Raw genomic sequence first — 144,179 nt, forward strand, 5'->3', positions numbered from 1 at the left:
CTATTTACAAAATATAATATATTATAATATAAACTTACCAAAATTATTATAATTCGCTCAATGGTAAATGAACTTACACTATATAAATTGGATTTAGTGAAAATTAATAGACTGTAAACAAAATTATGTTAATTGCACAATATTATTGGAATTTTCTCAATATATTCAAATATACACAATATTATTTAAATTTACCAATGTTATATAAATATACACAATACTATTATTTCAATTAACCAAATATTATTGAATTTACTCAAAATTGTTCCAATGTTATCAAAATTATTTGAAGTTACTCAATATTATTAAAAACACCAAATATAGTTTGTATTTCTCCCAATTTATATGAATATCGAAAATGTAATTTGAACTAATTTAATGTAATTCCATTTTACCCAAATAATAAGTATTTACATAAATGTATTCCTTTCCAAATTTAATGTAAAATTAACCTTAATTATTTCAGTTAACTAAGTGGCTTATTTATTCGGTCAGATAATGTAATGAAGAAAATTTTACGTAAATCGACCAATTATTTCGGCAGTTATCGCATCAGAAGTTATATTTATATCCACCATATTTCAAAATGGCGTCGGATTATTATTGGAAAACACATAGGTCTAATTAGCTCGGGCAGATAATGAAACGTAGAAAATTGATGATTAATCGACGAATATTTACGGAACTTATCGCACGATGAGTTTTATTGATATCCGCCATTTTACAAAATGGTGTCGGATTTCTATTAAAATCTATAGTACGAATTCATTCGGGCAGATAATGTAACGTAGAAAATCTCAGGTTAATCGGCTACAAATTACCTAACTTATTGCACCACGATTTATATTTGTATCCGCCATTTTATAAAATGGCATCGTTTTTCTATCGAATTTAAAAAATCTGTTTACCTCGTACAGATAAAGTAACGTAGAAATTCTCAGGTTAATCGGATACAAATTACCTAACTTATTGAACCATGATTTTTATTTGTATCCGCCATTTTATAAAATGGCGTCGTTTTTCTATCGAAATCTAAAAATCTGTTTACATCGTTCAGATAATGTAATGGTGAAATTTTAAGATTTATCGGCGAAAATATATGGCAGTTATCACGGCATAAGTTTTACAAATATTTTGTATTATACCTAAAATTTCGACCTATTTATTCAAATTAGCTCGAGTTCACCCAAAATGGTTTTTATTCCCCCTATTTGTCCAAAGTAATCCAAAAATGTAAAATTTACTATTTTTTCAATTTTTTTAAAAATAATTGTTTTTTTGATTTATTGAAATTTTGCACAGGGGGACCCTTAGAAATAATCATTTTCGCATGTTATTTTACATAGACTTTTTCTCATTTTATGTTGTCAAAAACATTTTTGGTTGCCATGGCAAAACGGAAGCCCAGCGTAACTTTTCCCTTTAACGGGTTTCATGTTACATCTAGGTCTAACAATCCCCCAACTTTGAACAAAATCGGTGAGAACCACCTCGGGTCGTCTCCTCGTTAGTTAGTTTTTTGTAATTTATTTACGGGTGACCTGTTATATTATTTGAGAAAAATGCAATGTCATAGCAAAATCAGACTCCAGTGTATCGATGTGGAACTAATATTATGGCTTGAGCAGCTTGTTGAATTGTGATACAATCTCATTAAACGCTTCTATGGCTGGAGTCTAAAAAAATCGCTCGTCTTCCAATTACGCATATCTATATGATATCTATGGCTAGCTTCACGTACCTACTCTATCCTTTGTAGAATTTATCTGCTACTTTACTATAAATACATTTATTTATCGACAGGAAAAATGTAAACAGATACTAGCAATGCGTTTTCTTTATTTCCGGTTGGATAAGTTTGATTTTAATTTGTTTACGATAATAAAATTGTAAACAGGTTATTTTGGTTATATTTACCTACAGCGTCGTATTTTCGTTATAGGGATTTCTGAGAGGGAAAAATCCAATATGAGGTTTGCCGTGGTATTGGCTTTTTTCAACCGAAGAACAGTTTTTTATATTTAAATAATCAGAATTCACTGAATAAATTTACAAAAGTGGAAACGCTGGGACTGCGAGCAAATCTTTAAAAATGTTTAAGACCAAACTAAAGTGTTTAATGTTGACTCTCCCAAAACCAGCCCTTAAAAGCAAGCTTATTCCGTTAAAGTTTAGTTATATACCCATAAATTGTTGAACTACGATTTCTTTTAAAACCACTGAGATTCAGTTCCAATGATCGACTTTCATTTTCTTAACAATATTTTACAATCTCTTTCTGTGCTTAAAGGGACTATGTAAGGTTATTAGCACAAATTTTTCAAAGAGGGCAAGAAACTTCATACTTTTATTAGTGCATTTATAGCTCATTAAAGGAGTGGTGCATTTGCACAGTTTAGCGCCCCCCCTCCCCGTGGACGAATCAAATTGACGATAAATTTGGCTGCCTGTTCGTAGCGTCATAGTCATATCTAAGCCCCACCTTGAAACGGCCGCCATGATATCACGTCACAGATCACGAGGCAAAATGCCCCACGATCCCGCGAAATAATCACGTGACCGCCATTAGCGTCTTTTTTTCATGGCCGACTTATACGCGTTACCAAGGCAACGATCGCGGTCCACAGTTCCACACCCACGAGTAAGCTACGAATAAATTAGGGTAGAAATTGTAACCGCCTTTGTCACAAAACGTTGCCCCTTTTTCCTACACCCAACTTCCAAAAACCTTCTGAGTCCGCATTTTGCAAGACGCGGTAGCAATAGAGGGTTTCCTTAAATCAATTAACAGCACTCCTGGCGAGGAAAAAGTTTAATTCGTCGATCCATAACATCTAACTCATAGAGTAAACCACTCGCATAGAGTGGAAGGCCCTTTGGAAGCGCGTGAAACATCAATCCTAACGGGCCAACTTGTTTTTGAGGCGTGAACAAATATAGTCCGAAGAGCGAGGGTGTTGTTTTTACTTTTTTACAGAATAAACTTACTTTTTTATCTAGATATTGTACATTACCTTTAGGCCAACTTGTTAATATCACGCCTCGTAAACCAGACGTTGCGTACGAAAAGTCTTAACTAGTTTCGCTGAGAGCCTTCCATTCTATGCGAGGGGTTTACTCTATGATCTAACTAGAGCGGTGACGTTTCGCGAAGATCACCCGGCGGCGGCGTGCACGCCAATTTTCCAAACATCATCGGTGGCGAAATTCGGCGGCGGGATTAATATTTACCGGCGGCGCGCTGAAAAGTAAATGGCTCGGCGGTGGCGGTTCGGTGCTAGATAAACTATCGTTGACGGCGCCGTTGGATCGGCGGCGCTAGGCTTTACATCCAACTTCATACTTTCTGGTTAGTGTATTCAAGTTAAAAAAGGTTAGTCAAACCGATCTCCAGTGTTGTTAATTTTGCGGAAAAATTTCCAAAAAACTTTTCCGGAAAATTTGCCGCAAATCGCAAAAATAAAAAATTGAAACATGAATTACTTTTTAAGGGCTTTTAATGTTTTAACTCTTTATCGATATAAAATGTCTAATAACAGTAAACATACTACAAAACATTAACAGTGTTACATTGTTAATCAGTTTAAACTAGTCTAGAGGTTTAGTTTTACTTTTAGATTCGAAAATATGAGGTGAAAACGCCGTTTTATGTAAATTTGCAAACAATAAATTAGACTAATCGTGGAATGAAAACTTTTTTTACGGAAAAATACGGAAAATTTTCCGAAAGAAAGGCCTCGGTCTCCGGAAAATTTTCTTCTAGCTTCGATCTCTGCAAAATCTATTAGGCTCTGACATCCGGTTCTGCTTGCTCTATTTCAATCACAATTTAGTCGAAATGTCGAAATAAACAACCCCACATTTCCATTTTAAACCAAACCCAGCATATCAAACCCGTGTTCGTGCGTTTTCAAGCTTAGAAAAATCGGATTTTCTGAGAAAATAAGGGTCCATTACTCGTGTTAGAGAAAACATGTATTAACTCTGACACAAGTGTTTTCATGCAATGTAGCACGGATTTCGAAATTTACTACCTCCATGTAAAGGTAATCATATACTAATAACAAAACATAATATTGTTCTAAATCGGTAGCGGATAGCTTTTGATTAACTGAATTTTTAACTGAAAAGCAGATCAGTAAAGAAATTTAGATAAGCCAAACAGATTTGATCTGACCAGATTAGAGAAAAAAGTGTGAAAGTTGTTTTCACTGCAATGTTGTACGTATAAAACAAGAGTACGCGTAGTACTCAATCCCAGCTTGTGATACTGGGTGAAAACTCGGAAAAACGCCTTCTGCGTAGAGTTCTCTCCCCACTGGACTTGGAGATAAATAAAAATTTTATTTACTATAATTTAAATTTCAGTAGCTTGAGAAAAAACTTTTCTTTTAATAGTTAAATATTTACAATTATTTAATTTGAAAGCAGGTCGGTCTTCGGAGCCTCGGGTGGAAGGCTTTTGTTAAATTTGCCGCACGACGTTTATTTGCATAAATTCATGTCCAACGCAGATTTAAAGCAAGTGTCGGCTCTAGGTGCATTAGCTCTTTTTTCAACAGATGTCGCTAGCGTCGAAATCAAAACAAGATGCTGAAGCTACATTTTGGCCCAAATGGCGGGACATAAAAGTGTGCTTCGCATTGATTGCCTCGTTTGTAAATTTGTCAATAACTTCAATTATAGTAATTGTTAACAATATATTTTATATGGGATATATAATTTAGGTTAACGTTCACTAAGTAGAGTAAAAGTGGTCTAAATATAATACTCTATAATGGCTCTCTGACGACGTTATTGTTTCGCTATTTCGAATTTTAGCTTCCGTTCCCATTAATAGATGGCTCCACGCTCTCCACGAAAGTCATTTTTTTCGAAGATTCGGATAGATTCATGGCCATCTCTAATAACAGGGGCCTTTTAATAATACAGGCGGCAATGATAGAGCCGACAGTTGCTTTAATCTCTTGGGTTTATGTACATACTTTCCAAGTTGGCCTCCCTCCACGCGGGGAGAGAGATGCGACCTCTGGTTAGTTCTTTTGGAAGCTGTTCAATCCATTCAAACTTTCTTTACATAACACAACATGTTTACCCAACACTTGACATAATATCTCAACAAGTATTTAAAAATACTTGACTTTTTATATATATCACAAGCAGGGGCGCAACAACAGTGGGTGTCCCGGGTGTCCGGACACCCATTAGAGTTCAACGGATACGCAAATGTCTCATGTGGTTTTTTTGTCATTAATGTAGCAACTTGATGGACACCCCCTGGCCTAAGTCAGCTAGTGACTTGTGATGTGCTGTTCAATTTTGTTCAATCGGGATGCTTATTATAAGTGTTCTAAGTCGGAAAATATTCCGGAAAATGATCGAGGCCTTTTTTCCTGAAAATTTTCCGTATTTTTCCAAAAAAAATATAAAAAGTTTTAATTTCATGATTAGTCTAATATTTTTTGAAAATTTAAATAAAGTGGCATTTTCGCCTCATTATTTCGAATCTAAAAGTAAAACTAAACCTCTAGACTAGTTTAAATTGATTAACAATTACACTATTAATGTTCTGTAGTATTTTTACTTTTATTATACATTTTATATCGATAAAAAGTTAAAAACATTTAAAACCCTTAAAAGTAATTTATGTTTCAATTTTTTATTTTTTTGATTGGCGAAAAATTTTCCTCGTTTTATTTTTCCGGAAAATTAACTCTATTCCGATTGGTCCAGACTATTTTTATTTGTAGGTAGAGCATAATTGAAAAGTCTATTTTTCCAAAAAATAGTACTTTGGGGGAATAACTAGGTTAACACGTTCCGCGGACAAACGACACCAGGGTGCGCTACAATCACGACGGAAGTCGTCAATTTTAGAGAACCACTGAAATACAACGCTGATTTGATTTTTTTAGGGGAAAGGAGTTTACTGGATATTTAGAAATTCAGTCTCACTCAAGAGTAAGAGTGGAACTAAATAAAAATCTTCACTCTTTGCCACTCTCGCTTTTCGTCACTCGCCGAAGACACTCTTCCCCCAAGAGTGCGATTAGTCAAGGTCACTGATTTCACTCTTATTCTTGGCGGGAAACTTCAAATTTAAGACGGGAAATTTGAATTCGGTCCAAAAAGTCTATTTTAGCATCCTTTGTCGTTAATAGATGGCGCCACGCTCTCCAGTAAAGTAATTAAATTAAATTTAAATTTGAATTTCCCGCCTTCTTTCAATAGTCTTGAAAAACGATAGGAGTAAAAGAGCTGACCTTGACTAACTTCACTCTTTTCCCGCGAGCTCACTCTGCGAGTGACAAAAAGTGAAACCCCCACTCTTACGAGTGGAGTTTTTTGTGAGGGAGTGAAGTGGGAAAAGTAAGGGGGGGGGGGGGAAATACTCGCTCAAATGCACTCCGAGTTTTGCCCAACTCTGCTAGTAGAGCATGAATTGGATGAGGAGAAAAGTTAAAAGTAATCTCAAAATAGTCTTTATCCCGGAGTGTAAGTTAATACACTATTGAGGGAGAATCTTTCTAAAACCTATATTAAAATTTGATCTAGCCAAAGAAAGTAATTTTTGGCTTAAAGGAAAAGGACTGTAACTGGAGCTTGAAATAACTGGAAAGTTGATTTCAAAGTCTCCTTTCGTATGAAATAACAATTTCTCGGATGAACATCGGATTTCACGGCTGTGGGTTCTGTTACCTTTTCACAATCTTATTACGAGAAAAACAATTTATTTTCGATAAGGGAATACTTTTCGATAAATTACAAATAAAAACCTCCTACTCACGCTATTTTTAGCAATGTTTTATGTAAAATATATACACAAAAGTTCAACTAAGGAAAAATATAACACCAAACCTTAAACACGTTTTTGCAAGTTTTTGGAATAATTTGAAATATCTACATTTCAAACTACTAGAGCTAACTGGTAAGCTTTACGCGAATGCGTTCCGATAGGGGGGGCAAGGGGGCATGTTCTACCAGGCGCCGCTTTAGAGGTCTACAAAAGGCCAAAAAGTATTCCAACTATCGAAATGTTCCGGAAGGTCGTTGACGCGTACTTGACGTTTCGAATTAATTAATTGGACATCTAAAGTGTATCGATATTCAATTTATTATTTATTCTGTTGCAGGTTTAAAATATGGCACGACGTGTAAAATGTGTGGTAGCGCCATCGATTGCGAGACTACTGAACTAAAACGTCCCTTGTACGACTATTATTATAATGTTATCGTGGGCACCACCTAACGTCAAAATTATTTATAATTTCTAAGTTGTTTCGGCTTGAGAATTTGTACAGGAATCCTTTTTAAGTTACTAAAAGCAACTGTCGGCTCTACCATTGCCACCTTTATTATGAAATGGCCCCTGTTATTAGAGATGGCCATTAATCTATCCGATTCTTCGAAAAACGCTGGAGAGCGTGGTGCCATCTATTTATGGCAAAGGAAACTTAAATTACAAATAGCGAAACGATAACGTCGCCAGAGAGCTATTGTAGAGTTTTATAGTTAGACAACTTATACTCTATTTAGTGGACTTGGACCTAAATTATATATTCCGTGTAAAAATATTGTTTAAAATTGCTGTAATTTATGTTATTGAGAAATTTACAAACGATCCAATCAAAGCGAGGGGTACCTATAAGTACCGCCTTTCTTATTTCGACGCTAGCGACATCTATTGACTATCTACTTCACGTTGAGACGCCACTTGCTTTAAATAACTTAAAATCACCTCTAAATGCTAAGTCTTGACTATGTTTAAGATCCCTTGACTGTGTGGTACTGGTCACAAATAAATTGGAGAAAATGTAACTGAGAATAGTAGCAGTTATTTTTCTGTGTTAAATCTGATTTCTACTTGGTTGTTATTCTTGGAGAGTAACGTAATGGACCTTCAACGGTGTCGTTGTTTAGAGATGACGTGTCCGGGATCGATGAAGATTAGGGGTAGAGTTACTGGTCAGCCACAAGTTGATCCCGAACCGGACTTGTTTAAGAGGGGAGAAAGAAAAGATGGCCAGATCGGGGTTCTCTAAGTAGCGAGATCAAAGATTCGCCACGAAGCATTGAACGCGGAAGGTAATCCGATTAATTGATATTTATTTCGCTCTCAGAAAGAAAAGCCAAATTGGACGAAGAGTGCGTGCCCGATACTTACAGCTGTACTTATTTTGTCCCGTCCTTAATAAAGTTTTAACATTCCTTTCTAATTTATCTCTTACGAGAGGACATTCAATGAAATAGTGTTGTAAAGCCTGGTTTTCACTGGGCTAAAAAACGGCGAAAATTGTTTTACGCAAATATATTTCCGGCGGATTTTCCAAGGCTTTTCCGCCCGCACCTGGTTTTCACTGGGGATTTTTTCAAGCGGTTTGTAATTTGGCGGTTTCGATAGCGCATGCGCTGAAAATTGTATCTTTACTGACTCACAAAATTAAAATGGACGCCACCGATTTTCTTTCATTTCATTGTTTTTAAAACATCTATTTGCTTTGTCATATAAAAAAGGAGAAGCGCGAACCTCTTCTACGAATAACTCCTGTTGACTACCATTCATTCTTTTTTGTTTATAAGTCATCGTGACAAACTGACTAAATTACAATAACAATGTTTATAAACTAAACGCGTCGCTTTTTAGGCCTAACAAATTGAATCAAACCGAGAGTAGTGAGCTAGTGACGTCAACGCATGATCTTCACTGATTGGTTAGCACATTGCGTTGCGTTTTAAAAATTCGGAAAAATAGAACTTCCATTCCGCGCTTGTTCGCGGAATATCGCGAGCTTTCCGTATAATTTTGCGGAAAATATTTTTCCGCAAACAGCGCGGAAAGCCAATTCCGCTGTTTTTAAGCCCAGTGAAAACCAGGCTTTTGTCGGAAAATATTCCGCAGAAAATGACCGAGGCCCTTTTCCGAAAAATATAAAAAAGTTTTCATTCCATGATTAGTCTAATATATTGCTTGCAAATTTAAATAAAGCGGCATTTTCGCCTCATTTTTTCGAATCTAAAATTAAAACTAAACCTCTAGACTAGCTTTAAACTGATTCACAATGTAACACTATTAATGTTTGATTGTATTTTTACTGATATTAGACATTTTATATCGATAAAAAGTTAAAAACATTAAAAACCCTTAAAAAGTAATATGTTTCAATTTTTTATTTTTCCGATTTGCGGAAAATTCTCTGGAAATTTTATCGCATTTTATATTTCCGAAAAATTAACAACACTAAAATGAAACATGCAACAATAATTTCAGATTCAAATTCCCTGACTATACGCTGACCATTTTTAGAAATTTTCCCTCACCCTTTTACGACCCAAAATAGAGCTCTTTTAACTTTATATTTCATTTTCAAGTTATTTTAAAAATAAACCATTTTATTACAACGTTTAAAAACGTTTAACACTGCTCAGATCCTTTAGGAAAAAAAAATAATAAAAATCTCACCACCATTAAGGCGATGTTTCAAAATGATGATGACAGTGTATGTTAAAAAAATATGCTAAAATTTTGAAGCAAGTGTCGGCTCTAGGTGAAGTAGCTCTTTTTTCAACAGATGTCGCTAGCGTCGAAATCAAAACAAGATATTTAAGCTTCATTTTGACCCAAAAGGCGGGACATAAAAGTATGCTTCGCGTTGATTGGCTCGTTTATAAATTTTTTAATAACTTCAATTATAGTAATTGTGTACAATATATTTTTATGGGGTATAAAATTTAGGTTAAAGTTCACTAACTCGTAAGTAGAGTAAAAGGGGTCTAATTATAATACTCTATAATGGCTCTCTGACGACGTTATTGTTTCTCTATTTTGAATTTTAGATTCCGTTCCCATTAATAGATGGCTCCACGCTCTCCACGAAAGTCATAGTTTTCGATGATTCGGATAGATTCATGGCCATCTCTAATAACAGTTGCCTTTTCATAATACAGGTGGCAATGATAGAGCCGACAGTTGCTTTAAATATAGGATAGGTTGCCGAAGTGCTTAGCACTCTAGCCTCGCAGCAAGAGGTGGTTGGTTCAATCCCAGTTTATGGCACTGGGTTAAAACTGGAAATAACTCCTCCTGCGTTGAATTTCATCCGAGGTTTTAGATTTCACATTTTAAATAAAAACTTGATGATGGTAATAGTAAGAATAGGAATTTGTAGCCTCGCGTGGTATGAGAAGCTTATCACTATACTCCTTGGTTACAAATCCTTAAATAACTTATAATTGTTAGTTAATTAATAGGGGGATATTAAGAAATATTCTTAAAACACATTCACACAAATTTTCTTTCTATAGGGCCTTTAAGGCATACCATCAAGCTGGTACTTTGGCGAGGTTTACAAGTACGTATTTCCAAGGAGTATTTTTAGAGGATTTTGTGTTGGTTATCATTTAAAATTAAGAGGAATCTATTATCATTACTGATGATCGGAATGACGAAATTCACTCAATTTTTAAACGAATATTTTTTGGAAATAAATTTTGAAACAATTTGAAGAGTGTATATTGTAGATATAGTTACAATATTGTTTGGGAAAGGTTTTTCTATCATTTGTGAAACCTCATTTCCCAGGCCCTATGAAGTGAACCTGCAACCAAATTTGCATTATCCTAAGTCGTTTAGTTGGGGCATGCGATATTTAATCCTGTAACTTTTTAAGACTATTATCGACGACTTTAAGGAATTCTGAGCCAAATTCTTCGATATCTAAGCTATTAAATGAGATGCGAATTTTATCAATCCAATATTTATATATGTTTTCTAAACGAAAAGTGTTCAGAGTTAGATATGTTTGGAGTTAGCAGTACTAGCCATAACTATTATAAAAAAGTCGATATCGACCTTCAAAAGGTGATCTCGACCAAAGGGCCACCTTTTAAATAAGAAATAAGGTTATCCTTGCTACAGGGAAATGAAAACTTATCTCTTAAAGGGTCAATGAACTTGGATTCTTAATTATGGTGGAGGGACGGAATTTTTTTTATCAGCTAAGCTAATGCCTAAGCCATCAAGTGACTTTAAAGCCATTAATTCAGGTGGTCGGGTTACAACGCGTAGGAGGGTGGTGGCAAGCCCTTCATGCCACGCGAGCCAACAGCTCCCTACACTAACTATTAAGTTTAACCTCCAGAAGTGTTAATGGAAGGGGAAACCGAAGAGCTCGGGGGAAACCCCTTAACTCAAGCTAAGTTACGTTTAAAAAAGTCGTAAGGTGTGTTAGCAGGCGATGTTTTGCTTAAGTTCAAACTCCCTTTACTTCTGGTTGTCCACAATGTACACGGAAGGAATTCTGGTAATGTGGGCATCACGATGTTGGAGTCCCGCCTAGAGGATAGCCCGATTTAAAATTTAAAATGTTTTTGAAAGAAAAAAATAAAGTTTCGTAGGAAAACTCAAAACAAATCGGCGGCGGGAACAAAATTTATCGGCGGCGTCGGCGGCGTGCCGAAAAGAAAATGGTAGGGCCACCTACAACTTATCTCCGGGTCAGAAAGTTAAGCTTAGATAAACGTTCCTAGTAACAGCGCTAAAAATAAATCTATCGTGTAAAATATAACATTTTATTATGTTCACAATAGAAAACTGTGTTTGTAATATGATATAAATTTTAATCTCAACTTGGAAACAAAAATTGCATATTATCGGAATAGTTACTAATTGGTATATTTTCCGCAAATTTGTTATTTTTTTATTTTATTTTATAGACTATAGATTATTATGAAACTGATTTGACAACTCTCGTGGCAAGTGTTTTGTTGAGCACTACAATATTGAGGACGGATTCGATCATGTTTGGACCACTTCAGTATTCGTCATTTTCGTCATCTTCGAAGTTCTGCAAATAAACAAACAAGCGTTCAAATCAATTAGTATGGCCAGGAATTTATATATGAGTACACTTGGAACCTCTTAGGCTTCATTACCGCCATGATGCCAGTCCGAACAAACGGGTGAGGTTTAAATTTCCTCGAATGTATTGCCAATTTTAAGTTCATTGGCTGGATGAGGTAAGATAATTTCTATTTGAACCAAGACAAATGCCGATGTAGCACCGAGTTAAGAGCTAGCGAATAATTCCACAATAAATAACGCTAGTTTCTGTGGAGGCTATCAGAGCCACCACTATCTTCCTTACACATTACAATTGTATACAAATATAAATTCCTGGTAGGGAATTTACAATCAGTAGCCTCATCACGGAGGTACATCATAATAAATTTATTTCTTGTCGTTTCAAATGGTAAAAATTTCTTATTGTTATTCCCATTCATCCATGTTTATTTCATTTTTGTAAGGAGACACAATTTTGATTTTTTTACGTAATAAACTAATGTGTTTATTAGGTCACTATAACAGCTTAAAGCAAATGCTAAAATTTCTAGTATTATACCTAGAACGATAATAGTATTATGTTATTCAGTTATAAACTTACATCTACACTGTAAAAAAGGTTGAGTCAAAGGCTCAAATGATACCCAAAATGGGTAAAATTTTACCCAAAACTATATGGTCACTATTGCACTTATTCAAGAAGTTGCGAAAAACTTAAAATACCCAAATTGGGCAAAAGGTATTACCCAAATGTGGATCAATCCAAAATTACCCCCAATTTTGGGTAAAAAAATATTAACCCAAAAAAATGGGTTATATTCAAAATAGCCCACATTTTTAGGTTAAATTGTTAATTTTACCCAAATAACTTGGTAGTTTAAAATACCCAATAATATGGGTCGATTTGAAAAAGTGGCCAAATTAAAAGAGCCAAATCTAAGGCTTATTAAGTCTGGAAAGCTGCTGGTGGAGAGGTGGAAACTTGTCAACAGCCTAGATTTATGCATATTAAATCTAATAAAAATGAATTTAAAAGTCAGATATAATTTTAAAAGCAATCTTAAGTAGGATAAATTAATTTACCCTGAAGCAAAATCCTTCCAACGTCTGTCGCTAGTTTGTGAGGCGGGAAACGAATATTCGAAAACGTGGGAAATCACTTTTATTTTATGAACCAGAAAGTTGAGAAGACGACCAAATTTCTTTTACTACTTTGTGGGCAGAAAATAACCCAAGTTGGGCTGGTGCTATAATATATAAATAACCCAAAAACCTTGGTGAAACCCAGCAACCCAAAAAAGTTGTAATAACCCGAATTGGGTCAAAAGTGACTCAAAATGGGTCAAAAAATATTTTACCCAACATATTTAACCTTACCATTTTTAGAGTCAGCTACCCATAAAGATGTAATCATCAAAATAGATCAAAAAATATTTCACCCAACCATTTTTAGAGTGTAGAGATGGAATGGTATGAAAGTTATTTACAAGTTACCAGAATCAATAGTAAATGGTTATTGTTTGGTCTGGTGATGTCACATTGAGTTACGGGATTTGGTGACACCGGCCTTAGTAACACCATTCGTACAATTAGAGATGTGAGCCGGTTAATTTACCGGTAATGGTAAAATTACCGTAAATTTACCGAGTGGTTTTATTTACCAATTACTTTCATAAAGCAAAAAACACCCAAAAATATTTTGTTAAACTTCAAATAAGAGAAGAAACAATGACATTTTACAATGGACCAGAAAACCAAATCATTTTCCTGTTAAAGACTCCGAATTCCCGGCACTGTGATTTTACGTTCCATACATTTAAATGTATTTCTAAGGGGGTTATCTAGCAGGTTTCTCTAAGTTTAATGTAAACGAAGGCTATGGTTAAATTTAAATATTATTTTAATAATTATTGTGACATCAAACCATTATTTTGATTAAATAAAAAAGTTCATGGTCAATTTACCGTTTTTATTTTTACCGGTAAATTTACATCACTATATAGGTACAATAGATCAATTCCAAAAAATAAAAGGTAAAAGCTGGGGTCAAACGCTCGTTCCATTTGTGAAACAAACTGCCTGTTTTAGAATAAGAATTAGACTTCAAACTATTTCTTTTTAAAGTAGTCGTTTGTTAAAACGTTTTCGCTGTAAAAGTCCTTTCAGAAATTTCTACTTTACATTTATTTAATTCGCGGAAAGAGCATTTGGCAGGGTCTTTTTTGTTAATGAGTTTAAAATTAGATTTGTGTAGATTGCGATTGGAGTGCTATTAATAAAAAAATTTAAATTTTTCTTTCAGTTTCAAAGCCCTATTCGCACTAGTTTTTGCCCAGCTTTGTTGGTGAGTTCAAACGTGGTCGAAATTTCGCGATTCGACCCCCGAACGAAATTATTCTTCATTCTTAAAAAATACCTCAATAAACAAATTGTCAAATTCGATTGCTAAAGATAATTAACATTAATATTATCATTTATTTATGTGTACGAACAGTATTTCATTTAAATATTTAATCCGTTTTTTTCATCTTGAAACCTCGCTTTTCCCTTAGGAAGGAAGCTTGTTCGTCTTTTTACTAATTCGTATTGTTTAAAGGTGAAAGGTACCTTGCAGCTCTAGTGCAATTTGGATTAATTACGAAAAAGGTGAAGTAGTTATTGACGTCATCAAGATGGCCGCCGGTCACCTATACCCAGTAAATTTTATCTTTATTACTTGTTGTTGGAATATTAGGATGTGGATGTCATTTAATGGATAAAGGCAGCAGAGTATTATTTACTTTTAGCAATTTTTGCTACTAGGGGGCGCTGCCGTAAAGGAATATTCTTCGTCGGAGGTATTTACAAGTAATATAGACTTGTAATACCTCATTTAATAGCATTTCAAAATAACTTCGCTTAAAGATGTAAAATGTAAAATTTTCCGTATTCTGTCGATGAAATATTACTTTAAAATCAATTACATGTACAACTATTTTATCGTTCCAAACATGTTTCGAAAAATCAACGGGACCCGGCGTAGGCACATGTTTCAAACGAATAACATTAGTAGGAAAAGGAGTTGAATACTTCTCTCGTAAGGGATATTTTATAAGCTTTTGCTAATACTGATAAGTTACGTATTTATCATAGAGTAAACCACTCGTAAAGAGTGGAAGGCTATCAACGAAATTTGTTAACACTCATCGTACGCAGTTGGCCTAAAGGTAATGCACGATATCTGGATAAAAAAGTAAGTTTATACTCTAAAAGATGTAAAAACAACACCATCACTCTTCGGACTATATTTATTCACGCCTTGGAAACAAGTTGCCCCATAGGATTAATGTTTCATGCGCTTCCATTTCATGCGAGTGGGTTACTCTATGGTATTTATATTTATTGAGAATTACTGTTTTTAGACGATTTATAGAGTTTACCCAGATCCACCTCATCGTCTCAACGTTGTCCTCCTCACATAAATACATTCTTGTTAATGCGTCATTTAAAGGAATCTGTTTATCCTTGTAGATTTTTTTTCACAATTTGGAAAATATTAATAACGGCGCTTTTATTACTATTCCAATTGTATGGTTCCTTAGTCTGAAGCTTGTATTTTCGCCTGAAAGGCTTATCGATCGAATGAGAAGATATATTCGAAACAGATTTCTGTTATCGTATTAAAATATGATATCCGCGTGGGTTGAAAAACCTTCTCGTTCTTAACAGAAAAAAATTTGATCTATATTTCCGACTTCCTGCTGATTTTTCTGATACGTTTCATCAATAATGTATACCACGAATCCATACCTCTACTAGGAATGCTTATCCTGCCGCATCTCGTATGGTAAGATCACTTTGACGGCTTTGGCCCCGCCTACGAAGGATAAAATCCCCATTGCGTGCGCTCCCCTCTCGCGTTGTTGTTTGCTAAGTTAAAGCAACTGTCGGCTCTATCATTGCCACCTGTATTATTAAAAAGGCCCCTGTTATTAGAGATGGCCATGAATCTATCAAAATCTTCGAAAAAAATGACTTTCGCGGAGAGCGTGGAACCATCTATTTATGGCAAAGGAAGCTAAAATTCAAAATAGCGAAACAATAACGTCGTCAGAGCGCCATTATATTATATTATATTTAGACCACTTTTACTCTACTTAGTGAACTTTAACCTAAATTATATATCCCATCGAAAATATATTGTAAACAATTACTATAATTGAAGTTATTGACAAATTTACAAACGAGCCAATCAACGCGAAGCATACTTTTATGTCCCGCCTTTCGGGTCAAAATGTAGCTTCAGCATCTTGTTTCGATTTTGACGCTAGCGACATCTGTTGATAAAAGAGCTACTTCACCTAGAGCCGACACTTGCTTTAACATAAAAAAAACGTCAACCACATCGAGACGAAAATCTGCCGCGATAAGCATTCCAAGTAGAGGTATGGATTCCTGTGTATACAGATTAACCTTGGTTTGCTTTTGAAGATTACGCGTTCAACAATTCCAAATTTAACAAGTTGGCCTGTCGTTCAAGAGGGCTCGGGTTCAAATCCCGGCCGATTAAAAAATTATACTTCACCCAATGACAAAAAGAGGGCGCTTTTGGAAAAACCTTTTCCCTGATTCTAAGAAACTAACGCAGTGATTACCCTTTGCCCCGAAAATGCGAACACGTTCGCAGGCCTGACAGACAGACCCACAGACAGACCCACAGACCCACAGACAGACCCACAGACAGACAGACTCGGTGGTTGTATAACCCCTCCTAGGGTATAAAGTCCCCTCTGAGAGGTAAAAAGGGCTAAGCAAACATAAGTATCTCATTATTTACCGATTTTGCTTGAAACTATTGAGTTGAATTTAAGTATAGTTTTAAGCGTCTTTATATAGAAGTGCTTTTAATCGTGACAGGTTATCTGTTATTTTGGCTGGTCACACCCAGATTTTCTTACACTAATCTGAATAAAAATTATCCGTATTCTGTAACAGAATTTATAATCTGTTTCTTATCCGAGATATCAGATTGAAAAGGAAAAGTTATAAAGGTGTTATGTGCCAAAAATGAAAAACACGTATCTAACTGTTTAATTTAAAAATAAAACAACATAATATTGTTCTAAAATTTGGGGCGAGTCAAAAATTCTAAGAATTCTTCCTTTGATAGCGAGAATTCTCACTTCCCAAAATTTTGACGGTCGTTCACACAGGAAGTGACGTAATCTCTTCTCCCTAGTTCTCTTGAGAAGAGTAAGAATGCCTCAGAGCATTCTCACTTGGTCAAATTACAAATAAAAATGGCAGCTAATATTCTAATCGGTTAACTTGATGCTGAATAAAATAAACATTATGATATTTTTGTGGACGAAAATGAATTCCGGAGAAAACCGAATGTTAAGTTAATTTATAATGAAATATTCCCTTTTCAATTATAAATTAAAGTTTTTCTTCCTTCATATATTGTGGAAAAATAATATTTATTGGTTTACTTTTGACGCGTTTTAGCGAGTCCTCACGGGGAGAACAATTCTCAGGAAGAACTCTTCTCAAAAGAAGAATTCCTTCTTAGAATTTTGACGCACCCCTGTAGAGGATAGCTCTTTGCCTAACTAATTTTTAACATAAAAAGCGGATCAGTGAAGAAACTTAGATAAGGCGAACACATTTTATCTGACCAATTAGAGAAATTGGATGTGAAGCGGTTTTCTCTGCTATATGCGCTGAATTAAACAAGAATATGAGAAGCAGATACAGATATTGCTTCACAGACAGAAATGGAAAGCACTTGTATACACGGTGGTACTGAAAGTAATTGGTCCTGACAGCCCGGGCTTCTGTTCGCGGTCCGATTCTGGGAAAACTCATTTTGTCTTTCAATGACAATGTCTTTTCCGATTCACTTGGCGATATCGAAAAAAAAATACTCTTGAAAAATGGGTCGTAAGTTCTTACATTTTGACAACTAGCAAATTGATTTCAGGAGAAGCTTCCCCGCTACCCCAAAAAGGAACTTGAGATGGAACACTTAGGGCCCAAGAATGCCTTAATCTAGCTGTTTATGTTGGCTTTAAGGTGCGTCTGCCGAGGGGTCTCCTTCAGCCGTTACAATTTGGCGCCTGTTGCTTTCCATTTAAAGCAACTGTCGGCTCTATCATTGCCACCTGTATTATAAAAAGGCCCCTGTTATTAGAGATGGCCATGAATCTATCCGAATCTTAAAAAAAATGACTTTCTTGGAGAGCGTGGAGCCATCTATTAATGGGAACGGAAGCTAAAATTCAAAATAGCGAAACAATAACGTCGTCAGAGAGCCATTATAGAGTATTATATCTAGACCACTTTTACCCTACTTAGTGAACTCACGGACAGTAAATTTTAGAGGACCGGTATTCCCGAGGTATTTTACGCCCCGTTCACCGATCAGGCTGACGGAAGTCGCTCAAGGTCACTAACTAAAGCCCTTGTCTTTCGGTCGGCCAGATTTCCAGATAACATGCGTGGGGGGGGGGGGGGGACTACCTCTATGAGTGGTACAAATGACCTTGACGGACTCTCTCTCTATTTCGATGTGATTGATGCGCGGGTAAACCAAAATTCTACAGGGGAAGGCAACGCTTTACTCGTCCTCTAAAATTTACAGTCCGTGGTGAACTTTAACCAAAATTATATATCCCATCGAAAATATATTGTAAACAATTACTATAATTGTAGTTATTGACAAATTTTAAAATGAGCCAATCAACGCGAAGCATACTTTTATGTCCCGCCTTTTGAGTAAAAATGTAGCTTCAGCATTTTGTTTTGATTTCGACGCTAGCGACCTCTGTTGAAAAAAGAGCTACTGCACCTAGAGCCAACACTTGCTTTAACATATCTCGGCAATACCTTTTTCAGGCAAGCGTTTTCAAAGGTTAACCGCGCGGGTTATTTAGATCGTAATTTTCTGATACCTGTTATTCAGGTCAGATTTATCTTTTATATTTACCCAACGCAACAATCTGATCTCAAATCTTATCTGATTCGTTATACCATATGTAACATAATTACTCATAAGTGTGCCTCTGTTTAACATCTCTGTATTAAAAATTTAAATGAGACCTTGTTTCATAGCCACCAAAGAAAAGACGGACTAACGTCGCGTAAAACTGGTTTTACTTCCTTCACTCCCCGCCAGAACTAGTTTTGATGACGATAAAACCGTTATCGACTGGGAAGTGACGTCAATTACGTAATATCCTGGCAACAAGGCCTCATTGAAAAAAGTAGATCTGGCACACTTATGAGTAATTATGTTACATATGGTTATACCAAGTAAGCGATCTGAACTAACTCAGATTCAAGCAGCTGAACTTATAATTATACGTTAAGTAGATATTTCTTCTGGTAAGAGAAAATCCAATTAATCAGTCATTTAAATTTGGAAACGAATTTAATATCTTGATTTGTACCTGATATTCTGATAAATAAAAGTTATTTTCCCGGTTGAGATAAAGCAACTGTTATTTAAGACTCCTTTTTCTAACATATGAAAAATAATCTAAAAACAATTTTTTAATCATCGTTTGAAAACGCTATTTGTAAACCAAGTTTGACACGGTTCATATAGAGTTATTGGAAACCCGATTTCCCTGATGTTTCCAGGTGCAAGATAGCCTCAATTAAAACTATTATTTACAGAGTAACTCATTTCACGATTGTCATTTAAAACTCGGCGAAACAGATAAATTAACCGCCAAAATTTCAATTCATCATAAAATTTAGGTGAACTGTTTATTTATGGTTATTATTCGCGGCTTTAAAAGGATTTAATATGCAAAAAATTAAGATCTTATTCGGTTAGTTTTCGGATATGGATAAAAACAAGTAAATCGAATATTTCTTATCCAAACGCCGAGCTCTATTGTCATTAAAGATAAATTGCTTTAATAAGAAAAACTTATTGGTGTAAACTTGTACTCATTTGGGCCAACTTTCTGAACACTCACAAATAATCAGCTAAGCTAATACCCAAGGCAATACCCGGGTAAAATTGCCCTTCAATCCACTCAGGAAAATGCCCATCTAACCTGCATGGAGATAATATACAAACTCAACGCGGAATTAGGTCCACTAGCTGCGATCGAACCCGGCTCCTCTCGCTGCGAGGCGTCAGTGTTCACCACTAACAAAAGCGCTAATTACGATCATAAATTGTAAAGAGTGTTTGCCAATAATTTCTCGATTTACAATCGGCTACTCTGATTTGCGGCACCATATAAAGAGATTAGCTAATGACACGCTTGACGTAATAAAAGCCTACATTTTTACAAAACCTCTTATGAGAAATTTAAACCACGTTCTTTAGTGGCAGCTAGGAGCAACAAACACAGCACTGCCCACACAAGGAGACCAAAACCCGTCAAAAATCTTGTATTTTCTTGTATACAGTTTTCATTGGTTAGACGCTTTAGCGCCTGTTGCCGTCGGAAGGGGAAGATTCGGAAATTGTCTTCCCCTCCGCCCGTAAAACGTTTAGCGTAAAGGCTCGTGACTCTCGTCCAATGAAATTCGTACACAACCCTTCGTTAGCGTGTATAAAGGCTAGCTGCGTTGCTCCTAGGTGAAATTTCATTCACAGAATAATAAAAATAAAAAGTTTGCAATCGACCTTTGCAATAGTTTAAATGGTTTAAATTTACGTTGTTGTTTTGCCAGGGGAAAACTCAATCGTTTCAAGGTAGTCAAAGTTTTATCAAATTGTAGACTAAAGAAAGTATAATTTTAAGTGTGTAAAAGAAACATAAAATGATTTAGATTTAGAGCTTTTAGTTAAGGGTTCGAATTGTTAAACTAGGATTTAAAAAATGGCGAGATAGGATATTGAATAATTCGAGATAATTAAGTTAATTATTTGTTGTAGAGTAACCCAAATGAAGAGAAAATTGTGAATATTAACAAACCTCCAGTTCCCTGAGAACTTCGTCAACAAAATCAGATGGATTTTTCTTATATTGCACGGCACTATTTATTGCATCTGAAAAAAGCTTTTAAAATAAAAATAAATTATTATTCTTCTTACAATTAAAATTAAAATGATATTAAATTAAATCTGATTAAAATAAAATCATGTAGCTTTGGCTGTATAAGGATTTAAAACAATTAAATTGTGTTAAAAATCTTTCTTTATAAGACACCTTGTAACAGAGTGAAAGTAATATTTTTATTCAAGGAATTGTACTCAAGATTTATTGGGAATTTTGTATTTCGTCGGCTTCCAAACTTGAAGTATTTTCCCTTCGAAGATCCAATTTAACACCCGGAAAAACTCCCCGTACTTACATGGGCAAAATCGCTAGTGATATTTAGAAACTCAGTCTCACTCTTGAGTGAGAGTGGAGCTAAATAGTAATCTTAACTCTTTCTCACTCTCGCTTTTCGTCACTCACCGAGTGCACTATTCTTCGAGGGGCAGATCACAAGCATGATTGTAAGGTCACCCTCAAATGATTAAATCGGATTTAATCATGATTGAAATGATTAAATCGGATTGAAATTATTAAATCATGATTGAAATTATTAAATCGTGATTGAAATTATTAAATCGTGATTGAAATTATTAAATCGTGATTGAAAGGATTAAATCTCGATTAAAATGATTAGAATTATTAAATCTCGATTAAAATGATAATAATTATTAAACCTCGATTAAAATTAATATTAAAATGCTTAAATTAATATTAAAATGATTAAATTAATATTAAAATGATTAAATTAATATTAAAATGATAAAATTAATATTAAAATGATAAAATTAATATTAAAATGATTGAATAAATATTAAAATTATTAAATTAATATTAAAATGATTAAATTGTGATTAAAATGATTGTATATTTACTCGATAAAGTATTTTACCCTAGTCTTAATATTTTACGATGTATTTTATTAAGTTCATTGATATTAAAAATTAAATCATGATTATATTTATTAAATCATGATTAAAATGATTTAATCGTGATTATATTTATTAAATCATGATTAAAATAATTTAATCGTGATTAAAATGATTAAATCGTGATTAGAATGATTCAATCGTGATTAAAATGATTTAATCGTGATTAAAATGATTCAATCGTGATTAAAATGATTTAATCGTGATTAAAATGATTCAATCGTGATTAAAATGATTTAATCGTGATTAAAATGATTTCATCGTGATTAAAATGATTTAATCGTGATTAAAATGATTTAATCGTGATTAAAATGATTTAATCGTGATTAAAATGATTTAATCGTGATTAAAATGATTTAATCGTGATTAAAATGATTTAATCGTGATTAAAATGATTTAATCGTGATTAAAATGATTTAATCGTGATTAAAATGATTTAATCGTGATTAAAATGATTTAATCGTGATTAGAATGATTTAATCGTGATTAAAATGATTTAATCGTGATTAAAATGATTTAATCGTGATTAAAATGATTTAATCGTGATTAGAATGATTTAATCGTGATTAAAATTATTTAATCGTGATTAAATTTTTAATAATTGAATCATGATTATTATGATTATTAGGCCACTATAAAGCTTAGTGATCTGCCCCTCGCTCTCCCCAAAGAGGAAGATTAGTCAAGGTCACCAATTTCAATCTTATTCTTGGTGGGAAACTTCAAATTTGAGCCGGGAAATTTGAATTGAGTCCCAAAAGTATATTTTAGCCTCCTTTGCAGTTAAGAGATGGCACCACGCTCTCCAGTAAAGTAAATAAATTCATTTTAAATTCAAATTCCCCGCCTTCTTTTACTAGTCTTGAAAATCGATAAGAGTGATAGAGCTCACCTTGACTACCTTCAGTCTTTTCCCCACGAGCTCACTCTTACGAGTGACGAACAAGGGAAAACCCCACACTTACCAGTGAAGTTTTTTGTTAGGGAATGGAGTGAGAAAAGTGAGGGAGGAAAATCACTCGCTCAAATGCACTCCAAGTTTTGCCCAACTCTGGGCGTTGCTGACCAAATAACGTACGAAATATTGTGTTTGCCGATCCCATTTCAGAAGCGAAGGTGGTATTCCCATACAGGAGAACTTTATACCCGCCCTTACAGAAATTCTTTCGCTTTAGATAAAGCAGTTTGCCTCAAATATTTCAACCCTGAATCTCTATACACTTCAATGAAACAAACCCAAAGGTAATAAAACCATACACACAGAATATATAAAGCAAATTTTTAAGAAATAAAAATTTCATTGTAAATTTAAATAAGAAAAATTCAATTTAAAATTGTCTTACTTTGACCACGTTAGTTCCATCCGAAGCTGATACGAAATATAAAGGAATTCCAAATTTCTTGGGAAAATTGAAGGTCTTTCTTGTTACAACGGGATCAGCTAAGGCAACAAAAGACAGAAGAAACTCGAAATGTTGTTTTCTTTTACACACAACATATATATATATATATATTAACATATATATATATATTAACATATATATATATTAACATATATATATTAACATATATATATATTAACATATATATATTACATTATATATAATAATTAAATTATATACACTGGAAACTATGTAGGTATACACTTGGAATGTATAAGGAAGATTTTTACGGCCGTGATGAAGCTCGTAGAAACGGGCGTGTCTTAAAGCGGCAAAACTCACGAGAAAAAAACTCGCGCCTCGCTACCCTAATTCGACGAAAACTCGTCATTAAGCCTAGTCATGGTTTTTATATTATTAGCTTACCTGATTATCTCTTTTATAACCATACAAATACCTGAAATTAGGTATCACTACACTTCTTTCGCGAAGAGCATTATAATTACTTTAAAATATTAAGTACGATAACAAATTGAGGTTTTTAAATCCATTGTTTTATAACCCTTTTTTGCAAGGGAAGATCGCCTATTTGTTACCATGACGACGCATTCTTTTCGCGTCAAACCTCGAGCCAATGAATTAGACATGTCGTGTTACGTCTTACACTTGACGTAGTTAAGCCCCGCCTTTTTCTCGACGTGCTTGCGTATCACCGTCCCAATGACATTCCAAGTGTATACCTCTATAGTTTCCTAATATTATATTATATACACTATATACATTATATAATATAATAAGTAACATAATACCAATAAATAACTATTGGGTTACCGAGTTAATAATTATTGCAGATCAGATATCAAATTTATACTCAGATTTTATCAGTTCAATTGATTTGAAAAAAAACGAACTGATTTGAGATGCTTATAGCTCTCGATTTTAGCTATCCAACGATTACATTCCGTCCGAAGTTGTAATCACTGTTTCCAAGCCTAGCAATCAGATAATCTGAATCTGATGAGATTAATTATAGTATATCAGTTCAGATCTGTAACTTGATCTAATGAATCAGATTGAATTTGAAATCAGATTGCTATAGCTTGGGAGAATATGAAAGACTAACCTGATCTGATTGTCTGATAACTTTCTGACTTTTGAAATATTCGACTTAAGTTGGCCGTTGGGACCATAATTAACTTAATGTCGTTTTAATGTTAATTTTTTGCGAGCCTAACACTTTCGCTTAGCTTCTACTTGGACTACCAACCAAACAGGGTAGTATATTAGCATCCTTGATAGATTTAGATTTTGTCTTGGGCAAATCGACACTAGGAGGCTCTCTGCCGAATATAATAAACATATATGTATATTATATTAGGTGGTTCCTTTTCGCTTGTTCCGGGATTTCGGAGTAGGGTAAGAAGTGTAACGCTATGATGTCATTTTACTCCGATTCTGTGGTGGCGAATAGTTTGAATAAGAGTAAAAACGTTTTTTTCAAAATGGCTGCCGGTGGTCTTTTTAGCAGATACATTCTGGCTAGCAGACGACCAAATCGAATTTATTCCTTTACACCTCCTGTTCAGAAGGAGTAAATAGAGTAGCCCTAATACTCCGGAACCAGCGAATAGTTTATGGGCCGGAGTAATTCTCATCCCCGGAACAGGCGAAACTTTTAGGGTAAAAAGAGTACACTTTTAGTTCGAGAACGGGACTATGAATACGCAGATGAAGTTTGTGATGCAATTATAAATTATGTATATTTATAAAACCCGTTAGATTCAATGTATAGACGCCAAAAGAAATTATTCGCTCCAAAATAAAAACCGTCAAAAGGAAGGGTTTTTAAATTAAAAACGCGTGAATCTCGATGATATCGCCCATTTTTTCGTCGCACGTGCAATTATTTATTCTGATAATAAAATAGAATCACGTGGGCTTAGCAATATTTATCCGCATTTGTCTTAGCCAATAAGATTATCCCTTCCGAGCAAGCACGCGCCAATTTACACAATGAACCGATGAAGATTTTCAAATCAATTTCTTTTAAGATCTATTGAGGAAAGGATTTTTAAAGAAATCCATTTGGGAAAATTTCAAATCATCGGTCCTGAGCGCAGTTGCCATGTATACGTGTCTGGCATGCCACCCCAAGCGACCCCCTTTCGGGGTAATGCTTCTCTCGGTAGGATCGAAATCGGAACCTTTTTTGTTATCGTGGAAAATGGGCGAGCGTATATGGAGCTTGTGGCGATGTGAAACTCAGAGAAAGTGGTTTCGGTTTAGTCCGGCTCCATCACAGTTGGCGCAGGAAATATACTCTGGGTAAAAACCCGGAACCGCTCCTGTTTGCCACTTCTCTCATACCAATGGTTAAAGGGTCTTTCCCCTTTCCATAAACACTTGTTGAGGTTAACGGTAATAGTTAGTATAGGGAGCTGTTGGTTTCGCGTGGCATGAAGGGCTTGCCACCAGACATGGGCAAAATCACTAGTGATTCAGTCTCACTCAAGAGTGAGAGTGGAACTAAATAAAAATCTTCACTCATTGGCACTCTCGTTTTTCGTCACTCGCCGAGTGCACTCTTCCGGTCTTCCCTGAACAGTGCGATTAGTCATCAATTTCACTCTTATTCTTGGCGGGACACTTCAAATTTAAGCCGGGAAATTTGAATTCGGCCCAATAAGTATATTTAAGCCTCCTTTGCCGTTAATAGATGACACCACGCTCTCCAGTAAAGTAGTTAAATTAAATTTAAATTTGCCGCCTTCTTTTAATAGCCTTGAAAATCGATAAGAGCGAAAGAGCTGACCTTGACTACCTTCGGCCTTTTCACGAGAGCGCACTCGGTGAGTGACGAAAAAGGGAAAACCCCGCTCGTAAGAGTGGAATTTTTGCTAAGGAGTGGAGTGAGAAAAGTGTAGGGGAAAATAACTCGCACAAATTCACTCCGAGTTTTGCCCATGTCTGCTTGCCACCACCTTCTTACGCGTTGTCACCCGTCCACCTGTTTAAAGCCATTAAAAGTCGCTCAATGACTTTGTCCTAAGGTGGTGCCTTGGGTATGAAACCATATTTAGGGCTGCTCGCACCTCCTCCTCATGCTCCATTAGTAAGTTCTTTCCCCCTAAAAAATCAGCTCCTCATTGGTTCCCCAAAAAGTCTTAAGAAGCGATTGAAGCCGATGACGTTTTTCCTCCCGCGGCGGGGCCAAACTAAAACAGATGCCAGCCGATAGTGTCAATAAAATCATTATCCCTAAGAAAAAATAAATTATTGTACACCATTGCAAAAGCTTGAGAGGCCCTTGCATATCTGCAAACTAGCTCATAGTGTTTGGAGGGGGAGTATAAAGAAGGCTTCGTCGGTGTCTGTTCTAGGAGCATAGAGTTCTCTACCTAGTGGGGCTTCAACTTAAAAGCGTGACTTTAGAATAAAATTAATAATAAATTAAATTTCAGAATTAAATTAATAATAAATGATATTTCAGAATTAATTTAATAATAAATTAAATTTCAGAATTAATTTAATAATAAATTAAATTTCAGAATTAAATTAATAATAAATTAAATTTCAGAATTAAATTAATAATAAATTAAATTTCAGAATTAAATTAATAATAAATTAAATTTCAGAATTAAATTAATAATAAATTAAATTTCAGAATTAAATTAATAATAAATTAAATTTCAGAATTAAATTAATAATAAATTAAATTTCAGAATTAAATTAATAATAAATTAAATTTCAGAATTAAATTAATAATAAATTAAATTTCAGAATTAAATTACTAATAAATTAAATTTCAGAATTAAATTAATAATAAATTAAATTTCAATATTAAATTAATAATAAATTAAATTTCAGAATTAAATTAATAATAAATTAAATTTCAGAATTAAATTAATATTGAACTGATTTTAAGAATTAAATTAATATTAAACTGAATTTAAAAAATAATTTAATATTAAACTGCTTTTAAGAAATAAATTAATATTAAACTGCATTTAAGAATTAAATTAATTTTAAACTGAATTTAAGAATTAATATGAAAATATCTAGTAATTAAAATAATATTAAATTAAAATTAATAATTAAATTAATATTAAAATAAAGCTAAGAAATGATTGAATATTAAATATTACATTTATTAAATTAAATTAAATTTAAAATGCATCATGTTTTTCTCGAAAGTTGGATTACACGGATGAAGATGAAGGCTTAAGCGCCGAACTGTATTTCTCCTTTGACAGCTTGTTTCACTATTTACTGATAGTGAAGAAGAAATATCCAAAAAATAAGGCTTTTCCTTTCGCCGTTGCAGCGAAGTTTAAATGCAGAATAAATCTAGGCAGAGTGAGTTCCAGGGAAAAAAGGCCTTCCAGGGGCAAAGACCTAAATGGGCCATACAGATGAGCGTCCTTTGCATAATGCATGAAGGGGGATATTTCTACGCTCGGTCTTGCTCCACCCTTTCCCGTTTTAAGGTCATCGCGTGTTAATCCAATATTTGAGCTCTTGAATTGGAAACTTCTTCAATTTATCGATATTCGAATTACTCACGTAATACCATTAGAATATAATAAATCACTTACGATATAAATAACCAAGTATGACTAAGAACGGATTTACGTAAGGGAAAACGTGGAAGTTCTGCCTATTTCTTTATCTATTTTTGTTTAGATGCATATGCCGCCATCTATTAACCGAATCAAAAGAAATTATAATGGAAATATTAACAAATACCAAATTTTCCCAATTTCTAATTGCTTTGTAAAAATTATGTTTCATCTAAAATAGTACCTTTTTATACTATTTATTATTACTGATTAAAATTTAATTACATATAAATTAAATCGACAAAAAATATCAATTAAATGGACAAAATAATATAAATTAAATGGACAAAATAATATAAATTAAATGGACAAAAAATATCAATTAAATGGACAAAATAATATAAATTAAATGGACAAAAAATATCAATTAAATGGACAAAATAATATAAATTAAATGGACAAAATAATATAAATTAAATGGACAAAATAATATAAATTAAATGGACAAAATAACATAAATTAAATGGACAAAATAATATAAATTAAATGGACAAAATAATATAAATTAAATGGACAAAATAATATAAATTAAATGGACAAAATAATATAAATTAAATGGACAAAATAATATAAATTAAATGGACAAAATAATATAAATTAAATGGACAAAATAATATAAATTAAATGGACAAAATAATATAAATTAAATGGACAAAATAATAAAATTAAATGGACAAAATAATATAAATTAAATGGACAAAATAATATAAATTAAATGGACAAAATAATATAAATTAAATGGACAAAATAATATAAATTAAATGGACAAAATAATAAAAATTAAATATAAAAAATAATATAAATTAAATTGACAAAATAATATGAATTAAATATAAAAAATAATATAAATTAAATATAAAAAATAATATAAATTAAATATAAAAAATAATATAAATTAAATATAAAAAATAATATAAATTAAATCGACGAAATAATATAAATTAAATCGATGAAATAATATAAATTAAATCGACAAAATAATATAAATTAAATCGATGAAATAATATAAATTAAATCGACGAAATAATATAAATTAAATATAAAAATAATGTAAATTAGATATACAAAATAATGTAAATTAAATCGACGAAATAATATAAATTAAATCGCTGAAATAATATAAATTAAATCGACGAAATAATATAAATTAAATATAAAAATTATGTAAATTAGATATACAAAATAATGTAAATTAAATCGACGAAATAATATAAATTAAATCGCTGAAATAATATAAATTAAATCGACGAAATAATATTTAGCCTTTGACAGCGCCTCCTTAGGGGGAGATTTTCTTCTTGTGGTGACTTCACTCCATTACTAGCTCTCATAAGGAGACTACCCGAGGTGGTTATCACCGATTTTGTTGAAACTCGGGGGTTAGGTAGACCTTATGGTAGTATGAAAATTCGCAAAGGGAAAAGTTGCAATGGGCTTTAGTTTTCCTATGGCAACCCAAAATGTTTTTGACCTCTCCATTTAAAAAAGCATGGGATTTTCTAGGTTACCCAAATTTTGTTAAAATTTAACCAAAATTTATCAATTTTAGCCAAAATCATTGATCAATTTTACCCAAAATAGGTCAAATTAATCTTATTGGGTATGTTTTGAAAATAAAAAATTTTCAAATTTTTTAAGTAAGTAAGTACCCTGTGAAACTGAGAAAATCCCATGCTTTTTTAAATGGAGAATTTTTGTTTTGAGAGATCAAAAACATTTTCGGTTGCCATGGGAAAACTAAAGCCCATTGCAACTTTTCCCTTTGGCAATTTTCATACTACCATAAGGTCTACCTAACCCCCGAGTGATAACCACCTCGGGTAGTCTCCTTGTCAGTAAAATATTCCCCAAAGTGACAAACTTATGGAACAATATTATAGACTTATGGTAAGACTATTTGCGAGTGAAATGAGTCTAGCTGTCTCGTGGCGTGTGCTGATAATCTACTTATCTAGTGTCTGACGGCCACCAAAAGGGGGCGTAGTTTTCGGTCAGCGGTGACGTCAGCTTAGGCTTCCCTTTGTTATGACCATCCTAATAGTTATTTTTAAAGTCCATAGATGGCGGTGCGATTATTCGTTACGAAAGTGATTGATCATTTTGGAAATTTTATAAAAAGTTTATCAAAAGCAGTGTTATTTGATACAAATTTAATTTGATAAAATACTTTTAATCAAACTTTGATCCGAATTTGTTCAAATATTACTTGATCAAATAACAAACTTGATCAAATGTTATTTGATCATAATATGATAAAATGTAATGTGATCAAATAAAAGTTGATCAAAGTTTGATAAAATTTTATTTGATCAAATACGAACAGAATATGATCAAATTTAATCTGACGAAACACAATTTAATAAAAGTTTGATTAAAGAAATATCAATGAACGATCAAAGAAACTTCAAAGAAAAATCGAAGTTTGATCAAAGATAAATAAAATTTTTTGACAAATTTAATTTCTCCAAACTTGATCCCAATTTGATCAAATTTGCTAGTTAAGATATTTAATTCTTATAATTTTGATTTGATCAAATTTTTATCACCATTTGATCGGTCCAATTTTTGATAAAATCATTTGATAAAAATTTGATGAACCAGTTTCGTAAGGGATTGAAACTCGCTTATTAAAACAGTAAACATATTGTGAACACTACACTCACCGTCTATTTTATTGGCAGCACAAAAGCACGGGATTTCAGGCCTATATTCTCGAAGTTCTTTGTACCAATTTGGCAGGTTTTTATAAGTTATTTTCCTAGTTATATCGAATACCTGGAAAAAGGAATATTGATAAATGGTAAATACGAAAATTTTTAAATAGGTGTTTTTATAAAATAAAGCAATAAAAAATTAAAAGAATGAAATGTTTTTCTCCGTGTCACGAGCTTAAGCTTTTTGGCACTTTATTCGAATTCCAAAATCTTTATCGACTCGAGCGCGTGCTCTCTATCTTCAATAACAGGAATTCATACCTCTACTTGGAATGCTTATCGCGGCAGATTTTCATATCGATGTGGCTGACGGTTTTTTTGAACACTGTGTTAACTTAACCAACAACAACGTGAGAGGGGAGCGCGCCGAGGAGATTTTTTTATCTCGTGGGCAGTGCCAAAGCCGTCAGAGTGATCTTACCATACGCGATACGGCAGGATAAGCATTCCAAGTAGAGGTATGGATTCCTGTCAATAACTATAGCTAGTGACGTAGGAAAAACATTTTATGGAAACACCTTTTAAAGTAGTGTTCGGAATTGTTTATTCATTATCCACAAATTTTCCGATTTATTTAAAAAACGTTGGTCAAAAGAATATAATTTTAACTTATTTAATTATGTTTTTACGCAACCAAGCATTTATTTGAATAAAAGTGGTATTTATTTAAATAATTGTTTGTTTTATTTATATAATAGGCTTATTCACTTTCGATTATTTAAACATTTTACAATTTTTATTCAACTATTGGTTATTTAAATAAATATTATTTAAATATAGCCGAGCTTATTTTATCCATGGATAAAAATTAATCGACTGCCGACCTCTATTTTAAAGTAACACCGTTGATTTATTATCAAAACCTCCTTATTTAAAAAAAACAATTTGTATTTATTTATTATTAAAACAACTATCATATCTAAAAGTCATTATTTTAGTCAGTAATTCCAATGTAGTAGACCGGTTTTAACTTATTCTGTTAAACCATAAGTAACATATTACTATAGTATGACACTGAACGATTCCGGTTAGTAATAGTCTGTTGTAAAGCGATTTCGTAATAGGAAGTTGTGTAACCGGAAACCAAGCCCGTTCTTTATCACTTTGCTGGCGAATTTACTGCCAAATTAGCGAACACACGTTTAAGTCTCAAATTTGAAAATAGCCAACTTATATAACCGTAGAATTCAAAAGTCAATTGTTTGTCAGTCCTTAGCCACATTATGATTCATATGGTCATTGGCGAAACGGTTTGAGTCTATTTGATCGATTCCCAAATGATCGAACGGGTCCCATTTGATCGAATTTCCATTTGATCGAATTGCATTTGATCGAATGGCATTTGATCGAACGAAATTTGATCGAAAGCTACTGTAGGGTAAAACTACTAGTTTTTGGGAGTAAATCGAAAAGGCAATGGTGCATACGCGCCTACGGCGCGCGTACATCAACCTAACCTAACTTAACCTAACCTAACCTGACCCTATTTATATATATCAAAAACAACGGGCCGTTATCGTCGAATCATAAAAAATTCCATCATATAGTGTATAAAGTAAAAATCTCTACATCTTTGTGGCTTAATACAGTTAAAGCAATGAATTATTCCATCATTATTCCTTCTGCACTTCATATTGACATTCGGTAAAATAAAAACATACCAACTGGTACTATAAATACTTTTAAATTCGATCAAATAGTATTCGATCATTTGAAGGTTCGATATTATGAAACAAATGACAAATGGGATTCGATCAATTGCAACGTATAATGATCGACTGTCGATCACATATTTTTCGATCAAATGGACCAACACCGGCGAAACAGATAATCATTTAAGAACACAGCGTTAAAGAAATTTTATAACCACGTGGCTATTTCTTGAGGTTTCTACCGTTTGATGGCGCTCAAATGTTTCCCGAAAGAAAGTTTACCCAGTATACCTTACAAATTACGCTATCGCCTATTACCATGAAATAGTGTTTTAAGTTGGAAAATTTTCCAGAAAATGACCGATGCCTTTTTCCGAAAATAATTCACATTTTTCCGAAAAAATTAAAAAAAGTTTTCATTCCATGATTAGTCTAATATTGTTTGCAAATTTAAATAAAGCGGAATTTTCTCCTCATTCTTTTGAATCTAAAAGTAAAACTAACCCTCTAGACTAGCTTCAAACTGATTAACAATGTAACGCTGTTAATGTTTTGTAGTATGCTTACTGTTATTAGACATTTAATATCGATAAAAAGTTTAAAAAATTAAAAACCTTTAAAAAGTAATTTATGTTTCAATTTTTATTTTTCCGATTTGCGGAAATTTTTCTGGAAATTTTTTTGGAAATTTTTCCGCAGTTTATTTTTCCGTAAAATAAACAACACTACAAAGAAATGTAACTTCCCCAACCTAGAATGTAAAGTGTGGAACGTACCAATATACAAGCGTGAGCCTGGTGATAATATGACGGATGCATGCTACTGAATCTCTCTTGACCAGCTGTATCCCAGAAATCTAACAAAATAAACAAACATTTTTCAATGTATTGAAAGTTAAAATAGCGAACAGATTATTGAGAAATTATTATCATGAAAACCATGAATTTCAATGAACTGGACCCGAATCTAGATTGCCCGGTTGGCTATTTTAGAGCAGCGACGAATATAGCGCCACCGTGTCCGATATTGGAAACATTTCCAACCACATTTTACACAAGCAAATGACGTTAGGCCTAATATCTAATTTGGGCTAGTGCTTCCAATGGAAACCAGTTAAGGTTAATCAGGTCGCAATTCCCAGATATCTGAAGATATTCAGTTAGTCAATCTGGTCTCAAACTGTATCCGATTCATTATTTCAAGTAACCAATCTGAACTGATCTGCTATAATTTATCTGAACAGATTCAGTTAACCGAAAAGTTAGCTGACTTTTACGCTTAGTAGGGAGGTAAAGGAATTGAATCCGGAGTATAATTACACTAAATTTATAAATTTTAATTTTAAATAATTATAATTATAATTATTATTTATTATTTAATTCTGATTAGTTTCGTGTTTAAATTACCTGGTTTGCATTTTGACCCGTATCTCCTCCAACGCATTGTAACCCGGCCAACTGAATTAATGGTCTTAAAAGTCGCTTGATGACTTAGGCCTAAGGTGGTGCCTTGGTATTAGCCTAGCTGATTATTATTATTATTATCTACTGATCTGATTATATCTGAATGTAATTCGGCATGTCATAAACCATAAATCTTTGTTTAATTCAGATAAGGCAAATATTTTTTGGTAATAAATAAATAAATAAATATTGTATTTCAAATGGTAAAACATCAAATATTGTACTTCAAATAGTAAAACATCAAATATTGTACTTCAAATAGTAGAACATAAATATTGTATTTCAAATGGTAGAACATAAAATATTGTATTTCTAATGGTAGAACATAAAATATTGCATTTCAAATGGTAGAACATAAAATATTGTTTTTCAAATGGTAGAACATAAAATATTGTATTTCAAATGGTAGAACATAAAATATTGTATTTCAAATGGTAGAACAAATTCTTATGTTTTATTTTATTTATTCGCTTTTTTAGACCTTAACATGCAGCGGCATTTTCAGGCACCAAATAATTTTTAAATCACTTTAAAGACATATAACATTTCTACGCAAGTGCTTCGTATTTGGTGGAAAGAAGAATGAGGTGATTTAGGTCTAGTAGATCTATCTAGTCAGCATTCTCAAAAGCAAATGAGTTCTGTCAAACAGAAACGAATTATACTTTCCTTTAATTTCTTTTACCATATTTCTGGAGGTTCTGAAACTAGGCCAGGGGAGATAAATCAACAATGGTGGATAAACGTTATGTGAGTTTTTTTACAGTACACTGCCTCAACGTTAAAACTCATCTCTGGCATTAAGGTAGATGGTTTCAGTCTAGTCCATCTGGCATCTGGTACGGGGATCACGTGGGAATGGAAAACATTTCGTAATTAATTATGATAGTTCTTTCTCTTCCTAAACGAAAAGTTTCTTTCTGGCAAGGAAACAAAAACCCTCCACTGAAAACGATTTTCGACATTTTTTGGGAAATACTATCCCACGAAAAAAAGATGTTTCTCTTGCCATAAAAACGTACGGATATCTCAAATTTCGTTCTCTTTAACGGTACCTTTCGAAGAAATCCCCAAACAAACCAGCACCCGAACAAGTATTCAATTTATTTGGTGGATGGGCTAAAAAAATCCTATTAAAGCTTTTGACTTTTGTTAACGGCACTCGCGATGTCAGATTCGCTTTAAAGAGAATATGATGGAGGCAGGGCTTTTTGAGGCGATATCAAAAGAGAGTTGCCGTAATTATTTGGATTGTCGCTCTCAAAAGAGAGTTGCCGTAATTATTTGGATTGTCGCTCTCAAAAGAGAGTTGCCGTAATTATTTGGATTGTCGCTCTCAAAAGAGAGTTGCCGTAATTATTTGGATTGTCGCTCTCAAAAGAGAGTTGTCGTAATTATTTGGATTGTCGCTCTCAAAAGAGAGTTGTCGTAATTATTTGGATTGTCGCTCTCAAAAGAGAGTTGCCGTAATTATTTGGATTGTCGCTCTCAAAAGAGAGTTGCCGTAATTATTTGGATTGTCGCTCTCAAAAGAGAGTTGCCGTAATTATTTGGATTGTCGCTCTCAAAAGAGAGTTGTCGTAATTATTTGGATTGTCGCTCTCAAAAGAGAGTTGTCGTAATTATTTGGATTGTCGCTCTCAAAAGAGAGTTGCCGTAATTATTTGGATTGTCGCTCTCAAAAGAGAGTTGCCGTAATTATTTGGATTGTCGCTCTCAAAAGAGAGTTGCCGTAATTATTTGGATTGTCGCTCTCAAAAGAGAGTTGCCGTAATTATTTGGATTGTCGCTCTCAAAAGAGAGTTGCCGTAATTATTTGGATTGTCGCTCTCAAAAGAGAGTTGTCGTAATTATTTGGATTGTCGCTCTCAAAAGAGAGTTGTCGTAATTATTTGGATTGTCGCTCTCAAAAGAGAGTTGCCGTAATTATTTGGATTGTCGCTCTCAAAAGAGAGTTGCCGTAATTATTTGGATTGTCGCTCTCAAAAGAGAGTTGCCGTAATTATTTGGATTGTCGCTCTCAAAAGAGAGTTGTCGTAATTATTTGGATTGTCGCTCTCAAAAGAGAGTTGTCGTAATTATTTGGATTGTCGCTCTCAAAAGAGAGTTGCCGTTATTATTTGGATTGTCGCTCTCAAAAGAGAGTTGTCGTAATTATTTGGATTGTCGCTCTCAAAAGAGAGTTGCCGTAATTATTTGGATTGTCGCTCTCAAAAGAGAGTTGCCGTAATTATTTGGATTGTCGCTCTCAAAAGAGAGTTGCCGTAATTATTTGGATTGTCGCTCTCAAAAGAGAGTTGTCGTAATTATTTGGATTGTCGCTCTCAAAAGAGAGTTGTCGTAATTATTTGGATTGTCGCTCTCAAAAGAGAGTTGTCGTAATTATTTGGATTGTCGCTCTCAAAAGAGAGTTGCCGTAATTATTTGGATTGTCGCTCTCAAAAGAGAGTTGCCGTAATTATTTGGATTGTCGCTCTCAAAAGAGAGTTGCCGTAATTATTTGGATTGTCGCTCTCAAAAGAGAGTTGTCGTAATTATTTGGATTGTCGCTCTCAAAAGAGAGTTGTCGTAATTATTTGGATTGTCGCTCTCAAAAGAGAGTTGCCGTTATTATTTGGATTGTCGCTCTCAAAAGAGAGTTGCCGTAATTATTTGGATTGTCGCTCTCAAAAGAGAGTTGCCGTAATTATTTGGATTGTCGCTCTCAAAAGAGAGTTGCCGTAATTATTTGGATTGTCGCTCTCAAAAGAGAGTTGCCGTAATTATTTGGATTGTCGCTCTCAAAAGAGAGTTGTCGTAATTATTTGGATTGTCGCTCTCAAAAGAGAGTTGCCGTAATTATTTGGATTGTCGCTCTTAAAAGAGAGTTGTCGTAATTATTTGGATTGTCGCTCTCAAAAGAGAGTTGTCGTAATTATTTGGATTGTCGCTCTCAAAAGAGAGTTGCCGTAATTATTTGGATTGTCGCTCTCAAAAGAGAGTTGCCGTAATTATTTGGATTGTCGCTCTCAAAAGAGAGTTGTCGTAATTATTTGGATTGTCGCTCTCAAAAGAGAGTTGTCGTAATTATTTGGATTGTCGCTCTCAAAAGAGAGTTGCCGTAATTATTTGGATTGTCGCTCTCAAAAGAGAGTTGCCGTAATTATTTGGATTGTCGCTCTCAAAAGAGAGTTGCCGTAATTATTTGGATTGTCGCTCTCAAAAGAGAGTTGCCGTAATTATTTGGATTGTCGCTCTCAAAAGAGAGTTGCCGTAATTATTTGGATTGTCGCTCTCAAAAGAGAGTTGTCGTAATTATTTGGATTGTTGCTCTCAAAAGAGAGTTGCCGTAATTATTTGGATTGTCGCTCTCAAAAGAGAGTTGCCGTAATTATTTGGATTGTCGCTCTCAAAAGAGAGTTGCCGTAATTATTTGGATTGTCGCTCTCAAAAGAGAGTTGCCGTAATTATTTGGATTGTCGCTCTCAAAAGAGAGTTGCCGTAATTATTTGGATTGTCGCTCTCAAAAGAGAGTTGTCGTAATTATTTGGATTGTTGCTCTCAAAAGAGAGTTGCCGTAATTATTTGGATTGTCGCTCTCAAAAGAGAGTTGCCGTAATTATTTGGATTGTCGCTCTCAAAAGAGAGTTGCCGTAATTATTTGGATTGTCGCTCTCAAAAGAGAGTTGCCGTAATTATTTGGATTGTCGCTCTCAAAAGAGAGTTGCCGTAATTATTTGGATTGTCGCTCTCAAAAGAGAGTTGCCGTAATTATTTGGATTGTCGCTCTCAAAAGAGAGTTGCCGTAATTATTTGGATTGTCGCTCTCAAAAGAGAGTTGTCGTAATTATTTGGATTGTCGCTCTCAAAAGAGAGTTGTCGTAATTATTTGGATTGTCGCTCTCAAAAGAGAGTTGCCGTAATTATTTGGATTGTCGCTCTCAAAAGAGAGTTGTCGTAATTATTTGGATTGTCGCTCTCAAAAGAGAGTTGCCGTAATTATTTGGATTGTCGCTCTCAAAAGAGAGTTGCCGTAATTATTTGGATTGTCGCTCTCAAAAGAGAGTTGTCGTAATTATTTGGATTGTCGCTCTCAAAAGAGAGTTGTCGTAATTATTTGGATTGTCGCTCTCAAAAGAGAGTTGCCGTAATTATTTGGATTGTCGCTCTCAAAAGAGAGTTGCCGTAATTATTTGGATTGTCGCTCTCAAAAGAGAGTTGTCGTAATTATTTGGATTGTCGCTCTCAAAAGAGAGTTGCCGTAATTATTTGGATTGTCGCTCTCAAAAGAGAGTTGCCGTAATTATTTGGATTGTCGCTCTCAAAAGAGAGTTGCCGTAATTATTTGGATTGTCGCTCTCAAAAGAGAGTTGCCGTAATTATTTGGATTGTCGCTCTCAAAAGAGAGTTGCCGTAATTATTTGGATTGTCGCTCTCAAAAGAGAGTTGCCGTAATTATTTGGATTGTCGCTCTCAAAAGAGAGTTGTCGTAATTATTTGGATTGTCGCTCTCAAAAGAGAGTTGCCGTAATTATTTGGATTGTCGCTCTCAAAAGAGAGTTGCCGTAATTATTTGGATTGTCGCTCTCAAAAGAGAATTGCCGTAATTATTTGGATTGTCGCTCTCAAAAGAGAGTTGCCGTAATTATTTGGATTGTCGCTCTCAAAAGAGAGTTGCCGTAATTATTTGGATTGTCGCTCTCAAAAGAGAGTTGCCGTAATTATTTGGATTGTCGCTCTCAAAAGAGAGTTGCCGTAATTATTTGGATTGTCGCTCTCAAAAGAGAGTTGTCGTAATTATTTGGATTGTCGCTCTCAAAAGAGAGTTGCCGTAATTATTTGGATTGTCGCTCTCAAAAGAGAGTTGCCGTAATTATTTGGATTGTCGCTCTCAAAAGAGAGTTGTCGTAATTATTTGGATTGTCGCTCTCAAAAAAGAGTTGCCGTAATTATTTGGATTGTCGCTCTCAAAAGAGAGTTGTCGTAATTATTTGGATTGTCGCTCTCAAAAGAGAGTTGTCGTAATTATTTGGATTGTCGCTCTCAAAAGAGAGTTGCCGTAATTATTTGGATTGTCGCTCTCAAAAGAGAGTTGCCGTAATTATTTGGATTGTCGCTCTCAAAAGAGAGTTGCCGTAATTATTTGGATTGTCGCTCTCAAAAGAGAGTTGCCGTAATTATTTGGATTGTCGCTCTCAAAAGAGAGTTGCCGTAATTATTTGGATTGTCGCTCTCAAAAGAGAGTTGTCGTAATTATTTGGATTGTCGCTCTCAAAAGAGAGTTGTCGTAATTATTTGGATTGTCGCTCTCAAAAGAGAGTTGTCGTAATTATTTGGATTGTCGCTCTCAAAAGAGAGTTGCCGTAATTATTTGGATTGTCGCTCTCAAAAAAGAGTTGTCGTAATTATTTGGATTGTCGCTCTCAAAAGAGAGTTGCCGTAATTATTTGGATTGTCGCTCTCAAAAGAGAGTTGCCGTAATTATTTGGATTGTCGCTCTCAAAAGAGAGTTGCCGTAATTATTTGGATTGTCGCTCTCAAAAGAGAGTTGTCGTAATTATTTGGATTGTCGCTCTCAAAAGAGAGTTGTCGTAATTATTTGGATTGTCGCTCTCAAAAGAGAGTTGTCGTAATTATTTGGATTGTCGCTCTCAAAAGAGAGTTGCCGTAATTATTTGGATTGTCGCTCTCAAAAGAGAGTTGCCGTAATTATTTGGATTGTCGCTCTCAAAAGAGAGTTGCCGTAATTATTTGGATTGTCGCTCTCAAAAGAGAGTTGCCGTAATTATTTGGATTGTCGCTCTCAAAAGAGAGTTGTCGTAATTATTTGGATTGTCGCTCTCAAAAGAGAGTTGTCGTAATTATTTGGATTGTCGCTCTCAAAAGAGAGTTGTCGTAATTATTTGGATTGTCGCTCTCAAAAGAGAGTTGTCGTAATTATTTGGATTGTCGCTCTCAAAAGAGAGTTGCCGTAATTATTTGGATTGTCGCTCTCAAAAGAGAGTTGCCGTAATTATTTGGATTGTCGCTCTCAAAAGAGAGTTGCCGTAATTATTTGGATTGTCGCTCTCAAAAGAGAGTTGCCGTAATTATTTGGATTGTCGCTCTCAAAAGAGAGTTGCCGTAATTATTTGGATTGTCGCTCTCAAAAGAGAGTTGCCGTAATTATTTGGATTGTCGCTCTCAAAAGAGAGTTGCCGTAATTATTTGGATTGTCGCTCTCAAAAGAGAGTTGCCGTAATTATTTGGATTGTCGCTCTCAAAAGAGAGTTGCCGTAATTATTTGGATTGTCGCTCTCAAAAGAGAGTTGCCGTAATTATTTGGATTGTCGCTCTCAAAAGAGAGTTGCCGTAATTATTTGGATTGTCGCTCTCAAAAGAGAGTTGCCGTAATTATTTGGATTGTCGCTCTCAAAAGAGAGTTGTCGTAATTATTTGGATTGTCGCTCTCAAAAGAGAGTTGTCGTAATTATTTGGATTGTCGCTCTCAAAAGAGAGTTGCCGTAATTATTTGGATTGTCGCTCTCAAAAGAGAGTTGTCGTAATTATTTGGATTGTCGCTCTCAAAAGAGAGTTGCCGTAATTATTTGGATTGTCGCTCTCAAAAGAGAGTTGCCGTAATTATTTGGATTGTCGCTCTCAAAAGAGAGTTGTCGTAATTATTTGGATTGTCGCTCTCAAAAGAGAGTTGTCGTAATTATTTGGATTGTCGCTCTCAAAAGAGAGTTGCCGTAATTATTTGGATTGTCGCTCTCAAAAGAGAGTTGCCGTAATTATTTGGATTGTCGCTCTCAAAAGAGAGTTGCCGTAATTATTTGGATTGTCGCTCTCAAAAGAGAGTTGCCGTAATTATTTGGATTGTCGCTCTCAAAAGAGAGTTGTCGTAATTATTTGGATTGTCGCTCTCAAAAGAGAGTTGTCGTAATTATTTGGATTGTCGCTCTCAAAAGAGAGTTGTCGTAATTATTTGGATTGTCGCTCTCAAAAGAGAGTTGTCGTAATTATTTGGATTGTCGCTCTCAAAAGAGAGTTGCCGTAATTATTTGGATTGTCGCTCTCAAAAGAGAGTTGCCGTAATTATTTGGATTGTCGCTCTCAAAAGAGAGTTGCCGTAATTATTTGGATTGTCGCTCTCAAAAGAGAGTTGCCGTAATTATTTGGATTGTCGCTCTCAAAAGAGAGTTGCCGTAATTATTTGGATTGTCGCTCTCAAAAGAGAGTTGTCGTAATTATTTGGATTGTCGCTCTCAAAAGAGAGTTGCCGTAATTATTTGGATTGTCGCTCTCAAAAGAGAGTTGCCGTAATTATTTGGATTGTCGCTCTCAAAAGAGAGTTGCCGTAATTATTTGGATTGTCGCTCTCAAAAGAGAGTTGCCGTAATTATTTGGATTGTCGCTCTCAAAAGAGAGTTGCCGTAATTATTTGGATTGTCGCTCTCAAAAGAGAGTTGCCGTAATTATTTGGATTGTCGCTCTCAAAAGAGAGTTGCCGTAATTATTTGGATTGTCGCTCTCAAAAGAGAGTTGCCGTAATTATTTGGATTGTCGCTCTCAAAAGAGAGTTGCCGTAATTATTTGGATTGTCGCTCTCAAAAGAGAGTTGCCGTAATTATTTGGATTGTCGCTCTCAAAAGAGAGTTGCCGTAATTATTTGGATTGTCGCTCTCAAAAGAGAGTTGCCGTAATTATTTGGATTGTCGCTCTCAAAAGAGAGTTGCCGTAATTATTTGGATTGTCGCTCTCAAAAGAGAGTTGTCGTAATTATTTGGATTGTCGCTCTCAAAAGAGAGTTGTCGTAATTATTTGGATTGTCGCTCTCAAAAGAGAGTTGCCGTAATTATTTGGATTGTCGCTCTCAAAAGAGAGTTGTCGTAATTATTTGGATTGTCGCTCTCAAAAGAGAGTTGCCGTAATTATTTGGATTGTCGATCTCAAAAGAGAGTTGCCGTAATTATTTGGATTGTCGCTCTCAAAAGAGAGTTGCCGTAATTATTTGGATTGTCGCTCTCAAAAGAGAGTTGCCGTAATTATTTGGATTGTCGCTCTCAAAAGAGAGTTGCCGTAATTATTTGGATTGTCGCTCTCAAAAGAGAGTTGCCGTAATTATTTGGATTGTCGCTCTCAAAAGAGAGTTGCCGTAATTATTTGGATTGTCGCTCTCAAAAGAGAGTTGCCGTAATTATTTGGATTGTCGCTCTCAAAAGAGAGTTGTCGTAATTATTTGGATTGTCGCTCTCAAAAGAGAGTTGTCGTAATTATTTGGATTGTCGCTCTCAAAAGAGAGTTGCCGTAATTATTTGGATTGTCGCTCTCAAAAGAGAGTTGTCGTAATTATTTGGATTGTCGCTCTCAAAAGAGAGTTGCCGTAATTATTTGGATTGTCGCTCTCAAAAGAGAGTTGCCGTAATTATTTGGATTGTCGCTCTCAAAAGAGAGTTGCCGTAATTATTTGGATTGTCGCTCTCAAAAGAGAGTTGTCGTAATTATTTGGATTGTCGCTCTCAAAAGAGAGTTGTCGTAATTATTTGGATTGTCGCTCTCAAAAGAGAGTTGTCGTAATTATTTGGATTGTCGCTCTCAAAAGAGAGTTGCCGTAATTATTTGGATTGTCGCTCTCAAAAGAGAGTTGCCGTAATTATTTGGATTGTCGCTCTCAAAAGAGAGTTGCCGTAATTATTTGGATTGTCGCTCTCAAAAGAGAGTTGTCGTAATTATTTGGATTGTCGCTCTCAAAAGAGAGTTGTCGTAATTATTTGGATTGTCGCTCTCAAAAGAGAGTTGCCGTAATTATTTGGATTGTCGCTCTCAAAAGAGAGTTGCCGTAATTATTTGGATTGTCGCTCTCAAAAGAGAGTTGCCGTAATTATTTGGATTGTCGCTCTCAAAAGAGAGTTGCCGTAATTATTTGGATTGTCGCTCTCAAAAGAGAGTTGCCGTAATTATTTGGATTGTCGCTCTCAAAAGAGAGTTGTCGTAATTATTTGGATTGTCGCTCTCAAAAGAGAGTTGCCGTAATTATTTGGATTGTCGCTCTCAAAAGAGAGTTGCCGTAATTATTTGGATTGTCGCTCTCAAAAGAGAGTTGCCGTAATTATTTGGATTGTCGCTCTCAAAAGAGAGTTGTCGTAATTATTTGGATTGTCGCTCTCAAAAGAGAGTTGTCGTAATTATTTGGATTGTCGCTCTCAAAAGAGAGTTGCCGTAATTATTTGGATTGTCGCTCTCAAAAGAGAGTTGCCGTAATTATTTGGATTGTCGCTCTCAAAAGAGAGTTGTCGTAATTATTTGGATTGTCGCTCTCAAAAGAGAGTTGTCGTAATTATTTGGATTGTCGCTCTCAAAAGAGAGTTGCCGTAATTATTTGGATTGTCGCTCTCAAAAGAGAGTTGCCGTAATTATTTGGATTGTCGCTCTCAAAAGAGAGTTGCCGTAATTATTTGGATTGTCGCTCTCAAAAGAGAGTTGCCGTAATTATTTGGATTGTCGCTCTCAAAAGAGAGTTGCCGTAATTATTTGGATTGTCGCTCTCAAAAGAGAGTTGTCGTAATTATTTGGATTGTCGCTCTCAAAAGAGAGTTGCCGTAATTATTTGGATTGTCGCTCTCAAAAGAGAGTTGCCGTAATTATTTGGATTGTCGCTCTCAAAAGAGAGTTGCCGTAATTATTTGGATTGTCGCTCTCAAAAGAGAGTTGCCGTAATTATTTGGATTGTCGCTCTCAAAAGAGAGTTGCCGTAATTATTTGGATTGTCGCTCTCAAAAGAGAGTTGCCGTAATTATTTGGATTGTCGCTCTCAAAAGAGAGTTGTCGTAATTATTTGGATTGTCGCTCTCAAAAGAGAGTTGCCGTAATTATTTGGATTGTCGCTCTCAAAAGAGAGTTGTCGTAATTATTTGGATTGTCGCTCTCAAAAGAGAGTTGCCGTAATTATTTGGATTGTCGCTCTCAAAAGAGAGTTGCCGTAATTATTTGGATTGTCGCTCTCAAAAGAGAGTTGTCGTAATTATTTGGATTGTCGCTCTCAAAAGAGAGTTGTCGTAATTATTTGGATTGTCGCTCTCAAAAGAGAGTTGCCGTAATTATTTGGATTGTCGCTCTCAAAAGAGAGTTGCCGTAATTATTTGGATTGTCGCTCTCAAAAGAGAGTTGCCGTAATTATTTGGATTGTCGCTCTCAAAAGAGAGTTGCCGTAATTATTTGGATTGTCGCTCTCAAAAGAGAGTTGCCGTAATTATTTGGATTGTCGCTCTCAAAAGAGAGTTGCCGTAATTATTTGGATTGTCGCTCTCAAAAGAGAGTTGCCGTAATTATTTGGATTGTCGCTCTCAAAAGAGAGTTGCCGTAATTATTTGGATTGTCGCTCTCAAAAGAGAGTTGCCGTAATTATTTGGATTGTCGCTCTCAAAAGAGAGTTGCCGTAATTATTTGGATTGTCGCTCTCAAAAGAGAGTTGCCGTAATTATTTGGATTGTCGCTCTCAAAAGAGAGTTGCCGTAATTATTTGGATTGTCGCTCTCAAAAGAGAGTTGCCGTAATTATTTGGATTGTCGCTCTCAAAAGAGAGTTGTCGTAATTATTTGGATTGTCGCTCTCAAAAGAGAGTTGTCGTAATTATTTGGATTGTCGCTCTCAAAAGAGAGTTGCCGTAATTATTTGGATTGTCGCTCTCAAAAGAGAGTTGTCGTAATTATTTGGATTGTCGCTCTCAAAAGAGAGTTGCCGTAATTATTTGGATTGTCGCTCTCAAAAGAGAGTTGCCGTAATTATTTGGATTGTCGCTCTCAAAAGAGAGTTGCCGTAATTATTTGGATTGTCGCTCTCAAAAGAGAGTTGTCGTAATTATTTGGATTGTCGCTCTCAAAAGAGAGTTGTCGTAATTATTTGGATTGTCGCTCTCAAAAGAGAGTTGTCGTAATTATTTGGATTGTCGCTCTCAAAAGAGAGTTGCCGTAATTATTTGGATTGTCGCTCTCAAAAGAGAGTTGCCGTAATTATTTGGATTGTCGCTCTCAAAAGAGAGTTGTCGTAATTATTTGGATTGTCGCTCTCAAAAGAGAGTTGTCGTAATTATTTGGATTGTCGCTCTCAAAAGAGAGTTGCCGTAATTATTTGGATTGTCGCTCTCAAAAGAGAGTTGCCGTAATTATTTGGATTGTCGCTCTCAAAAGAGAGTTGCCGTAATTATTTGGATTGTCGCTCTCAAAAGAGAGTTGCCGTAATTATTTGGATTGTCGCTCTGAAAAGAGAGTTGCCGTAATTATTTGGATTGTCGCTCTCAAAAGAGAGTTGCCGTAATTATTTGGATTGTCGCTCTCAAAAGAGAGTTGCCGTAATTATTTGGATTGTCGCTCTCATAAGAGAGTTGTCTTAATTATTTGGATTGTCGCTCTCAAAAGAGAGTTGCCGTAATTATTTGGATTGTCGCTCTCAAAAGAGAGTTGCCGTAATTATTTGGATTGTCGCTCTCAAAAGAGAGTTGCCGTAATTATTTGGATTGTCGCTCTCAAAAGAGAGTTGCCGTAATTATTTGGATTGTCGCTCTCAAAAGAGAGTTGTCGTAATTATTTGGATTGTCGCTCTCAAAAGAGAGTTGCCGTAATTATTTGGATTGTCGCTCTCAAAAGAGAGTTGCCGTAATTATTTGGATTGTCGCTCTCAAAAGAGAGTTGTCGTAATTATTTGGATTGTCGCTCTCAAAAGAGAGTTGCCGTAATTATTTGGATTGTCGCTCTCAAAAGAGAGTTGTCGTAATTATTTGGATTGTCGCTCTCAAAAGAGAGTTGCCGTAATTATTTGGATTGTCGCTCTCAAAAGAGAGTTGCCGTAATTATTTGGATTGTCGCTCTCAAAAGAGAGTTGCCGTAATTATTTGGATTGTCGCTCTCAAAAGAGTTGCCGTAATTATTTGGATTGTCGCTCTCAAAAGAGAGTTGCCGTAATTATTTGGATTGTCGCTCTCAAAAGAGAGTTGCCGTAATTATTTGGATTGTCGCTCTCAAAAGAGAGTTGTCGTAATTATTTGGATTGTCGCTCTCAAAAGAGAGTTGCCGTAATTATTTGGATTGTCGCTCTCCATAGAGAGTTGCCGTAATTATTTGGATTGTCGCTCTCAAAAGAGAGTTGCCGTAATTATTTGGATTGTCGCTCTCAAAAGAAAGTTGTCGTAATTATTTGGATTGTCGCTCTCAAAAGAGAGTTGTCGTAATTATTTGGATTGTCGCTCTCAAAAGAGAGTTGCCGTAATTATTTGGATTGTCGCTCTCAAAAGAGAGTTGTCGTAATTATTTGGATTGTCGCTCTCAAAAGAGAGTTGTCGTAATTATTTGGATTGTCGCTCTCAAAAGAGAGTTGTCGTAATTATTTGGATTGTCGCTCTCAAAAGAGAGTTGTCGTAATTATTTGGATTGTCGCTCTCAAAAGAGAGTTGTCGTAATTATTTGGATTGTCGCTCTCAAAAGAGAGTTGCCGTAATTATTTGGATTGTCGCTCTCAAAAGAGCGTTGTCGTAATTATTTGGATTGTCGCTCTCAAAAGAGAGTTGCCGTAATTATTTGGATTGTCGCTCTCAAAAGAGAGTTGCCGTAATTATTTGGATTGTCGCTCTCAAAAGAGAGTTGTCGTAATTATTTGGATTGTCGCTCTCAAAAGAGAGTTGCCGTAATTATTTGGATTGTCGCTCTCAAAAGAGAGTTGTCGTAATTATTTGGATTGTCGCTCTCAAAAGAGAGTTGTCGTAATTATTTGGATTGTCGCTCTCAAAAGAGAGTTGTCGTAATTATTTGGATTGTCGCTCTCAAAAGAGAGTTGTCGTAATTATTTGGATTGTCGCTCTCAAAAGAGAGTTGTCGTAATTATTTGGATTGTCGCTCTCAAAAGAGAGTTGCCGTAATTATTTGGATTGTCGCTCTCAAAAGAGAGTTGCCGTAATTATTTGGATTGTCGCTCTGAAAAGAGAGTTGCCGTAATTATTTGGATTGTCGCTCTCAAAAGAGAGTTGCCGTAATTATTTGGATTGTCGCTCTCAAAAGAGAGTTGTCGTAATTATTTGGATTGTCGCTCTCAAAAGAGAGTTGTCGTAATTATTTGGATTGTCGCTCTCAAAAGAGAGTTGTCGTAATTATTTGGATTGTCGCTCTCAAAAGAGAGTTGTCGTAATTATTTGGATTGTCGCTCTCAAAAGAGAGTTGTCGTAATTATTTGGATTGTCGCTCTCAAAAGAGAGTTGCCGTAATTATTTGGATTGTCGCTCTCAAAAGAGAGTTGTCGTAATTATTTGGATTGTCGCTCTCAAAAGAGAGTTGCCGTAATTATTTGGATTGTCGCTCTCAAAAGAGAGTTGCCGTAATTATTTGGATTGTCGCTCTCAAAAGAGAGTTGCCGTAATTATTTGGATTGTCGCTCTCAAAAGAGAGTTGCCGTAATTATTTGGATTGTCGCTCTCAAAAGAGAGTTGTCGTAATTATTTGGATTGTCGCTCTCAAAAGAGAGTTGTCGTAATTATTTGGATTGTCGCTCTCAAAAGAGAGTTGTCGTAATTATTTGGATTGTCGCTCTCAAAAGAGAGTTGCCGTAATTATTTGGATTGTCGCTCTCAAAAGAGAGTTGCCGTAATTATTTGGATTGTCGCTCTCAAAAGAGAGTTGTCGTAATTATTTGGATTGTCGCTCTCAAAAGAGAGTTGCCGTATTTATTTGGATTGTCGCTCTCAAAAGAGAGTTGTCGTAATTATTTGGATTGTCGCTCTCAAAAGAGAGTTGTCGTAATTATTTGGATTGTTGCTCTCAAAAGAGAGTTGCCGTAATTATTTGGATTGTCGCTCTCAAAAGAGAGTTGTCGTAATTATTAGTGGCAGCGTAAGTAACGTAATAAACGTAAGTATGACACTGAATGATTGAGGAACGATCGGTTGCTTTGAAACTCGTCACGTCTTACTGTTGAAGTTTACAACATGCACGCAGGGCATAGCTGCTTGAGGGCTTAGGAGTGAACAAACTGAACGACGTTTTAAATAACTAACTAGTGATTTATTAGTGATGGCATTTAAAGAATATTTACAAACTATATACAATTAACAAATAATACTAGATTAGTACTAGAGCGACATTACTGCAAAAACTGCAGAAGCTGGATGACACACCTTAGACAAACGACAGGCGGTTTTATATACGGTCGAAATCTTATGTCTAAAGGAGATAACGGAAAGATAAGATTTCGTTGATAAAAATATCTTCATTGCTCTTTTTCTTCAACACTTACTTTCAACCAAAATCCAGGCTACGGCACTGACCTCTTCGTTGGCAAAATCACTGCCAGCTAGGCGCAACAAACACAAGGAGAACGCAGCTAGCCTTTAAACACGCTAACGCAGTGTTGTGAACAAATTTCATTGGACGAGGCTTTACGCTGAACGTTTTACGGGCGGGGGGGGGAAGACAATTTCCGAATTTTCCCCTTCCGAGGGCAGCAGGTACTTAAGCTTCTAACCAATTAAAACTGTACGCCAGAAAAGGCACGACTTTTGACGGGTTGCGTTCTCTTTCCGTGGGGTGCTGTGTTTGTTGCTCCTAGCTGCCATGCTAGTGTGATAGTAAGAACGAAAACTCGTTTTGGTCTCAAATTCGAAGGATACGTTTATAAAATATTCAATTTTATGGATCTATTCAATAATTAATCATGATTTTGTAGGGCGGTGCGATTAATGGTTTTTGGCAATCGAGTCGGTTATCGAGTATCAATTTTTTTCATCTAGTATTCGAGTCGATTAATCGAGTACTTGATTAAGGGAAAACTTTATCTTATTCGAATCTAGTAAAATACCTCGAGTAATATTTTTAACGAGTCGGGTTATCGAGTAACTAAAAATAAACCTCGAGTAATATTTTTATCGAGTCAGGTTATCGAGTAACTAAAAAAAATACCTAGAGTAATATTTTTAACGAGTCGGGTTATCGAGTAACTAAAAATAAACCTCGAGTAATATTTTTAACGAGTCGGGCTATTGAGTAACTAAAAATAAACCTCGAGTAATATATTTAACGAGTCGGGCTATCGAGTAACTAAAAATAAACCACGAGTAATATTTTTATCGAGTCAGGTTATCGAGTAACTAAAAAAAATACCTTTGAGTAATATTTTTAACGAGTCGGATTATCGAGTAACTAAAAATAAACCTCGAGTAATATTTTTAACGAGTCGGGTTATCGAGTAACTAAAAATAAACCTCGAGTAATATTTTAACGAGTCAGGTTATCGAGTAACTAAAAAAATACCTAGAGTAATATTTTTAACGAGTCGGGTTATCGAGTAACTAAAAATAAACCTCGAGTAATATTTTTATCGAGTCGGACTATCGAGTAACTAAAAATAAACCTCGAGTAATATATTTAACGAGTCGGGCTATCGAGTAACTAAAAATAAACCACGAGTAATATTTTTATCGAGTCAGGTTATCGAGTAACTAAAAAAAATACCTTTGAGTAATATTTTTAACGAGTCGGGTTATCGAGTAACTAAAAATAAACCTCGAGTAATATTTTTATCGAGTCAGGTTAAAGAGTAACTAAAAATAAACCTCGAGTAATATTTTAACGAGTCAGGTTATCGAGTAACTAAAAAAATACCTAGAGTAATATTTTTAACGAGTCGGGTTATCGAGTAACTAAAAATAAACCTCGAGTAATATTTTTATCGAGTCAGGTTATCGAGTAACTAAAAAAAATACCTAGAGTAATATTTTTAACGAGTCGGGTTATCGAGTAACTAAAAATAAACCTCGAGTAATATTTTTATCGAGTCAGGTTATCGAGTAACTAAAAAAAATACCTAGAGTAATATTTTTAACGAGTCGGGTTATCGAGTAACTAAAAATAAACCTCGAGTAATATTTTTATCGAGTCAGGTTATCGAGTAACTAAAAAAAATACCTTTGAGTAATATTTTTAACGAGTCGGGTTATCGAGTAACTAAAAATAAACCTCGAGTAATATTTTTATCGAGTCAGGTTAAAGAGTAACTAAAAATAAACCTCGAGTAATATTTTAACGAGTCAGGTTATCGAGTAACTAAAAAAATACCTAGAGTAATATTTTTAACGAGTCGGGTTATCGAGTAACTAAAAATAAACCTCGAGTAATATTTTTAACGAGTCGGACTATCGAGTAACTAAAAATAAACCTCGAGTAATATATTTAACGAGTCGGGTTATCGAGTAACTAAAATTAAACCTCGAGTAATATTTTTATCGAGTCGGGTTATCGAGTAACTAAAAATAAACCTCGAGTAATATTTTAACGAGTCAGGTTATCGAGTAACTAAAAAAATACCTAGAGTAATATTTTTAACGAGTCAGGTTATCGAGTAACTAAAAATAAACCTCGAGTAATATTTTTAACGAGTCGGGCTATCGAGTAACTAAAAATAAACCTCGAGTAATATTTTTAACGAGTCGGGCTATCGAGTAACTAAAAATAAATCTCGAGTAATATTTTTAACGAGTCGGGCTATCGAGTAACTAAAAATAAACCTCGAGTAATATATTTAACGAGTCGGGTTATCGAGTAACTAAAAATAAACCTCGAGTAATATTTTTATCGAGTCAGGTTATCGAGTAACTAAAAAAAATACCTAGAGTAATATTTTTAACGAGTCGGGTTATCGAGTAACTAAAAATAAACCTCGAGTAATATTTTTAACGAGTCGGACTATCGAGTAACTAAAAATAAACCTCGAGTAATATATTTAACGAGTCAGGTTATCGAGTAACTAAAAAAAATACCTTTGAGTAATATTTTTAACGAGTCGGGTTATCGAGTAACTAAAAATAAACCTCGAGTAATATTTTTATCGAGTCAGGTTTTCGAGTAACTAAAAATAAACCTCGAGTAATGAGTACTGGCACAGTCCTATTATTTTTAGCCAGGTAATGATAAATATGGTCTAGTTATTAAAATTGGTTTAAACTGATAATAATAAGAACGTAATGGATGCTTCGTCGTATTAAAAATATTTATTTTAAAAGCATTTTAAAAACTTAGCAAGCTTCTTCAGGCTAGTTACAATACTTTTTCGCGATTCAGCTAATACAGGGTTCGTACCAAATTTTCGGAATTAAATTCCCTGACATTTCCAGGTTTTCCTTGACAAATTTGCAAATTTTTCCATGACGATTTTTGTAGAATAAACGTTAAATCTTAAAAAATATTTATTATGTATTTTCAATACAAAAATTTATTTGACTAATTTTTTTGAGGTCATTTTGAAATATCATTACTTTTTTGGACCTTTTTCAAATTTCTTGAGTTTTCCCTGACGTTAATTTTTGAATCATTTTCAAATTCTTTGACTTTTCCTTGGCCTTTTGGAATAATTTTAAAATTCCCTGACTTTCCCCTGACCTTATGGAAACGTTTTCTAATTCCCTGACTTTTCCTTGACCTTCTGGAATCGTTTTCAAATTCCCTGACTTTTCCCTGACCTTTTTTGGAAACATTTTCCAATTCCCTGACTTTTCCCCTGACCTTTTCGAAGCATTTTCAAATTCCCTGACTATTCCCTCTCCTTTTGGAATCATTTTAAGATTCCCTGACTTTTTCTTGACCTTCTGGAATCGTTTTCAAATTCCCTGACTTTTCCCTGACCTTTTTGGAAATATTTCGAAATCCGTGACTTTACCAGGTTTTCCAGGTCGTGTTTTGAGTCTCTCTCATTACTTTACATTTACCGTGCCCAGGACAATATTTTGACGTCAGCATATTTTAATATCTACACTCTTTAAACTTTCTTTTATTTTTTTAATCTTTACATATTAATTTGGCATCATTCGGTTTTATTTCGTGATTGGGATTTTTTGAAGGCTTTCTTCAAATAGCAATTTTTTTTAATTTTATGTTCTTAGAAATGTTTTTCAGAAATTGTTCGTGTATCCGATCTACATATATTTTTCAAATTAATGATTTATATGGTCGAAGGCGAAACGAATAATCATTAAAGCATTTAGTGAAGGGAGAATAGGAAGTTCCATACTTTTGACTTAATATAGTATTTTACTTATGGTGAAAGCCGATTTCCCTGTAGAAAAAGGTTTAGAATTTAATATATCAAATCAAACCCACTATCAGGGTTGTCAGATGCCAAGCGCTGGATGATCGTACCAAGTTTCTATTTGGATCGTACTAGATTAAGTTCGTTAAACCTATTATGTCGTATAATTTAGCTCACTGTTGTGTACGAAAAAACGCCGGAAAATATTTTGGAAATATTTCCGATTCGTGGCGACAATTATCACACCCGCGGCTCCCGCCATACCACAAGAGCGTGTTTGGAAGTGGGAGTCTGGAATCTTGGAGATAACCTTCGCTAAAAATGCAATATTGAAAGATATATAAAGGTTTCCGCTCCAAAGAAAACAGTTTTTACACGGATCGTACTTTGGATCGTATTTAATCGAAAGATCCTATTTTTGACGTACGATCCCGTCTTCGGATCGTATATCGTACCGCGGGTTCAATTATCGTACAAATACGATCCGAATCGTACATCTGGCAACGCTGCCCACTGTCGTGCTTACTGTATAAAGTTTACTGAAATATAGCTCTTCCACGAACTCATTATAATATAAAATAGTAAAATGATTTGTAACTTCATCACGGTTGAAGGATCACGTAGGAAAATATGTTTCGCCCATTTTTTGAGTTTGTAATAGTGGGTAGAGGAATTAATTTAGACGGAATTAAGAGGCTTACCAAAGACCGAAAGGTTTAATAAATTCAGCTAACCCCTACAGCCTGTTACGGAGTTTTTTCCGACGATCCATCATGAATATTAATACATATTTTAATCTTTCGTAAAAGTTTTAATAAGTCAGCCTTAAAATTTACATTCTCATTAATAATCTTTTTCTCCTCTCGGAAGTGTCAACTATAAATAAAACCGCTATCAACACTAACACCCCGTGGAAGACCAAAATTTCTTTTGATCTGTCAGTATAAAAGTTACCAAAATAAAGCTACATAAAACTACTTCTCTTCTGTAATGTTTTGAAGCAATAAATTTTTTTCCTGGTAAAACCCTAAGAAAACAATACGGCTAAGCGGTAATATTAGTTCCGCGTCGACTATGAAATATTTATTCATAAAATATCTCGACCCCAATAGTTCTTTTTATAAAGTAACTTGGCCTTCTTGTTTAAATGTTGCTCTTAGGTCACAGTCTCTTGCTTTTACAAGTCTACGAGCGCGCTCTACAGTCGCCAGGGGAATATAGCTTTTTTCTAGCGCGCGTGCAAATTGCTCGTGCGAAGAATACACTAATATAGCTGGGTCCTGTGACGTAAGAGCAACATTTTAACAAGTTGGGCAAGACCCCTTTTTATTTTATAAAATCAACTATTAGCTAGGGTTGGCTGATTTAAATCAAGTTATTTTTCTAAAAAATCATTGTTTTAAATCACATAATGTAGTTCAATGGAGGAATAAAAATTGGCAAAAAAAGGTTTTTATAAAATTAAAACCGAAAATCTGAGCAAACTAAAATATTAAAGTAGGATTTCATTTAACTCAAGATTAGGTAGCTGATCAAAGTAAAATATCAGTTAATTTTACATTTATTAATGACTACTACTACTACTACTACTACTACTAATACTCGGTTATAGCAATAGTTTCACTCAAAATTTATTTTGATGTAGAACTAAAGCTGTTCCTCTTCTGTGGCCAATCATTTGTCAGATCCAAAGGGGAAAAAAATGACGCAAAAATGTCGGCCATTTTGTTCTTCAGAATTTCTTATAAGCATTTAAAGGTCGTTCACTTTTATTTTATGTTACGTAAGTTCGGTCACCAATAAAACGATTTTTTGTTTTATATTTCTTGCTTTTAGTTTAATAGCATTTCTACCGTTTTATCTTTTTGAATCAGTCACTTATATCAAAGTAAAAGCAAGCACAAACTATCTTTATATAAATTGTGTGAACGACCGACTCTTTCGAGGAAAATGAAATAAAGTTTACTGACGATTTCAAGCGTACCTGGCCTTACAGGGAAACACACATGGAAGGCATTCGAGGCAAACCGATTTTAGGTGAAGAATTGTTCATAAAACTATTGAATAAATTGCTTACAACTACACATTACAAAAGGAAGTCATTCGATGTTCAATTTTAACACGTTTAATTTTTTTTAAATGGCGCTTAATGCATATTTATAAATTATTACTGATTTCTTCCCAAAAAACGGTTTTCCAGTGTTGGAAAAAAGGCTTAAAAAACAAAACAACCTTTTCTTTGGCTTAAACACTGGTTCATATTACCTTTAAACAATTTTTTCGCTTGTGTTAATTATTTTTAGTTAAATTAAAAGGAACCACCTAGGGACTGCATTGCAAAGGATGATAAAATTAGCGAATAAGGAGATTAGTTCATTATGAAAAGGGATAATTAAGCTAAGCCCTAAACAAATTTGAAGAAATTTAAAAACTTACTAATAGCTCGTACCGATAGGTCTTCGAGCAAACAAAAAGACGCGAAACTCGGACCAAATAGATCTTCGAGTGAATAATAATGGACTAATCTACTTATTCGCTAATTTTATCATCTTTAATTATTTTTAACTGTACATACTGATCTTTATTAACTAAAAATTAATTGGAGTTAAAAAATTAAAGTAACAAAATAATATCCACAGATTAAAAAAAAAATATTTTCTGGGACTATACTTAAAGGGCTTACACTTCTTTGACTCTCTTTAACATCTTTGTTAAACACTTTAAACAAACGCACAAGTTTAAATACTTTATCTGTGCTTAGTCGATTATGATTACCCAATAATCAATTGTAAACCAGCAGGCTCGCTTTACAATGTGTAATTGAAGGTTTCTTTTCGTTTTTGAATATTAATAATAATAATAATAATAATAATAATAATAAACAGCTAGGCTAATACCCAAGACACCACCTTAGACCTAAGTCATCATGCGACTTTTGAAGCCATTAATTCAGGTGGCCGGGTTACAAATGTCTCGCCAGAAATGAGGTTTTAAATTAGTTTCGTAGTGTTTTTAGAATAATTTAGAGTAAATGATAGCAATATTTAAAAGTTTTATAAAAGACTGACACTTCATGGAATTAAAAACATTTTATTTACAATTTTCAAGCTTTCGGATCGCGGTCCTTCCTCAGCTAGTCAATAATACATTTTGAAGTTAATTACATTTTTAAGGTTACAATGTTACCCCTGGTGTCCAACGTATATTTAATTTTTTAATTTGAAACCTCCGCACCCTTCAATATTTATCGACCCTTTATCTAAATTTCAACCCCCTCTATCTCTAATGTCAAGAACCCATAGACGTACCAAGAACAGAGGAAAGGAAATTTTGCTGGATCGCCTCCTAATCGATTTTTTTGAAAGAGGCGGAGCTATTGAGTCTTCTTCCACTATTAGGTGGTGTTTTTTTCGCCTGTTCTGGGTTTTTTGAGCGGGTTCAAAAGTGTAGCCCTGTGACGTCATTTTACTCCAACTCTATCTTGACGAAAAAAACGAGTTGGAGTAAGAAGGGAGTAGTTAGAGGTTAAAGGTTATATATTTGTTTGGTTTTTAAGATGGCGACCGGTGGTGAGATCACCAATATAGGACTCATTCTTCTTATTTAATAATAATAATAATCAGCTAGGCTAATACCCAAGACACCACCTTAGGTCTAAGTCATCAAGCAACTTTAAAGTCATTAAATAGCATTTAACAATTGGATATTCGTTATTAAAAACTTGCCACATGTGAAGATGTTCAAAGCCCGTTATGTTTTCGAGAAACGAAATTTAAGCAGACGAATTTTCTATATAAGCTAGATTACTCCCTCTACACCTCCTTTCGAGGAGGAGTAAAAAGTGTAACCTTGGAGCTCTGGAACAAGCGAACAAAATTCGGGACAGGGTCAATCTTACCCCGAGAACAGGCGAATAAAACGTTTTAGGGTAAATAGTTTATACTTTTTGTCCTGGGACAGGCGAAAAAAAACCACCTATTGTTACTTCTAAAAAGAAGGCGTGAACCCTTACATATACAGAAAATGACATATTATTTTCAAGTTGGTTTCAAGTTGGCTTTAAGTTGTCGTTATTAAGTTTCAAGTTGGCTTTAATTTGTCGTTATTAAGTTTCAAGTTGGCTTTAATTTGTCGTTATTAAGTTTCAAGTTGGCTTTAATTTGTCGTTATTAAGTTTCAAGTTGGCTTTAATTTGTCGTTATTAAGTTTCAAGTTGGCTTCAATTTGTCGTTATTAAGTTTCAAGTTGGCTTTAATTTGTCGTTATTAAGTTTCAAGTTGGCTTTAATTTGTCGTTATTAAGTTTCAAGTTGGCTTTAATTTGTCGTTATTAAGTTTCAAGTTGGCTTTAATTTGTCGTTATTAAGTTTCAAGTTGGCTTTAATTTGTCGTTATTAAGTTTCAAGTTGGCTTTAAGTTGGCTTTAAGTTGTCGTTATTAAGTTTCAAGTTGGCTTTAATTTGTCGTTATTAAGTTTCAAGTTGGCTCTAAGTTGGCTTTAAGTTGGCTTTAAGTGTCCTCCATTAAGCGAAATTAGAGTTGGTTTTAAGTTGGCTTTAAGTGTCCTCCATTAAGCGAAATTAGAGTTGGTTTTAAGTTGGCTTTAAGTGTCCTCCATTAAGCGAAATTAGAGTTGGTTTTAAGTGGTTTTTAAGTAGGTTTTTAATTAGTTTAAGTAGTTCTTAGACCGCTTATTTTTTGGTTACTTAAGTTACTACAGGCGGAAAATGTAAAAAGGCGGGGCTTATTTTGAAAAATAGATTAGGAGGCTCCACGACGGGCTAAAGCTATGATTACGTGTTCTTACAAGCAGACATCCCGAAGTGTAACCCACCGATTTTGTTCAAACTCGGGTGATTGGTAGACCTTCATGTATCATGTAAAATCCTAAAGGGAATTTATTCAATGAGCAACCGTTTTGAAATGGCAACGAAAAATGGTTTTGACAATACAAAATATTAAATTTTCCCATTGAAAATAACATGAGATTTTGACCTCAAATTGATCAAAAGTTGATCAATTTTGATGGTTTTTTTTTTGGTCAAATTTTATTTATTTTTTCTATTTTTGGCATTTTCGAAATTTTGAAATTTGTTAAATTTTTCACAGTGGGGACCCTAGGAAATGGTCAGAATCCCATGTTATTTTCAATGAGAAAATTTCCATTGGTTTTTGTCAAAAACATTTTTCGTTGCCATGGCAAAACGGTGGCCCATTGAATAAATTTCCTTTAGAATTTTTCATGATACATGAAGGTCTACCAATCCCCCGAGTTTGAACAAAATCGGTGGGTTACACTTCGGGATGTCTCCTTGTTAGTACGTCTATGGGTTCTTGCTAATGTATATGGCCTCTTTAAAACATCTTTTATACCAACCCCCCTCTTGATAGCGAACTAAAAAAACCAATTGGTTTAAACCATGCTTTAAGCCTTGGTCGAAATCGAACACGGAACAGGATGCAGATTTAATCATGATTATGGCATTGAAAGGCCAGCAGTCATGGACGTTCCAAAGGCAGTTAATTAACATTGTTTGCCGGTATTTTTTCACCTGAGATTAGCTTTGTTCCGCGCCACATCCTTTACAAATAAGAAAAGGATTCTCGAAGGCTACAGAGGACATTTTTTCCCAATGAGGATAGTACAATATCTTTAAGTGATATCGTCGCTACGGCAACCACAACCAATATCAAATAATAATATCCAGACGTTACATATTTGTTCGCGACTCATCTCTTCTATTTACGTACACTTTCTCAACCTTGGATCAGCGGGTTCCTAAGACTTTCATTATTTCTTTATTTTTTCTGTTTGCTAAAAACGAGGTCCACTTTGACCGAGCTCTCACAGCGGCGCGTGATCGACATTGGCCGTTGTAAAAGTATAACAACGAGTATCCAAATGTTCTGAATTGCTTTATTTATATTGACTATCCTAAATATAGATTAGCGGGTCTCGAAGTCTCAATATTGTTTATATTTGCTGTAAACACGGCCAACTTTGATTAGATCGGCGCGTGATCGACATTGGCCTTACTAAACGTATCTAAGGGTATCCATAGAGTAGCCATGGATATTTCTAACTAAAATTCACTGACTTTTCTAGGTATTCCTTTACAATTTCCAGAGATTTTCACTGACTTATCAATAAACCTTTTCCATTGAGTGTGTCAAACTCGTTTACATTTTCTACTCCATCTTCAAAACAACGTGGTCAAATATTTTCAAGGTGCATTGTTCCACTACAAATCGACAACAGTTTTTCACAAATTGGATTGTTAATGAGGGGAGCTCTTTACTCTCTAATATTCAACCTAAAAATCGGCAATCAGTGCCTTTTAAAGAACTTTTGGACTAGTGAAATTTAAATGTATTTATTCTAAAATTTAAATGTATTTATTCTAAAATTTAAATATATTTATTCTGAAATTTAAATATATTTATTCTGAAATTTAAATGTATTTATTCTGAAATTTAAATGTATTTATTCTGAAATTTAAATGTAATCATTCTGAAATTTAAATGTATTTATTCTGAAATTTAAATGCATTATTCTAAAATTTAAATGTAATCATTCTGAAATTTAAATTTAATCCCTTAATTTATTATCTAAATTTAAATTGAATTCCTTAAATTTTATTTTTTATCTAAATTAAAAATTGCATTCCTAAAGTTTGATTGATTATCTAAATTTAAATGTCATTCCTTAAATTTGATTGTTTATCTAGGTTTAATGTTATTCCTTAAATTTTATTGGTGATCAAAATTTAAATGACATTCCTTAAGTTTGATTGTTTATCTAAATTTAAATGTCATTCCTTAAGTTTGATTGTTTATCTAGATTTAAATGTCATTTCTTAAATTTGATTCTTAATCAAAATTTAAATTTCATTCCTTAAATTTGATTGTTTACCGATTTTTAAATGCAGTACTTTCAAATTTGATTGTCTATCTTAATTTTATTTAATTTGATCTTCTTATTGCGCCGGACACAGACTTCAATAAGTGTTTACACTTTGTATTTCCCATACAAAAAACTCCTACTATTAAAATTCCCCGACCATTTTCGAATACCCTGCCTCTTCATAATTGGGATCGGGGTTTGGATCAGAAATATTCCTTTAATTTGGTTTATAACCGAAAAATATCAGAATACAAACTTTCCTTATAGCCACGAACAATATCCATAAATAAACAGTTCACCCAAATGTTTATGATTAATCACAATTTTGGCTGTTAATTTATCTGTTTCCCCGTAATTCTATGGTTCGGCATTCGGATAAGAATTTTTTCGTTCGTTTCTTTTATATCCATATCCCAAAATTATCCGATTTAAAACTTATTTTTTGCATATTAAATCGTATAAAAGTCGTGAATAATATCCATAAACAGTTAATCGAATTTTTTATGATTAATTGAAATTTTGGCGGTTAATTTATCCGTTTCCCCTAACTCTGGGTAATTACGTGCATTGAGTTGGGAATATTAATCTAGAGATCCAATCAAATCTGCTCCACGCGAAACAAGTTTTTGAAAATTACGAATGTGCCGTCTCCTATAAAATGACGAAAAAACGTTATCATATGACCCGTGGCGCCATCCATTATTTTTGAAAAAAAAAATTCCGGAAAACGCGTCTTATTTGAACGAACCATTGAGAGATAGACGGCGCCACGGGTAGAATGATAACGTTTTCTCGTCATTTGGGAGCAGACGGCAGTATTCTTATTTTTTAAAAACTTGTTTCACGAAATACTAAAATCCGACGTTTTGATTGGACCTCTAGATTAATATTCCCAACTCAATGATTCCGTGTATTTCCAGTAGTGTGGTAACCCTGAATCCATATTTTGGTCAATGAGAAAAAATAAAAAAAATAAAATGGATCGCTTTATCCAGACATACTTGGCTAACCTTGGATATTTGCCAGACCCTAAAAGCTTTTATCATTTCTTAATATTTGGTTTCTGAGAATCCGCAGGCCCTGGGGTATTTATTTTATTTCTGAACTTTTCATTATGTTCCCCGTTTGCTCAAGTAAGAGAAAAAGAAGTTCAACAGTGTAGCGGTTTTCCTATCCGAACTAGTCGAACGAATTGCAACTCTTTCGGCGTGGTTTCTAATTCACGTTGACGTACCCTCGCCAACAAAATTAACTAGGCAAAAGCCCACCATATACGGAGAGCGCTACTCGGCAGAGTTGGGCAAAAATCGGAGTGCACTCCCTAATAACAAACTTTACTCATTAGAGTGGGGTTTTCAATTTTTCGTCACTCGCCGAGTGAGATCGTGGGAAAAGAGTGAAGGTAGTATCGATTTTCAAAGCAATTAAAAGGATGCTAGAAATTTGAGTTTAAATTTAATTTAATTACTTTACTGGAGAGCGTGGTACCATCTATTAACGGCAAAGGAGACTAAAATATACTTTTTGGAGCGAATTCAAATTTCCCGGTTTAAATTTCGAGTTTCCCGTCAAGAATAAGAGTGAAATTGGTGACCTTAACTAATATCACTCTTCGGGGAAAGGTGCACTCGGTGAGTGACAAAAAGTGAGAGTGGAAAAGAGTGAAGATTTTTATACAGTTCCACTCTCACTCAAGAGTGAGACTGAATTTCTAAATATCACAAACGATTTTCGGGCGAAAATACAATTAACATATGCAACATATATACTATGTACAAGCTTTCGCAGTCCTTAGAAATAGCGAAAATACGAGCAACCAATTTTAGTTGATTTTCAATACAGAGTTTTTTATGGATTTCATGGTTGATTTAAATCAGGATTAATTCAATTGATTTTTTAAATCATTGATTTAAATAACACAATGTTTTTCAATGGAGGAATAAAATATGACAAAAATTGGGTTCTTAGAAAAGTAAAATAGAAAATTTGAGCAAACTAAAATTTTAAATAGTATTTAAATTTAATTAAGATTTCATTAAATTCAAGATTATTTAACCGATGAAAGTAAAATAAATGTTAATTATACAGGAAAAGTGCCATTTATTGTATTTAAAATCTATAAATTCAATAAATACCGATTTAAACGAAACAAATCGATTAATTTGATCTTTATGAAAAAAAACCCAAAAGTGCTTAGTAGGTAAAATATTTTCCTGGTGCCATTACCACCTTTAGTTTAAAATTTTCTAAATGGACGAGATGAAGGTCAATGTTTTGTTTTTTGTTGAGAGGAAATTTAAAAAACGCAAAAAGGTAGAAAATTCAATTAAAATCGGAGAAAAAAAAGCTAAAACCTAGATAAATTTCCTACGACTGCCCAACTTGTTCTTGAGAAAGTGCAGTCAAGCCTAGGGACGAATTCACTAGCTCTCTTAAGTGGGAGAGCCTCGGAAGCATTGCAGAAGCGGGGAAAAAACAGTAAACAAAAAGACCACGTTTTTTTTTAATAGAAACGCCTATAGGCCTTCGAGAAGTAATCGAAATACAAATGATGAAAGTTAACCAGAATTTCCAAACAGTAGACCGGTTTCGCCCTGTTTGGAGCTCATCAGTACTGTGTAGGATATCTGGCAAGCGACTGGTTAACCAACCAAATTAAAAAGCTAAGCCTAGTATTTAAAAATTTCAAAAGCCGTTGCTACGCAACAGAAAGCCGTTAGAGGAATGGTGCTTAAACACTTTTAGAGGTTAACGGTAATAGTAAAAGCAGGGAGCTGTTGGCTCGCGTGGCTTGAAGGGCTTGCCACCACCCTCCTACGCATTGTAACCCGGCCACCTGAATTTACAGGGTTCGTACAAAATTTCGGGAATTAAACTTCCTGACATTTCCAGGTTTTCCCTGACCAAATTGACAAATTTTCCCTGACCATTTTTGTTGGATAAATGAATGGTTCGAGGTTTTTGGAGTCATTTTAAAATTCCCTTACTTTTTGGGACCAATTTCAAATTCCTTGACTATTTTTGACATTTTGGAATAATTTTCAAATTCCCTGACTTTTCCCTGAACTTTTGGAAACATTTTAAAATTTCCTGACTTTTCCCTGACCTTTTGGAAACTTTTTAAAATTTCCTGACTTTTCCCTGACCTTTTGGAAACTTTTTCAAATTCCCTGACTTTTCCCTGACCTGTTCTAAACATTTTAAAATTCCCTGACTTTTCCCTGATCTTTTGTTAACATTTTAAAATTCCCTGACTTTTCTCTGACCTGTTCGAAACAGTTTAAAATTCCCTGACTTTTCCCTGACCTTTTAGAAACATTTTCAAATTCCCTGTCATTTTGGAATAATTTTCAAATTCCCTGACTTTTCCCTGACCTGTTCGAAACATTTTCAAATTCCCTGACTTTTCCAAGTTTTCTAGGTAGTGTACGAACCCTGTTAAAGGCTTTAAAAGTCGCTTGATGACGTAAGCCTAAGGTGGTGCCTTAGGTATTAGCCTAGCCATGGCCTAGCTGATTCTGGCTAGTTATCATCATCATTTATTTCAATTACTACTCCGAGTTTCGCTTAAAGTTTTGTAATTTTTAAAAATTTATCTACGTTTTAACTTTTTGCCCTTTTTTAATGGACTTTTCTACCTTTTCACGTTTCGATTTACTTCTGGATCAACTGTGATGACCCCAAAAAATTTAATAAAATCCTCAAAATTCGATTTATGTATAAAAAAATTAATTTAAAGCGACAAAGTTTTAAATCTTTTTCATTTTACGAAAACATTTTCGGTGAAAACTAAAAATGCGGAGAAAAGGAAATTTCTTACCCACGGCGATACTTTGATCATCCACTTTCGTCTTGTGCCTGTACAAGGTCAGAGCGTACGTTGACAGTTGGTGAGGCTGACTTAAAAGGAACCGGTAGTGAAGGAAAATATATTTTGACTAAAATAAACCAAACATCAAACGTATAACTAAAGACAAGAATTAATTAAGTAGTCAAAATATCTTCTGATTAATTTTCCCAAACGTCGCCTGAATACAAAACAAATGTAACCTTTATTACGCGTTTTATGCTGAATAGAGATATTTACATTATGGCAATATTATGATAACAATGTTTTCTCACCAATATTCCAGAATAAATCAACTTTTCATTACACCAGTGTTTTAACTATACCATACCATAATTTTATTTTTGCTTAGGTGATAACATAGAGTAACCCACTCGCATATAGTGGAAGGCCCTATGGAAGCGCACGAAACATTAATCCTAACGGGCCAACTGGTTTTCGAGGCGTGAATAAATATAGTCCGAAAAGCGATTTTTTTTAGAGTATAAACTTACTTTTTTATCTAGATATTGTACATTACCTTTAGGCCAACTTGTTTATTTCACTCCTCGAAAACAAGACGTTGCGCACGAAAAGTGTTCTCAAGTTTCGCTGATAGCCTTCCACTCTATGCGAGTGGTTTACTCTATGGGCCAATTCGTTCAATATAGTAATTTTCCCAAAATTTAAATAAATACAATATTGATAAAATCAATCAAATTTTATCGTGTGTATTATTTTACTAATATTGTATTAATGTTAAATACTTAACGCTGAATATTTAAAAGGATACTATCCATCAAGTAAGAAACGTTCCACTAATCTGTAAACAAAAAGTAAAAAGAGTTAATTTTTACATAGTTTAAATACATATTTATTCATTTGGTCCGACATTTGGCCAATTTCGCGTATGGGATTTTGAATCTCAAAGTTATTTTGGAAATCAGAAATTGATTTTGAGATTTCAGAACACAAATCGTGTTCTTTTCTGGTTTATTATGGAGATTTTGAGATTTTGAAACCGATTTTCTCCCAGATTTCAGGATTTGGAAGTTGATTTCAATATTTATCAAATAATTCTTTTCAACAGGGTGTTTCAGAAGTCAGTGCAATAAATTTGAGGTGTTATATTGGTTGAGTAAAGATGTTTGACTGTCTTTGTCGCGATCCTCTGCGACGAATTGGAAAAGCGCTAGAGAGCGTTAAAGTTTGGCCTAAAAACGCCTAAATGTAAGCTTTCAACGAACATAAGAACCCAGATAGAAAACCGGTTTTAAAGGGGTAGTAGGAAATTTTACTACTACCCCTTTAAAACCGGCGTTTTAAGGCGAAACTTTAACGCTCTCTAGCGCTTTTCCAATTCGTCGCAGAGGATCGCGACAAAGACAGTCAAACATCTTTACTCAACCCCTATAACACCTCAAATTTATTGCACTGACTTCTGAAACACCCTTTATAGTGTACGGTATTTGTTCAGTAATTATCAGTAACTAACGAAGCGTATTTTATTTGAATATTCCTAATTCGGAATTTACACGCAAATACGAAATTGGTTTTCAGCTGACCATTATGATACGGCATTGTAATCATCCAACACAATTACCGCCATAATAATCGATAATTGTAATTTCCGTACATACGCATTTAGAGCTTCGAGGTGATTTACCGATTTCTCGCAAGATTAGGCAACACGCGCTTTCCATTTCGGGATTATGTTTATCTATCTAGCACAACTTTTACGGATTCCGAAAACGCCAGGGCTGCGTAGAAATTCTAAGAATTCTTCCGTTCGTAGTGTTAATTCTCATTTCTAAAAATGTTGACGGTCCTTCTCACAGGAAGTGACGTAATATCTTCTCTCGAGTTCCCCCATTATTAAACAAAATGCTCAAATTGCTTATATCTAGCCCTCATTATTTCGAAAATGCTCAAATTGCTTGATTTCAATACTACGTTTTTGCGCGTGACAGTACCTTTACATTGTGAGGTATAGCAGACTTATTTACCCGCTTTTATAACCTAAGATGGCGGCGTATTTTCACGCGCAAGATGAATTTTAAGATCCCCTAATTGCTTATATCTAGCTCTCATTACGACAAAAAGTGAAGGTTAAGTTTTGGTTTTTTCAATATTTCTAATTCATTTCTCAATAAAAGTAGTTTTAAGCATGGAATTTTTTCGGTGGTTAAAGCCAGTCTGGCTGGTTCTTGCCAACGCTGGTTTACAAAGTTCGTAGCCGCCATCTTTAGAAGAATCTTTTTACATTTGAGTAAAATTGAGTTGGGAATATTAATCTAGAGATCCAATCAAATCTGCTCCCCGCGAAACAAGTTTTTGAAAATTACGAATGTGCCGTCTCCTATAAAATGACGAGAAAACGTTATCATATGACCCGTGGCGCCATCCATTATTTTTGAAAATAAAATATTTTTTCCGGAAAACGCGTCTTATTTGAACGAACCATTGAGAGATAGGCGGCGCAACGGGTAGAATGATAAAGTTTTCTCGCCATTTGGGAGCAGACGGCAGTATTCTTATTTTTTAAAAACTTGTTTCGCGAAATACTGAAATCCGACGTTTTGATTGGAATTCTAGATTAATATTCCCAACTCAATGATTCTCACGGAGATAAAAATTCTCACGAAGCATTCTGCTCAAGAAAAGAATTCCTTCTTAGAATTCTGACGCGCTCTAGAAGTTCCCGAAAAATATGAAAACCAAATATGCAACGAAATTTGCCTGGTGATTAGAACGTAGAACCAGGGTGGTATACGATAGATGTCGTTGTCGGCGGCTCCTACAACCTCGTGAATTGGGTCCGATTAGTTGACATTTCCCAAAGCTAAATGATTCTCTATTTCCGCCACGGGTCATGCGGAGTCAACTAGTTTCTCGATTTTCACACGTTCACCGTCTTATGACCAAGGCTTAGCGGCAAATTTTAAGCGTTAATTATAATAAATATATTTTCGATTGAACAAAAATAAGTTAAAATATGAAAATGTACACATCTTTATTAGGTTTATCAACAGAGATTGTAGTATATCAAAACTTGCTGTGCTTGTCACGAGGTTAATGAGCTGTTGGCTCGTGTGGCTTGAACGGCGTGTCACATGACCTACTACGCAATTTAACCCGGCCACCGGTAATTGCCTTCATAAGTCACTAGTGGTTCCTTGGTATTAGCTTAGCTGATTATTACTATTATAATTAAGTAATTAACTTCGCCGGGTAGAGTGACTGCGAGAGAAAAGGCCGAAGCTTCTCGTCGAGTGATAAAATTTAAATATTTCGCGGTGGGTCTACGATAGAGGGCGATACGTTACGGGGCCGTTTCGTGTACATAAAACCAGAATATTTAATGAGACAAATGAAACGTGTACCTTTGCAGGCTAGAGGTAATTTCAACATTTTGTATGTGTATAACGGCTCAAATTTACCGCCGCGACTACTCCGACCGAAGCCGTACGGATTTATCATATTTATATTTATCATATTAATAATATTTTCTAACAAAATAGTTTTAGTAAGTCCCTATATGACGAATTTCACCGCAGACATCTTTTTTATTCAAAATGTGTTTGAAAATAAGAGAGCTGAGAAAAACACGGGTTTTTCAGATTAAAATTATCTGACCAAAGAGTATAAAAACTACGTAACCTAGAGATATAATGACGGTCGAAAGCAGTAAAGGAAGTTGTAGCAACCGGGGGGGGAAGGCACTCAGTGAATTTGCACTTCAAATTTCGGTACCGCAGCGCCACTACGGCAGTTTTAAGTGGCAATCATTTTGATTTAGTTCAACATTCTTGAAAATTCCTGAAGGAATTGGTTACCTTTAGGACTTGGCAACGTTAGAGAACAAACGCCTTATTCTTCACTTTTGGAAAATAAACACCGAAACAACGAATCCACAAATTCTAACTAAAAAAATCACGAAACAGTAACCAATTACTGTCACTTTTTTGAATTGACAGATATTAGACAATTAAATATCCAAAATGCCAAATTTAGCACCTCCGCAACACCGTAACTGCCATTTTTCTCCGGTTTTATTATTTATTGTACTAAATACTGCCGTAGTGGCGCTGCGGTACCGAAATTTGAAGTGCAAATTCACTAAGTGCCTTCCCCCCCGGTTGCTACAACTTCCTTTACTGCTTTCGACCGTCATTATATCTCTAGGTTACGTAGTTTTTATACTCTTTGCTCTGACTATCTCAGGTTTTATCCGAAGATTTCCAGATATTTTCCCTGACTTATTTAAAGCCACGATTTGCAATTTTTTACCTTTATTTTAGTAAACGATTTCTATTTTCAACCAACATTAAATGCCCTGACTTTTCCCTGATGTTATACTGGTTCTTAAAATTCCCTGACTTTTCCCTGATGTTTTACTGGTTCTTAAAATTCCCTGACTTTTCCCTGATGTTTTACTATTTCTTAAAATTATCTGACTTTTCCCTGATGTTATACTTGTTTTTAAAATTCCCTGACTTTTCCCTGATGTTTTACTAGTTCTTAAAATTCCCTGACTTTTCCCTGATGTTTTACTGGTTCTTAAAATTCCCTGACTTTTCCCTGATGTTTTACTGGTTCTTAAAATTCCCTGACTTTTCCCTGATGTTTTACTATTTCTTAAAATTATCTGACTTTTCCCTGATGTTATACTAGTTTTTAAAATTCCCTGACTTTTCCCTGATGTTTTACTAGTTCTTAAAATTCCCTGACTTTTCCCTGATGTTTTACTGGTTCTTAAAATTCCCTGACTTTTCCCTGATGTTTTACTGGTTCTTAAAATTCCCTGACTTTTCCCTGATGTTTTACTATTTCTTAAAATTATCTGACTTTTCCCTGATGTTTTACTATTTCTTAAAATTCTCTGACTTTTCCCTGATGTTTTACTGGTTCTTAAAATTCCCTGACTTTTCCCTGATGTTTTACTGGTTCTTAAAATTCCCTGACTTTTCCCTGATGTTTTACTATTTCTTAAAATTATCTGACTTTTCCCTGATGTTATACTAGTTTTTAAAATTCCCTGACTTTTCCCTGATGTTTTACTAGTTCTTAAAATTCCCTGACTTTTTCCTGATGTTTTACTAGTTCTTAAAATTCCCTGACTTTTTCCTGATGTTTTACTAGTTCTTAAAATTCCCTGACTTTTCCCTGATTTTTTACTATTTCGAAAACTCCCTGACTTTTCCCTGATGTTTTACTATTTCTTAAAATTCCCCGACTTTTCCCTAATGTTTTACTATTTCTAAAAACTTCATGACTCTTCCCTGATGTTGTACTATTTCTAAAATTTCTTGACTTTTCCCTGATCGAAGTTTTTGGCGGGTCGGGTCGGGTTTCATATTATTTTTTTCTCGGGCCGGGAAGGGTCGGGCATTTTTTTAAATGGGTCTAATTTTTAACCGTATCTCAAAGAGCTGACAAAATTTGAATCTAGGAGGCCACTCTAGCATTTAGTACAAGCGTATACCATGAACATAAAAAGTGAGTTTTCTTTGGGAAATGTTTAGGGAATTTTAAGGTACTCTTAAGAAGGGGGGGTGGCGGAGTGGTTATAGCACTTTCGCCTCGCAGCAAGACAGGGCGCCCACTCAAATCTTCAATTTTTTTATAGGGAAAATAGCATTATTTTTCTAAAAATATAGGACTATTTTTACAAAATTATGGGATTTTATAGGACTATATGCTATATAATTTACTAACTTTATGCATTTAAAAAAAAAATCTATACTTAGTGAAATAAATCTTTGATTTTCACTTAAAAATTATAAACTATTTAACAATTTTATCACAAAAATATACTAGAAGCTAACCATGTTAACAATAACAAAAGTATTAACTAGAATGACTTGGTATAGGAATTTATCCTATAGCTAAATCTAGCAATTTAATAGAGTGCCAGGATTTGAGATGGGCAAAATATCAAAATTATAGAATTTTATAGGACTTTTTGGGGATTTTGCAAAAAAATATAGGATGTTATAGGACATTTTTGAAAACATTTTATAGGATTTATAGGACCTCTGGGGGCCCTGCAAGAGGAGCCGGGTTCGATACCAACTTGTGCCACTGGGTGGAAACTCGGAGCAACTCCGTCTGCGTTGAGTTTGCAACTTCTCTTCCCACTTGTTTAAGGGATCTTCCCCTGAGTTCTTCGGTTTCCCCCTTCCATAAAAATGTGTTGAGATTAACGGTAATAATAGTTAGTATATATATATATGGTTGCATGTAGGGCTTGCCGCCACCCTCCTACGCATGGGTATTAGCCTAGCTGATTGATTAAGAATTTATTTTAAACATTTATTAAGAAATTTCAAAGATAACCGTTAAAGAATCTCTTAAGATTTCTTGAGATATTTTTTAAACTGCCTTATTGAGAATGATTAAGTAAAAAGTCAAACCAGTCGGGAATCTCATTGGTTCCCTCAAACTGACGTCATCCGACGCGCTTAAGGCTTAGGTAAGTTTGAGCGAAAAAAAACCGTTGTGATGGAATGCCCGTAAAAAAATATTCTTTAAAGCCTCTATAAAATCGTATAGAGAGTGATAGAGGGCAAAAGGGGTTCTATAACCTATAGAGTCTTCTATAGCGAAAATCATAGGAAAACCAAGAATCAATTCTACAAACCATTCTTTAGAATCTATTTAAAATAATTTCTATTAAAACTCTTTAAGGCTTATATATTTAAGTATAATTTTGACCTGAACTTCTTAATAGCTAATGTATTTAAAGTATTACGATGCTTCTTAAGAAACCATTTAGTATCTTAATAGAAACTCCACTTTTTAAAAAGAAGTATTCTTTAAAATGCTTATAGAAGCCACTAATATAAAACTAAAAAACCTTTAAAATGTTTATAGAAAACCCTTAAAATCATAAGTAAGTTTCTAAAGAAATTCTAAAAAAACATTTTAGAAAAATGACCCATTTTCCACAAACATTCTATAGCCACATTCCATAAACATTTTATAGAAATAGCTTAAGACTACTCTATGAAATTTTTATAGATCAACTCTATAAAATACCTTATAGAAATTTTTTGTAAGGGTGCTGTTTGTTCGAAGGTTCATTCAGCAGTAGTAGCATTTCATAGAATTTTCAGTGGATCGAATAGTTGTTAACCTACTGTTTTAGGAGGAAATAAGTGTAGTTAAACTGATCAAGATTCTGCTACTGGGAAAAGTTGTTTGGACGATACTAAAAGAACCTTTTGTTACCATTTATGTTAGGTTAGGTTAGGTTGAATTTAAGGCGTTTCTCGCGATATTAGTTTGTGGCCGAATAGACCTTTCTATAAAGTAACATTGGTCATCTTGTTTTGATGTTGCTGTGGCGTCACGGGTGACGTATCTATGACGTTTTACTACGAAACGCCCTGGACATAAGAGTAAATTCAACGAGGCATAAACTGAACTGATTTTCTACGTATTTCGTGCCGAATGCGCTACATAAAAACAAGTTCAGTAAGCCGAGCTTTTTTATAAAAAAGCCTATGCTATTATAATTTTGAAATATGTTTATTTACACGTAGTACTGTCTAATCACTTAAAATATAATTTTTATTATTCCTACTTCACCTTCTATCTCAAAATAGCAGATTTAATAGTTTCCCCTAAATGTATTTTCGATCCTTTGACGTTCGATCAAATTAATTTCGATAATAAGATGATTCGATCATTTGAAATAGTGTTCGATCAAATTAATTTCGATAATAAGATGATTCGATCATATGGAATAGTGTTCGATCAAATTAATTTCGATAATAAGATGATTCGATCATTTGAAATAGTGTTCGATCAAATTAATTTCGATAGTAAGATGATTCGATCATTTGAAATAGTGTTCGATCAAATTAATTTCGATAATAAGATGATTCTATCGTGTTCGATCAAATTAGTTTCGATAATAAGTTGATTCGATCATTTGAAATAGTGTTCGATCAAATTAGTTTCTATAATAAGTTGATTCGATCATATGACGTTCGTACAGATTAATTTCTATAGTAAGATGATTCGATCATTTGACCCAATGACTTTTTGAATTGATCATTTATATTTCCGAAATGTCTTTTGAGAAATCGAAAGAAATTTCGATATTTCAAGCGAATAATATTGGCAATCTAAGAAAATGAATTTTTAACCCGCTTCTACCAATTTGATGAACTCATTTTACGAAACCATTTTCCAAAGTACGACTAGCTTTCACTCAAGTTAATTTTGAGGCATCAGCCCTGAAAATTAAAGAGGTGACAGCTCATTCATCAAGATTCCGAATTTGCGGTTACGCTTGAGGCTTTCACTTTGACTGAAATTGCGTTTTATATTTTGCGCAAAACCTTAGTATGAAACAGATCTTTTCGGAGTTGCAAGAACCTAATTAGGTTACTGAAAACATACAAGTATCCCCGTTTATAGAACGCAGTGGCGTAGTGAGGTTATTTGGCGCCCAGGGCCAAACTCCAAAACTTGCGCCCCCCCCCCCCTACGCCGGCCCCAATTTCCGTCATAAAATTCTTTGTTTTAAACGAAACCTAATCATTATCAATAACAAAATTAATATTAATCTATTACAATGTAATTGATATATTAAAAAAAAATCAAGTTTCCAATATCCGCTTTAATACATTAGGCGCCTCTTTGGCGCCCCCCTGACCGTCGGCGCCCGGGGCGTATGCCCCCCTGCCCCCCCGCCTCACTACGCCTCTGATAGAACGCTACCACGGAGCAAACACTAAAGGCCTAGCTTTTCTTCTGCCTGTCACTTTTTTAGTCTTACACGAGCCGTATACGCTCTTAGTAAGAACCTGGTGGTAGGCCAACAGCAGAACATGTTGGCACTGGTGGTAGGCCAACATGTTCTGCTGTTGGCCTACCAAAAGGGTATTTGTTTGGCGGGAAGTAATCTTAGAAGGTGACAAGCCAAAGTAAACATAGGCCTTTAAGCAAGTTGAGATACATTGACGTAACTTTTTAAGTAAATTAATAATAGGAATCCTTGAAATTTTTTAACATTAGACATTAAAAGTAAATGATACGCTAAGCTTCGGTCATTGGAAACTGTTAAATTCGAGAAACGTGAACTTGAATATGCCCCGTTGCCAAGATCAGATTGAAAATTGAAACAGTAACGCCATCTGTTGGGGATCTTCCAACTATTTTACTATTTCTATCCAAATTACATAAAATCAAGCCAAAAAATTCTCTTTTTACGAAACTTCCACGACCTAAATTATGAGTTGAATATAACTTTTCTCGTAACCTGTAAAAATATTTCTAACCAATCTCTATAAAATCGTTTGGAGCTCTACAGAGGTTGTATGGGGTTCTATAGCCTAAAGTGTTTTAAAGAAAAACTGGTAGAACGGTCGGAATAAAATTTCTTATAAGTATTAGCTTCAATTTGACATGAAATAATTAAGAAATTCCGATAAAATTCTATTAAATTCTTAAGAAAATATTACTTTAGAAATTCCGATAAAATTCTATTAAATTCTTTAAGGCCTAGGTTTTCTTCTGCCTGTCCCCCTTTAAATTAGGCCAACATGTTCAGCGGTTGGCCTACCTGGCCCTACCACCAGGGTATTTGTGCTCCACTAAGTTAATTTAAAGAGTAACAGGCAGAAAAAAACCTAGGCCTTTAAGAAAATATTACTTTAGAAATTACGAAAATAACTTTTAAGAAGTTTAAAGAATATCCCCTAAATGGTTATAGAAACTGTTTTTACAACCTAAAGAAAACTTTTAAGATTTTTCTAGAAACTATTTTATGGAATCCATAGAAACCTCTTAAACTCTTCTAAAGATATTCTAAACACATTTTAGAAAAATTACCCATTTGCTAAAGACAATCTATGCAATATTTAATGGTATTGTAAAGAACGTTTTCACGATTCATCTAAAAGTATTCTATAAAACTGCTTTATAGAAAGGTTTTTAAAGCAACTGTCGGCTCTATCATTGCAGCCTGTATTATTAAAAGGCCCCTGTTATTAGAGATGGCCAAGAATCTATCCAAATATTCGAAAAAAATGACTTTCGTGGAGAGCGTGGAGCCATCTATTAATGGGAACGGGAACTAAAATTCAAAATAGCGAAACAATAACGTCGTCAGAGGTCCATTGTAGAGTATTATATTTAGACCTTTTTTACTCTACTTACGTCGTTAGTGAACTTTAACCTAAATTATATATCCCATATAAAATATATTGTAAACAATTACTATAATTGATGTTATTGACAAATTTACAAACGAGCCAATCAACGCGAAGCATACTTTTATGTCCCGCCTTTTGGATCAAAATGTAGCTTCAGCATCTTGTTTTGATTTCAACGCTACCGACATCTGTTGAAAAAAGAGCTACTGCACCTATAGAGCCGACACTAGACTATTCTGAGAACTAAAACTAGATGGCGCTATAAAACTGAGAAAATTACAGGTGTAACCTTTTTCCGTAGGCCTACTAGCTGCCTAAAACTAGGGATAGGGTTTTGAGCGAAAGAAATTGGTCATATCTAGAGTTACTTTAAAGCAACTGTCGGCTCTATCATTGCCACTTGTATTATGAAAAGGCCCCTGTTATTAGAGATGGCCATGAATCTATCCGAATCTTCGAAAAAAATGACTTTCGTGGAGAGCGTGGAGCCATCTATTAATGGGAACGGAAGCTAAAATTAAAAATAGCGAAACAATAACGTCGTCAGAGAGCCATCATAGAGTATTATGTTTAGACCAGTTTTACTCTGCTTAGTGAACTTTAACCTAAATTATATATCCATTATAAAATATATTGTAAACAATTACTATAATTGAAGTTATTAAAATTTTTATAAACAAGCCAATCAACGCGAAGCATACTTTTATGTCCCGCTTTTTGGGTCAAAATGTAGCTTCAGCATCTTGTTTTGATTCCGACGCTAGCGACATCTGTTGAAAAAAGAGCTACTTCACCTAGAGCCGACACTTGCTTTAATTAAAATGGATTTATTATTATTTATGAATCATAATTAAGAATTTTAAATTTGGTTATACAATAATTTTACTAATGTTAAATTTTACTCATACATTTCCCCCGAAATGAAACACGCAGCATGCGCAACTACTAATTAATTAAAACCTACAAAACTATACTAAACATTGGATGGATGCCAGGGATTTTAATACGATTGGGGTCAGTGGCAAACCATTGTTCTACTAGAGTGATATCGATCTTGGTTTCATACTCAACTATGCGTTGACTTGTTTGCTGTCGGTGAGCACATCCAAGGCACAATTTACCGATTCACGGCTGGCAGGAACTCACTTAAAACCGAGAGTGGAGACTATGTCTCTCTTTTTATATTAGGGTGCCATCGACTGGGTGGAGAAGTTGCTCCCGTCTTTATTGGAGAACAGTTCTCTCTTTTTTCTTTTTCCAGGTCCTCGGTATAAATACCGGACACGTTGGAGGGCGGTTTTCTAACACCGTCCCATAATTTCGAAAAGAATCCAACCCAACGAAGGAACTACATCCTGGGTCTAAATGACCCTTCCTTGGTGATATGTCAAAGTTCACCGTGATAAATATTTTTAAAAAGCTCACGTGTTTTCACTGACCCTCAAAAATTAAAATTAATTGGAAAGTCCGAAACATTCGGTTTCCCACAAACGTCTAAAGAGTTCGTTTTATTGCCCTGGCATCGGGTATGATAGATTTATAATAAGTCGTCCCTGGCATTCCAAAACTATGATAAAATCTGCGCGGCAAAAATTAAGCACCCGCAATTCCTTAAAAATAAAGTAAAAATAAACTAAGCCACGCCATCAAAGGTGACAGAAGGTCTAAAAGCTCCCGACCCGAACTCTGGGTATGACCATTGTCCGAGAGAAAATATTCTGGAAAAAACAGGGGGCGCTTGATACCGACAGGCGACCCAGAGGCAGCTACTATTCCCCGAAGCCCCAGAGTGGTTTCTTAGAATTAACACAGAAATGTATATCTCATTTTGGCCTATTTTGGTGGGAACTTAAATATTCAACTATATTCTACTATTCTACTAAAATATTCGTTATAGAGGCTTAAAGGTAGACTCGTACAGACATGGGCAAAACCGCTAGTGATATTTAGAAATTCAGTCTCACTCAAGAGAGAGAGTGGAACTAAATAGAAATCTTCACTCTTTCTCACTCTCGGTTTTCGTCACTCACCGAGTGAACTCTACCCCAATGAGTGCGATTAGTCAAGGAAATTTAAGACGGGTAATTTGAATTTGGTCCAAAAAGTATATTTTAGCCTCCTTTGCCGTTAGTAGATGGCGCCACGCTCTCCAGTAAAGTAGTTAAATTAAATTTAAATTCAAATTTCCCGCCTTCTTTTACTCGATGAGAGTGATAGAGCTGACTACCTTCACTCTTTTCACGCGAGCTCACTCTTACGAGTGACGAAAAGTGAAAAACTCCACTCTTGCGAGTGGAGTTTTTGTTCGGGAGAGGAGTGAGGAAAGGGAGGGTGGAAAATCACTAGCTCAAATGCACTCCGAGTTTTGCCCACTCGTACATACTCAATAGACTAAATATGTCTCGTTACATCAGTATGGGTTTCTTTTTCAACGAACGGTTTTACAAGGTATAGAAACAGCTTGGTATAGAGTGGTAATCGAAACCATAACGGGGAGGGGTGAAGTGGACTAAATTGGAAGATATTTTGGAAATATGTAGACCGCTTTCGTCAGAGTTGGGCAAAACTCGGAGTGCATTCGAGCAAGTGATTTTCCTCCACACTTTTCTCACTCCACTCCCTAACAGATAACTTCACTCGCAGGAAAAGAGTGACGGTAGTCTAGGTCAGCTGTTTCACTCTTATCGGGTTTCAACTTCAAGACTTTTAAAAGGAGGCGGGAAATTTTAATTTTAATTTAACTTGATTACTTTACTGAAGAGCATGGCGCCATCTATTAACGGCAAAGGATAAGAGTTAAATTGGTGACTCTTGGGGGAAGAGTGTACTCGGCGATTGACAAAAAAAGCGAGAGTGACAAAGAGTGAGGATTATTATTCAGCTCCACTCTCACTCTTGAGTGAGACTGAATTTCTAAATATCACTAGCGATTTTGCCCATGTTTGGTATTCGTTGGGTTTTTCTTCTTTCCGTTTACCAAAGGACTGAACCCATTTATAAAGAATTCACAGATCTCGAATTTCAAAAGAACTTCGAAAGAGATGAAGAAACACATTTAATACGTTCTATATTGACGTATAATTTATATTTATTTTCGTAAAAAGTTCCAAAATTTCGCAAAGTGGTTCAACCAATGCAGCGGGAACCATCGGGGAAATAGTGATAAATGTGGAACACAAATCTAGGGAAAGCTAGGGCCATTTTTTATCAGGCTGTCTTGAATAACCACCACTCTACGAGGGTGCGTAGGAACTGTCTATATAGTGGATGGATAAATTCTTTACTCTTCTCAATAGATGAAGATAGAAGGATAAATTGTCCACCGGCAGGAATCCATACATCTACTTGGAATGCTTATCCTGCCGCATCGCGTATGGTAAGATCACTCTGTCGGCTTTGGCCCCATCTACGAGATATAAAATCCTCTCTGTGCTCGCTCCACTCTTACGTTGTTATTGGTTAAGTTAACATAGTGACGTCAAAAAACCCGTCAGATACATTGAGACGGAAATGAATCTATCCGATTCTTCGACACCCTGTATACTAACAAAAATGTTTCCCTACTTACCGATTAGTGATTAACAGATTATCAAAAAGAGTGATAAGTAGAAAAGTCCATAATGAAAAGGATAAAAAATCTAAACCCTAAACAAATTTGAAGAAATTAAAAAAATTACAAATAGAGTAGTATCACCTCGTAGCTTTGGCCATGGCCGCCATTTTAGGCGCGTTTTTTTTTCTCTATAGGAAAAAGCATGGGTGACGTTGCGTGATGTAGCACTGATACTACTCTATAGCTCGTACAAATAGGGCTTTGAGCAAACATAAAGACGCGAATCTCGGACCAAATATATCTTCCGAGTGAATAAATAAATTAAATTAAATTAAATAAAATAAAATAGCCAGAAAATCCAACGGTAGACCGGTTTCGTCCTATTTGGGACTCGTCAGTACCGTGCAGGAAATCTGGCTTGCGACTATAACACCGAATAGAGAAACTATGTCAAATAGGACGAAATAGGTCTACCGTTCGAATTTCTGACTATTTAAATTGATTTTATTTAATTTCATTTAGTGTTTCACTCGATGATCTATTTGATCAGAGTTTCACGTCTTCATGTTTGCTCGAAGACCTATTAGTACGAGCTATTTGTAGGTTTTAAATTGCTGCAAATTTGTTTAGGGATAGCTTTTTTAACCTTTTTCATTATGGACCTTTCTATTTATTCGCGTATTTTATCACTCTTTGCAATGCACCATAGCCGTGGTTTACTTTTAACTTAACAGATTATTAAAAAGTTTCCGCAGAAATTGCGTCAATAGAATTTTGTTGCAGCATTTGAATATAATCTACTAGCATCAAGAATTTATTGCTAAAGGCATCTCTTCTAGCCCAGTGGCGTAGCCAGGATTTTGTTTCGGGGGGGGGGGGGGCACGCCACTAGCCGGATTGCTGATGCACACATTCTAAAGAAAGGTTGGGCAGAAATTGCGATATCAGGATTTGGTTGCAGCATACGAATGAAACCTACTACCAGAAATAATATTTGGCTAAAGGCTCCTCATCTAGCCTGATTGCTGATGCACACATTCTAAAGAAAGGTTGGGCAGAAATTGCGATATAAGGATTTGGTTGCAGCATACGAATAAAACCTACTACCAGAAATAATATTTGGCTAAAGGCTCCTCATCTAGCCTGATTGCTGATGCACACATTCTAAAGAAAGGTTGGGCAGAAATTGCGATATAAGGATTTGGTTGCAGCATACGAATGAAACCTACTACCAGAAACAATATTTTGCTAAAGGCTCCTCATCTAGCCTGATTGCTGATGCGCACATTCTAAAGAAAGGTTGGGCAGAAATTGCGATATCAGGATTTGGTTGCAGCATACGAATGAAACCTACTACCAGAAATAATATTTGGCTAAAGGCTCCTCATCTAGCCTGATTGCTGATGCACACATTCTAAAGAAAGGTTGGGCAGAAATTGCGATATCAGGATTTGGTTGCAGCATACGAATAAAACCTACTACCAGAAATAATATTTGGCTAAAGGCTCCTCATCTAGCCTGATTGCTGATGCACACATTCTAAAGAAAGGTTGGGCAGAAATTGCGATATCAGGATTTGGTTGCAGCATACGAATGAAACCTACTACCAGAAATAATATTTGGCTAAAGGCTCCTCATCTAGCCTGATTGCTGATGCACACATTCTAAAGAAAGGTTGGGCAGAAATTGCGATATCAGGATTTGGTTGCAGCATACGAATAAAACCTACTACCAGAAATAATATTTGGCTAAAGGCTCCTCATCTAGCCTGATTGCTGATGCACACATTCTAAAGAAAGGTTGGGCAGAAATTGCGATATCAGGATTTGGTTGCAGCATACGAATAAAACCTACTACCAGAAACAATATTTTGCTAAAGGCTCCTCATCTAGCCTGATTGCTGATGCACACATCCTAAAGAAAGGTTGGGCAGAAATTGCGATATCAGGATTTGGTTGCAGCATACGAATAAAACCTACTACCAGAAACAATATTTTGCTAAAGGCTCCTCATCTAGCCTGATTGCTGATGCACACATCCTAAAGAAAGGTTGGGCAGAAATTGCGATATCAGGATTTTGTTGCAACATACGAATAAAAGCTACTAACACCTAGAATATATTGCTAAAGGTTTCCTTCTAGCCTGTACACTAATGCACACATTCTAAATAAAGATTACGCAGAAATTGCGATATCAGGATTTTGTTGCAGCATATGAATAAAAACTACTACCACAAAGAATCTATTGCTATAGGTTTCACACCTTTTTCACTTTAACTGAATATTTATGGCAAAGAATAACGATATTTTCATCAGTGAAGAAAATTTCCTACAGAAAAAAGTTTATCTACGAAATCATGTGGTTTTAGTGTTACCTAAAATATTGGCAGTTTCTTACATAGAGTTTTCTTAAATGAAATACCTTATTTTGTGTAAAAATTAAATTTTTTGAAAAAGGACTGCGTACTGTTTTGGTATGTAAAAGATTTAACGCAATTTTATTGAAAACCTAAATGGGCATTCATTCTGACTTAATTTTTAAATCTACTATAAATTCAACTTGGAAGAATATACCTTAATCGACAGCAATGTTTCGAGTGAATTTTATCTTAAATTAATAAAGAGATCACACTTCAATTAAGAGAAAAATAATATTGTTTTTATAAAATTTGTATTATTATTTATTATATAGATTTAGTATAATATTATTTGAGCCCTACGTTTGACTTTATTTCCTGTTTAAATCCACAAAAAAACATAGTTATTTAATCAAAGTTATTTAATCCAAGTTATTTAATCAAAGTTATTTAATCAAAGTTATTTAATCAAAGTTATTTAATCAAAGTTACTTAATCAAATTTATATAATCAAAGTTTTGTAATCAGTTATTTAATCCAAGCTATTTAATCCCAGTTATTTAATCCAAGCTATTTATTCCAAGCTATTTAATCCCAGTTATTTAATCCCAGTTATTTAACTCAAGCTATTTAATCCAAGCTATTTAATCCCAGTTATTTAATCCCAGTTATTTAATCCAAGCTATTTAATCCCAGTTATTTAATCCAAGCTATTTAATCCCAGCTATTTAATCCCAGTTATTTAATCAAAGATATAAAATCAATGTTATTTAATCAAAGATATAAAATCAATGTTATTTAATCCAAGCTATTTAATCCAAGTTATTTAATCAAAGATATAAAATCAATGTTATTTAATCAAAGATATAAAATCAATGTTATTTAATCAAAGATATAAAATCAATGTTATTTAATCAAAGATATAAAATCAATGTTATTTAATCAAAGATATAAAATCAATGTTATTTAATCAAAGATATAAAATCAATGTTATTTAATCAAAGATATAAAATCAATGTTATTTAATCAAAGATATAAAATCAATGTTATTTAATCAAAGATATAAAATCAATGTTATTTAATCAAAGATATAAAATCAATGTTATTTAATCAAAGATATAAAATCAATGTTATTTAATCAAAGATATAAAATCAATGTTATTTAATCAAAGATATAAAATCAATGTTATTTAATCAAAGATATAAAATCAATGTTATTTAATCAAAGATATAAAATCAATGTTATTTAATCAAAGATATAAAATCAATGTTATTTAATCAAAGATATAAAATCAATGTTATTTAATCAAAGATATAAAATCAATGTTATTTAATCAAAGATATAAAATCAATGTTATTTAATCAAAGATATAAAATCAATGTTATTTAATCAAAGATATAAAATCAATGTTATTTAATCAAAGATATAAAATCAATGTTATTTAATCAAAGATATAAAATCAATGTTATTTAATCAAAGATATAAAATCAATGTTATTTAATCAAAGATATAAAATCAATGTTATTTAATCAAAGATATAAAATCAATGTTATTTAATCAAAGATATAAAATCAATGTTATTTAATCAAAGATATAAAATCAATGTTATTTAATCAAAGATATAAAATCAATGTTATTTAATCAAAGATATAAAATCAATGTTATTTAATCAAAGATATAAAATCAATGTTATTTAATCAAAGATATAAAATCAATGTTATTTAATCAAAGATATAAAATCAATGTTATTTAATCAAAGATATAAAATCAATGTTATTTAATCAAAGATATAAAATCAATGTTATTTAATCAAAGATATAAAATCAATGTTATTTAATCAAAGATATAAAATCAATGTTATTTAATCAAAGATATAAAATCAATGTTATTTAATCAAAGATATAAAATCAATGTTATTTAATCAAAGATATAAAATCAATGTTATTTAATCAAAGATATAAAATCAATGTTATTTAATCAAAGATATAAAATCAATGTTATTTAATCAAAGATATAAAATCAATGTTATTTAATCAAAGATATAAAATCAATGTTATTTAATCAAAGATATAAAATCAATGTTATTTAATCAAAGATATAAAATCAATGTTATTTAATCAAAGATATAAAATCAATGTTATTTAATCAAAGATATAAAATCAATGTTATTTAATCAAAGATATAAAATCAATGTTATTTAATCAAAGATATAAAATCAATGTTATTTAATCAAAGATATAAAATCAATGTTATTTAATCAAAGATATAAAATCAATGTTATTTAATCAAAGATATAAAATCAATGTTATTTAATCAAAGATATAAAATCAATGTTATTTAATCAAAGATATAAAATCAATGTTATTTAATCAAAGATATAAAATCAATGTTATTTAATCAAAGATATAAAATCAATGTTATTTAATCAAAGATATAAAATCAATGTTATTTAATCAAAGATATAAAATCAATGTTATTTAATCAAAGATATAAAATCAATGTTATTTAATCAAAGATATAAAATCAATGTTATTTAATCAAAGATATAAAATCAATGTTATTTAATCAAAGATATAAAATCAATGTTATTTAATCAAAGATATAAATACAATGTTATTTAATCAAAGATATAAAATCAATGTTATTTAATCAAAGATATAAATACAATGTTATTTAATCAAAGATATAAAATCAATGTTATTTAATCAAAGATATAAAATCAATGTTATTTAATCAAAGATATAAAATCAATGTTATTTAATCAAAGATATAAAATCAATGTTATTTAATCAAAGATATAAAATCAATGTTATTTAATCAAAGATATAAAATCAATGTTATTTAATCAAAGATATAAAATCAATGTTATTTAATCAAAGATATAAAATCAATGTTATTTAATCAAAGATATAAAATCAATGTTATTTAATCAAAGATATAAAATCAATGTTATTTAATCAAAGATATAAAATCAATGTTATTTAATCAAAGATATAAAATCAATGTTATTTAATCAAAGATATAAAATCAATGTTATTTAATCAAAGATATAAAATCAATGTTATTTAATCAAAGTTATTTAATCAATGTTATTTAATCAAAGATATAAAATCAATGTTATTTAATCAAAGTTATTTAATCAATGTTATTTAATCAAAGATATAAAATCAATGTTATTTAATCAAAGATATAAAATCAATGTTATTTAATCAAAGATATAAAATCAATGTTATTTAATCAAAGATATAAAATCAATGTTATTTAATCAAAGATATAAAATCAATGTTATTTAATCAAAGATATAAAATCAATGTTATTTAATCAAAGATATAAAATCAATGTTATTTAATCAAAGATATAAAATCAATGTTATTTAATCAAAGATATAAAATCAATGTTATTTAATCAAAGATATAAAATCAATGTTATTTAATCAAAGATATAAAATCAATGTTATTTAATCAAAGATATAAAATCAATGTTATTTAATCAAAGATATAAAATCAATGTTATTTAATCAAAGATATAAAATCAATGTTATTTAATCAAAGATATAAAATCAATGTTATTTAATCAAAGATATAAAATCAATGTTATTTAATCAAAGATATAAAATCAATGTTATTTAATCAAAGATATAAAATCAATGTTATTTAATCAAAGATATAAAATCAATGTTATTTAATCAAAGATATAAAATCAATGTTATTTAATCAAAGATATAAAATCAATGTTATTTAATCAAAGATATAAAATCAATGTTATTTAATCAAAGATATAAAATCAATGTTATTTAATCAAAGATATAAAATCAATGTTATTTAATCAAAGATATAAAATCAATGTTATTTAATCAAAGATATAAAATCAATGTTATTTAATCAAAGATATAAAATCAATGTTATTTAATCAAAGATATAAAATCAATGTTATTTAATCAAAGATATAAAATCAATGTTATTTAATCAAAGATATAAAATCAATGTTATTTAATCAAAGATATAAAATCAATGTTATTTAATCAAAGATATAAAATCAATGTTATTTAATCAAAGATATAAAATCAATGTTATTTAATCAAAGATATAAAATCAATGTTATTTAATCAAAGATATAAAATCAATGTTATTTAATCAAAGATATAAAATCAATGTTATTTAATCAAAGATATAAAATCAATGTTATTTAATCAAAGATATAAAATCAATGTTATTTAATCAAAGATATAAAATCAATGTTATTTAATCAAAGATATAAAATCAATGTTATTTAATCAAAGATATAAAATCAATGTTATTTAATCAAAGATATAAAATCAATGTTATTTAATCAAAGATATAAATACAATGTTATTTAATCAAAGATATAAAATCAATGTTATTTAATCAAAGATATAAATACAATGTTATTTAATCAAAGATATAAAATCAATGTTATTTAATCAAAGATATAAAATCAATGTTATTTAATCAAAGATATAAAATCAATGTTATTTAATCAAAGATATAAAATCAATGTTATTTAATCAAAGATATAAAATCAATGTTATTTAATCAAAGATATAAAATCAATGTTATTTAATCAAAGATATAAAATCAATGTTATTTAATCAAAGATATAAAATCAATGTTATTTAATCAAAGATATAAAATCAATGTTATTTAATCAAAGATATAAAATCAATGTTATTTAATCAAAGATATAAAATCAATGTTATTTAATCAAAGATATAAAATCAATGTTATTTAATCAAAGATATAAAATCAATGTTATTTAATCAAAGATATAAAATCAATGTTATTTAATCAAAGATATAAAATCAATGTTATTTAATCAAAGATATAAAATCAATGTTATTTAATCAAAGATATAAAATCAATGTTATTTAATCAAAGATATAAAATCAATGTTATTTAATCAAAGATATAAAATCAATGTTATTTAATCAAAGATATAAAATCAATGTTATTTAATCAAAGATATAAAATCAATGTTATTTAATCAAAGATATAAAATCAATGTTATTTAATCAAAGATATAAAATCAATGTTATTTAATCAAAGATATAAAATCAATGTTATTTAATCAAAGATATAAAATCAATGTTATTTAATCAAAGATATAAAATCAATGTTATTTAATCAAAGATATAAAATCAATGTTATTTAATCAAAGATATAAAATCAATGTTATTTAATCAAAGATATAAAATCAATGTTATTTAATCAAAGATATAAAATCAATGTTATTTAATCAAAGATATAAAATCAATGTTATTTAATCAAAGATATAAAATCAATGTTATTTAATCAAAGATATAAAATCAATGTTATTTAATCAAAGATATAAAATCAATGTTATTTAATCAAAGATATAAAATCAATGTTATTTAATCAAAGATATAAAATCAATGTTATTTAATCAAAGATATAAAATCAATGTTATTTAATCAAAGATATAAAATCAATGTTATTTAATCAAAGATATAAAATCAATGTTATTTAATCAAAGATATAAAATCAATGTTATTTAATCAAAGATATAAAATCAATGTTATTTAATCAAAGATATAAAATCAATGTTATTTAATCAAAGATATAAAATCAATGTTATTTAATCAAAGATATAAAATCAATGTTATTTAATCAAAGATATAAATACAATGTTATTTAATCAAAGATATAAAATCAATGTTATTTAATCAAAGATATAAAATCAATGTTATTTAATCAAAGATATAAAATCAATGTTATTTAATCAAAGATATAAAATCAATGTTATTTAATCAAAGATATAAAATCAATGTTATTTAATCAAAGATATAAAATCAATGTTATTTAATCAAAGATATAAATACAATGTTATTTAATCAAAGATATAAAATCAATGTTATTTAATCAAAGATATAAATACAATGTTATTTAATCAAAGATATAAAATCAATGTTATTTAATCAAAGATATAAAATCAATGTTATTTAATCAAAGATATAAAATCAATGTTATTTAATCAAAGATATAAAATCAATGTTATTTAATCAAAGATATAAAATCAATGTTATTTAATCAAAGATATAAAATCAATGTTATTTAATCAAAGATATAAAATCAATGTTATTTAATCAAAGATATAAAATCAATGTTATTTAATCAAAGATATAAAATCAATGTTATTTAATCAAAGATATAAAATCAATGTTATTTAATCAAAGATATAAAATCAATGTTATTTAATCAAAGATATAAAATCAATGTTATTTAATCAAAGATATAAAATCAATGTTATTTAATCAAAGATATAAAATCAATGTTATTTAATCAAAGATATAAAATCAATGTTATTTAATCAAAGATATAAAATCAATGTTATTTAATCAAAGATATAAAATCAATGTTATTTAATCAAAGATATAAAATCAATGTTATTTAATCAAAGATATAAAATCAATGTTATTTAATCAAAGATATAAAATCAATGTTATTTAATCAAAGATATAAAATCAATGTTATTTAATCAAAGATATAAAATCAATGTTATTTAATCAAAGATATAAAATCAATGTTATTTAATCAAAGATATAAAATCAATGTTATTTAATCAAAGATATAAAATCAATGTTATTTAATCAAAGATATAAAATCAATGTTATTTAATCAAAGATATAAAATCAATGTTATTTAATCAAAGATATAAAATCAATGTTATTTAATCAAAGATATAAAATCAATGTTATTTAATCAAAGATATAAAATCAATGTTATTTAATCAAAGATATAAAATCAATGTTATTTAATCAAAGATATAAAATCAATGTTATTTAATCAAAGATATAAAATCAATGTTATTTAATCAAAGATATAAAATCAATGTTATTTAATCAAAGATATAAAATCAATGTTATTTAATCAAAGATATAAAATCAATGTTATTTAATCAAAGATATAAAATCAATGTTATTTAATCAAAGATATAAAATCAATGTTATTTAATCAAAGATATAAAATCAATGTTATTTAATCAAAGATATAAAATCAATGTTATTTAATCAAAGATATAAAATCAATGTTATTTAATCAAAGATATAAAATCAATGTTATTTAATCAAAGATATAAAATCAATGTTATTTAATCAAAGATATAAAATCAATGTTATTTAATCAAAGATATAAAATCAATGTTATTTAATCAAAGATATAAAATCAATGTTATTTAATCAAAGATATAAAATCAATGTTATTTAATCAAAGATATAAAATCAATGTTATTTAATCAAAGATATAAAATCAATGTTATTTAATCAAAGATATAAAATCAATGTTATTTAATCAAAGATATAAAATCAATGTTATTTAATCAAAGATATAAAATCAATGTTATTTAATCAAAGATATAAAATCAATGTTATTTAATCAAAGATATAAAATCAATGTTATTTAATCAAAGATATAAAATCAATGTTATTTAATCAAAGATATAAAATCAATGTTATTTAATCAAAGATATAAAATCAATGTTATTTAATCAAAGATATAAAATCAATGTTATTTAATCAAAGATATAAAATCAATGTTATTTAATCAAAGATATAAAATCAATGTTATTTAATCAAAGATATAAAATCAATGTTATTTAATCAAAGATATAAAATCAATGTTATTTAATCAAAGATATAAATACAATGTTATTTAATCAAAGATATAAAATCAATGTTATTTAATCAAAGATATAAATACAATGTTATTTAATCAAAGATATAAAATCAATGTTATTTAATCAAAGATATAAAATCAATGTTATTTAATCAAAGATATAAAATCAATGTTATTTAATCAAAGATATAAAATCAATGTTATTTAATCAAAGATATAAAATCAATGTTATTTAATCAAAGATATAAAATCAATGTTATTTAATCAAAGATATAAAATCAATGTTATTTAATCAAAGATATAAAATCAATGTTATTTAATCAAAGATATAAAATCAATGTTATTTAATCAAAGATATAAAATCAATGTTATTTAATCAAAGATATAAAATCAATGTTATTTAATCAAAGATATAAAATCAATGTTATTTAATCAAAGATATAAAATCAATGTTATTTAATCAAAGATATAAAATCAATGTTATTTAATCAAAGTTATTTAATCAATGTTATTTAATCAAAGATATAAAATCAATGTTATTTAATCAAAGTTATTTAATCAATGTTATTTAATCAAAGATATAAAATCAATGTTATTTAATCAAAGATATAAAATCAATGTTATTTAATCAAAGATATAAAATCAATGTTATTTAATCAAAGATATAAAATCAATGTTATTTAATCAAAGATATAAAATCAATGTTATTTAATCAAAGATATAAAATCAATGTTATTTAATCAAAGATATAAAATCAATGTTATTTAATCAAAGATATAAAATCAATGTTATTTAATCAAAGATATAAAATCAATGTTATTTAATCAAAGATATAAAATCAATGTTATTTAATCAAAGATATAAAATCAATGTTATTTAATCAAAGATATAAAATCAATGTTATTTAATCAAAGATATAAAATCAATGTTATTTAATCAAAGATATAAAATCAATGTTATTTAATCAAAGATATAAAATCAATGTTATTTAATCAAAGATATAAAATCAATGTTATTTAATCAAAGATATAAAATCAATGTTATTTAATCAAAGATATAAAATCAATGTTATTTAATCAAAGATATAAAATCAATGTTATTTAATCAAAGATATAAAATCAATGTTATTTAATCAAAGATATAAAATCAATGTTATTTAATCAAAGATATAAAATCAATGTTATTTAATCAAAGATATAAAATCAATGTTATTTAATCAAAGATATAAAATCAATGTTATTTAATCAAAGATATAAAATCAATGTTATTTAATCAAAGATATAAAATCAATGTTATTTAATCAAAGATATAAAATCAATGTTATTTAATCAAAGATATAAAATCAATGTTATTTAATCAAAGATATAAAATCAATGTTATTTAATCAAAGATATAAAATCAATGTTATTTAATCAAAGATATAAAATCAATGTTATTTAATCAAAGATATAAAATCAATGTTATTTAATCAAAGATATAAAATCAATGTTATTTAATCAAAGATATAAAATCAATGTTATTTAATCAAAGATATAAAATCAATGTTATTTAATCAAAGATATAAAATCAATGTTATTTAATCAAAGTTATTTAATCAATGTTATTTAATCAAAGATATAAAATCAATGTTATTTAATCAAAGTTATTTAATCAATGTTATTTAATCAAAGATATAAAATCAATGTTATTTAATCAAAGATATAAAATCAATGTTATTTAATCAAAGATATAAAATCAATGTTATTTAATCAAAGATATAAAATCAATGTTATTTAATCAAAGTTATTTAATCAAAGTTATTTAATCAAAGGTACGTCACGTTTTTGCTGACCTAACATTAGTTTATTAAATTGTTTATTTTTCTAATTAACTTCGCGGGATGTAAAAAGAATTGAACGGACTACTTTGAAAATTTTAATTAAAAGAATTCCCTTCGAAGTTTAAGATAACGCTGAGTAACTCCGAAAAAGATAAAGAAAAACGCTGAGAAAGCAACAAGTTTCGCCTCTTTAATCGATAAAAGAAAGGCGCCCTGAAACTGAGCTGTCAACGTCTATCTACTGAGTGGCAAGGTGCCCTCGCTTAGACCGGCATCAAGTAACTAAAATAGAAGAAGGCAGCCGTCTCAATTCGTAAGCAATCAGTTCCGAGAGCCGTCATGCAAAGGAAGCTGTACAGGGTGTTTCAGTGCTCCTCGGACCAGCCGATATTTTCCCGTTACGTTCTCGTGTTTTAGGCCAAATAGTTAATTAAAATAATTTTTAATAGTTTCCAGATTTTAAAATCAGTTTCTTTGTTTTCGAGCACGTGCATTTTGCCAAATTTTGTATCTTAAAGGGAGTATAACCTTTATTTAGGGGAAAAAAATTTCCTTTCCTTCCAGGCGCCTAAGATAAAAACTCGTAGGAGTGTTTTTGGGATAATAAATAAGAACTTTTAACCACGAATTTTCTTACTGAATGCGGATCAAGTCGATATTTAATAGATAGTTAGCGAAAACTACAAGAAGAAAATATATTTCAAAATATAGCACATTTATGACTTAACTATTTACGTAATCATTGAGCTATAGTTAATTCACTACTTACGATGCTTTTGTTTAAAAATATAACGGGGAAATCAGTAGGGTTATGACCTCAAACCTAAATATACAAGTAGAAATCTAGTATAAAGTATAGGTCATTAATAGCGTGCTATAGAGGTTTTATCTGGAAATCATCCTACTATTTCACCGTAGCGCCTCGTGTGGATTTTTGAGTAAGCTTAGTGCACCCTACCAAACACGTAGGGTTCTACTCCCTTTAAACCGGGGAGCAAAAAACACACAGCACCCCACAAAAGTAGCACGCAGCTAGCTTTTAAACACGCTAACGCAGTGTTGTGTACAACTTTCATTGGACGAACCTTTACGCTGAACGTTTTACAGAAAGGGGGAAGACAATTTCCGAATTTTCCCCTTCCGACGGCAGCAGGCACTAAAGCGTCTAACCAATGAAAACTGTACGCAAGAAAATGAACGACTTTGGACGGGTTGCGTTCTCCTTGTATGGGGTGCTGTGTTTGTTGCACCTAGCTTAAACTTTGGCCAAATTATCGTGTTCGCTAACTTTATATTTTTGGTAGTATAATTTTTCCCACTTCGCAGTCCAAAGCTTGGTTTCCACCAACACGCGTAAGAGCGCCTCATAATGTTAATTTTTTGTCGCGCGTAAGAACATTTGCACGTTTCTAAGCTGAGTGTCGCTTTTTGACGCGCGCTGGTGGAAACCAAGCTTTATACTCAAATCTGATAAATATTTAATATATTCTAGACTGACAATTTGACAACATTTTCTACATTGATAATTTGAAAAATTGATATTTTTCTACATTGATAATTGGAAAAATTGATAATTTTCTACATTGATAATTGGAAAAATTGATAATTTTCTACATTGATAATTGGAAAAATTTATAATTTTCTACATTGATGATGAAACCGAATGGTTTTCGAAACATGTCGTGTAATCGTATTTTAAATTAAATATCCTTTCACTACGCAATTGTGTTTTTTTTGTTTTTTCAATTATTTTAATGCGTAGGAGTAGTCGAAAATAATTTCAAATTTGCCTATATGTCGAGTATGATAATTTGCCAAAATGTGGAGTCTCATAATTTGCCAATATGTCGGGTCTCATAATTTGCCAATATGACCAAATTGCCAAATTTTCCCTGACCATTTTGGTAGAATAAATGAATGGTTTGAGGTAGTGTTGTAAGTCGGAAAATTTTCCGGAAGATTACCGAGGCCTTTTTTCAGGAAAATTTTCCGTATTTTTCCGAAAAGTATTAAAAACGTTTTCATTCCATGATTTGTCTAATATATTGTTTGCAAATTTAAATAAAGCGGCATTTTCACCTCATTTTTTCTAATCTAAAAGTAAAACTAAACCTATAGACTAGTTTAAACTGATTAACAATGTAACGCTATTAATGTTTTGTAGTATGTTTACTGATATTAGTCATTTTAAATCGATAAAAAGTTTAAAACATTAAAAACCCTTGAAAAGTAATTTATGTTTAAATTTTTTATTTTTCCGATTTGCCGAAAATTTTCCGCAATTCGGAAGATTTTCCGGAAAATTTTCTGGAAATTTTTCCGCATTTTATTTTTCCGGAAAATTAACAACCCTAGTTTGAGGTAAGATCTTGAAAAATATTTATTAGGTATTTCTAATAAGTCATTCAAAAATTTATTTGCCTGATTTTTTTGGGGTCATTTTAAAATTCCCTTACTTTTTTGGACCATTTTCAAATTCCTTGACTTTTCCCTTACTTTTTTAGACCATTTTGAAATTCCTTGACTTTTACCTGACTTTTAAGAATCATCTTAAAATTCCCTGACTTTTCCCTGGCGTTTTGGAAATATTTTCAAATTCCCTGAATTTTCCCTGACTTTTTGGAATCATCTTAAAATTCCCTGACTTTCCCTGACGTTTTTGGAAATATTTTCAAATTCCCTGACTTTTTGGAATCATCCTCAAATTCCCTGACTTTTCCCTGACGTTTTGGAAATATTTTAAAATTATCTGACTTTTCCCTGACTTTCTGGAATCATCTTCAAATTCCCTGACTTTTCCCTGACCTTTTGGAAATATTTTAAAATTCCTTGACTTTTCCCTGACCTTATGGGGTAATTTTCAAATTCCCTGACTATTCCAGGTTTTCCAGGTCGTGTACGAACCCTGTTAAAGGGTTACACCAATCAATTTGATTTAAATCAAGTGATTCATTTAAAAAAACATTGATTTTAAAACCTAATATTACTGCAATGGACGAATGGCAAAAATAGATTTTAAAACAATTAAAATACCAAACAAATGTAACAAAACTATAATAATTAATAGTAATTAAAATGAATTCAGATATCATTTCATTTTAAATTATATAATCTATAGAAAGAAAATATACACCAACTAAACTTGAATTGTGAATAGACACTTCAATAAATTATCCTCCCAGGAAATCGCCATTAAGTAATATTTCCGAGAGCCAGGACCTGCAAGTCACTGATTATATTGTGCTTGTTAAAATAATTAAAAAATTTCACCTTTACACTAGCAAGTTAGCAACAAGCGATCCCTTTTAACCAGGTAGCTTTTTTGACATATTAAGGCTTGGCAAAAACACGACGTTCTGTTTACATTTGAGATTTCCTGGGATGATGACTTATATTGTCATTAATTGTTTAAAAATCAATAAATTCGAAAACATTTAAAAATCACGATTTTATAAAAACAAATCGGTTGATATATTTGTGTGGTTTGCAGCGCCCATCTCCGTTGGTGGGAAATACCGAAACTAAAATAAAGCATTTTTATTTCATATCCATTTAGGTGTGAGATTTATAAAAATAGTCGCAATCTTCAGAATTAGTTTGTTCTCAATTTTAAAAAACATTTTTATGTAATGAGACAGGAATCTATACCTCTACTTAGAATGCTTGACCTGCCGTATCACGTACGGTAAGATCACCCTGACGGCTTTGGCCCCGCCTACAAGATAAAAAAATCCCCTTTGCGCGCGCTCCCCTCTCACGTTGTTGTTTGTTCAGTTGACATAGAGATGTTAAAAAATTCGTCCGCCACATCGATACGAAAATCAGCCGCGATAAGCATTCCAAGTAGAGATATGGATTCCTGAATGAGATTAACTCGTTGATTTCCTCTTTTGGTCTTAAAGTGAGCTTAAAGCAAGTATTGCAATGGCTTCAAAGGAAACTCCTTGAATGCTTTTCCTTATGTCGCCCCCTATCGTGGCTGCATATTGAAATAATTCAATTTTATCACCCGTCGAGAAACTCTTTAAAAAAACGTCATCTACTTCAATCTCTGTTGATAAACCTAATGTAGGTCTGTAATATACCTTATTTTATTTCACCTTTTTTTTGTTCAATCGAAAAGAAGTTCACATTGAGTTGGGAATAAATAGAGGTGCAACTAAATCTGGCTGGCGCGGGACCAATTTCTTTCAATAATTAAACTTTATCAACTTTATCGTTCTACCGTGGCGGCATCTGTCTCTGGTGGTGGCCACTATATGGCAATTGAATTCTAACGCGAATCTGACGCGAAATTGAAATGTATGATTTCTCGTAACAAACAAACCTTCGAAAATGTTTAAAAATAATTTAATTATGTCAACACGATCCTTTTTAACACAAGCTACGGTGAGTTAGCTAATATTTAATTATTTTTAGCCATATAACTTTACAAAATATAGATGGCGCTACCGCGAGGGGGTGATCACTCCGCGTAATCGGTGTACAGAGCCGTACCTTTGTCTGCACTAATGGGATTACGCGTAATCTTTGAAGTCCCTGCCTTTGGCAGTGCTAATCTAAGCGTAATCCGGTGTACAGACTTTCTAAGAGTGGTTAGCCTAGTGTTGTAAGTCGGAAAATTTCCCGCTCGGAAAATTTTCCGGAAAATGACCGAGGCCTTTTTTTCCGGAAATTTTTCCGTATTTTTCCGAAAAAAATAAAAAAAAGTTTTCATTCCATGATTAGTCTAAGATATTGTTTGCAAATTGAAATAAAGCAGTATTTTCGCCTCATTTTTTCGAATCTGAAAGTAAAACTAAACCTCTAGACCAGTTTAAACTGATTAACAATGTAACGCTATTAATGTTTTGTAGTATGTTTACTGAAATTAGACATTTTATATCGATAAAAAGTTAAAAACATTAAAAACCCTTAAAAGGTAATTTATGTTTAAAATTTTTATTTTTCCGATTTGCGGAAAATTTTCTGGAAAATTTTCCGCATTTTATTTTTCCGGAAAATTAACAACATTAGGTTAGCCCCTCGCGCTACCGCCTTATTATAAAGATGAATTTCGTACAGTCTTCTCAGACAGGTCCCGCGTAACCATGGCAACCGAAATCGTAATTGTAATTCTAGCAGTATTATTCCCAATTCAATGGAAGTTCGTTATAATTTCAGTTTAAAATTGGAGCTAAGCCTCGGTCAAAAGACGGTGAACGTGTTAAATTTGAGAGACTGGTACTTTCAAGCGACACCACATGCCAGGTGCAAATATACGGCAGCTATTTAGTCTCCGTTCGTAAGCTTTGTAATTCTCAACCTGTTTAAGGCATTAAAAGTCGCTAGGTGACTTGGTGCCTTGGGTATTAGCCTAGCTGATTATTTATTATGTATTTATTTATTAATTAAAAATACGACCTGAATAACCTGAACAGTTGGCCTTTGAAAGTCCTATTTACCTTATATTTTAGAATTTGCTGGTTTATACATAATATATTAGAAATAAACAAAAAAAATTATAATTATAAAAAAAACTATTAAAAAATGGGGTTAATAATAAATAAATTACTAATTACCTCTCCGAGGGGACTTTGTACCCTAGGACGGGTTATACAACCACCGTGTCTGTCTGTGGGTGGGTGGGTCTGTCTGTCTGTCAGTGGGTCTGTCTGTCAGGCCTGCGAACGCGTTCGCACTTTCGGGGCAAAGGGTAATCACTGCGTACCCAGTTTCTTAGAATCAGGGAAAAGGTTTTTCCAAAAGCGCCCTCTTTTTGTCATTGGGTGTAGTTTAATTTTTTAATCGGCCGGGATTCGAACCCGAGCCCTCTTGCACGACAGGTGAGCGTTCTAGCGCAGAACCACGGATACAATTAAGCTTCACTGAAAATTAAAAACTCTTCCGAGGAGAGGTATATTTTGGCTTGCCAACTTGTTTTGTAAATTGTGGTTCTTTTTCGATTTTTTTGTAGCCGCTTTTATGCTACAGAATAAATAGGTTTAGTCACCCTTACAGGGCCGTCTTTAGCTTTCCGGTGCCCCTGGCCTAATAATATCAGGCACCCTTTTTCATATTACTCGTCCTAATTGAATACTTAACAATCAAATAAGAAAAAATATTAAGGGGCAGACGGCACCCCTTCGGAACTCGGCGCCCTAGGGCTTAGCCTTACCTAGCCCAATGGTAAAGATGGGCCTGCCCTTAGGGAAACGCGAACGGGATAACTGGCACACTCCCGCACCAACCACAACGCCTAACGGGGCTTTTATCGAGCCACGGAAAGCGCCTTCCAAATAGCTAGAAGGTTGTCGTTTGAAAGAGCGAATAATTTGATAAAAGCGCCTCTCGCGGGAAAACTAGAAAAGCCCGAAAATTAGCACGGAGGCGGGGGACAAAATCTCTAATAATTGAAGCCCTCAATCCCTGCCATTTTTCGTCGCCGGAATTGCGAGCGATTCAATTATTAGGAATCTATAAACCCAAAATAGAAAATACATTGTTGAATTTTATGCCGTAATTATCTTTGCATGAAATCCTTGCCTCGAAATCCCGGCGTATGTTTTCAGAAGAGTTAGATCCTGCGGTTCGTACTAGGTAAACAACGATCTCGCAACTGACTTAAGCTTGTGGTAAAATATCATCATGCAAAAAATAAATTCCTTAAAGAGAAAATAGGATTATAAAATTAAAAAAACCTTTCTCGAATTGCTTGTTATTATTTACTAATGAGACCACTATTGTTCTAACATCTGGATTTGACAGCTGTTTGATCAAAGAATTTAGACCCCAGGAATGGAAACTGCAGCTCTATCTAGTATAATTTGATTGTTTCTAGCCTCCAAAGGCAAATTTAGGTTGACGGGCTTATTTCCGGTTCTATTGATTCGCCTAGACGGAGGCTCACCCGTCAACTCCAGAGCCGATTCTTTCGATTCCTGGGGTCTATATTCTTTGGTTTGATTAACCGCTTATTGAATTTGAAAAGTGCTCAGTTCAGTTAAGAAATTGAATTTCTCTTATTTTTATAAAAAATTATATTCCCTTAATTTTTCCTATAAAATGAAATTTACCTAATTTTTACAAAAAAATAATTTCCCAGATTATTAAAAAACAAAATTTTCCTAATTTTTACAGAAAAAAGAATAATTTTCCTGATTTTTAAATCAATTTATTTCTTTGATTTAAAAATAATAATTTCGCTGATTTTAACCAAAAAATTGAATATCCCTGATTTTTACCCAAAAAAAGGAATTTTATGTCTAAAATCTAACTCCCATGTTTGTATGAAACCTATTTAAAGCCCTATTTTTGTTAAAAAAACCTACACTGACATTGTGAGTGAGCTGCTAGTATTAACCTAATGAGAGCGAAGAAAATTGGCCTTTACCGCAAAACATAAGATAGATATCAGGGATATTAATTGTACTAAAAAATCTGGAAAATAATTTTTTTTTTGTAAAAATCAGTAATTGTTTTGATAAACATCAGGGAAATTACATTTTTTTTGTAAAAATCAGGGAAATTAATTTTTTTTGTAAAAATCAGGGAAATTACATTTTTTTGTAAAAACCAGGAAAATTACATCTTGTTTTTGTAAAAATCAGAATAATTATTTATTTTACAAAAATCAAGGCAATTATTGTTTTTGTAATAATCCTGGTAATTATTTTTATAAAATTCGGGGAAATTATAAATTTTTGTAAAAATCAGGGATTTTTTGGTAAAAATCAGGTAAATTGCTTTGTAAAAATCAGATAATGTTTTGGTAAACATAAGACAGGTATCAGGGATATTTTAATTGTACTTAAAAATCCGGAAAATTATTTTTTGTAAAAATCAGTAATTGTTTTTGTAAAAATCAGTAATTGTTTTTGTAAAAATCAGGGAAATTACATTTTTTTGTAAAAATCAGGGAAATTGCTTTGTAAAAATCAGATAATGTTTTGGTAAACATAAGACAGGTATCAGGGATATTTTAATTGTACTTAAAAATCCGGAAAATCATTTTTTGTAAAAATCAGTAATTGTTTTTGTAAAAATCAGGGAAATTAAATTTTTTTGTAAAAATCAGGGAAATTACATCTTGTTTTTGTAAAAATTAGAATAATTATTTATTTTACAAAAATCAAGACAATTATTGTTTTTGTAATAATCCTGGTAATTATTTTTATAAAAATCAGGGATTTTTTGGTAAAAAGCAGGTAAATTGTTCAAGTTGATTTAAATCAGACAACCCTGTTTATACTAAAAACCAGAATCGCAAATGTTACCTATAGAGTGTTTTTGTTTCACGGGAAACCACTGTTTTTGGGTCCAGAAAAAAAAAACAGAAATAAGCTTGTCTGAAAGTGACGTAAATCTCCATTTACGGATCTCTTCTTAGATGGCGTATGGTTTTCGTGGCAATAGAAGCGAAGCAATATTATCTGAGTTCGTACGCAAACAAATTAATCCAAATTATGGACCACATCTTCTCTCTTACGGTTCTCATAATCTTATAGTCGCTCGTTTAACCGCGAGTGACCCCTCGGTTTCTGTAATACCCACTTATGTATTATACCTTTCGCTGTTGTTTGCTATTATTAGCAGCCGGCCATATATCATTCTGGCCATCTAAGATTAGTTCTTTTTTAATAAGAGTTATCTGATTTAAATCAAGTGAATTTTTAAAAAATCATTTATTTAAATCAAGTGATTTTTTAAAAGATTAACTTGATTTAAATCAATGATTTCTTTAAAAAAACTTGATTTAAATCAACGATTTCTTTAAAAAAACTTGATTTAAATCAATGATTTCTTTAAAAAAACTTGATTTAAATCAATGATTTTTAAAAATTAACTTCAAGTGAATTTTTAAAACATCAATGATTTAAATCAAATGAATTTTTAAAAATCATTGATTTAAATCACCAATTATACTTAAATGTATTAATGGAAATATACAAAAATAGGCTGTCTAGCTATGACAATTCTGAGCAAACTAAATTAGATTTTGTTATTAAAAAGTAATTAAATTTAATCCAAATTTTAGTTTACATTAGCGTTCCATTCAAATTTAAATAAAATAAATCGATTTTTCAATTTAAATCAAAAATGAAATAAATCACAACCACGATTTTAATTTTTGCACTCTAATTGTAACTACCCTGGCTACTGAATTAGATTCTCTTAAATCGAGTCAGCTAACGCCAATATTCTTTCTATTTTTAAACTGCAAGAACAGTTGGCTAGTTTACATTAATCGGATTAAACAGTTAAAAATAAAAATTATTCTTTAACCGAATTTTTAATCTGTTTCTTATCCGAGATATTTTATCAGAAAGAAAACGTTTTAAAAAGCTTTTCGTAATGACTTTTATAAAAAACATTTTGGCCTAAAATTAAAAAAAAACTTTATCTAATTGTTTTTTATTATTTACTAATAAGACAACATAATATTGTTCTAACATCTGTTTGATTAATTGCTTATTTAAATTAAAAATCCGTTCAGTGAAGAAATTTACATAAGGCAAATAGATTTGATCTGATCGGATATCCCTACGTTTTCATGGTGGCAATTAAACACGAAATTCGGAAAATTTCCATGACGTTAACTTTCAAGCTTGACACGGGTTTAGCCCTACCCAAAAACCACTGTTTAGAATTTGTATACTAGCTTCGATCTTTGCAAAATCTATTGAGCTCTGACGTCCGGCTCAGCTTATGCAGAAAGACCGAAAATGAGTATCCTGTTTAAAACAGCTCTAGCTCTATTTCAAACGCAATTTAGTCGAAATAAATAATGTAACAGAAAACCCTTTCTTTTGTATTCCGACGATTGTTTGCAAAATTCCGTGAAGGAATGGATCAAAACGAGATGTTTTTGTTTCGTTCCGTTCAATAAGCAACCCCACATTCCAATTTAAACCAAACCCAGCATATCAAACCCGTGTTCGTGCGTTTTCAAGCTTAGACAAATCGGAATATCTGAGAAAATAAGGGTACATTACTCGTGTTAGAGAAAACACGTATTAACTCTTACACAAGTGTTTTCACGCAAAGTAGCACGGATTTTGAAATTCGGTTTACACCAAACACGAATTTTCTACCTCCATGAAAAGATTGTCTATATAATAACGGGTTTCCTCAGCTACAGTTAGAGATGAGAAGCATTAGCTCAATTTTTAAATTGTGAAAAATATCTTTTAAAAGCTCTTTGATTAACTGACTTAAAAAGTATATCAGCTAACATATTAAGACATGACATCAAATATGAGCCAACACAAGTTAAGCCGACAGTCAATTTTGAAATGAATATTTCACCATTTCATTTAAGTGTTTATTTTCACTTTATGTAACATAAAGTTTTTGAAATAAAATACGTATATAAGCCTAAGCAAAAGAGACGTAATTACCAATAGTGTGTCAATCGGACCTATTTCTAATGAATGTTACGAGCGAAATACAAGTTGGGAGGGGAGAAGGGAAAGTATGCCTTTGGGGAGGGAAGGAAGTTAAAACCAACAAATAACGCCTCGTAGTGAGGAACGGAGGAACTAAGTAGGACTGGTCAAAGTTAAATGTACTTTTTGATTTTTTCGTCGTTCTGTGGAGATGCTATCGCCATCTACCTACGATATAATACCTTAGACTAAAACCAGATCCAGAAAGGCGACAATAAATAGTCTTTTATGTGGTCAATCTCGCGTCGAGCATTCATTAAACCTTTAGCATACGAAATCACAGGGATTGTCACACTTTTGGTAATTATGTCACTTTTGGCCTAAGTCTTAGCCTTCTTAATAAAAAAATTTATACATGCAAATTTAACGAAGTATTTTATTTCAAAAACTTTAACCACGCATATAGAATTGCTAACTAACTAATATTTCTAATTTGATTTTGTAACATAATAACTGATACGTACTGTATGCCATAGAAGCATTTTCTTTAATAAAACCAAGTTAAAGGGCCACACCGGCGTTTGAAAAATCCGGCCCGAATTTAGCACGTGGTAGCTGATACGACCAATCATATTCTGAAAACTAGCGCGTGAAACAGGTCAAATTCGAACGCCGTTGTAACGGAAGTTAATGTAGCGGATTCTACAATCTCGTGCCTCTCGATCGCGAAATTTTGTTACCATGGTAACATTTTTAATAGCACCAAGAATATAATAATTTTCCGTTAATGGGTTTACTTTTTGCACGTTCCTTGTGAAACAAGATCTCTCTGAAATCCCTATTGGAAATGTTACGCAGAGGCAAATTTGAGCAGACATGGGCAATATCACTAGTGATTTTTAGAGATTCACTCTCACTCCAGAGTGAATGTGGAACTAAATAATAATCTTCACTCTTTGCCACTCTCGCTTTTCGTCACTCGCCGAGTGCACTCTTCCCCAAAGAAGGAGATTAGTCAAGGTCACCAAGTTCATTCTTATTTTTGGCAGGAAACTCGAAATTTAAGCCGGGAAATTTCATTCGTCCCAATAAGTATATATTAGTCTCATTTGCTGTTAATAGATGGCGCTACGCTCCCCAGTAAAGTAATTAAATTAAATTTAAATTCAAATTTCCCGCCTTCTTTGAAAACGATAAGAGTGAAAGAGCTGACCTTGACTACCTTCGCTCTTTTCCCCACGAGCGCACTCGACGAGTGACGAAAAAGTGAAAACCCTGCTAGGGAGTGGAGTGAGAAAAGTGTAGGGGAAAATAGCTCGCTCAAATTCACTCCAAGTTTTGCCCAACTCTGTATTTGAGAAGCGTTTCAATTGTTAATAAGCCTTTGAAACAAGCTAGCGATGTTGATTTCTCAGAACCTCAGGCATCATTACTTGGCCATTACACCCAGCGCTCAGCTGCAGGTTCATTCGAGACGAGTGCGAAGTTCATTATCGGGTTAATTCAAAATTGGTTAAAGAGATTTATAGCCCCTGTAAGGAAACTTAATTGCTTCGAACGCTATAGGGCAAACAGCAGCTACAATCCCTGCTGCGCTACCGGAAATAATTGGCCTTCCCGCGATCGTAATAAGGTGCAGAAATAAAAAAGATACAACTATTAAAACACAGCACGTGAAAGCTATTTTTTTGGACTTAAGGCTGTGTCAGAAATAAGGGCTGTTTGAACAATGGGCTACGGCAGGAATCCAAGGCTGCGTTCAGCAGCGCTCATCGGACTCACCGATTACTAATCGGTGACATCGGTTTCCTACTGTACGCTTTTTCACGTTTCCGGTTTTGACGTCACGATAGTCATCGGTTACTCACCGAAGTCATCGGCTGGAAGAGTCGGTTTTTCCGATGACTGACGTCATTACTGACGTAAAACTACTGTAAAAGCTACGGCATTTAAAAAAAACACCGATGACTGAATACAGCAACTTACGACGTCATTATGACGGAAAAGCTCATCGGTGGAAAATATCAAATCCATCGGGTTTTTTTCCTTTGACTGCTACTGAACGTAGCCCATACTTCTACTTGGAATGCTTATCCTGCCGTATCGCGTATGGTAAGATCACTCTGACGGCTTTGGCCCCGCCTACGAGATTAGAAATCCCCTCTGCACGCGCCCCCCTCTCACGTTGTTGTTTGTTAAATTAACATAGTGACGTCAAAAAAACCGTCAGCCACATCGAGACGAAAATCTGCCGCGATAAGCATTCCAAGTAGAGGTATAGATTCCTGACTACGGCGATCATTAACGCGAAAAATACCGTTAGGCCTAACGAAGAGTTTTTGCGTCGAATCTCGTAGTTTGGCTCGTTTAGAAAACTGATAATATTGTGTGTATAAAGTGTGTCGCTCCATAAGGGGATAAGCAAAAGGGAAAAGATTTATTGTACGTCCCTGTTACTGAGGATTTGTTGATAGTGATTGAGCCAAAATTCCTGACTCTGAGATATCTCATAATTTCTAACCTGGGGGGATCTTGTCATCGGGAGTTGTCTCATCGCATATCCTAGTGGTTCTGAGACGAGAAAAACGATCGGAAACTGCCCGAGAGGAGACGAGGAAAAACGTCACAGGCGTCCACTTACATTCGCGTTGGATGACGTCAGTTTTAGGGAACCAATGAGATACCAGATCGAATTCATTCATATTAGAGGGATGTAGCGTACTTTTTCAGCATGGAGGGTGATTTGGAGCAGCGATAGTCATTATCCCTAAGCAGAAATATATATCAAATACATTCTTGGTAAGTTTATCCCCGCCTGGTTGACTACTGGGAGGTCTAGTAACGGGAATTGAACTCGTAAACATATCATTCAATGCAGAAAAATATAATATAGGATTGACCCTAAATCTTGTCCAAATTTAACTAATTTTATTTTTAAGAATTTCAAATCAAATTTTATGTTTTCGGATAGAGATACAGACATGGGCAAAATCACTAAATAAAAATCTTAACTCTTTGCCACTCTCGCTTTTTGTCACTCGCCGAGTGCACTCTTCCCTAAAGAGTGCGATTAGTCAAGGTCATCAATTTCACTCTTATTCTTGGCGGAAAACTTCAAATTTAAGACGGGAAATTTTAATTCGTCCCAATAAGTATATTTTAGCCTCTTTTGCCGTTAATAGATTATAGATGACATCACGCTCTGCAGTAAAGTAATGAAATTAAATTAAAATTAAAATTTCCCGCCTTCTTTTACTAGTCTTTAAAATCGATAAGAGTGAAAGAGCTGACCTTGACTAACTTCACTCTTTTCACGCTAGCTCACTCAGCGAGTGACGAACAAGGGAAAACCTCGATCGTAAGAGTGGAGTGAGAAAATTGCAGGGAAAAATAACTCGCACAAATTCACTCCGAGTTTTGCCCAGCTCTAATTCGGATAGGAAATTTTCCGTTCATTTCTTTCTATCCATCTCCCAAAATCATTTGAATAAAAAATTATTTGTTGCATATTAAATCGTATAATAGTCGCGAATAATGTCCATAAATAAACAGTTAAACGATTTTTTATAATTAATTGAAATTTTGGCGGTTAATATATCGGGTTCCCCGAGCTCTAATAGATATAAAAGTGGCTATCTCAGAACCTAGTAAGTGCCAATTTTGTTAATTTCGAGTTAGTAATATATTCAAGTATAAATACAAACAAAAAAAAGTAATTATCTCGAATTTATAAAATGGCGCTTACCAGGTTTTGTCATGGGACTGCCGAAAGAATGGGGCAGACATCAGGAAATCAGAAACCAGTTGGTGGAGTGCTTCTAATATGTCTTTATTGGCCCTTTTAGGAAATTAGTCTGCAGGAAACCAAACCATCCGCTTGAATGGTCGACTAGCCTTATTGTCTATTTAATATCGTATAGATATCAGCATAAGTAACATAATACTCATGCATTTTTTCTTACTACATCCTTTCTTCATTAAAGATAAATCAGTAAAACGACTCACAATTCTGTAACCCGGAAGCTTAAAGCTACTGTCGGCTCTACCATTGCCACCTGTATTATGAGAAGGCCCCTGTTATTAAAGATAGCCATTAATCAATCCGATTCTTCGAAAAACGCGACTTTACTGGAGAGCGTGGTGCCATCTATTAATGGAAAAGGAAGCTAAATTTCAATTTAGCAAAATGATAACGTCGTCAGAGAAAAAATAGATAAAAATTGACAAAAAAACATCAAAATTGAACAACTTTTGATCAATTTGAGGTCAAAATCCCATGTTATTTTCAATGGGAAAATTTAATATTTTGTGTTGTCAAAAACATTTTTCGTTGCCATGGCAAAACGGTTGCCCATTGTATAAATTCCCTTTAGGATTTTGCATGATAGATGAAGGTCTACCAATCCCCCGAGTTTGAACAAAATCGGTGGGTTACACTTCGGGATGTCTCCTTGTAAGTTGAAATAGATAATATTTTTATATTATTCTAATAAAAATATAGTAGTTAGTAGATTATTCTAACGATTTTATTTCATATTTGTGAGGATAAAAGAACCAAAGCATTGTATTATTATTATTCTTAATTTTATTATAATTATTATTAAGTGGTAATATCTGAAGATTAAACCTTTTATATTGATTATAATTGGTTTCTTCTAGTGATTTAAGTCGGAAAATGTTACTTTGAAAATTACCGAGGCCTTTTTTCTGGTAAATGTCCCGAAACATTTTCCGAAAGAAATAAAAACGTTTTCATTAAGTGATTAGCATAATATGGTTTTCAAATTGAAATTTTGCGGCATTTTCGTATCATTTTTTCTAATCTAAAAGTAAAACTAAACCTCTAGATAACTCTGGAATAAAAACCCTTTGAAAGTAATATATGTTTCCATTTTTTATTTTTCTGATTTCCGGAAAATTAACAAGTCTAGTGGTGTCTGGAGAAACCAACTGTAAACAGATAAAATCAAGGTCCTGCAGCTAAAAATTTGTGAATTTATTAAATTAGGCGGTGCTACATTCACATAGCGTGGTCTAACACTTTCTCTCATTGGAGGAATTTTCACCATCTTGGAAAATGGCGTTCAAAATCAACAACATCACAAGTCGTTTGACGTATTTGTTTAAACGAAGAATTTATTTCAACTTTGTAGAAAATTGGTACAAATATTGTTTTGACAAGAAAAAGGGTGACCACAGGAAACCCTCTAATTTTTTAAGGAAAAATAGGAAATTTATATTCATTTTATAGAAAATTATAGGAGTTATTTTGGAGTAAATATAGGAAATTACAGGAATAATTTTAATACGGATAAAATAAATATAGGAAATTACAGGAATAATTTTAATACGGATAAAATAAATATAGGAAATTACAGGAATAATTTTAATACGGATAAAATAAATATAGGAAATTACAGGAATAATTTTAATACGGATAAAATAAATATAGGAAATTACAGGAATAATTTTAATACGGATAAAATAAATATAGGAAATTACAGGAATAATTTTAATACGGATAAAATAAATATAGGAAATTACAGGAATAATTTTAATACGGATAAAATAAATATAGGAAATTACAGGAATAATTTTAATACGGATAAAATAAATATAGGAAATTACAGGAATAATTTTAATACGGATAAAATAAATATAGGAAATTACAGGAATAATTTTAATACGGATAAAATAAATATAGGAAATTACAGGAATAATTTTAATACGGATAAAATAAATATAGGAAATTACAGGAATAATTTTAATACGGATAAAATAAATATAGGAAATTACAGGAATAATTTTAATACGGATAAAATAAATATAGGAAATTACAGGAATAATTTTAATACGGATAAAACAAATATAGGAAATTACAGGAATAATTTTAATACGGATAAAATAAATATAGGAAATTACAGGAATAATTTTAATACGGATAAAATAAATATAGGAAATTACAGGAATAATTTTAATACGGATAAAACAAATATAGGAAATTACAGGAATAATTTTAATACGGATAAAATAAATATAGGAAATTACAGGAATAATTTTAATACGGATAAAATAAATATAGGAAATTACAGGAATAATTTTAATACGGATAAAATAAATATAGGAAATTACAGGAATAATTTTAATGCGGATAAAATAAATTTAGGATATTATAGGAACGTTTAAGTGAATTTATAGGAAATTATAGGAATAATTTTAATAAAGATAAAACAAATGCTTTTAAATTAACTTTCTTTCAATAATAACATTACATTTAATATGAAAACATCACATACTTTGTGACTAGATAAATGTATTAAAGTAATATTACATTTTCATTTTAAAACACCCGCGAAACTTTTACGTAAAAGCTAATGGAATTAGTGCTTTAGTAAAATCAAGGATTCTGGTAAAATGCTGGTTGTTTTGGAGCGCCTTCTATCGAACTTTAAATTTAATTGAAAGCCAAGCCGCAAATAGCGAAAATATGGGAGATTTGTCAAATTATCGGAAATTACAGGAAGACCATCGAAATATAGAAAAATTATAAAACACCATGAACAAATCTGTCAAAAAATAATTATCAGCTAGGCTAATACCCAAGGCACCACCTTAGGCCTAAGTCATCGAGCGATTTTAAAGCCTTTGATTCAGGTGGCCGGGTTACAATGCGTAGGAGGGTGGTGGCAAGCCCTGCAAGCCACGCGAGCCAACAGCTCCCTACACTAATGGAATTGTATCGAAGCTCCGATAGACCTCAAGCCGCAAACAGCCAAAATATGGGAGAATTTTCAAATTAAACGAAATTATGGGAACACAATCGTAATATAGAAAAATTAAAAATATTGGAAGTGTGGTCACCCTGAACCAATTATATGAAGTAATGCTATCAAAATCTCTCACTAATGAGCGCTGAATTATGGAATTACATTTAAGCTCCAATTGATCTCAAACCACAGCGACTTCTGGCGGTGGAAGTACTAATTAGAAACCCAAAGTAAATATATAGTTCCAGGCTGAGTTATCCGATTCGAAATTACGTCTATATTATTAACCTTTCATAGTTGAAAAGCGCTACTCGAGTACTCAGTTTCAATTTTGGTTTCGACCCGAAATAATATTAAAACTGAGTGCTTCAGAAAAGGAAGCCTATTTCGCTTCTGCAGTTTTGTGAATAATGACCACCGAAGGCTGTGATGTCTGACATTAATAATACCTCCTGCCACTTGCTGGATGGGCTAAACTAAATTATATCATATAGTCCTCCATAAGTCAAGGTTTCGCGTAGAAGAGATAAATTGCAACGCGTTGGAACAGTGGCGCCATCTCCGTTTCAATAATTGCACTAAAAACTAGTTTTGAAATGGGCTCTCATGGCAAAACCTAGTACACCACATTATTTTTAAATTCGAGATATATAAAAAATTGATTTTGATTTTCATTACTTCTTATATGTTTATTTAAACGTTACCTACTACCATAAGTGGATCATTCTCTCTAAGTGTACAAATTCCGGGTGTCGGTCGAGTATCTTAGTCTGGGTTTCGTGACGTCAGAGCTTGTATCAGGGCCGTAACCAGGGGGGGTGCCACACGGGCCGTGCCCTACCTGGAATTTGAAGTGCCCTACCTAGAATTTTGAGATGTAATTGAAATCTGAGGAAAGTGCCCTACCCAGATATTTTGGAGATCATTAAAGTTTTTCAGTTGTACGCATTTTTCTTTTTCTTTTTTCTTTTATTTATTATTATAATTATTAATATAAACAAATAAAATTATAAAAAAAATATAAACTAAAATTTTCCATAGTCTATATATCTCTCTTCGTCATTACACCTGATATACAAAGATATTTCTATCGTGTGAGTTAAACAGTGTGTACCTACCCCACTCGAAAAGTTAAGATTATGAACTTGCAGTAAATCTAATACAAACGGGGCGCCCGTCACTCGTTACAGGCATAGCTGCACACCAAGACTTGGTCTCGCGCTCAGTGTCACCAAACGTTTTGTTTGGCCTTAGTCTCGTCTCGGTCTCATAAGAATTTCCCCAAAAACACGAGAGCTCGTCTTGGGCTCATAAGTTTGTTTTCCGAAATACGAGAGCTCGTCTCGGGCCCATAGATATTTACCTAACTACAAGAGCTCGTCTCGGGCTCATAGTTTTTTTCCTAACTACGAGAACTCGTCTCGGGCTCATAGTTTTTTTCCCCTAACTACGATGTGGAAAAACGGCCACATAAGCGTCTCTTAAAAATTAGAAGGTCTCATATCGGGCTCGTTACAAAAATATGGTATCAGTTGGACTTTATAATATTACTCTGCTCAGGCTCACAGCAATTTACTATATTTGAATGGTCTCATCTCGAGATCACAAAAATACGCTATATTAAAATGGTCTCATCTCGGTCTCACATTAAATGAACAAAACGTTTTGGTATCTTCTCGGGCTTGAATCATTTTCTTAATAAAGCTTGGGCTCAGTCTCAAATCGAGCTCGGGCTCTTAGTGTGAGACGAGCCCGTTCAGCTTTGGTTACAGTCTCTGATTGACTGCCCATCGCACATTGGATGACAGTTAAAACATTATAATTTTCATCAATAGGCCTTTCCATCAATTTTTTCTACGTGCTTTCACTGTTTTTTCTACGTCACCCACCACCAATTTCGCTCAAACTAAACAAAAAGTTGGCTGTACTTTTTGCATTTTCCGGTAAAAATTTCTCCAAACATTTTACGCGGAGCTCGGGTTAGGCTTAGTGACTTCGGAATTCAAACTGATTTTAATTTATTTTTGATACTAATTGAATGAATTATTATTGCAATACTTATATCAACTCTGTGAAAGTATTGTTAATATATTTATTAGCTAATATTTTATGATAAACAACAATTAATCTTAACCCGATACACTAGTGTGGCTGTCAATGAAATGTTAAGCCTTAGTTCACAAGACTATAAGCATAATTGTTAAACATCATCGAAACCATGTAAAATTTTTCGTTATTTTAAATATTTAAATCCCCTCCTATTATGACTAGTGAAGTAAACGAAATATTTTATACTTTAAACATTTGATATAACAAATTTATTAAAATTACTGGGATTAATTTTAATCCGCCCTGTTTTGTAAATACTTACACTCGGCAGCAGACGACATACCGATCTCAAGAATCGAGCGAGGGTAAAAACAAGGAGTAATATATATAACGTTGATCTAAAATATCCTTGCAAAAACAGTTTTCCTTCCCCGTAACGAACATTAGGAAAGGTCTATTTAAAAATATACATTGCGGAGCGCCTCGCTCGCTCATACTACGCCACTGAAAACAGTGAGTTAAGTTAGAAGAATCCACCTATGGACTGTGAGAAGGATGATAAAATACGCGAAAAAGTAGATTAGTCCATAATTAAAAGGGATAATATAGCTAAATCCTAAACAAATTTGAAGAAATTATAAAACTTACTACTAACTCGTACCCAATAGGTCTTCGAGCAAAAAACGCGAAACTCGGATCAAATAGATCTTCGAGTAATAAACTAAATTAAATTAAATTAAATTAAATTATTAAGTTTATTACTCGAAGATCTATTTGATCCGAGTTTTGCGTTTTTTGCTCGAAGACCTATTGGGTACGAGTTAGTAGTAAGTTTTATAATTTCTTCAAATTTGTTTAGGATTTAGCTATATTATCCCTTTTAATTATGGACTAATCTACTTTTTCGCGTATTTTATCACTGAAAACAGTGCCCTACTAGTGCCCTACTCAAATTTTAAGGCTGGTTACGGCGCTGGCTTGTATAGAAAGCAAACTCCAGAGAGAAAATGTTTGAAAATATTTCGGCGGAGGCGCCACCGAGTGGTCAAGACGGCAACTAAAGGGGCGTTTATTGAACAAAACGCTACCGTTGGATCTGAAACTGACCTTGAACAAATATGGTAAATTCAGAGTAAAGCTGAGGTGATACACAGAATAGGGCGGTTGTAAAGGGCTGCCAGACCGACCCTGACAAAGACTCTAGTCATAGGTAGCATAGCGTTTTGTCTACTTAGAGAGAATGATCCACTTATGCTACTACTTATAGTATTTTCGATATATGCAATTGTTTTCATTATATTAAATATGCATTAAATAAATCGCATACCTGGCCCAATTCGCGCCAAACAGACCTGATCAATACGTGTTTCTTAATAATAACTATAAGCAGAAGTCTACAATACAAATCTCCTATGAAAAGTTCTATTCGCGACCGAAACTAGTCTAGGTAAGTGTTGGACATCAGGATATTTCTTTTAGTAGGCAGCCTGATTAGTGAGCCTTCTATCTTAATTTATTTTAGTAGTCACTGACTAGTGGGGTAAAAATGGGGGTATAAAACAAGAAGGACAACCAACATTTTGCTTTACTCGTCAGACGGTCAGAATTAAAATATGAGTTACTTATCACTTGAGTTACATGATGTGATTTTTTTAAATAAAATGGGATTGATAAACGATGAATTTATGATACGCCATATTCCTTATTATTTATGAATTTTTACTAGTAAAATTGATTAGTAAGCCCTCAGATTTCGATTAATTTTAGTAGTCAGAGCAATAAACACAAATGTAAAATATAATTATGGTAAATTAATTTAAAATTTAAATGAAATTATATTAAATAATTTTAGCAGTCAGAGCAATAATTTTAGTAGTCAGAGCAATAATTTTAATAGTCAGAGCAATATTTTTAGTAGTCAGAGCATTTATTTTGGAAGGCAGATCATTAATTTTAGTAGTCAGAGCATTTATTTTAGTAGTCAGAGCATTCATTTTGGAAGGCAGATCATTAATTTTAGTAGTCAGAGCATTTATTTTAGTAGTCAGAGCATTTATTTTGGAAGGCAGATCATTAATTTTAGTAGTCAGAGCATTTATTTTAGTAGTCAGAGCATTCATTTTGGAAGGCAGATCATTAATTTTAGTAGTCAGAGCATTCATTTTGGAAGGCAGATCATTAATTTTAGTAGTCAGAGCATTTATTTTAGTAGTCAGAGCATTTATTTTGGTAGTCAGAGCATTTATTTTAGTAGTCAGAGCATTTATTTTAGTAGTCAGAGCATTTATTTTGGTAGTCAGAGCATTTATTTTGGTAGTCAGAGCATTTATTTTAGTAGTCAGAGCATTTATTTTAGTAGTCAGAGCATTTATTTTGGTAGTCAGAGCATTTATTTTAGTAGTCAGAGCATTTATTTTAGTAGTCAGAGCATTTATTTTAGTAGTCAGAGCATTTATTTTGGTAGTCAGAGCATTTATTTTGGTAGTCAGAGCATTTATTTTGGTAGTCAGAGCATTTATTTTAGTAGTCAGAGCATTTATTTTAGTAGTCAGAGCATTTATTTTAGTAGTCAGAGCATTTATTTTGGAAGGCAGATCATTAATTTTAGTAGTCAGAGCATTCATTTTGGAAGGCAGATCATTAATTTTAGTAGTCAGAGCATTTATTTTAGTAGTCAGAGCATTTATTTTGGTAGTCAGAGCATTTATTTTAGTAGTCAGAGCATTTATTTTAGTAGTCAGAGCATTTATTTTGGTAGTCAGAGCATTTATTTTGGTAGTCAGAGCATTTATTTTAGTAGTCAGAGCATTTATTTTAGTAGTCAGAGCATTTATTTTGGTAGTCAAATGCCGTGGCTAGTGCCTTATGTCCAACCCTGTTCTAGGTGGCGTAACGGCGCTAGCTTCTCCCTAGGAATATGAAGACTAGCCTGTTACATCCTCCTGGCTTCTCCGAGGTTGCGCCTATGATCTAGCGTCTGCTACAGACCAATTAAACAGTCACAAGAACTTTTTTTCTTAAATAATCTTATCAAAGTATAAGCGAACGATGCAAAAATTATATTAAAATGCAAGTATCATTATTTAGAAAGTCAAATTTACGAATGACGATGAGGAAAAACTAATAGCGTCTGCTTTAGCCGCTACCTGCTTTTCTTTTGCCGCAGTGGCAACATCTCTCTTTGCTGTAGGACGGGACTTGTTTTGTATTCGGAACTGGAACGAGTTTAGGTGGCATCTAATAGTTCGAAGTTTCATTTAAATCAAGGAATACCTCTGCGTATTGTTCCATACTAGAGTGACTGAGAAAAATCAGATCACCTCGGGTAGGAATCGAACCTACGACCTTTGGGTTACCGTCCCAACGCCACTACCATTGTATTTTAATTTGTTAAGAACCTATTTTTGGCCATTTTTATATACATTGTGTGATTTAAAACAATGATTTTTTAAAAATAACTTGATGTAAATCATGATCTAAATAAAATTGATTTAAATCAGCTAACCCTGTTTCGACGATAGCAACAAGACAAATTGTAACTAGAGATAACTGAAGATTAAATCTTTGAAACACTTTATAAGTTTTAAAGAGGTTTTTACACACAAAAATGATAAGTCTTCCCACTCAAATACATGTCGTAAAAAACCATTACTAGACCGACACAGTTATATAGTACCACGTTGGAATTCCGTTGTTAATCGATTTGACCTTAGACAAATAAAATATTCTTCAGAAGAGCTCTCCAAAACCGTTGCCTACGTGTACGGGAAATTTCTTCAATTAATTTCTGACATTTTGTTTCGACAATTACGACCACTAGGTTATCTCGTATCTGGACCCCGTTGCCTAGGCAACAGCAAGGTTTCAACGTTCAAGAGTCAAGACCCAAAAAAATATGGCGTTATAAAGTGAGAACTGTGGCATTTAAAGAAATTTGGGATGTAATTTACATTTTTAACTTCTGTAATTTAATTAAATTGAATTCCAAGCAAGGCGAGGACACATTTAATTAATTTAAATGATTTTAATATTATAGTTTTCTGATATAAGTATACACTTGGAAAGTCTAAGGAAGATTTTTACAACCGTGATGAAGCTCGTAGAAACGGCCGTGCCTTAAAGCGGGAAAACTCACGAGAAAAAAACTCGCGCCTCGCTACCCTCATTCGACGAAAACTCGTCATTAAGCCTAGTCATGGTTATTATATTATTAGCTTACCTGCTTATCTCTTTTATAACCATACGAATACCTGAAATTAGGTATCACTACACTTCTTTCGCGAAGAACATTATAATTACTTTAAAATATTAAGTACGAAAACAAATTGAGGTTTTTAAATCCATTGTTTTATAAGCCTTTTTTGCGCGGGAAGATCGCCTATTTGTAACCATGACGACGCATTCTTTTCGCGTCAAACCTCGAGCCAAATTATCAGCTTGGTTACAAATTGTTCTGGGTCAATGTGTTTCCGGTATTGATTAAGGGATTAGAAGGGCATTTTGTATCTCTAAAAGACAGAGGTGCGATAAAACAACGTTAAGCATTCGTTTTACAATGGCCAAACACGATGTTCGCCGAACAATGGGAATCTAGGTACGCTAATCATTAGCTTCGTAAACGCTGCTTCAAAGCGCCTTTGTGAACACGCCGAAAATAACTAACCCGCCCGCTTTTGTATTATCAAACGTAACATAATCGTTGATAAGTATAACTCTGTATAATATTTCCATAAAAAACACATTAATGAGACCTAGTTTAACACAGGGCATACAATAGACCTTTCCATAAAATGTTCGTTACGGTAAGAGGGGAAGGAAAACTGTTTTTGCAAGGATGATTTAGATCAACGTTATATATATTACTTCTTGTTTTTACGCTCGCTCGACTCTCTAGCTCGGTATGTCGTCTGCTATCGAGTTTAAGTATTTTCAAAACACGGCGGATTAAAATATATCAAATGTTTTAAGCATAAAAGCATTTCGTTTACTTAAAGGGGAACGGCCAAGCTTTTCCAAATATGGCCTTATTTCCGTATCAAAAGATTAACAAGACGTTCAATATACTAACACGTACCTTTTTTATCTTGAAAAAATATCTTTTGGCCCAAAAAGTTGAAACGAAAAATAACGGCAGGTGTTTGGGTTTGAATTTTCGCCGCCATCTTAGGGGCTGTCGCCAGCGCCCCTAACCCCGTATGAGCGATTTGCGAACTAGCCTAACTTTTAAAATCGCGAAATTTAGTCTTAGGTCTCTTATAACTGGAACGCGCCGCGCGTGAAAAACAATTTTTTTGCGTCTTCAGCAGCGCGCGCTTTTCAATTTCCCGAAATTTCTTTATTTTATTAAAAATTAACCACTCAATATTTTTGACGCGGTTTTCGCCATACATTTTAGTTTTTAATCGGCTATAGGTCTATCTAGCTGGTTAAAGCTTGACCGTTCCCCCTTAACTAGTCATAAAAGGAGAAGATTTAAATATTTAAAACAACGAAAAGGTTAGCACGGTTTCGATGATGTTTATAGCCTTGTGAATTAAGGCTTAACATTTCATTGAGAGTCACAGTAAAGATGGTTGCTTATCATAAAATACTAGCTAACAAATATTTAAGTATTAGCAATACTTTCACAGAGTTGATATGAGCTGGGTTGTAGGGAGATGGTTCGATCACTTAGCAATTCTACCGTCACAGGAGATTTTGGCTAAAGAAAAAGTGGTAAATAGATGGCGCGCCCGACACTGTGTAGCCCCTTCAGACTTATGGGCGTTCCCCCATTTCATAGAAGTACTGAGGTGCAGCCTAATTTATAGGAGAAAGCGGGAAATTTAAATTTTACAAGCTAACTGCGATCGCTTTAATTTCTGTTTCGTTTCTACACGTGCGAATTTTAAAGAAACTTACTTTTTTAATATTTATAATTAATTAGCGAACATTAAATTTTAGTTTCTCAGAAATTTATTTGAACTGAAATACCAAATTTGTACTAGAATTGATAAAGGAATATAACTGACCGTAGTTTTGCCATAGAGGAACTATCCCGGTTTTGCCTTTTGGCTATTAATTATAGTCCGCGCATGTCGGCAATTTACCGGTTTGGTCGTGGAAGACGTCAACTCAGCGTGAGAGACTTTTAGCCCTTTTTTGGGTCGCGCTGTAACCCCAACGTATTTTAATTCTGTAAACGAATTTAAAATCAAGATGTTTCACGTCATAGCCCCGTCTTTTCAAAATTTATAATTTAATCAGTAACGCCGAGAAAATATAAGTTTTTGAAGCCACGAAATTACGGTTTGGAGTAGTGTTGTAAGTCAGAAAATTTTCCGGAAAATGACCGAGGCCTTTTTTCCGGATAATTTTCCGTATTTTTCCGAAAAAAATTAAAAAAATTTTAATTCCATGATTAGTCTGATATATATTTGTTTGCAAATTGAAATAAAGCGCCATTTTCGCCTCATTTTTTCGAATCTGAAAGTAAAACTAAACCTCTAGACTAGTTTAAACTGATAAACAATGTAACACTATTAATGTTTTGTAGTATTTACACTAGTTTGGAGGCATTCATTTTCTCTCAAGTTTCTCATGCGCTACGGGAAGTTCGTTTTAGGGTTCGTTCATAAAGAACGTAAGGAAGTGATAGTTTGTTGTTGGGTGATCCATAAATAAGATTGACAATTATGTTTGAATGAAGATAAAATTAATTTTCGAGTTTTAATAAATGGTCACATATTATAACAAAAACAGTTCTCCAAACTGAAAAAAACTGTTTAGAGCTCTTACCAGTTAAAGTCTTAAAGGTCTAATTTTATATCTTCATATATTTAGTAATGTAGTCCACCATACATTCAGCCTTCCAAATGACAAATACCCTATTTCTGGGACCGATGTCTATGGCCATATTTTTAACCGAAAAGGGTCTATAAATCTTTATTCCTGTACATCTCCTAACATTTACAATTTTACTCCCTTATTGTTCATGGAGGCGTATATTTTTTGTGAACTTATATACGCCAATTATCCCTAGGTTCTGTTAAACCTGCGGGCAGAAATATGATTCATACTCCCTTTAAAGAAAATACCTCAATGACATACTTACGAGCGGTTAAGTTACGCATGGTATTATCAGCTAGAGCGATTGACACAAAGCCCTTAAACAGATTAGTGGTAAAACTATTTGATAAGAAAGAAAAAAGGTAAACATAACTCCTGGCTTAGACATAGTACAAGATAGAATAAAATATCGTAATCGATCTACAGGTACGCGAACGACGACCTTGCCTAGCTTTAACCGAACGGGAGAGTGGGAGTGTCGAGAGACAATTTCAATCTCTTTTCCGCCAGAAAGCGGTCCTCGATCCCCCCTTAGCTATTAATAGCGTCGCCAACATCTGCCGCTACCGGCATTGACGCTTACGATTGTTTCAAACGGCGCTTTCCCGGCGGGCGAAATGTTAAGCCTTGGTTCCGTCGTTCTTTGCTAGTTTGACGCAATGTCTCTGTCGGTGTTTGTTTGGCGTGGCCGCGTGTAACTAAAAACATTGAAAAATCTTACTTGGATTTTCCGACGGCGCTGTCTCCCAAACAAATAACTTTAACTCGGGAACTTCCGTCATCGTTAGCTTCTGTATAATCGGGATTCTCGTCCTCCCCGTTGTAGGATGTCGCCATTTTGATACGTATAGGGACTAAAGCGACACTTTCATAATTATCGATTAATCTATTTAACGGACCAGACGTCCACTTAATAAGGTACACAAATGGAGAAAAGCTCCAATGGCAGGCCAAGGGCAGAGGCTTAGAGTGAATAGACGACGCTTTTTAATTGTAATCTTTAAAATCATTAAATCGGCGATACAGAGGCGACATCTATCTTCAAAAATGGTTTTCGTGTTATTATTTAACACCATTATTTAATATGTAGTTAAGGGAAATCTTTTTTTATTATTATCCGTGTGAAGTAATTAATTGATTGATATTCGGGCGTAATTATCGGTGTTAGTCAGGCTCAAAACGTTACTATAGAGGGCGATATATTAGTACACGTCAAAATGTGGTCGATAATAAGAGTTTTACCTGAGCCTTCCAAGCCAGCGTGAAAATAAAATTATGCAATGCACCGATATGATATAAAACGTTTTTAAAAGGTTTAGGAGTAGAATTCGAAGGCTATAGCCTGCTTTTCGTTTTACTTGGGCGCACACAAATACATTTTAAGGGACCTCTAGTTAATTTGTGGGGCCCCAAGCCAAAGCAGCCCCGTTGAGGTTATTTTAACCCCTTTAAGAAATGCCAAATTCAGGATTAGGTTTTTCAATGAATTTCCATTAAGAAAAAATCTGAAATATTAACAGTTTTATGATATGAATAAAGGAACTGGTATTAGCAAAGAAATAAGATTTACTTTTGAATTGGATTACAATCTTTGGGAAATGTTTTTGTCGGGCCCCTTAGGTTATCAATACCGTTTTAAGAAATATTTTTGTTTTGGCCCCTTATGTTATCAGTACAGTTTTGGGAATGTTTTTGTTGGGCCCCTTATGTTATCAGTACCGTTTTGGGAAATGTTTTTGTTGGGGCCCTTATGTTATCAGTACCGTTATGATAATTAATTTTGTTGGTCCCCTTATGTTATCCGTACCGGTTTGGGAAATGTTTTTGCTTGGCCCCTTATGTTATCAATACCGTTATGATAATTAATTTTGTTGGTCCCCTTATGTTATCCGTACCGGTTTGGGAAATGTTTTTGCTTGGCCCCTTATGTTATCAATACCGTTATGAGAAATAATTTTGTTTGGCCCCTTATGTTATCAGTACCGTTTTGGGAAATATTTCTGTTCGTGCCCCTTATGTTGTCAATACTGTTTTCGGAAATATTTTTGTCCGTGCCCCTTATCTTATCAGCACCATTTTGAGAAATGTTTTTGTTTGGTCCCTTATGTTATCAATACCATTTTGAGAAATATATTTGTTTTGGCCCCTTATGTTATAAGTACCGTTTTGAGAAATAATTTTTTTGGGCCCCTTATGTAATCAGTAACGGTTTGGGAAATGTTTTGGTTTGGGCCCCTTATGTTGTCAATACCGTTTTGGGAATTGTTTTTGTTTGGCCCCTTATGTTATCAGTACCGTTTTGGGGAAAATTTTTGTTTGCGCCCCTTAAGTTATTCATATCGTTTTCGGGAAGGATTTTGTTGGGCCCCTAATTTTATCAGTAGCGTTTTGGGAAATGTTTTTGTTGGGATCCTTAGGTTATCAGTACGGTTTTGGGAAATATATTTGTTTTGGCCCCTTAGGTTATAAGTACCGTTTTGAGAAATAATTTTGTTGGGCCCCTTATGTAATCAGTAACGGTTTGGGAAATGTTTTGGTTTGGGCCCCTGATGTTGTCAATAACGTTTTGGGAAATATTTTTGTTCGTGCCCCTTATGTTGTCTATACCGTTTAAAGTGTTAAAAAAGGGGCCGCAATTCTATATGCTTAGCTAAAATTATTAAAGAAAAAGATGAAACTTCGTTAAATTTGCATATATATTTACAATTAAAAAGGCCCAGGCCTAGTGTCTGACAAGTTTCGATCAGCTTTGCCGATCATCTTCAGAGACAATGAAAATTAATTCATTGTCTCTGAAGATGATCGGCAAAGCTGATCGAAACTTGTCAGACACTAGGCCTGGGCCTTTTTAATTGTAAATATATATGCAAATTTTACGAAGTTTCATCTTTTTCTTTAATAATTTTAATACCGTTTAAGAAATGTTTTTGTTGGGATCCTTAGGTTAACAGTACCGTTTTCGGAAATGGTTTTGCTTGGGCCCCCTATGTTATGAGTTCTGTTTTGGGAAATGTTTTTGTTGCGTCCCTTATTTTATCAGTACCATTTTCGGAAATGTATTTGTTGGGCCCCTTATGTTATCATTGCTCTTTTGGAAAAATTTTTTGTTGGGCCCCTTATGCTATCAGGGAAGTTAGGGGCCGCTAAAAATTAAGAGAAGCTAAGGACTGCTATAACATTTGAATACATGATCAAAGATCAGCTATTCGATGCCTAATTTTAAAATATTTTATTTACCGTAGTTCTATACAAACACAACTTAAACATGGTAATCTGGCCCAGTTTTCATTTTACACGATAAAAATTTACCCAGTGTATACAGTATCATGGACATTGTTTACAGGGACGAGAAAATTTAGCGGCGTCCTAATAGGCGAAATTATAAAGTCTAGGTGGGCTGAAAAGATGGTAGTCACGTGATTCTTTGAACAACTGCAGCGCCATCTATCCTAAGAAATACGAACTATTATTCATTTTATTTTGCTAATGACGGTTTAAATTTAAACGATTCATCTAAATTATCTAATATTATTATTATTTAAAACATTTTGTAAAAGTAAGATGTAAGTTAATTAGCTGTCTGCAGTATCTGGAAGGAATAAATTTTTCTATACCGTCGCACGGCCAACTATGAGCACAAGACCTAATTGGCTGTGAAATGGTAGTCACGTGATTTTGTTTTCCCATTTAACAAGTTGATTAAGACCATATTTACTTTATAGTTTCGCCTATTTAGAATCTATCGTCCTCCGCTTTTTAAAGTTATTCAACAATCGTAAAGAAAAATGTATCCATCAGAAATCCCATTAGAACGAATACAAATATAACCAAATTAGTCAGATTGGCGGGTTTTCGTTAAAGGAAAAATGTATCCATCGGAAATCCCATTAGAACGAATACAAATATAACCAAATTAGTCAGATTGGCGGGTTTTCGTTAAAGGAAAAATGTATCCATCGGAAATCCCATTAGAACGAATACAAATATAACCAAATTAGTCAGATTGGCGGGTTTTCGTTAAAGGAAAAATGTATCCATCGGAAATCCCATTAGAACGAATACAAATATAACCAAATTAGTCAGATTGGCGGGTTTTCGTTAAAGGAAAAATGTATCACCCGGAAATCCCATTAGAACGAATACAAATATAACCAAATTAGTCAGATTGGCGGGTTTTCGTTAAAGGAAAAATGTATCACCCGGAAATCCCATTAGAACGAATACAAATATAACCAAATTAGTCAGATTGGCGGGTTTTCGTTAAAGGAAAAATGTATCACCCGGAAATCCCATTAGAACGAATACAAATATAACCAAATTAGTCAGATTGGCGGGTTTTCGTTAAAGGAAAAATGTATCCATCGGAAATCCCATTAGAACGAATACAAATATAACCAAATTAGTCAGATTGGCGGGTTTTCGTTAAAGGAAAAATGTATCCATCGGAAATCCCATTAGAACGAATACAAATATAACCAAATTAGTCAGATTGGCGGGTTTTCGTTAAAGGAAAAATGTATCCATCGGAAATCCCATTAGAACGAATACAAATATAACCAAATTAGTCAGATTGGCGGGTTTTCGTTAAAGGAAAAATGTATCACCCGGAAATCCCATTAGAACGAATACAAATATAACCAAATTAGTCAGATTGGCGGGTTTTCGTTAAAGGAAAAATGTATCACCCGGAAATCCCATTAGAACGAATACAAATATAACCAAATTAGTCAGATTGGCGGGTTTTCGTTAAAGGAAAAATGTATCACCCGGAAATCCCATTAGAACGAATACAAATATAACCAAATTAGTCAGATTGGCGGGTTTTCGTTAAAGGAAAAATGTATCCATCGGAAATCCCATTAGAACGAATACAAATATAACCAAATTAGTCAGATTGGCGGGTTTTCGTTAAAGGAAAAATGTATCCATCGGAAATCCCATTAGAACGAATACAAATATAACCAAATTAGTCAGATTGGCGGGTTTTCGTTAAAGGAAAAATGTATCCATCGGAAATCCCATTAGAACGAATACAAATATAACCAAATTAGTCAGATTGGCGGGTTTTCGTTAAAGGAAAAATGTATCACCCGGAAATCCCATTAGAACGAATACAAATATAACCAAATTAGTCAGATTGGCGGGTTTTCGTTAAAGGAAAAATGTATCACCCGGAAATCCCATTAGAACGAATACAAATATAACCAAATTAGTCAGATTGGCGGGTTTTCGTTAAAGGAAAAATGTATCACCCGGAAATCCCATTAGAACGAATACAAATATAACCAAATTAGTCAGATTGGCGGGTTTTCGTTAAAGGAAAAATGTATCCATCGGAAATCCCATTAGAACGAATACAAATATAACCAAATTAGTCAGATTGGCGGGTTTTCGTTAAAGGAAAAATGTATCCATCGGAAATCCCATTAGAACGAATACAAATATAACCAAATTAGTCAGATTGGCGGGTTTTCGTTAAAGGAAAAATGTATCACCCGGAAATCCCATTAGAACGAATACAAATATAACCAAATTAGTCAGATTGGCGGGTTTTCGTTAAAGGAAAAATGTATCCATCGGAAATCCCATTAGAACGAATACAAATATAACCAAATTAGTCAGATTGGCGGGTTTTCGTTAAAGGAAAAATGTATCCATCGGAAATCCCATTAGAACGAATACAAATATAACCAAATTAGTCAGATTGGCGGGTTTTCGTTAAAGGAAAAATGTATCACCCGGAAATCCCATTAGAACGAATACAAATATAACCAAATTAGTCAGATTGGCGGGTTTTCGTTAAAGGAAAAATGTATCCATCGGAAATCCCATTAGAACGAATACAAATATAACCAAATTAGTCAGATTGGCGGGTTTTCGTTAAAGGAAAAATGTATCCATCGGAAATCCCATTAGAACGAATACAAATATAACCAAATTAGTCAGATTGGCGGGTTTTCGTTAAAGGAAAAATGTATCCATCGGAAAACCCATTAGAACGAATACAAATATAACCAAATTAGTCAGATTGGCGGGTTTTCGTTAAAGGAAAAATGTATCACCCGGAAATCCCATTAGAACGAATACAAATATAACCAAATTAGTCAGATTGGCGGGTTTTCGTTAAAGGAAAAATGTATCACCCGGAAATCCCATTAGAACGAATACAAATATAACCAAATTAGTCAGATTGGCGGGTTTTCGTTAAAGGAAAAATGTATCACCCGGAAATCCCATTAGAACGAATACAAATATAACCAAATTAGTCAGATTGGCGGGTTTTCGTTAAAGGAAAAATGTATCACCCGGAAATCCCATTAGAACGAATACAAATATAACCAAATTAGTCAGATTGGCGGGTTTTCGTTAAAGGAAAAATGTATCACCCGGAAATCCCATTAGAACGAATACAAATATAACCAAATTAGTCATATTGGCGGGTTTTCGTTAAAGGAAAAATGTATCACCCGGAAATCCCATTAGAACGAATACAAATATAACCAAATTAGTCAGATTGGCGGGTTTTCGTTAAAGGAAAAATGTATCACCCGGAAATCCCATTAGAACGAATACAAATATAACCAAATTAGTCAGATTGGCGGGTTTTCGTTAAAGGAAAAATGTATCCATCAGAAATCCCATTAGAACGAATACAAATATAACCAAATTAGTCAGATTGGCGGGTTTTCGTTAAAGGAAAAATGTATCACCCGGAAATCCCATTAGAACGAATACAAATATAACCAAATTAGTCAGATTGGCGGGTTTTCGTTAAAGGAAAAATGTATCACCCGGAAATCCCATTAGAACGAATACAAATATAACCAAATTAGTCAGATTGGCGGGTTTTCGTTAAAGGAAAAATGTATCCATCAGAAATCCCATTAGAACGAATACAAATATAACCAAATTAGTCAGATTGGCGGGTTTTCGTTAAAGGAAAAATGTATCACCCGGAAATCCCATTAGAACGAATACAAATATAACCAAATTAGTCAGATTGGCGGGTTTTCGTTAAAGGAAAAATGTATCACCCGGAAATCCCATTAGAACGAATACAAATATAACCAAATTAGTCAGATTGGCGGGTTTTCGTTAAAGGAAAAATGTATCCATCAGAAATCCCATTAGAACGAATACAAATATAACCAAATTAGTCAGATTGGCGGGTTTTCGTTAAAGGAAAAATGTATCACCCGGAAATCCCATTAGAACGAATACAAATATAACCAAATTAGTCAGATTGGCGGGTTTTCGTTAAAGGAAAAATGTATCACCCGGAAATCCCATTAGAACGAATACAAATATAACCAAATTAGTCAGATTGGCGGGTTTTCGTTAAAGGAAAAATGTATCACCCGGAAATCCCATTAGAACGAATACAAATATAACCAAATTAGTCAGATTGGCGGGTTTTCGTTAAAGGAAAAATGTATCACCCGGAAATCCCATTAGAACGAATACAAATATAACCAAATTAGTCAGATTGGCGGGTTTTCGTTAAAGGAAAAATGTATCCATCAGAAATCCCATTAGAACGAATACAAATATAACCAAATTAGTCAGATTGGCGGGTTTTCGTTAAAGGAAAAATGTATCACCCGGAAATCCCATTAGAACGAATACAAATATAACCAAATTAGTCAGATTGGCGGGTTTTCGTTAAAGGAAAAATGTATCACCCGGAAATCCCATTAGAACGAATACAAATATAACCAAATTAGTCAGATTGGCGAGTTTTCGTTAAAGGAAAAATGTATCCATCGGAAATCCCATTAGAACGAATACAAATATAACCAAATTAGTCAGATTGGCGGGTTTTCGTTAAAGGAAAAATGTATCCATCGGAAATCCCATTAGAACGAATACAAATATAACCAAATTAGTCAGATTGGCGGGTTTTCGTTAAAGGAAAAAGGTATCACCCGGAAATCCCATTAGAACGAATACAAATATAACCAAATTAGTCAGATTGGCGGGTTTTCGTTAAAGGAAAAATGTATCACCCGGAAATCCCATTAGAACGAATACAAATATAACCAAATTAGTCAGATTGGCGGGTTTTCGTTAAAGGAAAAATGTATCACCCGGAAATCCCATTAGAACGAATACAAATATAACCAAATTAGTCAGATTGGCGAGTTTTCGTTAAAGGAAAAATGTATCCATCGGAAATCCCATTAGAACGAATACAAATATAACCAAATTAGTCAGATTGGCGGGTTTTCGTTAAAGAAAAAATGTATCCATCGGAAATCCCATTAGAACGAATACAAATATAACCAAATTAGTCAGATTGGCGGGTTTTCGTTAAAGGAAAAAGGTATCACCCGGAAATCCCATTAGAACGAATACAAATATAACCAAATTAGTCAGATTGGCGGGTTTTCGTTAAAGGAAAAATGTATCACCCGGAAATCCCATTAGAACGAATACAAATATAACCAAATTAGTCAGATTGGCGGGTTTTCGTTAAAGGAAAAATGTATCACCCGGAAATCCCATTAGAACGAATACAAATATAACCAAATTAGTCAGATTGGCGGGTTTTCGTTAAAGGAAAAATGTATCACCCGGAAATCCCATTAGAACGAATACAAATATAACCAAATTAGTCAGATTGGCGGGTTTTCGTAAAAGGAAAAATGTATCCATCAGAAATCCCATTAGAACGAATACAAATATAACCAAATTAGTCAGATTGGCGGGTTTTCGTTAAAGGAAAAATGTATCCGTCGGAAATCCCATTAGAACGAATACAAATATAACCAAATTAGTCAGATTGGCGGGTTTTCGTTAAAGGAAAAATGTATCCATCGGAAATCCCATTAGAACGAATACAAATATAACCAAATTAGTCAGATTGGCGGGTATTCGTTAAAGGAAAAATGTATCCATCGGAAATCCCATTAGAACGAATACAAATATAACCAAATTAGTCAGATTGGCGGGTTTTCGTTAAAGGAAAAATGTATCCATCGGAAATCCCATTAGAACGAATACAAATATAACCAAATTAGTCAGATTGGCGGGTTTTCGTTAAAGGAAAAATGTATCACCCGGAAATCCCATTAGAACGAATACAAATATAACCAAATTAGTCAGATTGGCGGGTTTTCGTTAAAGGAAAAATGTATCCATCAGAAATCCCATTAGAACGAATACAAATATAACCAAATTAGTCAGATTGGCGGGTTTTCGTTAAAGGAAAAATGTATCCGTCGGAAATCCCATTAGAACGAATACAAATATAACCAAATTAGTCAGATTGGCGGGTTTTCGTTAAAGGAAAAATGTATCCATCGGAAATCCCATTAGAACGAATACAAATATAACCAAATTAGTCAGATTGGCGGGTATTCGTTAAAGGAAAAATGTATCCATCGGAAATCCCATTAGAACGAATACAAATATAACCAAATTAGTCAGATTGGCGGGTTTTCGTTAAAGGAAAAATGTATCCATCGGAAATCCCATTAGAACGAATACAAATATAACCAAATTAGTCAGATTGGCGGGTTTTCGTTAAAGGAAAAATGTATCACCCGGAAATCCCATTAGAACGAATACAAATATAACCAAATTAGTCAGATTGGCGGGTTTTCGTTAAAGGAAAAATGTATCACCCGGAAATCCCATTAGAACGAATACAAATATAACCAAATTAGTCAGATTGGCGGGTTTTCGTTAAAGGAAAAATGTATCCATCGGAAATCCCATTAGAACGAATACAAATATAACCAAATTAGTCAGATTGGCGGGTTTTCGTTAAAGGAAAAATGTATCACCCGGAAATCCCATTAGAACGAATACAAATATAACCAAATTAGTCAGATTGGCGGGTTTTCGTTAAAGGAAAAATGTATCCATCAGAAATCCCATTAGAACGAATACAAATATAACCAAATTAGTCAGATTGGCGGGTTTTCGTTAAAGGAAAAATGTATCCGTCGGAAATCCCATTAGAACGAATACAAATATAACCAAATTAGTCAGATTGGCGGGTTTTCGTTAAAGGAAAAATGTATCCATCGGAAATCCCATTAGAACGAATACAAATATAACCAAATTAGTCAGATTGGCGGGTTTTCGTTAAAGGAAAAATGTATCACCCGGAAATCCCATTAGAACGAATACAAATATAACCAAATTAGTCAGATTGGCGGGTTTTCGTTAAAGGAAAAATGTATCACCCGGAAATCCCATTAGAACGAATACAAATATAACCAAATTAGTCAGATTGGCGGGTTTTCGTTAAAGGAAAAATGTATCCATCAGAAATCCCATTAGAACGAATACAAATATAACCAAATTAGTCAGATTGGCGGGTTTTCGTTAAAGGAAAAATGTATCCGTCGGAAATCCCATTAGAACGAATACAAATATAACCAAATTAGTCAGATTGGCGGGTTTTCGTTAAAGGAAAAATGTATCCATCGGAAATCCCATTAGAACGAATACAAATATAACCAAATTAGTCAGATTGGCGGGTTTTCGTTAAAGGAAAAATGTATCACCCGGAAATCCCATTAGAACGAATACAAATATAACCAAATTAGTCAGATTGGCGGGTTTTCGTTAAAGGAAAAATGTATCCATCAGAAATCCCATTAGAACGAATACAAATATAACCAAATTAGTCAGATTGGCGGGTTTTCGTTAAAGGAAAAATGTATCACCCGGAAATCCCATTAGAACGAATACAAATATAACCAAATTAGTCAGATTGGCGGGTTTTCGTTAAAGGAAAAATGTATCCATCAGAAATCCCATTAGAACGAATACAAATATAACCAAATTAGTCAGATTGGCGGGTTTTCTTTAAAGGAAAAATGTATCACCCGGAAATCCCATTAGAACGAATACAAATATAACCAAATTAGTCAGATTGGCGGGTTTTCGTTAAAGGAAAAATGTATCACCCGGAAATCCCATTAGAACGAATACAAATATAACCAAATTAGTCAGATTGGCGGGTTTTCGTTAAAGGAAAAATGTATCACCCGGAAATCCCATTAGAACGAATACAAATATAACCAAATTAGTCAGATTGGCGGGTTTTCGTTAAAGGAAAAATGTATCACCCGGAAATCCCATTAGAACGAATACAAATATAACCAAATTAGTCAGATTGGCGGGTTTTCGTTAAAGGAAAAATGTATCACCCGGAAATCCCATTAGAACGAATACAAATATAACCAAATTAGTCAGATTGGCGGGTTTTCGTTAAAGGAAAAATGTATCACCTGGAAATCCCATTAGAACGAATACAAATATAACCAAATTAGTCAGATTGGCGGGTTTTCGTTAAAGGAAAAATGTATCCATCAGAAATCCCATTAGAACGAATACAAATATAACCAAATTAGTCAGATTGGCGGGTTTTCGTTAAAGGAAAAATGTATCACCCGGAAATCCCATTAGAACGAATACAAATATAACCAAATTAGTCAGATTGGCGGGTTTTCGTTAAAGGAAAAATGTATCCATCAGAAATCCCATTAGAACGAATACAAATATAACCAAATTAGTCAGATTGGCGGGTTTTCGTTAAAGGAAAAATGTATCACCCGGAAATCCCATTAGAACGAATACAAATATAACCAAATTAGTCAGATTGGCGGGTTTTCGTTAAAGGAAAAATGTATCCATCAGAAATCCCATTAGAACGAATACAAATATAACCAAATTAGTCAGATTGGCGGGTTTTCTTTAAAGGAAAAATGTATCACCCGGAAATCCCATTAGAACGAATACAAATATAACCAAATTAGTCAGATTGGCGGGTTTTCGTTAAAGGAAAAATGTATCACCCGGAAATCCCATTAGAACGAATACAAATATAACCAAATTAGTCAGATTGGCGGGTTTTCGTTAAAGGAAAAATGTATCACCCGGAAATCCCATTAGAACGAATACAAATATAACCAAATTAGTCAGATTGGCGGGTTTTCGTTAAAGGAAAAATGTATCACCCGGAAATCCCATTAGAACGAATACAAATATAACCAAATTAGTCAGATTGGCGGGTTTTCGTTAAAGGAAAAATGTATCACCCGGAAATCCCATTAGAACGAATACAAATATAACCAAATTAGTCAGATTGGCGGGTTTTCGTTAAAGGAAAAATGTATCACCTGGAAATCCCATTAGAACGAATACAAATATAACCAAATTAGTCAGATTGGCGGGTTTTCGTTAAAGGAAAAATGTATCCATCAGAAATCCCATTAGAACGAATACAAATATAACCAAATTAGTCAGATTGGCGGGTTTTCGTTAAAGGAAAAATGTATCACCCGGAAATCCCATTAGAACGAATACAAATATAACCAAATTAGTCAGATTGGCGGGTTTTCGTTAAAGGAAAAATGTATCACCCGGAAATCCCATTAGAACGAATACAAATATAACCAAATTAGTCAGATTGGCGAGTTTTCGTTAAAGGAAAAATGTATCCATCGGAAATCCCATTAGAACGAATACAAATATAACCAAATTAGTCAGATTGGCGGGTTTTCGTTAAAGGAAAAATGTATCCATCGGAAATCCCATTAGAACGAATACAAATATAACCAAATTAGTCAGATTGGCGGGTTTTCGTTAAAGGAAAAAGGTATCACCCGGAAATCCCATTAGAACGAATACAAATATAACCAAATTAGTCAGATTGGCGGGTTTTCGTTAAAGGAAAAATGTATCACCCGGAAATCCCATTAGAACGAATACAAATATAACCAAATTAGTCAGATTGGCGGGTTTTCGTTAAAGGAAAAATGTATCACCCGGAAATCCCATTAGAACGAATACAAATATAACCAAATTAGTCAGATTGGCGAGTTTTCGTTAAAGGAAAAATGTATCCATCGGAAATCCCATTAGAACGAATACAAATATAACCAAATTAGTCAGATTGGCGGGTTTTCGTTAAAGGAAAAATGTATCCATCGGAAATCCCATTAGAACGAATACAAATATAACCAAATTAGTCAGATTGGCGGGTTTTCGTTAAAGGAAAAAGGTATCACCCGGAAATCCCATTAGAACGAATACAAATATAACCAAATTAGTCAGATTGGCGGGTTTTCGTTAAAGGAAAAATGTATCACCCGGAAATCCCATTAGAACGAATACAAATATAACCAAATTAGTCAGATTGGCGGGTTTTCGTTAAAGGAAAAATGAATCACCCGGAAATCCCATTAGAACGAATACAAATATAACCAAATTAGTCAGATTGGCGGGTTTTCGTTAAAGGAAAAATGTATCACCCGGAAATCCCATTAGAACGAATACAAATATAACCAAATTAGTCAGATTGGCGGGTTTTCGTTAAAGGAAAAATGTATCCATCGGAAATGCCATTAGAACGAATACAAATATAACCAAATTAGTCAGATTGGCGGGTTTTCGTTAAAGGAAAAATGTATCACCCGGAAATCCCATTAGAACGAATACAAATATAACCAAATTAGTCAGATTGGCGGGTTTTCGTTAAAGGAAAAATGTATCCATCAGAAATCCCATTAGAACGAATACAAATATAACCAAATTAGTCAGATTGGCGGGTTTTCGTTAAAGGAAAAATGTATCCATCGGAAATCCCATTAGAACGAATACAAATATAACCAAATTAGTCAGATTGGCGGGTTTTCGTTAAAGGAAAAATGTATCCATCGGAAATCCCATTAGAACGAATACAAATATAACCAAATTAGTCAGATTGGCGGGTTTTCGTTAAAGGAAAAATGTATCACCCGGAAATCCCATTAGAACGAATACAAATATAACCAAATTAGTCAGATTGGCGGGTTTTCGTTAAAGGAAAAATGTATCACCCGGAAATCCCATTAGAACGAATACAAATATAACCAAATTAGTCAGATTGGCGGGTTTTCGTTAAAGGAAAAATGTATCCATCGGAAATCCCATTAGAACGAATACAAATATAACCAAATTAGTCAGATTGGCGGGTTTTCGTTAAAGGAAAAATGTATCACCCGGAAATCCCATTAGAACGAATACAAATATAACCAAATTAGTCAGATTGGCGGGTTTTCGTTAAAGGAAAAATGTATCCATCGGAAATCCCATTAGAACGAATACAAATATAACCAAATTAGTCAGATTGGCGGGTTTTCGTTAAAGGAATAATGTATCCGTCGGAAATCCCATTAGAACGAATACAAATATAACAAATTAGTCAGATTGGCGGGTTTTCGTTAAAGGAAAAATGTATCCATCGGAAATCCCATTAGAACGAATACAAATATAACCAAATTAGTCAGATTGGCGGGTATTCGTTAAAGGAAAAATGTATCCATCGGAAATCCCATTAGAACGAATACAAATATAACCAAATTAGTCAGATTGGCGGGTTTTCGTTAAAGGAAAAATGTATCCATCGGAAATCCCATTAGAACGAATACAAATATAACCAAATTAGTCAGATTGGCGGGTTTTCGTTAAAGGAAAAATGTATCACCCGGAAATCCCATTAGAACGAATACAAATATAACCAAATTAGTCAGATTGGCGGGTTTTCGTTAAAGGAAAAATGTATCACCCGGAAATCCCATTAGAACGAATACAAATATAACCAAATTAGTCAGATTGGCGGGTTTTCGTTAAAGGAAAAATGTATCCATCGGAAATCCCATTAGAACGAATACAAATATAACCAAATTAGTCAGATTGGCGGGTTTTCGTTAAAGGAAAAATGTATCACCCGGAAATCCCATTAGAACGAATACAAATATAACCAAATTAGTCAGATTGGCGGGTTTTCGTTAAAGGAAAAATGTATCCATCAGAAATCCCATTAGAACGAATACAAATATAACCAAATTAGTCAGATTGGCGGGTTTTCGTTAAAGGAAAAATGTATCCGTCGGAAATCCCATTAGAACGAATACAAATATAACCAAATTAGTCAGATTGGCGGGTTTTCGTTAAAGGAAAAATGTATCCATCGGAAATCCCATTAGAACGAATACAAATATAACCAAATTAGTCAGATTGGCGGGTTTTCGTTAAAGGAAAAATGTATCACCCGGAAATCCCATTAGAACGAATACAAATATAACCAAATTAGTCAGATTGGCGGGTTTTCGTTAAAGGAAAAATGTATCACCCGGAAATCCCATTAGAACGAATACAAATATAACCAAATTAGTCAGATTGGCGGGTTTTCGTTAAAGGAAAAATGTATCCATCAGAAATCCCATTAGAACGAATACAAATATAACCAAATTAGTCAGATTGGCGGGTTTTCGTTAAAGGAAAAATGTATCCGTCGGAAATCCCATTAGAACGAATACAAATATAACCAAATTAGTCAGATTGGCAAGTTTTCGTTAAAGGAAAAATGTATCCATCGGAAATCCCATTAGAACGAATACAAATATAACCAAATTAGTCAGATTGGCGGGTTTTCGTTAAAGGAAAAATGTATCACCCGGAAATCCCATTAGAACGAATACAAATATAACCAAATTAGTCAGATTGGCGGGTTTTCGTTAAAGGAAAAATGTATCCATCGGAAATCCCATTAGAACGAATACAAATATAACCAAATTAGTCAGATTGGCGGGTTTTCGTTAAAGGAAAAATGTATCACCCAGAAATCCCATTAGAACGAATACAAATATAACCAAATTAGTCAGATTGGCGGGTTTTCGTTAAAGGAAAAATGTATCCATCGGAAATCCCATTAGAACGAATACAAATATAACCAAATTAGTCAGATTGGCGGGTTTTCGTTAAAGGAATAATGTATCCGTCGGAAATCCCATTAGAACGAATACAAATATAACAAATTAGTCAGATTGGCGGGTTTTCGTTAAAGGAAAAATGTATCCATCGGAAATCCCATTAGAACGAATACAAATATAACCAAATTAGTCAGATTGGCGGGTATTCGTTAAAGGAAAAATGTATCCATCGGAAATCCCATTAGAACGAATACAAATATAACCAAATTAGTCAGATTGGCGGGTTTTCGTTAAAGGAAAAATGTATCCATCGGAAATCCCATTAGAACGAATACAAATATAACCAAATTAGTCAGATTGGCGGGTTTTCGTTAAAGGAAAAATGTATCACCCGGAAATCCCATTAGAACGAATACAAATATAACCAAATTAGTCAGATTGGCGGGTTTTCGTTAAAGGAAAAATGTATCACCCGGAAATCCCATTAGAACGAATACAAATATAACCAAATTAGTCAGATTGGCGGGTTTTCGTTAAAGGAAAAATGTATCCATCGGAAATCCCATTAGAACGAATACAAATATAACCAAATTAGTCAGATTGGCGGGTTTTCGTTAAAGGAAAAATGTATCACCCGGAAATCCCATTAGAACGAATACAAATATAACCAAATTAGTCAGATTGGCGGGTTTTCGTTAAAGGAAAAATGTATCCATCAGAAATCCCATTAGAACGAATACAAATATAACCAAATTAGTCAGATTGGCGGGTTTTCGTTAAAGGAAAAATGTATCCGTCGGAAATCCCATTAGAACGAATACAAATATAACCAAATTAGTCAGATTGGCGGGTTTTCGTTAAAGGAAAAATGTATCCATCGGAAATCCCATTAGAACGAATACAAATATAACCAAATTAGTCAGATTGGCGGGTTTTCGTTAAAGGAAAAATGTATCACCCGGAAATCCCATTAGAACGAATACAAATATAACCAAATTAGTCAGATTGGCGGGTTTTCGTTAAAGGAAAAATGTATCACCCGGAAATCCCATTAGAACGAATACAAATATAACCAAATTAGTCAGATTGGCGGGTTTTCGTTAAAGGAAAAATGTATCCATCAGAAATCCCATTAGAACGAATACAAATATAACCAAATTAGTCAGATTGGCGGGTTTTCGTTAAAGGAAAAATGTATCCGTCGGAAATCCCATTAGAACGAATACAAATATAACCAAATTAGTCAGATTGGCGGGTTTTCGTTAAAGGAAAAATGTATCCATCGGAAATCCCATTAGAACGAATACAAATATAACCAAATTAGTCAGATTGGCGGGTTTTCGTTAAAGGAAAAATGTATCACCCGGAAATCCCATTAGAACGAATACAAATATAACCAAATTAGTCAGATTGGCGGGTTTTCGTTAAAGGAAAAATGTATCCATCAAAAATCTCATTAGAACGAATACAAATATAACCAAATTAGTCAGATTGGCGGGTTTTCGTTAAAGGAAAAATGTATCCGTCGGAAATCCCATTAGAACGAATACAAATATAACCAAATTAGTCAGATTGGCGGGTTTTCGTTAAAGGAAAAATGTATCCATCGGAAATCCCATTAGAACGAATACAAATATAACCAAATTAGTCAGATTGGCGGGTTTTCGTTAAAGGAAAAATGTATCACCCGGAAATCCCATTAGAACGAATACAAAAATAACCAAATTAGTCAGATTGGCGGGTTTTCGTTAAAGGAAAAATGTATCACCCGGAAATCCCAGTAGAACGAATACAAATATAACCAAATTAGTCAGATTGGCGGGTTTTCGTTAAAGGAAAAATGTATCACCCGGAAATCCCATTAGAACGAATACAAATATAACCAAATTAGTCAGATTGGCGGGTTTTCGTTAAAGGAAAAATGTATCCATCAGAAATCCCATTAGAACGAATACAAATATAACCAAATTAGTCAGATTGGCGGGTTTTCGTTAAAGGAAAAATGTATCCATCGGAAATCCCATTAGAACGAATACAAATATAACCAAATTAGTCAGATTGGCGGGTATTCGTTAAAGGAAAAATGTATCCATCGGAAATCCCATTAGAACGAATACAAATATAACCAAATTAGTCAGATTGGCGGGTTTTCGTTAAAGGAAAAATGTATCCATCGGAAATCCCATAAGAACGAATACAAATATAACCAAATTAGTCAGATTGGCGGGTTTTCGTTAAAGGAAAAATGTATCACCCGGAAATCCCATTAGAACGAATACAAATATAACCAAATTAGTCAGATTGGCGGGTTTTCGTTAAAGGAAAAATGTATCACCTGGAAATCCCATTAGAACGAATACAAATATAACCAAATTAGTCAGATTGGCGGGTTTTCGTTAAAGGAAAAATGTATCCATCGGAAATCCCATTAGAACGAATACAAATATAACCAAATTAGTCAGATTGGCGGGTTTTCGTTAAAGGAAAAATGTATCACCCGGAAATCCCATTAGAACGAATACAAATATAACCAAATTAGTCAGATTGGCGGGTTTTCGTTAAAGGAAAAATGTATCCATCAGAAATCCCATTAGAACGAATACAAATATAACCAAATTAGTCAGATTGGCGGGTTTTCGTTAAAGGAAAAATGTATCCGTCGGAAATCCCATTAGAACGAATACAAATATAACCAAATTAGTCAGATTGGCGGGTTTTCGTTAAAGGAAAAATGTATCCATCGGAAATCCCATTAGAACGAATACAAATATAACCAAATTAGTCAGATTGGCGGGTTTTCGTTAAAGGAAAAATGTATCACCCGGAAATCCCATTAGAACGAATACAAATATAACCAAATTAGTCAGATTGGCGGGTTTTCGTTAAAGGAAAAATGTATCACCCGGAAATCCCATTAGAACGAATACAAATATAACCAAATTAGTCAGATTGGCGGGTTTTCGTTAAAGGAAAAATGTATCCATCAGAAATCCCATTAGAACGAATAGTAATATAACCAAATTAGTCAGATTGGCGGGTTTTCGTTAAAGGAAAAATGTATCCGTCGGAAATCCCATTAGAACGAATACAAATATAACCAAATTAGTCAGATTGGCGGGTTTTCGTTAAAGGAAAAATGTATCCATCGGAAATCCCATTAGAACGAATACAAATATAACCAAATTAGTCAGATTGGCGGGTTTTCGTTAAAGGAAAAATGTATCACCCGGAAATCCCATTAGAACGAATACAAATATAACCAAATTAGTCAGATTGGCGGGTTTTCGTTAAAGGAAAAATGTATCCATCAGAAATCCCATTAGAACGAATACAAATATAACCAAATTAGTCAGATTGGCGGGTTTTCGTTAAAGGAAAAATGTATCCGTCGGAAATCCCATTAGAACGAATACAAATATAACCAAATTAGTCAGATAGGCGGGTTTTCGTTAAAGGAAAAATGTATCCATCGGAAATCCCATTAGAACGAATACAAATATAACCAAATTAGTCAGATTGGCGGGTTTTCGTTAAAGGAAAAATGTATCACCCGGAAATCCCATTAGAACGAATACAAATATAACCAAATTAGTCAGATTGGCGGGTTTTCGTTAAAGGAAAAATGTATCACCCGGAAATCCCAGTAGAACGAATACAAATATAACCAAATTAGTCAGATTGGCGGGTTTTCGTTAAAGGAAAAATGTATCACCCGGAAATCCCATTAGAACGAATACAAATATAACCAAATTAGTCAGATTGGCGGGTTTTCGTTAAAGGAAAAATGTATCCATCGGAAATCCCATTAGAACGAATACAAATATAACCAAATTAGTCAGATTGGCGGGTTTTCGTTAAAGGAAAAATGTATCACCCGGAAATCCCATTAGAACGAATACAAATATAACCAAATTAGTCAGATTGGCGGGTTTTCGTTAAAGGAAAAATGTATCCATCAGAAATCCCATTAGAACGAATACAAATATAACCAAATTAGTCAGATTGGCGGGTTTTCGTTAAAGGAAAAATGTATCCATCGGAAATCCCATTAGAACGAATACAAATATAACCAAATTAGTCAGATTGGCGGGTTTTCGTTAAAGGAAACATGTATCCATCGGAAATCCCATTAGAACGAATACAAATATAACCAAATTAGTCAGATTGGCGGGTTTTCGTTAAAGGAAAAATGTATCACCCGGAAATCCCATTAGAACGAATACAAATATAACCAAATTAGTCAGATTGGCGGGTTTTCGTTAAAGGAAAAATGTATCACCCGGAAATCCCATTAGAACGAATACAAATATAACCAAATTAGTCAGATTGGCGGGTTTTCGTTAAAGGAAAAATGTATCCATCGGAAATCCCATTAGAACGAATACAAATATAACCAAATTAGTCAGATTGGCGGGTTTTCGTTAAAGGAAAAATGTATCACCCGGAAATCCCATTAGAACGAATACAAATATAACCAAATTAGTCAGATTGGCGGGTTTTCGTTAAAGGAAAAATGTATCCATCAGAAATCCCATTAGAACGAATACAAATATAACCAAATTAGTCAGATTGGCGGGTTTTCGTTAAAGGAAAAATGTATCCGTCGGAAATCCCATTAGAACGAATACAAATATAACCAAATTAGTCAGATTGGCGGGTTTTCGTTAAAGGAAAAATGTATCCATCGGAAATCCCATTAGAACGAATACAAATATAACCAAATTAGTCAGATTGGCGGGTATTCGTTAAAGGAAAAATGTATCCATCGGAAATCCCATTAGAACGAATACAAATATAACCAAATTAGTCAGATTGGCGGGTTTTCGTTAAAGGAAAAATGTATCCATCGGAAATCCCATTAGAACGAATACAAATATAACCAAATTAGTCAGATTGGCGGGTTTTCGTTAAAGGAAAAATGTATCACCCGGAAATCCCATTAGAACGAATACAAATATAACCAAATTAGTCAGATTGGCGGGTTTTCGTTAAAGGAAAAATGTATCACCCGGAAATCCCATTAGAACGAATACAAATATAACCAAATTAGTCAGATTGGCGGGTTTTCGTTAAAGGAAAAATGTATCCATCGGAAATCCCATTAGAACGAATACAAATATAACCAAATTAGTCAGATTGGCGGGTTTTCGTTAAAGGAAAAATGTATCACCCGGAAATCCCATTAGAACGAATACAAATATAACCAAATTAGTCAGATTGGCGGGTTTTCGTTAAAGGAAAAATGTATCACCCGGAAATCCCATTAGAACGAATACAAATATAACCAAATTAGTCAGATTGGCGGGTTTTCGTTAAAGGAAAAATGTATCCATCGCAAATCCCATTAGAACGAATACAAATATAACCAAATTAGTCAGATTGGCGGTTTTTCGTTAAAGGAAAAATGTATCACCCGGAAATCCCATTAGAACGAATACAAATATAACCAAATTAGTCAGATTGGCGGGTTTTCGTTAAAGGAAAAATGTATCCATCAGAAATCCCATTAGAACGAATACAAATATAACCAAATTAGTCAGATTGGCGGGTTTTCGTTAAAGGAAAAATGTATCCGTCGGAAATCCCATTAGAACGAATACAAATATAACCAAATTAGTCAGATTGGCGGGTTTTCGTTAAAGGAAAAATGTATCCATCGGAAATCCCATTAGAACGAATACAAATATAACCAAATTAGTCAGATTGGCGGGTATTCGTTAAAGGAAAAATGTATCCATCGGAAATCCCATTAGAACGAATACAAATATAACCAAATTAGTCAGATTGGCGGGTTTTCGTTAAAGGAAAAATGTATCCATCGGAAATCCCATTAGAACGAATACAAATATAACCAAATTAGTCAGATTGGCGGGTTTTCGTTAAAGGAAAAATGTATCACCCGGAAATCCCATTAGAACGAATACAAATATAACCAAATTAGTCAGATTGGCGGGTTTTCGTTAAAGGAAAAATGTATCACCCGGAAATCCCATTAGAACGAATACAAATATAACCAAATTAGTCAGATTGGCGGGTTTTCGTTAAAGGAAAAATGTATCACCCGGAAATCCCAGTAGAACGAATACAAATATAACCAAATTAGTCAGATTGGCGGGTTTTCGTTAAAGGAAAAATGTATCACCCGGAAATCCCATTAGAACGAATACAAATATAACCAAATTAGTCAGATTGGCGGGTTTTCGTTAAAGGAAAAATGTATCCATCGGAAATCCCATTAGAACGAATACAAATATAACCAAATTAGTCAGATTGGCGGGTTTTCGTTAAAGGAAAAATGTATCACCCGGAAATCCCATTAGAACGAATACAAATATAACCAAATTAGTCAGATTGGCGGGTTTTCGTTAAAGGAAAAATGTATCCATCAGAAATCCCATTAGAACGAATACAAATATAACCAAATTAGTCAGATTGGCGGGTTTTCGTTAAAGGAAAAATGTATCCATCGGAAATCCCATTAGAACGAATACAAATATAACCAAATTAGTCAGATTGGCGGGTTTTCGTTAAAGGAAAAATGTATCCATCGGAAATCCCATTAGAACGAATACAAATATAACCAAATTAGTCAGATTGGCGGGTTTTCGTTAAAGGAAAAATGTATCACCCGGAAATCCCATTAGAACGAATACAAATATAACCAAATTAGTCAGATTGGCGGGTTTTCGTTAAAGGAAAAATGTATCACCCGGAAATCCCATTAGAACGAATACAAATATAACCAAATTAGTCAGATTGGCGGGTTTTCGTTAAAGGAAAAATGTATCCATCGGAAATCCCATTAGAACGAATACAAATATAACCAAATTAGTCAGATTGGCGGGTTTTCGTTAAAGGATAAATGTATCACCCGGAAATCCCATTAGAACGAATACAAATATAACCAAATTAGTTAGATTGGCGGGTTTTCGTTAAAGGAAAAATGTATCACCCGGAAATCCCATTAGAACGAATACAAATATAACCAAATTAGTCAGATTGGCGGGTTTTCGTTAAAGGAAAAATGTATCCATCGGAAATCCCATTAGAACGAATACAAATATAACCAAATTAGTCAGATTGGCGGGTTTTCGTTAAAGGAAAAATGTATCACCCGGAAATCCCATTAGAACGAATACAAATATAACCAAATTAGTCAGATTGGCGGGTTTTCGTTAAAGGAAAAATGTATCCATCGGAAATCCCATTAGAACGAATACAAATATAACCAAATTAGTCAGATTGGCGGGTTTTCGTTAAAGGAATAATGTATCCGTCGGAAATCCCATTAGAACGAATACAAATATAACAAATTAGTCAGATTGGCGGGTTTTCGTTAAAGGAAAAATGTATCCATCGGAAATCCCATTAGAACGAATACAAATATAACCAAATTAGTCAGATTGGCGGGTATTCGTTAAAGGAAAAATGTATCCATCGGAAATCCCATTAGAACGAATACAAATATAACCAAATTAGTCAGATTGGCGGGTTTTCGTTAAAGGAAAAATGTATCCATCGGAAATCCCATTAGAACGAATACAAATATAACCAAATTAGTCAGATTGGCGGGTTTTCGTTAAAGGAAAAATGTATCACCCGGAAATCCCATTAGAACGAATACAAATATAACCAAATTAGTCAGATTGGCGGGTTTTCGTTAAAGGAAAAATGTATCCATCGGAAATCCCATTAGAACGAATACAAATATAACCAAATTAGTCAGATTGGCGGGTTTTCGTTAAAGGAAAAATGTATCACCCGGAAATCCCATTAGAACGAATACAAATATAACCAAATTAGTCAGATTGGCGGGTTTTCGTTAAAGGAAAAATGTATCCATCGGAAATCCCATTAGAACGAATACAAATATAACCAAATTAGTCAGATTGGCGGGTTTTCGTTAAAGGAATAATGTATCCGTCGGAAATCCCATTAGAACGAATACAAATATAACAAATTAGTCAGATTGGCGGGTTTTCGTTAAAGGAAAAATGTATCCATCGGAAATCCCATTAGAACGAATACAAATATAACCAAATTAGTCAGATTGGCGGGTATTCGTTAAAGGAAAAATGTATCCATCGGAAATCCCATTAGAACGAATACAAATATAACCAAATTAGTCAGATTGGCGGGTTTTCGTTAAAGGAAAAATGTATCCATCGGAAATCCCATTAGAACGAATACAAATATAACCAAATTAGTCAGATTGGCGGGTTTTCGTTAAAGGAAAAATGTATCACCCGGAAATCCCATTAGAACGAATACAAATATAACCAAATTAGTCAGATTGGCGGGTTTTCGTTAAAGGAAAAATGTATCACCCGGAAATCCCATTAGAACGAATACAAATATAACCAAATTAGTCAGATTGGCGGGTTTTCGTTAAAGGAAAAATGTATCCATCGGAAATCCCATTAGAACGAATACAAATATAACCAAATTAGTCAGATTGGCGGGTTTTCGTTAAAGGAAAAATGTATCACCCGGAAATCCCATTAGAACGAATACAAATATAACCAAATTAGTCAGATTGGCGGGTTTTCGTTAAAGGAAAAATGTATCCATCAGAAATCCCATTAGAACGAATACAAATATAACCAAATTAGTCAGATTGGCGGGTTTTCGTTAAAGGAAAAATGTATCCGTCGGAAATCCCATTAGAACGAATACAAATATAACCAAATTAGTCAGATTGGCGGGTTTTCGTTAAAGGAAAAATGTATCCATCGGAAATCCCATTAGAACGAATACAAATATAACCAAATTAGTCAGATTGGCGGGTTTTCGTTAAAGGAAAAATGTATCACCCGGAAATCCCATTAGAACGAATACAAATATAACCAAATTAGTCAGATTGGCGGGTTTTCGTTAAAGGAAAAATGTATCACCCGGAAATCCCATTAGAACGAATACAAATATAACCAAATTAGTCAGATTGGCGGGTTTTCGTTAAAGGAAAAATGTATCCATCAGAAATCCCATTAGAACGAATACAAATATAACCAAATTAGTCAGATTGGCGGGTTTTCGTTAAAGGAAAAATGTATCCGTCGGAAATCCCATTAGAACGAATACAAATATAACCAAATTAGTCAGATTGGCGGGTTTTCGTTAAAGGAAAAATGTATCCATCGGAAATCCCATTAGAACGAATACAAATATAACCAAATTAGTCAGATTGGCGGGTTTTCGTTAAAGGAAAAATGTATCACCCGGAAATCCCATTAGAACGAATACAAATATAACCAAATTAGTCAGATTGGCGGGTTTTCGTTAAAGGAAAAATGTATCCATCAGAAATCTCATTAGAACGAATACAAATATAACCAAATTAGTCAGATTGGCGGGTTTTCGTTAAAGGAAAAATGTATCCGTCGGAAATCCCATTAGAACGAATACAAATATAACCAAATTAGTCAGATTGGCGGGTTTTCGTTAAAGGAAAAATGTATCCATCGGAAATCCCATTAGAACGAATACAAATATAACCAAATTAGTCAGATTGGCGGGTTTTCGTTAAAGGAAAAATGTATCACCCGGAAATCCCATTAGAACGAATACAAAAATAACCAAATTAGTCAGATTGGCGGGTTTTCGTTAAAGGAAAAATGTATCACCCGGAAATCCCAGTAGAACGAATACAAATATAACCAAATTAGTCAGATTGGCGGGTTTTCGTTAAAGGAAAAATGTATCACCCGGAAATCCCATTAGAACGAATACAAATATAACCAAATTAGTCAGATTGGCGGGTTTTCGTTAAAGGAAAAATGTATCCATCAGAAATCCCATTAGAACGAATACAAATATAACCAAATTAGTCAGATTGGCGGGTTTTCGTTAAAGGAAAAATGTATCCATCGGAAATCCCATTAGAACGAATACAAATATAACCAAATTAGTCAGATTGGCGGGTATTCGTTAAAGGAAAAATGTATCCATCGGAAATCCCATTAGAACGAATACAAATATAACCAAATTAGTCAGATTGGCGGGTTTTCGTTAAAGGAAAAATGTATCCATCGGAAATCCCATAAGAACGAATACAAATATAACCAAATTAGTCAGATTGGCGGGTTTTCGTTAAAGGAAAAATGTATCACCCGGAAATCCCATTAGAACGAATACAAATATAACCAAATTAGTCAGATTGGCGGGTTTTCGTTAAAGGAAAAATGTATCACCTGGAAATCCCATTAGAACGAATACAAATATAACCAAATTAGTCAGATTGGCGGGTTTTCGTTAAAGGAAAAATGTATCCATCGGAAATCCCATTAGAACGAATACAAATATAACCAAATTAGTCAGATTGGCGGGTTTTCGTTAAAGGAAAAATGTATCACCCGGAAATCCCATTAGAACGAATACAAATATAACCAAATTAGTCAGATTGGCGGGTTTTCGTTAAAGGAAAAATGTATCCATCAGAAATCCCATTAGAACGAATACAAATATAACCAAATTAGTCAGATTGGCGGGTTTTCGTTAAAGGAAAAATGTATCCGTCGGAAATCCCATTAGAACGAATACAAATATAACCAAATTAGTCAGATTGGCGGGTTTTCGTTAAAGGAAAAATGTATCCATCGGAAATCCCATTAGAACGAATACAAATATAACCAAATTAGTCAGATTGGCGGGTTTTCGTTAAAGGAAAAATGTATCACCCGGAAATCCCATTAGAACGAATACAAATATAACCAAATTAGTCAGATTGGCGGGTTTTCGTTAAAGGAAAAATGTATCACCCGGAAATCCCATTAGAACGAATACAAATATAACCAAATTAGTCAGATTGGCGGGTTTTCGTTAAAGGAAAAATGTATCCATCAGAAATCCCATTAGAACGAATAGTAATATAACCAAATTAGTCAGATTGGCGGGTTTTCGTTAAAGGAAAAATGTATCCGTCGGAAATCCCATTAGAACGAATACAAATATAACCAAATTAGTCAGATTGGCGGGTTTTCGTTAAAGGAAAAATGTATCCATCGGAAATCCCATTAGAACGAATACAAATATAACCAAATTAGTCAGATTGGCGGGTTTTCGTTAAAGGAAAAATGTATCACCCGGAAATCCCATTAGAACGAATACAAATATAACCAAATTAGTCAGATTGGCGGGTTTTCGTTAAAGGAAAAATGTATCCATCAGAAATCCCATTAGAACGAATACAAATATAACCAAATTAGTCAGATTGGCGGGTTTTCGTTAAAGGAAAAATGTATCCGTCGGAAATCCCATTAGAACGAATACAAATATAACCAAATTAGTCAGATAGGCGGGTTTTCGTTAAAGGAAAAATGTATTCATCGGAAATCCCATTAGAACGAATACAAATATAACCAAATTAGTCAGATTGGCGGGTTTTCGTTAAAGGAAAAATGTATCACCCGGAAATCCCATTAGAACGAATACAAATATAACCAAATTAGTCAGATTGGCGGGTTTTCGTTAAAGGAAAAATGTATCACCCGGAAATCCCAGTAGAACGAATACAAATATAACCAAATTAGTCAGATTGGCGGGTTTTCGTTAAAGGAAAAATGTATCACCCGGAAATCCCATTAGAACGAATACAAATATAACCAAATTAGTCAGATTGGCGGGTTTTCGTTAAAGGAAAAATGTATCCATCGGAAATCCCATTAGAACGAATACAAATATAACCAAATTAGTCAGATTGGCGGGTTTTCGTTAAAGGAAAAATGTATCACCCGGAAATCCCATTAGAACGAATACAAATATAACCAAATTAGTCAGATTGGCGGGTTTTCGTTAAAGGAAAAATGTATCCATCAGAAATCCCATTAGAACGAATACAAATATAACCAAATTAGTCAGATTGGCGGGTTTTCGTTAAAGGAAAAATGTATCCATCGGAAATCCCATTAGAACGAATACAAATATAACCAAATTAGTCAGATTGGCGGGTTTTCGTTAAAGGAAAAATGTATCCATCGGAAATCCCATTAGAACGAATACAAATATAACCAAATTAGTCAGATTGGCGGGTTTTCGTTAAAGGAAAAATGTATCACCCGGAAATCCCATTAGAACGAATACAAATATAACCAAATTAGTCAGATTGGCGGGTTTTCGTTAAAGGAAAAATGTATCACCCGGAAATCCCATTAGAACGAATACAAATATAACCAAATTAGTCAGATTGGCGGGTTTTCGTTAAAGGAAAAATGTATCCATCGGAAATCCCATTAGAACGAATACAAATATAACCAAATTAGTCAGATTGGCGGGTTTTCGTTAAAGGAAAAATGTATCACCCGGAAATCCCATTAGAACGAATACAAATATAACCAAATTAGTCAGATTGGCGGGTTTTCGTTAAAGGAAAAATGTATCCATCAGAAATCCCATTAGAACGAATACAAATATAACCAAATTAGTCAGATTGGCGGGTTTTCGTTAAAGGAAAAATGTATCCGTCGGAAATCCCATTAGAACGAATACAAATATAACCAAATTAGTCAGATTGGCGGGTTTTCGTTAAAGGAAAAATGTATCCATCGGAAATCCCATTAGAACGAATACAAATATAACCAAATTAGTCAGATTGGCGGGTATTCGTTAAAGGAAAAATGTATCCATCGGAAATCCCATTAGAACGAATACAAATATAACCAAATTAGTCAGATTGGCGGGTTTTCGTTAAAGGAAAAATGTATCCATCGGAAATCCCATTAGAACGAATACAAATATAACCAAATTAGTCAGATTGGCGGGTTTTCGTTAAAGGAAAAATGTATCACCCGGAAATCCCATTAGAACGAATACAAATATAACCAAATTAGTCAGATTGGCGGGTTTTCGTTAAAGGAAAAATGTATCACCCGGAAATCCCATTAGAACGAATACAAATATAACCAAATTAGTCAGATTGGCGGGTTTTCGTTAAAGGAAAAATGTATCCATCGGAAATCCCATTAGAACGAATACAAATATAACCAAATTAGTCAGATTGGCGGGTTTTCGTTAAAGGAAAAATGTATCACCCGGAAATCCCATTAGAACGAATACAAATATAACCAAATTAGTCAGATTGGCGGGTTTTCGTTAAAGGAAAAATGTATCACCCGGAAATCCCATTAGAACGAATACAAATATAACCAAATTAGTCAGATTGGCGGGTTTTCGTTAAAGGAAAAATGTATCCATCGCAAATCCCATTAGAACGAATACAAATATAACCAAATTAGTCAGATTGGCGGTTTTTCGTTAAAGGAAAAATGTATCACCCGGAAATCCCATTAGAACGAATACAAATATAACCAAATTAGTCAGATTGGCGGGTTTTCGTTAAAGGAAAAATGTATCCATCAGAAATCCCATTAGAACGAATACAAATATAACCAAATTAGTCAGATTGGCGGGTTTTCGTTAAAGGAAAAATGTATCCGTCGGAAATCCCATTAGAACGAATACAAATATAACCAAATTAGTCAGATTGGCGGGTTTTCGTTAAAGGAAAAATGTATCCATCGGAAATCCCATTAGAACGAATACAAATATAACCAAATTAGTCAGATTGGCGGGTATTCGTTAAAGGAAAAATGTATCCATCGGAAATCCCATTAGAACGAATACAAATATAACCAAATTAGTCAGATTGGCGGGTTTTCGTTAAAGGAAAAATGTATCCATCGGAAATCCCATTAGAACGAATACAAATATAACCAAATTAGTCAGATTGGCGGGTTTTCGTTAAAGGAAAAATGTATCACCCGGAAATCCCATTAGAACGAATACAAATATAACCAAATTAGTCAGATTGGCGGGTTTTCGTTAAAGGAAAAATGTATCACCCGGAAATCCCATTAGAACGAATACAAATATAACCAAATTAGTCAGATTGGCGGGTTTTCGTTAAAGGAAAAATGTATCACCCGGAAATCCCAGTAGAACGAATACAAATATAACCAAATTAGTCAGATTGGCGGGTTTTCGTTAAAGGAAAAATGTATCACCCGGAAATCCCATTAGAACGAATACAAATATAACCAAATTAGTCAGATTGGCGGGTTTTCGTTAAAGGAAAAATGTATCCATCGGAAATCCCATTAGAACGAATACAAATATAACCAAATTAGTCAGATTGGCGGGTTTTCGTTAAAGGAAAAATGTATCACCCGGAAATCCCATTAGAACGAATACAAATATAACCAAATTAGTCAGATTGGCGGGTTTTCGTTAAAGGAAAAATGTATCCATCAGAAATCCCATTAGAACGAATACAAATATAACCAAATTAGTCAGATTGGCGGGTTTTCGTTAAAGGAAAAATGTATCCATCGGAAATCCCATTAGAACGAATACAAATATAACCAAATTAGTCAGATTGGCGGGTTTTCGTTAAAGGAAAAATGTATCCATCGGAAATCCCATTAGAACGAATACAAATATAACCAAATTAGTCAGATTGGCGGGTTTTCGTTAAAGGAAAAATGTATCACCCGGAAATCCCATTAGAACGAATACAAATATAACCAAATTAGTCAGATTGGCGGGTTTTCGTTAAAGGAAAAATGTATCACCCGGAAATCCCATTA

At 33.4% G+C, this 144,179-nt stretch overlaps 1 protein-coding gene across 1 annotated transcript; it reads right to left on the reverse strand.

Moving 5' to 3' along the window:
• Positions 1 to 11,598: 11,598 nt before the first annotated feature.
• Positions 11,599 to 114,826, reverse strand: LOC149960299 (rab-like protein 2A). Its single transcript, XM_090165224.1, has 8 exons — positions 114,609 to 114,826; positions 63,123 to 63,152; positions 62,324 to 62,403; positions 32,896 to 32,975; positions 30,417 to 30,528; positions 23,096 to 23,193; positions 20,761 to 20,844; positions 11,599 to 11,843 (listed from the first exon to the last, which is right to left on the reverse strand). Exons 1-8 carry the CDS (start codon positions 114,722 to 114,724, stop codon positions 11,811 to 11,813), a joined length of 633 nt encoding a protein of 210 aa, XP_090021350.1. The 5' UTR covers positions 114,725 to 114,826; the 3' UTR covers positions 11,599 to 11,810.
• Between the last annotated feature and the right edge of the window lie 29,353 nt (positions 114,827 to 144,179).

The sequence above is a fragment of the Leiobunum rupestre genome, chromosome 2 (assembly GCF_980474605.1).
Source record: "Leiobunum rupestre chromosome 2, qqLeiRupe1.1.hap1, whole genome shotgun sequence".
NCBI classification, from domain to species: domain Eukaryota; kingdom Metazoa; phylum Arthropoda; class Arachnida; order Opiliones; family Sclerosomatidae; genus Leiobunum; species Leiobunum rupestre.

Coding starts and splice junctions, on each gene's coding strand:
- LOC149960299 (XM_090165224.1), bottom strand. CDS start 114,724: ATGGCGACATCCTACAACGGGGAGGACGAGAATCCCGATTATACAGAA. Junction 32,976..62,323: donor TGATCAAAGTATCGCCGTGG/GTAAGAAATTTC, acceptor TTATTTTGTTAG/ATTTCTGGGATACAGCTGGT. Junction 30,529..32,895: donor AGGCTCACGCTTGTATATTG/GTACGTTCCACA, acceptor TCCTTTTTCCAG/GTATTCGATATAACTAGGAA.